This window comes from Pongo abelii, chromosome 6 (assembly GCF_028885655.2).
Source record: "Pongo abelii isolate AG06213 chromosome 6, NHGRI_mPonAbe1-v2.0_pri, whole genome shotgun sequence".
Classification (NCBI taxonomy): Eukaryota; Metazoa; Chordata; class Mammalia; order Primates; family Hominidae; genus Pongo; species Pongo abelii.
In genome coordinates, this window is record NC_071991.2 from 24,696,131 (window position 1) to 24,840,309 (window position 144,179).

Here is a 144,179-nt window from a genome sequence, read left to right on the forward strand (position 1 = left end):
ATGGAGATAAAGATACTCAAACTATTACCCTAAAATACTTTTTTTTTTTTTTTGAGATGGAGTTTTGCTTTTATTGCCCAGGCTGGAGTACAATGGCACAATCTTGGCTACTGCAACCTCAGACTCCCAGGGTCAAGTAATCCTCCTAGCTCAGCCTCCCAAGTAGCTGAGATTACAGGCATGTGCCACCACACTTGGCTAATTTTTTTGTATTTAGTAGAGATGGGGTTTCACCAAGTTGGTCAGGCTGGTCTTGAACTCCTGACTTCAGGTGATCTACCCACTTCAGCCTCCCAAAGTGCTGGGATTACAGGCGTGCACCTGGCCAACTTTTGGACATATTTCAAGATGGCCACTCGGAAGACTGGAAATAGCTTCTTCTAGAAGAATAGCTGAAAAGCTGTGTTTGTTGGGGAGATTTGCATTTGTAGAGCAAATCTGCATTGATATAGACAGGCTTTCCCTGAGATACTCCCTTGTCTGGGTTTAGGAAAGATTAACTGAGTCTGGCACGTTTACATTTTTAAAAACCATTTCCTATCTATACTTCCCAAGAGGAGGGCTGCTCCCTGTGAGGTTTCATCCATGTAACAAGACCACCTCTGCTGCCAGGCTCCTCTTTCTTCCTTGTCATCTCCTGTCTTCCGCAAAGCCTGATTTGCCAATGTACAGCTCTGTGTTTTCTGTGACCTCAAGACAGCATAGGCGTGTTGACTACCTTGCCTTTCCTGGAGTTTTTATATATATAGTATGTATTCCTATATCTATTTATAATGTACAAATATTTGTATATATATATTTATATATATTATGTAAACTCCAAGTGCATACTTGTGCACATAATTATATCTGTAAGCCTTTTTTTCCTGTTAATTTGTACATTATCAGTTTGTTTTATGGACTCAAATAATTAAAGCTTCAAGGGAAAAATTTAAACTTTCCTATAGAGAAAAGACAAATATATATGTGACAAATAATATTTAGAGTGTAAGACGATTTTTAAAGGAATATTTGCAATTTGTGTCAAAACATTTAAATACACATTTGTTACTTTAACTATAAAATTTCAAATAATTTAAGCTAAATATATAGTATATGCCAAAAATTTAGCAATATTTGTATGTAGCACCTTACTGTGCGTTACTGTAACCAACTGACTAATATAAAGAACTAATTAAGGTAGCACCTACTTTTCAAATATCTCATTTTTTTCACAGACCTATTAAATAAGACAAATAACATTTAAACTTTATTTTTAAATTTGCAGAATAGTATTTTTCAGCAGATGGTTTATTTTAGCAAATTCCATCTTCACATTGTGCTATGCTTTTATGAGTTCCAGCTGTTAACGGATAATATTTTACTGCTGAATCTATCACGTGTGATATAATTGCTCATTATGTGCCTTAAAACACAAGCAATATAGTTATTTTCAACTTGGAGAAAATTAAAATCTTATCAGCAATTTAAAAACTCTAGAGTTGTCTTCTTCTGGTTAATTATTTTAAACTTGTATTTTTCTCTTTATGTTTTTAGTGAGTTGTCTTATCAAGGAAAAGAACTCAAGCTGATTATTCTTTTTTTTCTCTTCCATCCACCTCGCAGGTGTGTTAATAATTTCATTTCTCAGAAAATGTTCTTTCATAGCCATCTTACAAGATGACAGAACTTTTAACATCTTCCATTCGGATGTGATACCAGTAATGGAAAATATTCCAGCTTCATGAATATGGTGATACAAATAGTTATTCGTCTAACCTCTTTCAGTGCCAAATGTTTACTTTACTCAGTGAATTACTCACTTGACTGGTAATTTCTTCCGAAATCACTAATGAGAGGATCAGAGGTCTGGCTGTTGTCTGTACTGCATATGACTCCCAGTGCAGACAATTGTTTCTAAGGAGCACAGACAGTTGAAAGGATTGACTTCCTGCCTAGAATAGTTTCTGCTGTGCTTCTTATCCTTCTTTTGGAGATTTCAGAGAATCTGAATTGCTTTTCTATCTTAAGAAAAAACTCAACAATTCTCCCACCTGAGAGGAATGTAAACTGTAGTAAGTTAGCAGAGGCAATCCGTAAAGATTTTACATTGTTTGTTGTAAAATGCAGCATTGGTGTCTCCATCACTAACCTTTTCTATCCCTCATTGCTCTTTCTTTGACTGCAATAGGATACCTCTAGGCAAATCTGTATTCCCGAGACAGAGTGCCCTTTTGGTTAGCTATAAGTACACTCAATGGTAGACTGAAATATTAGTTTTTATCTATGGTGAAATGGAATCATATCAGTGATTTTTTTTAAAAGGAAATGTAACTCTTGCTATGGTTTGAATGCTTGCCCCTTCCAAATCTCATGTTAAAATTTGATCCCCAATGTTGCAGGTGGGGATTACTGGGAGGTGTTGGGTCGTGGGGTTGGACCTTCATGAATGGATAATACCCTCCCTTAGGAATCTCAAGCTATCCTCCCTCTTCGGTGCCCTCAGGAATGAGTGTACCATTCTTTATTCAACTGTAATTCCCCCACCCATCCTTTTTGAGATATTAATTACATGTATGTTACACTGCTGCAAATTGTCTCACGTATCAGTGAGTTTCTGGCTTTCTTATTTTAGTTTACCCTTTGTCCTTTAGTTTGTAAAGCTTCTATTTTTTTCTATAAATTTTCTGATGTTAGGGTAAGATCCATTACTTATTCTATCTCATGGAATTTTTATTTCAAATATTTATTTTTCATCTATATATGTCACATTTTTCATTTTATAACTTCTATTTTTCTCCTATGTTCAATTTTCATTTAAGTAATTTGACATATATATGTATTTATCGATATGTATTTATACAATATATTTACTTTAAGGACCTTGAAAATTCCTTCTTCTCTGTCATTTATAAATGACTTATTTTTATCCTGTTAATATATATCTTAATAATATATTCTTCCGGCTTCTTTGCATGTCAGAGGTTTTTTTTGGGGGTACTTTGATGTTATGCTATTGAATATCTAGATTTTATTGGCTACCTTTGAACAATGTTGTGGCAAGCAGTTCAGTAACTTCAGGATGAGTATTTTTCTGTTGTTGTTTTAAATCTTCTCTTTAAACTTTGTTGAGTTAGTCTAGAGCCATCTGTAATTTGGAGCTAAATGAGCACTGTCACTAGGGCATGAACCTCCAGTGGTCTTTACTGGATATCCTGGAGGTACAGAGGGGATTCCCTTCTCTGGCTGGTCAGAGCTAATATGTCTTCCTGTCATGTGATGCCAGGGAAGTCTTCTTCCAACTCCCTGGTAGAGTCCTTTGCTGAGCTCCTTAGAATTTCATCCTATGTACATTTGGCTTAGGGACTTGGGAGAAACCTTAGGCTGATTCTTGGTTCCTTTTTCTGTAAACGTTCTCTTCTACTACACATTCCAGCTGCTCAACCTTTTTTGATTTTTATCTGGTTCCTCAGTGCAATGACAATGTCTGCTCTCTCTGGGATTTCTCTCTACTGCTGTCACGGAGAACCTGGGAATAAAGCAGGACTCATTCTGGCTCCTTCTCTTCTCTTGCAGAGCACAGTCCTGTGCTGCCTGATGTTCAGTACTTCAAAAAACTGTTTCATATATTTTGTCCAGTTTACTATTCTTTAAAAGAGTAACTCCTGTCCCAGTTACAGCATCATGTTCTGTAACTCTACTCCTTGTTGCTTCATTCTGCCATTGTCTGGTATGATCGCCCCTTTCCCTTCTGTAATCAGGCCAAGAGCATAATATAATACTAGTTATAACTGCACAGCTTGCCTCTGTTGTGTAAAAAAATCGCCGAGACTTAACTGTGTCCAACTTTTTAAATGTGAATATAAGTACAACTAAAGCTATATTTTGCTTAAGATTTCCATTGCATGCTTTTCCATTATTTACTTTCAACATCTGTGAAATATAAATATAAATTATAAAAACTTTAAGAGAGTCCATTTAAAAAAAAACTGGTCTGATTATGTTTTAACTGGTTTATTACAACGTGCTTTCTTGACTTCAGGGTCTAATATAATTGGTCCATTTGTCTGTTTGCAAAAAAAAACTTGACAATATTTTAAAATTAATTTATCCAACTCACAACTTATATGCTTCTGCTATTGTATGGAAGATAAATTTTAAACTTTATGAGATAGCACTCCGTTATACAGTCGATATCCAATTAAATTTTTCTCCATGTTTATTTCTTTCATTAAAATAAATCGTTCTTCTAACTGCAAACTTTCATCAGCCATCATGGCTCTTCTACCTGAAGAATCATCTTTAGTATTTCCTTTCCTGTGGGTTTGCTTGGGAGAAATTCTTTATTGTCTCTTTGCTTTTGATGGATATGTCCACCAAGTAGACAGTTGTAGGTCGGCACTTATTTTATTTCAGGAGCTGAAAGATATCAGTACCTCACTTGTTGGCTTTCATTATTTCATTTGAGAAGGTTGTTGTCAGTCAGCTCTTTCTCTTTGTAGTTAGCCCAATTTTTTCGTCAAGTGCTCTTTACATTTTTCTTTTACTTTTCAGAAATTGTCCCATTATGTTTCTAGATGTGTCCTCTGTGTGTGTTTTCCTTTGCTTTGCAAAGCCTCCTGAACCTGTGGTTTAATATTATTGGTCAATTTTGATAAAACGTCCAACATTGCCACTTAAAATGCTGTTCAGACCAGCTGTTTTCTCCTTCTTAGATTTCAATGTGTTAGATTATAACTGTATCCTTTATATTTTTTAAATGACCTTTCTCTACATTTTTTTTTAGTTGGTTAATTTGTATTAGTGTATATTTTGTTATTTTATTTTATTTTATTTTATTATTATACTTTAAGTTATGGAATACATGTGCACAATGTGCAGGTTTGTTACATATGTATATATGTGCCATGTTGGTGTGCCACACCCATTAACGTCATTTAGCATTAGGTATATCTCCTAATGCTAGCCCTCCCCCCTCCCCCACCCCACAACAGTCCCCAAAGTGTGATGTTCCCCTTCCTGTGTCCATGTGTTCTCATTGTTCAATTCCCACTTATGAGTGAGAACATGCAGTGTTTGGTTTTTTGTCCTTGCAATAGTTTACTGAGAATGATGATTTCCAGTTTCATCCATGTCCCTACAAAGGACATGAACTCATCATTTTTTATGGCTTCATAGTATTCCACGGTGTATATGTGCCACATTTTCTTAATCCAGTCTATCATTGTTGGACATTTGGGTTGGTTCCAAGTCTTTGCTATTGTGAATACTGCTGCAATAAACATAGGTGTGCATGTGTCTTTATAGCAGCATGATTTATAGTCCTTTGTGTATATACCCAGTCATGGGATGGCTGGGTCAAATGGTATTTCTAGTTCTAGATCCCTGAGGAATCGCCACACTGACTTCCACAATGGTTGAACTAGTTTACAGTCCCACCAACAGTGTAAAAGTGTTCCTATTTCTGCACATCCTCTCCAGCACCTGTTGTTTCCTGACTTTTTAATGATCGCCATTCTAACTGGTGTGAGATGGTATCTCATTGTGGTTTTGATTTGCATTTCTCTGATGGCCAGTGATGATGAGCATTTTTTCATGTGTTTTTTTGGCTGCATAAATATCTTCTTTTGAGAAGTGTCTGTTCATGTCATTCGCTCACTTTTTGATGGGGTTTGTTTTTTTCTTGTAAATTTGTTTCAGTTCATTGTAGATTCTGGATATTAGCCCTTTGTCAGATGGGTAGGTTGCGAAAATTTTCTCCCATTTTGTAGGTTGCCTGTTCACTCTGATGGTAGTTTCTTTTGCTGAGCAGAAGCTCTTTAGTTTAATTAGATCCCATTTGTCAATCTTGGCTTTTGTTGCCATAGCTTTTGGTGTTTTAGACGTGAAGTCTCAGAGGACTACCCAGCTGAGTGAGGTGTCAGTCTGTCCCTACTGGGGCGTGCCTCCCAGTTAGGCTGCTCAGGGGTCAGGGACCCACTTGAGGAGGCAGTCTGCCCGTTCTCAGATCTCCAGCTGCGTGCTGGAAGAACCACTGCTCTCTTCAAAGCTGTCAGACAGGGACATTTAAATCTGCAGAGGTTACTGCTGTCTTTTTGTTTGTCTGTGCCCTGCCCCCAGAGGTGGAGCCTACAGAGGCAGGCAGGCCTACTTGAGCTGTGGTGGGCTCCACCCAGTTCGAGCTTCCTGGCTGCTTTGTTTAGCTAACCAAGCCTGGGCAATGGCGGGCACCCCTCCCCCAGCCTCGCTGCCGCCTTGCAGTTTGATCTCAGACTGCTGTGCTAGCAATCAGCGAGACTCCGTGGGCGTAGGACCCTCCGAGCCAGGTGCAGGATAAAATCTCCTGTTGCGCCGTTTTTTAAGCCCTTCAGAAAAGCGCAGTATTCTGGTGGGAGTGACCTGATTTTCCAGGTGCCGTCTGTCACCCCTTTCTTTGACTAGGAAAGGGAACTCCCTGACGCCTTGCACTTCCTGAGTGAGGCAATGCCTCGCCCTGCTTCTGCTCTCGCATGGTGGGCTGCACCCACTGACCTGCGCCCACTGTCTGGCACTCCCTAGTGAGATGAACCCAGTACCTCAGATGGAAATGCAGAAATCACCGGTCTTTTGCGTCGCTCACGCTGGGAGCTGTAGACCGGAGCTGTTCCTATTTGGCCATCTTGGCTCCTCCCTCAATTCTTGTAGTTTTCATACAAATTTGCATATTATTACTAATTGATTTAATCTCATTGGATTTGATTCATGGATCCAATTTACTAAAATATTGATAATGGGATAATGATTTGTCTCCCCATTTCATTTACACTAAAAGCCACAATTCTTACAATGGTCTGCAGGCCCATCATGATCTGCCCCATGTTAACCGCCAAAATTCTTTTATGTCTTCACCCTTGATCTTACCAGTGGTCCTGGCCACCTCACTGTCCTCTGGACATGCCAACATGCTGCTGTCTTATGACCAAGACTCTAGTTAATTTCTTGGCTTGGAAAGATAGCCCTCCATATATCCATTGATCAGCTCATTCAACTTCCTCAAGTCTTTAGTGAAACCTCACATTCTCAATGAGACCTATTCAGTATTTCAAACTGCCTCCCATCCTCAACACTCCAAAACCCCTTACTCTTCTGTGTATTTTTGAAAGGATTTATTGAGATATAATTTACATAGTGTAGAGTGCACACATTAATGTCTACAAGTCAATGGCTTTTAGTATATGCACAGGTAAGTGCAGCCATCATCACAATGAATTTTAGAGCATTTTCATCACTTCAAAAAGAAACCCCACCTTCTTCAGCTGTTAACCTCCTATGCCCCCATCCCCTACTCAATCCTAAGCAACCACAAATCTGTTTTCTGTCTCTATAGATTTTCCTATTCTATTTTCATCTAAATAGAATCATACAATAGGTGGCCTTTTGTGCCTGGCTTCTTTCAGTTGGCATAATGCTATCAAGGTTCATGTACGTATTGGTACTTTATTTCTTTTTATAACTGTATAATATTCAATTTCATGGATATAACATTTTGTTTATCTAATAATATTTTTATTGACATTTGAGTTGTGTTCAGCCTTTGGCTATTTTAAATACTGCTGCTAAAAATACTTGTGTACAATTTGTGTTTGAACACCTCTTTCCAATAATCTAGGTGTATACCTAGGAATAAATTTCTGGGTCATATGACAATTCTATGTTTAATATATTTAGAAGCCATCAAACTATTTTCCAAAGTGGCCAGTTCTAGCCATAGATTATCTAACTGTGGTTTTGATTTGTAGTTGCCTGATGAGTGATGCTATTGAGTATCTTTTTATGGGATTATTGACCATTCGTGTATCTTCTTGGGAAACACATCTATTCCTATCATTTATCAGTTTTGAGTTGGGATATTTGTTACTGAGTTAAAACAATTTTTCTATATTCAAGATACATATATATACAGACATAGAGATATGTGTTTTTCAAATATCTTCTCGCAATTTTTGAGCTGCCTTTTGAGTTGCTTGGTTGTCCTTTGAAACACCAATGTCTTTAATTTTTAAGAAATTTTAAATATCTAATTTTTATTTTGTTGCTCATGTTTTTGGTGTTACAGCTATTTCTTTGCTAGATCCGAAATCCTGAAGATTTTCCCATATGCTTTATTCTAGCTCTGGCATGTATGTCTTTAATTCATTTGAGTTAATATTTTTGTATGCTTTGGGGTAAGGGTTCGAATTTATTATTTTGCAAGTGGTGATGTTGCAAAATAACACGTGTACGTGTACGTTGTTGACCCAGTTTCTTCAAAGACTCTCTCTTCCTCATTGAATTGCACATGGCACCACTGTAAGACTCCACTGACTATAGATACATAGTTTTATATATGGACTCTCAATTCTCTTCCATCAATCTATATATTTTTCCTTCATCTGTATTGTGTTGTCCTCATTACTGATGCTTTGCAGTAAGGTTTGGAGCATGGGGGTGTGAATTATCCTAATATGTTTTCTTTTTTCAAGACTATTTGGGCTATTTTGAGTCCCTTACAATTCCATGTGTATTTTAGAATCAGCTTGTCAGTTTCTAGACAGAAGTCTGTTGGGATACTTGCAGGGATTTCATCAAATCTGTAGTTCAAATTGTAAAGTACTACAATATTAAATCTTCCAATTCATGGCTGTAAGATGTTTGCTAATTATTTAGATCTTCTTTAAACAATAATTTTTAATTTTCAGAGTAAAATATTGTATCACATTTTCCAAATTAATTATTATTTCTTTTTTTGATGCTATTGTAAATTGAAATGTTTTCTTAATTTCATTTTGAGGTTTTCATTGTAGATGTCTGCAATTGATTTTTGTATATTTATCTTGAATGCTGTAATATTGCTGAAAGAATTTACTAGTTCTATCGTTCAGTGGATTCCTTAAAATTTTCTATATACAAGAATGTTATTTGCAAATAAAGTTTTATTTCTTCCTGTTCAATATGGGTGACTTTTATTTCTTTACTTGCCGATTTGCCCTGCATAAAATCTTTAGTACAATGTTGACTAGAACAGGTCAAAGTATATATCTTATTCTTATCTCGGACCATTGCGGGAAAGTATCTTTTCTTTCACCACTAAGTTGAATGTTTGCTGTTGGCTTTTCACAGGTGCCGTGTATCTGGTGTAGAAAGTTCTCTATTCCTGGTTCATTGAGTTTTTATTTTTATTTGTAATCATTAAAGCATTTGGATTTTGTTAAATGTCTTTTCTGAATCTATCGAGATGATCACACAATTCTTGTTTCTTATTCTATGGATAAGATGTATTACCATAATGGATTTTGGGCTGTTAAACCAACCTGGGATTACTAGTATAAATCTCACTTTGTCATAGTGGATAATTCTTCTATATGTTGCTAGATTTGATTTGTTAGTGTTTTTTGAGGAATTTTGCATTTATACTTACAGTAGTTTTATTTTCTATGCTATTTGGACTAACTTTTGTATCAAGGTAACACTGGCCCCACAGAATAAATTGGGAAGTGAATATTTCTCTTTTTAAAAAAGTTAGTCAAGAATTAATATCAATTAGTCAATACAAACAAATACGATTAATATTATAAATTATTAATTTCTCTAATTTTTATTTTCTTCCTTCTGCTTGCTTTAGGTTGAGTTTGCTATTTTTTCCAGGGCCTTAATGTGGAAGGTCATCTTATCTCATCCTTTCCTTTGTTTTTTCATTTTCTAAATAGTGTCTTTTTAGCATCAGGTGAGCTCCCCAGGTTGGTAGTACTCCATGTTTATTGCTGTACAACAATGACAGGTAATATGTCCTGAAGACAATGGAAACTTAACATTCAAAATCCTCCTAGATTCCACCTTGTGTGATATGTCTCTTCCTTTGATTGGTCCTAATTTCTACCCTTTCTCTATTATAAACCATGAGTACAATGGCATTCAATGAGTTCTGTGAGTCTTTCTAGTAAATTCTTGAAACTGAGGGTGTTCTGGGGAAACCCCTGAACTGGCAGTTGGTGTCAAAAGTGAGAATCGTCTTATATGGCCTCTTCCTTTGAACTTTGCAGCTGGACCCAAACTCTGCACAATTTGGGCCAGAAGTCTCGTGTTGACTTTGCAGCCTAAATTATCTTGTAGTTTGTCTAACCCTTAATAAATTTGCTTTCATCAAATATTTTATTTGTTACCCCAAAATTACCATCATGTTTTTTTTTCTCCAAATAACTAACATTGGGAGAAATAGCCAGCTGAATCTGTAACTCAACAGAAACAAGTGATCCATATACCATATAAGTGGCCATTTCATTTTGCCTCCTTCCACCAAATCTTAGCAACCTCAACCATTGCCATGAGCCACTGTAGGCCTACCGGCTACAAATAAACAAGTTTCTTTTAAAAACACTTCATACTCCCATTTGGTAAATTTCCCAGCAAAGAGATGTCTACTTTAACTCTGTGAAAGTGGCTCCTATTCGCGAAGTCTGGAGATATTATTCATGTAGTGTGAGAAAATCATCCTAGCGATGCCAGCACATTCTCCTCCCCATGATCTGCTTAGTTTGTGAACATATTCAGGCCATGGGTGAGAGATTTGTATTTCACAGTACAACAATTTTATGGAGGGCATTGAAACTTAGATTGAGCATTTTAGTACAGTCACACATCACTGAATGATAGGGATACTTTCTAACAGATGCATCCATAGGCAATTTCATCATTTTGCAAACATCACAGATAATATTACAAACACCTAGATTGTACAACCTACCACGTCTAGGTTATATGGTATAGCCTCTCTCTCCTAGGCTACAAACCTGTATGCTACATTACTATACTGAATACTGCAGGAAATAAGAACACAGTGATAAGAGTTTATGTATCTAAACCTACTTAAACATAGAAAAGTATGTAAAAATATGTATTATCATCTCATGGGACCACTTTTGCATATGTAATCCATCTTTGACTGAAATTTTATTATGTATGACATGACTCTATGATAAAAATAAAATAATACATTGTAAAAATGTACACATGTATCAAACATATTAATATTATAAAAATAAAAATATGTATTCAGTGTAAGAATTTGTAGTGATCACAAAATGTTCACAGGTTATTTTTTAGTACAGTTCCAAATGCCTAGTGCAATTACTATTTATTTCTGTGTGTATTTTAAACATGTATATAATAAACATTTTTCAGGTTCAACAATATATATGAATCCTCCTGGCTCTTATAAATATTAGTTAAAATCAATTAGTAAATTCATGTATATATATACACACATGTGTATCAGTGAGTGTGTGTGCATGTATGTGTGTGTAAATGTAATTGTATGTGTGTGTAAATGTAATTGGATGCATCCTAATATTTACCCTTACCTACAAGATTTCCAAGATTCATTTATTATCTTTAGATGATGTGCATTTAATGATTTACCAAATAAAACTGTAATCGTGGAAAGTATCAAGATGTTATTAAATTCATCTTGTGCACATAGTTGTTTCTTGAAATTTATGTTTCTTGCAAAACTTGCAGTAATGCTCATGCACAAAATAATTTTCTAAATAAAAAATGAAAACATTTTCTCAGTCATTAATTCTTAATAATTATTTCTCCCCAATAATTAAAGTGAATTAATTCTTAATTCTTAATTATAGAATAATGTTGCCCTTCAGAGTTCTGAAACTTTTGCATGTTGTATACATTTCACTAACTAGAACAACTTCTGAAATATTGGCATTAATTAATGTCACTCAGCAATTATTGATTTCAAAGAAATTAAATACCATTCATATTCTGAATCGCAAGGGTACTTTGGCATCTAACTTAATCAAGCTCTTTGTATCATCATCTACACTTTAATTACTTAACAAACATTTCTCTGTGTGAGAAAGATTGAGCAGGTTATTGTGCTTTGTTAAGATGCAACTTTTGCTTAATCTAGAGATAGGCAATGCTCCCTATAAGGGACAAAGAGAAAAATGAATGAGCAATAGAGATGTGACAGGCATGGAAAAAGACAATACATTTATAAAACAAATGGGGCCACAGATGACAATAATGGGTATAAATCTTGAGATACTGACTCAGTTTATAACCACACTGTATAATAGAGTAAATCATTTGTTAATTTTTTTACAAATGGAATTTAATTTAATTAAGATGAATACAGTGTTTTAAACAAGGCAGGTCATCTTAAAATAAAATAGTGCAATAAAGTGACAAAACCAATATAAAAATCATAAACATTTTATAAAGAATTTTTGTCATGTAATTTAATATTTTTGTTTATTTAAAATCACCCATATCCAAATAATTTTATATTAATTAACAAATAATCATCAGAAGTTTAACTAATTTTTACTTTATATTACTAGGTTTAAAAATTCTTAACTATATTTTTAATCATGTATGCTTATATATAAAATAGACATAGGATATATACTTACATGTTCACAATATTATATTGTAATTGTTCCTATGGATGTGGTTTTTCAATAGAATTAATAAGTACTTTTCAAAAGTTTCAATTTCAATGATATATATGTTTGATTTTTCTTTGACAAAGCATACATATATTGATAGGTAATAATATGAAAATCTTCTAAAGACATTACAGGAACATGAAAATGTAATTAAATACTCACTAATTTGTAATGTTTTATGTAAGCAGAAGACATTTAACTGAAAATTGCTTTTATATAATACTCAAACGAGACTAAAAACATTTTAACTAGTGGAGTAAGTCTTCAAATTGATAATCTGAACTATATAAGAGGAGAAACTTCAGGCACTCAAATATTTGAAATGCTACAAAATATTTATATAAACTATTATTTAACAATTTCTGCTTGTAGAGTGCTATACAGTAATCAATATAAATGACATCTCAAGTCTTTCTATAGCTTTGACCACATTTACCTCCTAATTTTAATTATTAATATGTCGGAGCAGTGCATACAACTAGATTCCGATCTTCCTTTTTAATGAGTAAAAATATGTCCTTTGAGACAGCATTAAAGAAAGAGCACCTTGTATAAATTCAGTGCCAAGACATAAGATATTCTTGATTCTGAAGTCTTGTTCTTTTATACAGCAATGTAATTAATAAGAAGAAGAAAAGCAGGACATAGATGTAGAGTCTATTTTAATCAGAAATTGTCTATAGATTTTGATAATAAAATTTAAAAATCTACTATATTTAGTTAGTTACAAAAAACTAAGTTGGTGGAACATATTTGGTCAATAAAACACCCCTACCAAATGCTGACAAGAAAAAAAGTTAGGTACCACCTTTCTTCTCTGCAGATGGCCTGAGATGGATTAATCTGAAAGAATGTTTCCAAACCTGAGGTGACCCCTGAGAACAGCCTAATCCACTGCCGTCTCCTACATTCAGTTTCTCAGTTTGTGCTCTTTTAATTTTGGGGAGAGGGAAGCCAGTCCTTTAAACCGATCTTCAGCATGATGGCAGAGCCAAGGAGTGTGGACAGGTGGCACGGTGTCTGACTTTGTTCCAGCAGCCACTTGGGCTTTCTCTGGGTATTCTCTGCCCTAGGGATAGCACCACTATTGAAACATGTCTTTGTGACATTCTCTATGCCAGGAACTCCCAACACATTTTCCTTGAAACTGATGAATAAAAATAAACCAAGAGGTGAGCTGCTTGTTTCTGTTTCCTCCTTTCTGCAGCCCTTCTTGATCATCTAAGATTTTTAAATACATTGTCGATCACCAAAAGGAGCATAAAGCCTTTATTGATTTGTAGCAGATGTATTAATAGCCCAGCCCCTATTCCTTACCTGTAGCTGCTGGGAAGAAAACCATTCTTAACACTCTACAAGGTCTCATCTCCAGAATTTGCACCTGTTTCTAGCTGAGGACTTTCTCCAGCAGCACGGGAGCTCGTTACTGGGCATGAACTGGGAAGAAAAGGTGAGGGTAACTAAGAAGAATCTCCCTGGATTCAGTGACGTAATTCTGAGGCATGTTCCACATAGCTTCCCATAGAATTAAGCCCGGATATCTAACACAGGAACTTGCCTCTTAACATGTGTGGTATTGGCTTTTCTGTCTTTCCTGTTTTATTTTATTCTCTCTTCCTTGTCTCACTTTCACTGTCCTCACTCCTGCTTTAAGAATACCCAAACGAATACATTCATTTATTTTTTTAGACTCTCAGAACACAGTTGATAGTTGAACTTGTAATCTATGATAATCAGCTTGGATGCTATACTGACAGGAAGATGGTGAACTCACAATGTCTAATTAAGATAAAATTAAAAAATATATTGATTCATGTCCAAAGATTTAAAAAACCTAAACGGCAGTGTCACAATTTCTTCTTTTTAGTTTACATGGTTTCTTAAATGCCTACAATTATTTTAAAGGAAGCCTTGAGTCTAGGAAAAATGGAGACATACGGAATAAATTACTAACCCATTTCTCCTTGAAATCCATTAGATGCTTGGTGATTTTTCACATATATTTCTGAATTGAAAAGCTAGTTGTGAATTATTTTTATAAGCATATCATTGTGTAATATTTTATTTTTAACAGTGAATTGAAGGTTTAAAGATTAAATTATTCTATCCAGAGAATAAAAAGCAATTATTTCACAAGGAGAACACGTGTATATTGACACGACATTTTAAAATCTAGATTTTAAAATAGGTCCCATATACTTTTGAGTCAATTAGAATATGTTTGTATCAGTCTGTCTACAGTTTTACACCTGTCAAAATGTACTTGAAGTACAACAAGTACCTTGAACAATTTTGAAATTTATTATTCCTCTGAAACTGATTAAAAGAATCATGGTAGAGTGAAATTCTGATTGGCATAATTTGGGAGAGAAATTATTCCTTGGAAATCAACCTCTGCCAAGATAGTTTATAATGACATTGAGACTTTTTGATTTACAAAATTTGTTACATAAAAAATACTAAGACGATGACAGATAATACACAGACTTTAATTAAAATTGTACTAAAATTAAATGTCTAAATAAATTAGAAGGGTATGTGGTACATCTAACTGTACGTTTATATATTTTATTTGTGCATTTTATTCCTAGGGTTGCTTTTGCTTTAGTTTGTAAAACGTTCTTATTTTTATGATAAGGTAGTATATACTAAATAAAGAAAAATCAGGAAATAGAAAATGAAGAAAACATTAGCTATTGTCAACCAAATAAAAATTGTGCAATCTCTAAGCACATGAACTATGTATTATTTGTACAGCATGTACAATGTTTATGCTTCACAGGGTGAGGTAGAGACTGCAAAATATTGAACCTGGGACAAATAAGAAAGTCAGGAAATTTTCACAATATATTAATATTATAGAAAATGTTGAACTTAACAGTTAAGATACAAGTAGTGAAAAATGATAGTATTTAAGGAGATCTAGAAAATTTAATCTATATCTGTAATGTGTGAGAAGTATTAGAATAATGCTTGTATTTCTGGATTGGCATCGATTTCTATTGAGACTGGAAACATAATAGAAGTGAGGGAAAAAGAATTTAAATTGTGGATACTTGAGTTTTATACCTAGGAGTTCGACAAATACATTTTGTTACTATCAAAGCAGTTGGCACAAGAGTGTACAAAATTCCCTAATTGTGTCTATGTGGAGAAGGCATAGACAAACAGAGAATAGCAAAACAGAAATAGCAAAAAAGCACAAAAAAATTTTACCTGTATTTTTACGTAAAAGCCAATTAGAGTAGGAAAACATGAAATTTGTGTTTTATAAAAATTTTTCTCTTTCTCATAATATAGTTGATTATATTACTGGAAAAAAATGGAAGCATTGGTATGTTCACAAAAAAAAGTAAAATACAAGGTCAAAACCATGGGAATGCAGGGAGCAGACAAAATATACCTAAACACCGAAACTGATTTTGCCCTACAGACATGTACCAAAATGAATGAGTGCAGATTCCTACTGTCATCCATCACATAGGACAGTAAAGAAATACATAGTTTTTCCCAAGATAGGGCATCACACAGGAGCTCCTCCCTAAAGCTAGAACCAAAATTTCTATCCCCAGTATAAAGAAGAATCAAAGGTAAATTAATCCCATTTCACATTCCCTGAAAACGGCAAATAAAAATGACTTGAGATTGGACAGATTTAAAGAAACTCAATCATTAATGATTTACAGAAATTAATTTAAAAATTGTTTAAATGTGCAGCCCAAACATACGTCCAAACACCTTTAGGCCAACAATTAACATAATGTGGTCCCAGAATGGTGGTGCCTTTAGTAGACTCACAAAAAAATTCAAATTCTCTTTGGCAAATTTTCTTCTTACTAATCCACAAAAGTGCACAAAAATAATTTTCAGAGAAAAATAAATATTTGTCATTCAAAGGCATCTAAGTATGCAAGGAAATGATATTCCATCATTTGAAAGGAAAGCAGAAAAAGAGTACAAACAGATCCACAAAGGTTCATTAGTAGAAATATCAGTTAGATTATAAAGCACATTTGCTTTAAAAAAATTTAAAATAAAATGAATATATTTGTAGGAGACTAAAAAATTGATGTAGCAAATTTGAAAAGTACTTTGTATAAAAATATAGTATTTTAAATTAATAACTCAAAAATGAACTCATCAGATTAGACATGGCCATGGTGAGAGTTCATAAATATTTCAGAATGCATTACAAAAAATTTTTAAAAATGCAAAATGTGGACAGAATCATGAAGAGACATGGAAGATACAGTGAGAAAGTGTAGCATGTGTTTAGTGAGTGTTCTCATAGAAGAAGGGAACTGGGAAGGGACAATATGTGATGGTATTTGGCTGAAAGTTCTCTAGACTTTTGTAAGACACTAATCCGCATGTTCAAAAATTCCATGCATGCTAAGCAAGCTACAGTGGAGATAAACCTACACCTATGTATCTCCTAGAGAAATAGTAAACAATCAGGAAGGGAAAAATATTTCAATTAGCACTAGAAAAATCAAATTACCTTTAATCATATTGAAATCTGAAAGAATGAAAGGTAAAATAAACAATATTATTTGTTAAGAATAATAATGCCATTCTGAAATTCTCAACCAAGAAAAATATTCATCAACCTATGGATAAATAACATATTTAGAGACAAAAAAAAAAACACGCCACCAGCAGAATTCCACTAAAGAAACTAAAGAGAATCTCTGAAAACATGCTTCAGAGAGGTTGAAGTTCTGAAATCAAAGAATGAACACAGAGCAAAATATATTGTAAACATACAGATAGATTAAATAAAAAATTAGGTGTTGAAACAAAAAGATATTTAAAATTAGATAAGCACTGCAATATGTATGTTAGGAAGCAAATTATTAGGGCTGAAGTATTCAAAGACCCCTTAATTGTCTGACAAGAGCAGAAAGGTGAGTATGACTTTGCAACTTTTTTTTTTTTTTTTTTTTGAGAAGAAGTCTCACTCACTGTTTCACCCAGGCTGGAGTGCAGTGGCGCCATCTCGGCTCACTGCAACCCCTGCCTCCCAGGTTCAAGCAATTCTCCTGCCTCAGCCTCCTGAGTAGCGGGGATTACAGCCACGTGCCACCATGCCTGGCTAATTTTTGTATTTTCAGTAGAGACAGGGTTTCACCATGTTGGTCAGGCTAGTCTCCAACTCCTGACCTCGTGATCCACACACCTCGGCCTCCCGAAGTGTTGAGATTACAGGCGTGAGCCACTGCACGCGACCGACTTTGGAACTTTAATAAATTCACTGGACATTATGCATTTCTCTGTTGTATCTATGAAAACAATAAAAATAAAAGTCATAATTTAAAAACAAGAAGACAGAAACTGATAGGAGAAAATGAGGCATTATATATATATATACACACAACAAATTAATAAAACAAATTAAGTATAAATGATCAAAGATTAACTTAAACCTAAGTAGATCATGTTTTTGTTAAAATACAAAGATTGGCAAAATTAAAAAATCCGTCTCTATCATACTTACAAGAGAGGCAACTAATACATAAATTTTCAGAAACTTTGAAGTTCAAACAATACAGATAGTATGTATATATGATATACATACAAACATACCACGTGAATATAATTTTTTAAAAAGTCGCTATGTAGACAAAATAGAATGTAAGTTAGAAACATTTATTAAAATAAGTTAGTCTAACCAGTGTGATAAAAGTTTTAAGTTATTAAGAAGATGTGATGACTCAAATGTGCATTAGCCTGATACATATATACATATATACACACACACCACACACTCTCTCTCTCACACACACACACACACGTATTTAGAGAGAGAGTCAAATTATATAAAGCAAAAATATCAGAAAGTAAGTAGAAATGGATAAGCCCCCAAATCAATATAGACATTTCAAACACACATCTTTCAGTAATAGATAAAAGAAAAAATTAAAAGAGTAAGTTTTAAAAGAAGCTAGTGGATTTTAAAAAGGCAAATGTTATATAAGGAACATGAATATTATAATTCATGTCATTTTCATGTTCATACAGAATACTTACAAAAATTAACATTTTCTAGACCATACCACAAATTCAAACAATTTTCACAGAAATAACGTGACACAGAATGTATTTCCTAAACAAACAGCAGTGAAGGTAGATATCAATACAAAAAAGGAAGCTAGAAACATAAGTCTAATAATATTGGTTGGAAGCTATTTTAATGAATATTGAAATATTTTAAAGGTGAATAGTCAATACAAATGAACACTTTTGAAAGGCCACTAAGATGCATGTGTAATGTGTAATGCCTCCTTTTACAAGGAGTAAATCTGTAACATCACCTGGGCTATTTGACAACTGCAAAGTGAATGTGAGGAGAGGAACGGTGAGAGAGAGAGATATAAAACCAGTAAAATAAACATAGAGAATGAAGGAAATAGCCAGGTGCCATGGTTCACGCCTGTAATCCCAGCACTTTGGGAGGCCGAGGCAGGTGGATCACCTGAGGTCAGGAGTTCGAGACTAGCCTGGTCCAACATGGTGAAACCCACTCTCTACTAAATATACAAAAATTAGCCTGGCATGGTGGCATGCACCTGTAATCCCAGCTACTCGGGAGGCTGAGGTGGGAGAATTGCTTGAACGTGGGGGCTGGAGGTTGCAGTGAGTTGAGAGTATGCCACTACACTCCAGCTTGTGCAACAGAGCAAGACTCCGACTCAAAACAAAAGGAGGAAATAGTACATGAAAAAGCAGAAGTAAAGCAACTGAGTATATATTTAAAAATGCAAAAGCTCACTTTTTCAGAAAAATATTAAAATATTAAATCTAAGAAATATCTAGGTAGACTGACGGAGAAAAATACAGAAAATGCACAAAAAAACAATTACCTGGAATGCGAAGGATACAAAACGTCAGCAGTTGTAGATTTTAAATAAGCAATGACTTTGAGTTCAACCATGATGGGGTATATTGAAAAGAATCTCTCAGAAAAAAAGGAAAAGAAAACTGTTATAAAGCTATGTACAAAATGTTAAGCACTATTGAAGTCTTCCAAATCTAGCAGTTCTGGAGTTATTGGTCTTGGACTAACTCTCCTGAAAAGAAAAAGACAAAACAAAACAAAAAAACCCTAAAAACCTGGATCAAACCTGGATAAAATAGCCTACCGTGGGCATTGGCAATGCAACCGAGCAGGTAGGACACGGGTGCTACATTCTCTTTGTCAGAACATGAAGCATTCATACACTCTTCTAATCCTCACTCTCACCTTTTAATCTTAGATCTACTATTAAATGTATTCAACATTACTATCAATCCTTTGGTCAAAATTTCTTTACTCACATTTTGCTTGATGCACTTGGATAGACTGTTCAAGAAAGTGTGAGTAGTGAATTCCTCAAACTCTTGCATATTTAAAATTACATTTTTGAGCCTTGATGCTTGAAGTGTAGCTTGGGTAATGGATGGGCTTTAAGCCAATTTTGGCATGCAATGGGTAGAGTTTATTAGGCATCAGCACCTCTGAAAATCGTGGGGATGCAGGCTTAATTTCAACACTATTCTAAATACTTGAAAGATATTATGTAATTCTTTAATAAACTCCTGTGTCTACAAATGGTTCACATTAACTCAGTATCCATGATTAAACATCTATAAAATCAAGCCACTGTTATTTAGTGGAGACTTGCTGGCTATTCTATCAGAGGAGGTATTCTTATTGTAATCTCATCCTCTCATAAAAATGTATGATATTACTCATAACCAGCCCTTCATATTCTATTTTTATTTTGGTATTCTAAACTAAGATATCTTTGAAACACTTGAATTCAAAGAGGGAATCTGAATAGTTTTTTTTTTTTTTTTTCTTTTTTTTTTCTTTTATTATTATTATTATTATTATCATTATTATACTTTAGGTTTTATGGTACATGTGCGCAATGTGCAGGTAAGTTACATATGTATACATGTGCCATGCTGGTGCGCTGCACCCACCAACTTGTCATCTAGCATTAGGTATATCTCCCAATGCTATCCCTCCCCCCTCCCCCCACCCCACAACAGTCCCCGAAGTGTGATGTTCCCCTTCCTGTGTCCATGTGTTCTCATTGTTCAATTCCCACCTATGAGTGAGAATATGCGGTGTTTGGTTTTTTGTTCTTGCGATAGTTTACTGAGAATGATGATTTCCAGTTTCATCCATGTCCCTACAAAGGACGTGAACTCATCATTTTTTATGGCTGCATAGTATTCCATGGTGTATATGTGCCACATTTTCTTAATCCAGTCTATCATTGTTGGACATTTGGGTTGGTTCCAAGTCTTTGCTATTGTGAATAATGCGGCAATAAACATACGTGTGCATGTGTCTTTATAGCAGCATGATTTATAGTCCTTTGGGTATATACCCAGTAATGGGATGGCTGGGTCGAATGGAATTTCTAGTTCTAGATCCCTGAGGAATCGCCACACTGACTTCCACAAGGGTTGAACTAGTTTACAGTCCCACCAACAGTGTAAAAGTGTTCCTATTTCTCCACATCCTCTCCAGCACCTGTTGTTTCCTGACTTTTTAATGATTGCCATTCTAACTGGTGTGAGATGGTATCTCATTGTGGTTTTGATTTGCATTTCTCTGATGGCCAGTGATGGTGAGCATTTTTTCATGTGTTTTTTGGCTGCATAAATGTCTTCTTTTGAGAAGTGTCTGTTCATGTCCTTCGCCCACTTTTTGATGGGGTTGTTTGTTTTTTTCTTGTAAATTTGTTGGAGTTCATTGTAGATTCTGGATATTAGCCCTTTGTCAGATGAGTAGGTTGCGAAAATGTTCTCCCATTTTGTAGGTTGCCTGTTCACTCTGATGGTAGTTTCCTTTGCTGTGCAGAAGCTCTTTAGTTTAATTAGATCCCATTTGTCAATTTTGGCTTTTGTTGCCATTGCTTTTGGTGTTTTAGACATGAAGTCCTTGCCCATGCCTATGTCCTGAATGGTAATGCCTAGGTTTTCTTCTAGGGTTTTTATGGTTTTAGGTCTAACATTTAAGTCTTTAATCCATCTTGAATTGATTTTTGTATAAGGTGTAAGGAAGGGATCCAGTTTCAGCTTTCTACATATGGCTAGCCAGTTTTCCCAGCACCATTTATTAAATAGGGAATCCTTTCCCCATTTCTTGTTTTTGTCAGGTTTGTCAAAGATCAGATACTTGTAGATATGTGGCATTATTTCTGACGGCTCTGTTCTGTTCCATTGATCTATATCTCTGTTTTGGTACCAGTACCATGCTGTTTTGGTTACTGTAGCCTTGTAGTATAGTTTGAAGTCAGGTAGTGTGATGCCTCCAGCTTTGTTCTTTTGGCTTAGGATTGACTTGGCGATGCGGGCTCTTTTTTGGTTCCATATGAACTTTAAAGTAGTTTTTTCCAATTCTGTGAAGAAAGTCATTGGTAGCTTGATGGGGATGGCATTGAATCTGTAAATTACCTTGGGAAGGATGGCCATTTTCATGATATTGATTCTTCCTACCCATGAGCATGGAATGTTCTTCCATTTGTTTGTATCCTCTTTTATTTCCTTGAGCAGTGGTTTGTAGTTCTCCTTGAAGAGGTCTTTCACATCCCTTGTAAGTTGGATTCCTAGGTATTTTATTCTCTTTGAAGCAATTGTGAATGGGAGTTCACTCATGATTTGGCTCTCTGTTTGTCTGTTATTGATGTATAAGAATGCTTGTGATTTTTGCACATTGATTTTGTATCCTGAGACTTTGCTGAAGTTGCTTATCAGCTTAAGGAGATTTTGGGCTGAGACAATGGGGTTTTCTAGATATACTATCATGTCATCTGCAAACAAGGACAATTTGACTTCCTCTTTTCCTAATTGAATACCCTTTATTTCCTTCTCCTGCCTAATTGCCCTGGCCAGAACTTCCAACACTATGTTGAATAGAAGTGGCGAGAGAGGGCATCCCTGTCTTGTGCCAGTTTTCAAAGGGAATGCTTCCAGTTTTTGCCCATTCAGAACAATATTGGCTGTGGGTTTGTCATAAATAGCTCTTATTATTTTGAGATACGTCCCATCAATTCCTAATTTATTGAGAGTTTTTAGCATGAAGGGTTGTTGAATTTTGTCAAAGGCCTTTTCTGCATCTATTGAGATAATCATGTGGTTTTTGTCTTTGGTTCTGTTTATATGCTGGATTACATTTATTGATTTGCGTATATTGAACCAGCCTTGCATCCCAGGGATGAAGCCCACTTGATCATGGTGGATAAGCTTTTTGATGTGCTGGTGGATTCTGTTTGCCAGTATCTTATTGAGGATTTTTGCATCAATGTTCATCAAGGATATTGGTCTAAAATTCTCTTTTTTTGTTGTGTCTCTGCCAGGCTTTGGTATCAGGATGATGCTGGCCTCATAAAATGAGTTAGGGAGGATTCCCTCTTTTTCTATTGATTGGAATAGTTTCAGAAGGAATGGTACCAGCTCCTCCTTGTACCTCTGGTAGAATTCGGCTGTGAACCCATCTGGTCCTGGACTTTTTTTGGCTGGTAAGCTATTGATTATTGCCACAATTTCAGCTCCTGTTATTGGTCTATTCAGAGATTCAACTTCTTCCTGGTTTAGTCTTGGGAGGGTGTATGTGTTGAGGAATTTATCCATTTCTTCTAGATTTTCTAGTTTATTTGCATAGAGGTGTTTGTAATATTCTCTGATGGTAGTTTGTATTTCTGTGGGATCGGTGGTGATATCCCCTTTATCATTTTTTATTGCATCTATTTGATTCTTCTCTCTTTTTTTCTTTGAATAGTTTTTAAAATGTCAATGAAATGCCATTTCTTCATGCTTCAACAAATACAAATTGACTAAAGTGCTTCTCTTGAAACTTTCTGGAACATTTGTTATCTAAATTCTAAGAACAATCACAATAGGTTTTAACCACAAATGTGAGAATATTCTAAATGTTAGCGTGGAAAAATTTTTTAAATAATTATATAGTAATTTTTTTCATCATAGTGACAGTGTGCTAAATTTTTTTAAGTCAAATATTACTGTGGACATTTAAGTCAAGATTCTAAGAAGCTGTTCTAAAGTCCAAAATTTAGTTTCATATACAATGATATTATATATATATATTTGCATACAAAATTAATATATGTGAGCCATGTTTCAAATAGTTGAGAGATTATTATATCAAAGATTCTTGATTATATAAAATGCCAATTACTTATAGGCACACATGCTTTAAATAATTACAAAGGCAGTTGTGGTTGATTCTACTCTTGCTACTGGCATTTATATGGACATAATATTATGGTCTGAAGAATATTTAGGCAAATTTATCCCTCATATGATCAGAAGAACAATGCAAGATAGTTTATATCTGAAAGGAAAAAAATCTTTATATGGTTCTGAAAGCCTAAATCATTAACAACTTGGATAATAATTAGCATAAAAATAGACAAACATGCCCTCTTCCTTGCAGTAAGTACACAGTGACAACAGAATCAAAGCATGTGGCTCCTCTTCTCTGCCCTTTCTAGATGGCACAATTCCTCATGAATCTAAGTGCAGTCATAGGGTGGATTAGGGTGACCTGCCACTTGTATGCAACTGATCTCTATTTTGGAAGTAATTAATGTAAAAATATATTTTTAAAAGATAATTTCAAATTTCAGGGCAAACTAGCATGGTTTCACCCCTTTTCTTTATAACATTTTTTCTAAGGTTGGAAAAGTAAGGTAGGCTTTAGTAAGATTTTTAATAATAAGTTTTCAAAGTGAGACGCAAAATGGTGGCGCCAACACATTTCAAGTCTGCTACATTTTGAATACACTTATTGGAGAAAAGACCGTCTCATCATTTTTCTCTTACAGGAAAGGAAATAACATGTACAGTTGACCCTTAAGCAACACGGAGGTTGGGGTGCTGGCCCCCCTGCACAGTAGAAAATCCACTATAACTTTGACTCCCCCAAAACTTAAATACTAATAGCCTACTGTAAGCCTTACAAATAACACAAGCAGTCAATTAACACATATTTAATATGTTATATGTCTTATATACTGTATTCTTAACAAACATGCCAGAGAAAACAAAAAGAAAATCATAAGGAAAATATATTTACTAGTTATTAAATGGAAGTAGATGATCAAACAGGTCTTCCTCCTCATCCTTTTCATGGGCAGGGTGTGGAGAAGGATGTAGAATTGTTGGTTTTGCTAAGTGGACCTGCACAGTTCAAACCCCTGTGGTGCAAAGGCCAACTCTATAGCCATTGAATAGCAATTTAGGTTTAGAAATTAACCTCACTAAAATGCTCTTAGAAGGATGCCAAGAAAAAAAATGAATAAGTATTTTTGGTTCATCTATTTCATCATTTCATTTCATTTCATCATTTCGTTTCATTTCCTCATTTCATCATTTCATTTCATTTAATCCTTTCATTTCATCATTTCATCTCATCATTTCATCTCATCATTTCATTTCATTCTTTCATTTCATTTCATCATTTCATTTCATCATTTCATCTCAACATTTCAGTTCATTTCATCATTTCACTTCATCTCATAATTTCACCTTTTCATCTTGTCATTTCATTTCATTTCATCTTTTCATCTCATTTCATTTCATTTCAATTCATCATTTCATTTCATTTATTTCATCATTTCATCATTTCATATCATTTCATCATTTCATTTCATCATTTCATCATTTCACTTCATCATTTCATTTCATCATTTCATTTCCTCATTTCATTATTTCATTTCATCATTTCATTTCATTTCATCCTTTCATCATTTCATCTCATTTCATCCTTTCATTTCATTATTTCATTTCATCACTTCATCTCATCATTGCATTTTGTCATTTCATCATTTTATTTCATCATTTCACTTCATATCATTTCATCACGATTTCATTTCATCTCATGATTTCATTTCATCTCATTTCATCTTTTCATCTCGTCATTTCATTTCATCATTTCATCAATTCATCATTTCATCATTTCATTTCATTTCATTATTTCATCATTTAATCATTTCACTTCATTTCATCATTTTGTTTCATTTCATATCATTTCTTCATTTCATGATTTGATCTTTTCATTTCATTTCATCATTTTATTTCATTTCATCATTTCACTTCATCATTTCATTTCCTCATTTCATTTCACCATTTCAGTTCGTCATTTCATCATTTCATTTCATCATTCCATTTCATCATTTCATTTCATTTCATCATTTCATCATTTCATTTCATCTCATCATTTCATCCTTTCATTTCATTATTTCATTTCATCATTTCATCTCATCATTTCATCATTTCATTTCATTTCAGTGATACATGTATTTAAGTGCTAATGTGATGCCCAGGAGACACCCTATTTCCCTTTGTAAAACACCTCCTTCAACAAAAGGCAACCTCTCATGGCTAGCTAAGTCTACAGGGATACCAGCCTCTCTTCAACCACCCAATTTCATTTAGAACCTCAAACAGCACCTCAGTTTCATAAAAACCAAAAACATAAACACAACACTTGGTTGTAAGTGAGCTAACAGTTTCTTGTCTCTTTCTCTGCTCAAGGCTTAAGGCCGTGTCTCCCCAATTACGTTCAGTGGAAGAAAAGATTCCCCTGGACAAATAAGTTTGAGAACTGTTGTTGCAGGAGTTCTCCCCAGCAAAAAGGCACGATCACATAAAATCCTTATGTTATACATAACAGAAAGGATTTTATATTTGAAACATATGGCGACACTGTCATAACTACATTCTACTAAAAATGTTGCACAATACATACTCCAAAAAATTAGAACTTTCCTTGGGGACATATGATTTTTCTAAAGATAATTGTGTTCATTATTCTGATAAGCAATTCCTCCAAAGGTAAATGTGGCTATCTGGGATTCTGGGAATATCCTGAAAAGTTACATGTTCTGAAAATAGTTCCACTGAAAAAAAAACACCATAAAGCCTAGACAATGTAACAAGTGCTTAACTGCAGAGTTTAGTTCTAAGTGCTAAAGTAAAAATAAAGGGGCTGGGCATGGTGGCTCACACCTGTAATCCAAGCACTTTGGGAGGCTGAGGTGGGCAGATTACTTGAGGTCAGGAGGTCGAAACCAGCCTGAGCAACATGATGAAACCCTATCTGTCCCTAAAAATACAAAAAAAAAAAAAATAGCCAGGCATGGTGGTGGGTGCCTGTAATCCCAGATACTCAGGAGGCTGAGGCAGGAGAATCGCTCGAACCTGGGAGGTGGAGGTTGCAGTGAGCCGAGATAGTGCAAATGCACTCCAGCCTGGGCAATAGAGTGAGACTCCATCTCAAAAAAATAAAACAAAGAAAGAAGCACAGGCAGCAGAAAGAAGGGAGGATGAGACAGTCCATCTGGCAGGGTGAGGCTTCCTACAATAGGTTGATAATAATAGGGGCATCATTTCTTGGGTTTTTACAGCTCTCAGGGGTAGATGTGGTGCCACACTAGAATCAAAGTAAGGGAGATGAACCTGACCAGCCTAACTAAAGCCAAAAGCTTCAAGGTTCTGCAAATCTAAGAAAAATGAGGTAGAATATGAAGCCTGCAGTCAAAGTGAGATAAATAGGGAAGCTGGTCAGTCCATGCCTTGGCTGATTTGGGAAGGAAGGCCAACTGTACTGATATGTTGGGGTTTGAATTGACACAGAGTTTTTATAGAGAAAAATTTAATAAGTTAATTTAAATGTTTTCAGATTCATGTAGAGAAGAAAACAAAAATTCCAAGACAATTTTTTTTTTTTTTTGAGGAAAAAACCCTCAACCTAAAATACTGAAAATCTTATCAGTTCAGGCTTGTCAAGTATAATCACACAACGTAATTTTTTTAAATATGCAAAATAAAGGACACAAAAATTAATTTTGTTCAAAAATAACAACAATCACAAAACACTTGTACCACTAGACTTCAAGGAATTCCGAAGCAGATGTACAGAAAATACGTAAGCTAGGCCTGGTGGTGCTTGCCTGTAATCCCAGCATTTGGGAGGCCAAGGCAGTAGAATCACTTGAGGCCAGGAGTTTTAGGCTGGCCTGGTCAACATAGCATAACCTAATTTCTATAAAAATACAAAAATAAAAAATATATACATACATAGTTAAAATAGTTAGATAAATATAAGGGATATGAGCAAAGTAAAAAATATGAGCTAAAGTATAAGAAAAAGAATGAGCTAACAATGCCAGGTGCGGTGGCTCACGCCTGTAATCCCAGCACTTTGGAAGGCCGAGGCGAGCAGATCACGAGGTCAGGAGATGGAGACCATCCTGGCTAACACGATGAAATCCCATCTCTACTACAAACACAAAAAGTTAGCTGGGTGCGGTGGCATGTGCCTGTAATCCCAGCTACTTGGGAGGCTGAGGCAGGAGAATTGCTTGAACCCGGGAGGCAGAGGTTGCAGTGAGCCAACCTGGCGCCACTGCACTCAAGCTGGGCAACAGAGCGAGACTCCGTCAAACAAAACAAAAACTTAGATGTCAGGACAAGGAGAAAAATGAGTGGAAAATATGCAAGTCAGAATAAGTTAAAAATGAAATAAGAGTGCTATGTCTAATGGTTTGTTGTTGTTGTTGTTGTTGTTTGGTTTTGGTTTAGTTTGGTTTTTGAGGTGGAGCCTCACTCTGTCGCCCAGGCTGGAGTGCAGTGGCACGATCTCGGCTCACTGCAACCTCCGCCTCCCGGGTTCAAGTGATTCTCCTGCCTCAGCCTCCTGAGTAGCTGAGGCTACTCAGGTACTCAGCTGGTGCCGGCCACCACAGCCCAGCTGATTTTTGTATTTTTAGTAGAGATGGGTTTCACCATGTTGGCCAGTCTGGTCTTGAATTCCTGACATCAGGTGATCCACCCGCTTTGGCCTCCGAAAGCGCTGGGATTACAAATGTGAACCACCGCGCCTGGCCTTGTCTAACGATTTTTTGAACAAAATTGAGAAAATATGGCATGCTTAAACATTTTAAAGAACTAATAAAACGTCAACCAAGGAAAGTACAAAAAATATCTAAAAACATCATAATAACTAAAAAGCTTAACACCAAAATGAAGTGATTTAAAATCATTGAAATATAAAATGTGAATCAACTTCAAAGCAACAAGAGATTTTTAAACCACATTTGGCATCTTCATAGAATTCACAAATCAATGGATATTATGTTCAAAGTTCTGAGTTAAAATATCTGTCAATTTTGAATTGCATCCCTAGTTAAAAATTTTTTAAGATCAAAGATAAAATGTAAAATAATTCATATAAGTAATATAAACTAAGTTTACTTCAGTTATTTACTTGTTTAATAAACTTATTAATTACATTAGTCATTACCTAAATAAAATGCTGTTTCCTATTGTGAAACATATAATTTGTGAAGCATATAAGGTTCAAAATTTTGTCTCCAAAACAGGTAACATTTTGAATGAAGAAAACAAAAATTTAATGATTGGTATAAAAATAAATTTCAGGAAAATGAAAGGTTTGTATGATGACATAATTAACATAATAGAAAGGACAGAAATCTCAATATTTGTTTTTACACATTTTGGAGGGAAAGTAACCCTGAGATATTAAAGTGCAGAAAATAATATTAATTATATTCTTGAGTTTTCAAATCCCTCTTTCCTTGGTACTTACAGAACATCCAGCACAGGCCCAGGATTCCCTGGGTGTTTCTGCCAAGGAGACTGTCCAGTGGAAATAAAGCAGAAAGCCATGTGCACAAAGATGGATGGATGCTCACCTCTAAGAGATCAGTGGGTGCAGGTTGCAGAGGGAGCTGGGTGAGTGCAGTTTGTAGAGGGCGTTGTGTGGGTGCAGGTTGCAGAGGGAGTTGGCCCTTCTTGGAGGTCCAGAGAGGGGCTACAGGCACCATCCTTGAAGTGGGTCCTGGAACTCCACTGAGCCCTCCTGCCTACAGGGGCCTTAGAGGGTCCTGGGGGAGACCAGCCTGGGTGCCCTGTCCTGTCCGTGGCCCCTGAGTCCTACCTCACCCGCTAGCTTTTTTTTTTTTCTTACAGAGGAATCAGGGTGGCAACCCCAATGCAGCCTTGCTAGAGGAAGGATATCAAAAGTGTCAGGGTGATGGGAATAGCATTAAATCTATGAATTACTTTGGGCAGTATGGTCATTTTCACGATATTGATTCTTCTTATCCATAAGCATGGAATATTTTTTCCATTTGTTTGTGTCCTCTCTTATTTCCTTGAGCAGTGGTTTGTAGTTCTCCTCGAAGAGGTCCTTCATGTCCCTTGTGAATTGTATTCCTAGGTATTTTATTCTCTTTGTAGCAATTGTAAATGGGATTTCATTCATTATTTGGCCCTCTGCTTGTCTATTATTGGTGTGTAGGAATGCTTGTGATTTTTGCACATTGATTTTGTATCCTGAGACTTTGTTGAAGTTGGTTATCAGCCTAAGGAGTTTTTGGGCTGAGACAATGGGGTTTTCTAAATATACAATCATGTTGCCCGCAAACAGACAATTTGACTTCCTCTCTTCTTATTCGAATACCCTTTATTTCTTTCTCTTCCCTCATTGCCCTGGCCAGAACTTCCAATACTGTGTTGAATAGGAGTGGTGAAAGACGGCTTCCTTGTCTTGTGCCAGTTTTCAAAGGGAATGCTTCCAGCTTTTTTGCCCATTCAGTATGATATTGGCTATGCGTTTGTCATAAATAGCTCTCATTATTTTGAATTATGTTCCCTCAATACCTAGTTTATTCAGAGTTTTTAGCATGAAGGGGTGTTGAATTTTATTGAAGGCCTTTTCTGCATTTATTGAGATAATCATGTGGTTTTTGTGATTGGTTCTGTTAATTTGATGGATTACATTTATTGATTTGCATATGTTAAACCAGCCTTGCATCTCAGGAATGAAGCTGACTTGATCGTGGTGGATAAGCTTTTTAATGTGCCACTGGATTTGGTCTGCCAGTATTTTATTGAGGATTTTTGCATCAATGTTCATCAGGGATATTGGCCTGAAATTTTCTTTGTTTGTTGTGTCTCTGCCAGGTTTTGGAATCAGGATGACGCTGGCTTGATAAAATGAGTTAGGGAGGAGTCCTCCTTTTTCTGTTGTTTGGAATAATTTCAGAAGGAATGGTACTAGCTCCTCTTTGTACCTCTGGTAGAATTCGACTCTGAATTGGTCTGGTCCTGCCTGGGCTTTTTTTTTTTTTTTTTGGTTGGTAGGCTATTAATTACTCCCTCAATTTCAGAACTTGTTATTGGTCTATTTAGAGATTCAACTTCTTCCTGGTTTAGTCTCGGGAGGGTGTATGTGTCCAGGAATTTATCCATTTCTTCTAGATTTTCTAGCATATTTTCATAAAAATATTTATTCTCTGATGGTAGTTCATATTTCTGTGGGATCAGTGTTGACATCCCATTTATTACTTTTTATTGTGTCTCTTTGATTCTTCTCTCTTTTCCTTTTTATTAATCTAGCTAGTGGTCTACCTATTTTGTTAATCTTTCCAAAAAACTAGCTCCTGGATTCATTGATTTTTTTTAAGGCTTTTTTCGTGTCTCTACCTCCTTTAATTCTGCTCTGATCTTAGTTATTTCTTACCTTTTGCTAGCTTTTGAATTTGTTTGCTCTTGCTTCTCTAATGCTTCTAATTGTGATATTAGGGTATCGATTTTAGATCTTTCCTGCTTTCTGATGTGAGCATTTAGTGCTATAAATTTCCCTCTTAACACTGCTTTAGCTATGTGCTAGAGATTTTGGTACATTGTGTCTTTGTTCTCTTTGGTTTCAAAGAACTTCTTTATCTCTGCCTTAATTTTTTTATTTACCCAGTAGTCATTCAGGAGCAGATTGTTCAGTTTCCATGTAGTTGTGTAGTTTTGAGTGAGTTTCTTAATCCTGAGTTCTAATTTGATTACACTGTGGTCTGAGAGACTGTTTGTTATGATTTCATTCTTTTTGCATTTGCTGAGGAATGTTTTACTTCCAACTATGTGGTCAATTTTAGAATAAGTGCTATGTGGTGCTGAGAAATATGTATATTCTGTTGATTTGGGGTGGGGAGTTATATAGATGTCTATTTGGTCTGCTTGGTCCAGAGCTGAGTTCAAGTCTTGAATATCCTTGTTACTTTTCTGTCTCACTGCTCTGTCTAATATTGACAGTGGGGTGTTAAAGTCTCCTCCTATTATTGTGTGGGAGTCTAATTCTCTCTGTAGGTCTGTAAGAACTTGTTTTATGAATCTGGGTGCTCCTGTATTGGGTGCATATATATTTAGGATAGTTAGTTCTTCTTGTTGCATTGATCCCTTTACCAGCACATAATGCCCTTCTTTGTCTTTTTTGGTCTCTGTTGGTTTAAAGTCTGTTTTATCAGAGACTAGGATTGCAACCCCTGCTTTTTTGTGTGTGTTCCATTTGGTTGGTAAATATTCTTCCATCCCTTTATTTTGAGCCTATGTGTGTCTTTGGATATAAAATGGGTCTCCTGAATACAGCACAGTGATGAGTCTTGACTCTTTGTCCAATTTGCCAGTCCATGTCTTTTAATTGGGGGCATTTAACCCATTTACATTTAAAGTTAATATTGTTATGCGTGAATTTGATCCTGTCATCATGATGCTAGCTGGTTATTTCACACATTAGTTGATGCAGTTTCCTCATAGTGTCGTTGGTCTTTATATTTTGGTGTGTTTTTGCAGTGGCTGGTACCAGTTTTTTCCTTTCCATATGTAGTGCTTCCTTCAGAAGCTCTCGTAAGGCAGGCCTGATGGTGACAAAATCCCTCAGCATTTGCTTGTCTGGAAAGGATTTTATTTCTCCTTCACTAATTAAGCTTAGTTAGGCTGGATATGAAATTCTGGGTTGAAAATTATTTTCTTTAAGAATGTTGAATATTGGCCCCCACTCTCTTCTGGCTTGTAGGGTTTCTGCAGAGAGATTCACTGTTAGTCTGATGGGCTTCTCTTTGTAGGTAATCTGACCTTTCTCTCTGGCTGCCCTTAACTTTTTTTCCTTTGTTTCAACCTTGGATAATCTGATGATTATGTGTCTTGGGGTTGCTCTTCTCGAGGAGTATCTTAGTGGTGTTCTCTGTATTTCCTGAATTTGAATGTTGGCCTGTCCTGCTAGGTTGGGGAAGTTCTCCTGCATAACATCCTGAAGTGTGTTTTCCAACTTGGTTCCATTCTCCCCATCAATGTCAGGTACACCAATCAATTGTAGGTTTGGTCTTTTCACATAGTCCTATATTTCTTGGAGGCTTTGTTCCTTTTCATTCCTTTTTCTCTCATCTTGTCTCCCTACCTTGTTTCAGTAAGTTGATCTTCAATCTCTGATATCCTTTCTTCCACTTGATCAATTTGGCTATTGATACTTGTGTATGCTTCACAAAGTTCTCATGCTGCGTTTTTCAGCTCCATCTGGTCATTTATGTTCTTCTCTAAGCTGGTGACTCTATAATAACCGTTGATTATTACAGCAGTTCCTGTAGCCTCTTATCAAGGTTCCTAGCTTCCTTGCATTGGGTTAGAACATAGTCTTTTAGCTCAGAAGAGTTTTGTTATTACCCAACTTCTGAAGCCTACTTCTGTCAATTCATCAAACTCATTCTCCTTTCAGTTTTGTGCCCTTGCTGGAGAGGAGTTGTGATCATTTAGAGGAGAAGAGGCATCCTGGTTTTTGGAATTTTCAGTATTTTTACACTGGTTTTTCCTCATTTTGTGGATTTAGCTACCTTTGATCTTTGAGGCTGATGACCTTTGGCTTGGGTTTTTCGTGGGGGTCCTTTTTGTTGATTTTGATGTTGTTGCTTTCTGTTTGTGAGTTTTTCTTCTAACAGTCAGGCCCCTCTTCTGCAGGTCTGCTGCAGCTTGCTGGAGGTCCACTCCAGACCCTGTTTGCCTGGGTGTCACCAACAGAGGCTGCAGAACAGCAAAGATTGCTGCCTGCTCCTTCTTCTGGAAGCTTTGTCCCAGAGGGGGCCTGGCCTGATGCCAGCTGGGGCTCTCCTCTATGAGGTGTCTGTTGACTCCTGCTGGGAGGTCTCTCCCAGTCAGGAGGCATGGGGATCCGGGACCCACTTGAGGAGGCAGTCTAAGAGCTCAAGTGCTGTGCTGAGAGAATCCTGCTTTTCAGGATCTGCTGCTCTCTTCAGAGCCAGCAAGCAGAAATGTTTAAGTCCACTGAGGCTGTGCCCACAGCTGCCCCTTCCCCCAAGTGCTCTGTCCCAGGGAGATGGGAGTTTTATCTATAACCCCCTGACTGGGGCTGCTGCCTTTCTTTCAGAGATTCCCTGCCCAGTGAGGAGGAATCTAGAATGGCAGTCTGGCCACAACCGCTTTGCTGCACTCTGTTGCGTTCTGCTCAGTCCAAACTTTCCAGCCTCTTTAGCACTGTCAGAGAAAAACTGACTACTGAAGCCTCAGTAATGGTGGACACCCCTTCCCTCACCAAGCTCAATCATCCCAGGTTGACTTCAGACTGCTGTGCTGGCAGTGAGAATTTCAAGCTGGTGGTTCTTAGCTTGGTGGCCTCCACGGGAGTGGGACCCGCTTATCAAGACCACTTGGCTCCCTGGATTCAGTCCTGTTTCCAGGAGAGTGAACAGTTCTGTCTCGCTAGGGTTCCAGGTGCTACTGGAGTATGAAGAAAAAATTCCTGCAGCTATATCGGTGTCTGCCCAAACAGCTGCCCAGTTTTGTGTTTGAAACCCAGGCCCCTGTTTGTATAGGCACACAAGGGAATCTCCTGCTCTGTGGATTGCAAAAACTGTGGGAAAAGCATAGTATCTGGACCGGATAGCACAGTGTCTCACCACTTCCCTTGGCTGGAGGAGGGAGTTCCCTGGCTCCTTGCACTTCCCAGGTGAGGTGATGCCCCAACCTGCTTCTGCTCGCCCTCCGTGGGCTGCATCCACTGCCTAACCAGTCCTAATGAGATGAACTGGATACCTCAGTTGGAAATGCAGAAATCACCCGCTTTCTGCATTGGTCTTGCTGGGAGCTGCAGACTGGAGCTGTTCTAAGCAACCCCACTTTCTCTCTTTTTGCTCCTCAAAGTCACTAAGGTCTTAAGAGCTAACACGGAAGATCAACTTTGTATTTGTATACATGTTTTATTACAGAGCATTTAAAACATATACAAAATAAAACAGTATATTACAACTGTTACCCAGGCTCAACAACCTGTGCCAAGTTTGTTTTATCCATGCTTCAACGCATTGTCTTCCCAGACTTTATTATTATTTTTTTCTGAGATAAGATGTGTGCTAATTGAAGGTGAAATCTTGGCTGAGCACAATGGCTTAAGCCTGTGTAATTCCATCCTTTTGGAATGACAAGACAGGAGGCTCACTTGAGCGTAGGAGTTTGAGAGCAGCCTGGGCAACATAGTGAGACCACATGGCTACTAAAAATACAAAAAAAAAAAAAAAGAGGCATGATGGTGCATGCCTGTATTCCTAGCTACTTGGGATGCTGACATAGCAGGATCCCTTGAGTCTGGGAGGGTTAGGCTTTAGTGAGATGTGATTGGGCAGCTACACACAAGCCTGGGTGACAGAGAGATACTGTCTCAAAAAAAAAAAAAAAAAAGAAAGGTTTAATCTTAACTGTACCCTTTTAAACATCAGTACACATATATAAACAATTTTTCTTTTAAGAAGTACCCAAGTTAATAATCATTAACGTGAACCCATTTGTTACTCAGACTTTATCTTTTAATTAGTTTTTTTTTTTTTTTAAATAAGATGTGAGCTCATTGAAAGGTCCAATCTTGGCCAGGCATAGTGGCTTGCATTTGTAATTCCATCCCTTTGGGAAGCCAGAACTCACGAGTTTGAGACCAGCCTGAGCAACATAACAAGACCTCACTGGGGCAACATAGTGAGATGTCATCTCTACAGACATTTTTTAAAAATTAGTTGGGCATGATGGTGCACACTTGTAGTCCCAGCTATTTGGGATGCTGACATGGGAGGATCGCTCGAGCCTGGGAGGTCAAGGCTGCAGTGAGCTGTGATTGCACCACTACACTCCACCCTGAGTGACAGATTGAGACGCTGAGAAAAAAAAGGTACAATCTTAACTGTACCTGTTTGACACATCGACACATCCATATAAACAATCCCTTTCGTAAAAGTAAAAGTACCCCGCTTAACAATATTGATATGCATGGGAATTACCTATACATTTTTTATTTCTTTTAGTTTGGATTTTTATTGAAAGGAAACACCTAGAAACATTACGTAAAATCTAGATTTTGAAAAAAATAGACCTGAACTTGGTTTGAGAATTTCAAAATAGACATGAGTTTTGTCTGAGAATTTGTCTTTCTAACAAAGTACAGATCTTACAGCACATGGTAGATACAAGGTCTCTTTTATTTAAAATAAATAAAATTTGATGAATAAACATTTTAAAATTTGACCTGTGGCTAAAGGATGAATCAAAACACCTGTGCAATGGGTTATCTGTAGAAGTATATTTTAATGACAAACTATTAACAACCAAAAAATGTTATAATAATTTATTAACTAGCATGAGCAAAATTCCTATTATGGTATCTATGAAAATGCTTTCTCAGAGTAAAATATTCTCTTATCTTGCAAGGGCACTGGTTAATAACAGCAAAGATTTGGAAGTCAATGTCTCATAAAGTAAGTAGCAGACCCCTTTCACACCCATAGCTGGCCTTCAGAGTTATCAAAAAAATGGTCATTTACACAAGAGCAGATAATTTTCTTAGGTTCTATTAAGTTTATATGTTAATGTTGTTACAAAATTTAACTCAGTTTTCTTATAAGATTATCTGACAAAATTTTATATGTCATAATATCACAATATATTATGTAATATAATGTAATATAATAAAATTTTGTCAGATATGGTGTCATATATAGAATTGGTTATTTTATAAAACATATAATATATAAAAAACAAAATTCTATGTCATGCTATCACAATGTATTATATCATCTATATTATATATGATTATATATCATGTATTTTATATCATCTATATTATATATGATTATATATCATGTATTATATTATGATATCACAATGTATTATGATATATATCATATGTATAATACATGATATTATGATATCACAATATATTATGACATCATTATATATTATGTCTGACATATATTATATCACAATATATCATATTATATTATATTATATTATATTACATTACATTACATTATATTATATTATATTACATTATATTATATTATATTATATTATGTTGCATTATATATTATATAGTCATGGCCCAGCAGACTGCCCAGGGCATGAACTGCCTTCATGCCAAGAATATCATCCAAGGCGATCTCAAGTCTAATAACATTTTTCGACACAAAGATGAGTGACTCTCGTCTGACCACAGTGAAGACACAGTGAAGCAGGGCCCAGCCCTTGGAGAAGCCTTCAGGTTCTGTTTTATGGATCACAGCTGAGGTGACTTTTATGCAGAACCTGAACCCCTTCAGCTTCCAGTCAGACGTCTACACCAGTGTGGCTGTGCTCTAAAATCTCATGACTGGCTCAGTGCCTTACAGCCACACTGGCAGCTGTGACCAGATTATCTTCATGGTGGGCTGTGACTCTTCATCCCTGGACCTCAGAAAAATCTCCAGCAACTGCCCGAAGCCATGTGGTACCTGCTGTCTGACCGCTTCATGTTCCAGTAAAAGGAGTGGCTCCTTTTGCCCCAGACTCTGACCACAATTTTTCTGCTGCAAGGGTCGCTCCCCAAGATGGGGGGGAATACCTCTAAATCGTCCTTTTATCAAACCCAAGCTGATGAGTTTCCTTTCTGACTACTCAACACAGGCTGTCTTGAGCCTGACCTTGCTCCCAGCCACTAGGGAGCCAATCTTAGCCCGCCATGCCAAGAAGCCCTGCCCACCAACGAATCAATGTTTTATCTCCGTCCTGAAGTTGCATCAGGATCTCATATCCCCCACCCTGTTAGATGAGGGGGTCCCAATGTGCTTTCCCAGTTCCTCTAAAATTGGAAAACTCTTAAGGATTGAGCCCCTGCCCCCCTCCATCATTTTATTTTTTGGCTGAGAAGATACCTCTAAATTGGGGGAACTCCTTCATCTCTCGTGGCTAAAATTTGTAGCAGGGATTTCACTCAGAACCTCTCTGGAGTTTGTGCCTGATGTGACTTCCACTGGACTTTGGGGTTCTCAACACATCATGTATTTTGGGGGTTCCCTTTTTATCCTCTCCTCCATTCAAGGACTACTGCCTTACTTCATGAAAATACAGAGAATTTTGCTGAAAAAAAATAAAGTGTTTCAAATAAAACCTTCCCAACCTTTGCCTCTGGGGAAAACATAATTTTATTAAATTATTTATGTATGTATTTGACCTCTGCTCTAAAAAGAGACACTACTCACCTCACACAAGGCTGTTAGTTATTTAAAAACATCCTTGAAAAGATTGTCCAAATGGAAGCTTATATAAGATGTAAAACAAATTAACCAACAGGTCTATAAAAATTGGCTCCCAACAGAGTACAATATACACTTAAAAATACAGAAATATTGGTACAACCATTATAGAAACATTGTGAAGCTTTCTCAAATAATTAAAATAGAATTGCCATGTTATCCAGCAATTTCACTTCCAGATATATAACCAAAGAAAATAAAATTAGTATCTAAAAGAGACATCTGCCCTTCTGTATTCATGGCAGAATTATTTACAATGACCGAGACATGCAAACAATCTAGGTATCCATTAATAGCTGAATGGCTAAAGAAATTATGGAATATTTATATAATGGAATATTATTCAGCCATAAAAAAGAGAATTCTGCCATTTGCTACAATATGAATGAACCTAGAGGACATTAGGTTAAATGAAATAAGCTAGACACAGAATGACAAATACTGTTTGATTTCACTCATATATGAAGCCAAAAAAGTCAAAGTCATAGAAACAGTCCACAGTGGTTGCTAGGGGGTGGTGGGTGGCAGAAATGAAGACACGGTGATAAAAACTTTTAGATATAAAATAAACAAGTTCCGGTGATTTAGTGCATAGCATGGATGTTCACGAATGTTGTCTTAGGCTATCCGTATTTCTGTAATAAAATACTTTAGAACAGGTAATTTATATAGAGTCTAAACTTACTTCTCACAGTTACAGAGGCTGAGAAGTCCAAGACCAGGGCACTAGCAGATACACGTAATAGTACCTGCTAATTACATTAATTTGATAATTACACTATATATATGTATGTATGTATGTATGTATTGGAGCTTCACATTTTAACCCTATATTCATTTTATGAAAACGTTACTCCTGTACAACTTTATTCTCTCTTTCCCTCCTAGTTTGGGTACTAATGTTTAAATCTACATATGTTACAAACACAACAGTTTGTAGTTATCTGCTTACATAATTTTATTTTTTTAAATAAGCCGAAATAAGAAAAAAGAGCACTTGTGTATTTACAGGTTTGTTTTGTTAAACTTCTTATTATTCATTATGTTATTTTAATCCTTCACTTTTTCTGATGTATTTTTTTAAATCTTTGTAGATACAAGTTATTATCTGGAAAGATTTTCTTAGCCCAATATATCTTTTCTTGAACCCACTTTCTCTGTGCTGTAATTGGCAAATAAATTAAATTTCTTTATGTTATAGCACTGAAGATCCCATTACAAACAATATTACACAGTTGCTTTTGACAATCAGATAATATGAGAAAAAATATTTCTTATATTGCCTTAAATATTTGTTACATTTACTAGTCCTCTTTGTCTTTTGGGGGCATTAAAATTATCTGGGATTACTTGCATTCAGCCTGAAAACTTATTTTTATTCTTTCTCAAATGATCTGTCTGCTATCAAAAAATTGCCTCAGCTTTTATTTACCTGAAATGTCTTTATTTTTTATTTATTTTTAATTGATAGTTTTTCTGAGGATAAAATTTTTAGTGGACATTTTTTCATCTTTGAGCATTGAAATATGTATATATTCTTAGAAGTTGAAAAGCTTTTAAGAAGAAAAAAAGTTTTGATCTGAGAATGTTCAGTGATTTGAGGAATTCAGAAGGGAAGGAAATGCTTTCTGAGGAGTGAGCCACAAGTACTCTATGAGTATAGATAATGTGCACCCTACATAGGTGTGATTGTGGATGTATGGAAGTTTCAGATACGTATAACTTATTTGTTGTAAGATAAAATGCTTAGGCTACATTTTAAAGAATTTATATGAGATACTCCAGGTTAATGAGGATAAACGGGTAAAATTAAAATGATAATATTGGTAATAATTTTGACCGTGCAATAAATAATACTGATGATAGGATATCTATTGCTTTTTCAGATATATAAAATATGATTTCTCTTCACCATTAAGACGACCATATTCCACTTATGATACTATTAAAAATTGCCCTTTTCTTCCAAGCTGGTATTGGACTCACAGCCAACACCTTCCTCCTTTTCTTCTGTATCTTCACACTCCCTCTGGACTGCAGTCCTAAGCCCACTGACCTCATCACCTGTCACCTGGCCCTTGTCCACTTAGTGATGCTCCTCACTGTGAGCTTCTCAGCATCTCCAGACCTGTTTGAGTCACAGTATTTTCAGAATGACTTCAAGTGTAAGTTATTCTTCTACATGCATAGAGGGATGAGGGCTCTCCATCTGCACCACCTGCCTCCGGAGTGTGCTCCAGGCTGTCACCATTACCCCCAGCACCTCCTGGTTGGCAAGAATTAAACAGAAATTCACACTTTGCATCTTTCACTTCTTGGGGTTCTCAGTTTCTTTCTCAGTAGTAACCTGCCCTCCTCAACTGTGGCCTCTTCTAATGTGACCGATAGCAATGTGCTAAGTATCTGTAAATACTCTTCACTTTCTTACATAAGCTACATCATCAGGAGTCTGTCTTTCATGCTGCCACTACTTGCAGATGTCTTCTTTGTAGCAGTCATGTTGCTCTCAAGGGTATACATGGTAATTCTTTTGTCCAGGCATCAGAGACAACCCCAGTACCTTCCCAGCACCAACCTCTCTGCAAAAGCCTCCCCAGAGAAAAGGGCCACCCAGACCATTCCGATGCTGGTGAGTTGCTTTGTGGTTATGTATTGGGTGGGCCTCATCATCTCATCCTCCTCAACCCTGTTATGGGCTTATGACTCATTCATCATGGGTGTCCAGATGCTTATGGGCAATTTCTATCTGTTAGCCCTTTTATGCTAATTAGTTCTGATAATAGAATAATCAAAATTTTGCATAATGTGTTATATAAATATCATAGATGATAATAAATTATGAAAATAATTATCTGAAAAACAGATTTGGACATCAAATAATTCAAGAAGCAGGTGATTTTATATATTATTTTATTACACTTTTATTTCATCTAAATACTTCTGAAACCTATGCTGCCAAGAACTTGGTGGTTTCTTTAGTTTAGAGTCCACCATCATAGTCCCCTGTGTCCACAAGTTTCTTATACTTAATTTTGATCCCTTAAGTTTTATATAAGACAACTTTTCTATCTTCTTGAAGTGTACACTTAAGATGCTCCCGTTGGTAGATAAAATTTCACTTTGTGTGTGTGTGTGTATGTGTTTTACTTCTGAAGGTTATTTAGTTTACCCTTCTTTATTAAATATATGCTAGCTGTGTATTCAGTTATAGGTTGAACAATAATTTTTCAGCACTCTTAATATTTCTTTCTCAGTTTTCTGCCTCTGCCTGGGCTGTGGAGATTTTACTCTCACATGTGTAGATTCTGTCTCTCATGGCTTTGAAGTTTCTTCATTCTCTTTGGTGTTATGCAGTTTGACTTATTGTGTTGGATATCTTTCTTTATTGCTTTTTCTTTTTTGAATTTGGTGGCAGAATCTTGCTCTGTCACCCAGGCTGAAGTCTGGCCTCACTGCAACCTCCGCCTCCCGGGTTCAAGCGATTCTCCTGCCTCAACCTCCAGAGTAGCTGGGATCACAGGCACCTGACACCATGCCCGGCTAAGTTTTTTGTATTTTTTTGTATTTTTAGTAGAGACGGGGTTTCACCTTGTTGGCCAGTTTGGTCTTGAACTCCTGATCTCAAGTGACCCGCCCTCCTTGGCCTCGCAAAGTGCTGTGATTACAGATGTGAGCCACTACACCCTGCGTCTTTATTGCTTGCTTTCAGGCACAGTGTCTCTTTTAGGCACATGTCTGGTTTTTACTTTTAGAAATTTGTAAATAATTATTTATTAGTATGACTTATTATTTGTATGAATTCAAGTGAAATAATTGTGCTTTATTCTTTGTCATTCTATTCTTCACATATGTATAATTAAATTCATATTACTATTATTTTGTTTCTCTTTCTTTTATTTGGTTATATTCGTTCTGCTCAAAATTCCAGTTCATTAATCCAGTTCACTAATTCTCTCATCAACGTAGTCTAATTTTATAATTAACTCACATATCGTATATTAAATTTCTTTGTTTAAATTATTCCATTTCTATTTGACTCTTTTCCAAATTTCCTCATTCAGTTTATAGTTTCCTGCTCTTTCAAAAATTATTTTGATATCTTTTCCTCATTTTTTACCTAAACATTTAAAATATTTAAATTTAATATTTTATATTAATATTTACAAATATAAATATATTTATAATACTTTTTACATTTAAAATATTATAAATATATTTCCAGTATGCAAAGTTTATGTGATATCAAATTTCTTCCAACCGGGCCAGGCACAGTGGCTCATGCCTGTATTGGGAGGGAGAGGCAATCGGATCACTTGAGGCCAGGAGTTCCAGACCAGCCTGGTGAACATGGTGAGACCCCATCTCTACTAAAAATACAAAAATTAGCTGGGCATGGTGAGGCATGCCTGTAATCCCAGCTACTCGGGAGGCTGAGGCAGGAGAATCACTTGAACCCGGGAGGCAGAGGTTGCATTGAGCCTAGATCGGGCCACTGCACTCCAGCCTGTATAACAGAGCAAGACTCTGCCTCAAAAAGAAAAATCTTCTAACCCTTTTTCCTCGTAGCTTATTTTCTTCTGTGCTTCATACTTTTTATTTATTTTTTATTTTTTACAATAGGATCTGGTTTATTCTGCCTTGGCAGGGTGATCCTGAGAGTGGTGGGTGTCACCCTCTCCCGGGCAGAGGGAGGGGCCGTGGGCCAGTCAAGCCAATGGTAGGAGAAGCGCTGATGAGGGGTGGAATTTGGGGTTCAGGGGTGTAACCCCAAGAATGCAGTGAAACCAGGCCGAGGCCCAGAGGCAGCTGTGGTAGGCCAGGGCAGGGTGGAAGGCAGTGGACTGGACCCGGGCCGGGATGACAGGGCCAAGGACTCAGGCCACACTGGCACCCCGGGAGGCGGGGCGCAGTGTCGCATGACGTAGAAAATGAATCACAGGCCCAGGGCTCACAATAATCACATGGACAAGTGGGCACAGACTCACAGGCCAGATGGACCTCCAGCCACGGCCAGGCCAGACTTGTGGACACAGGGGCAGTGTCACATACAGACCACGGGGAGACATGGCACTAGGGGACAAATGGACTTGACGCCACAATGCACAGGGCAGACCACAGAGCTCGACGGACATGGGCAGGGGCCTTTTGGCATTTCTGCGCTGGAATCATGTGAGACAAGGGTGGTGGCCGCTCTGGAGGTGCCTGGGGGGTTCCCTCATGACCTCTCTGGGCTTAGTCCGTCCTCCACACTGTTGTGCAGCTTCTCCACCGCCTGGTAGAGGATAAATACTGTTACCCTTATCCCTGGTCACATCCAGGGAGACGCGGTCCAGCGGCCCAGGCAGGGGACAGTGCCGTTGTAGAGGTCCTTGAGCCCCTCCTTCCTCAGTATCTGCAGCCGTAGGCCGGTGTGTTCCGCATTTGTGCTGCTCCAGGCCCCGCATCCGGGTCTCGATCCCATCCAGAGGAGCGTTTCCCAAGACACTGGCTGCGCCCACAATGGTTCCGAAGACCGCAGCGACCAGCGGGTCCATGGGCTTGCTGGGGTTGTCCCCTCGGTACCAGTTGTGCAGGGAGGTCAGGAGGAGAAGCAGAGGGCCTGGTTCCAGCCCTGCTTCAGCGTGGGTGCCATGAGGCCCCGGTGAGTCCCCTTGTTCTCGCACAATCTCCCTAACCTGGTGGGAGACTCCTCTGCACTGGAGGTCTGGGAAGGTCTGGCCGTGGATGAGCTTCACCTTGATGGCGTCTATGGAACATACGACCACCATGGCCTCGGCCACGCCAGCGCCCTGGCCGCACCGCAGCCAGCGCTGCTGTCAGGCAGTCCCTGGGCATCGCGCGTCTGGCTGCTGTGGAACCGGAACATTCAGAACCCAACGCCGCCCTGGAGACAGAGCCGCAGAGCAGGGAGCCGAGGCCGCGGTGCCGGCCCGGGACGCCGTGACCGCGACAGTGCGCACGCGGGATCCATGCGCGGTGCCCGGCTGGTGCCAGCGCTTGTCCTGCTGCAGCTACGACCTCCCGCGCTCCGTGGGGAGCGGACGCCCATTTCAATGCCGCCGGCCAGGCCGCCTGCTGGGGTCGCCTTCCCCGGAGCCTCCGCTGGGCCTTCCCGGACTCGGCGCGGCATGGCCACGGCGGGCGGGAGGCGGGCGCCCGCTGTGATCTGAAGTCCCAGCCTCCTAAACTCCGCACTGGGACCTTAATTTGGTTTTAACACAAATAAAGATCTCACTAAAGATAAAAAGGGATGTCTTGGCTTCTAATTTTTGTTAAAAGCAATAGCATTATGTTGTATAGGATAGTGCATTGGGGTAAATGGGTTTTTTATTATTTTTATTTTTTCATCAGCCCACTGACATTGAAAGGGGATAGTTTTTAGGTTATTGACGAGCAGTTTTCTCTCAGATAGGCCTTAGTGTAGGGGTTTGTGGTCACGTTGATAAGAGGGTAGGCTGGGGTTAAAAGTCGTTATGGCAGTAACAACCTTCTGAGGACCAGAAAATTCAAATCCCTCTCATGATACTTTGCTAATATCTCCCGAGTTTGCTGTGCCTTCCCTTTGTGCCTCTTCCCACATGTGGTTTCTTGCACTTGGCCCAGCTATATTCCACTGTTTTGACTCCATGCTTCTTAGCCTGGTGGCAGTGGTGAGGGAGTGAGGAGATCTCTAATGTTCTGAGGAAGCCTCAGACTTAGCACTGTAAACTGGGGTGTGGGGTTACTGACCATTGAAGAGTTTCCTGCCCATCCTGTATATGCAATGCCAGGACAAAAGCATATTCCTGTCCCTCCTTGTCCATGGTAGGGGAAACATGCTCTTTCTCCATGCTCTTAACTCCCAGTTGAAGTGGGCCTTGAACAGTGCCCTGTAAATTAATGGTTTCTTTTCTTTATGGGAGATGCATCTGTGCAGAAATGCGGGTGTTGGCCTTGTTCCTTCACCCTGAGTTCCATGAGTTTTTCCCCAGTGCCCTTTGGCTCAGGTTTGGATGCTCTTTCTCCACAGATTAGGCCGTATGTTATATAGGAGAGATGTGAGGGCTGTGTCTCCAGAGTTGCAGGAGTGGATGGGATAGTGGTCCCTCCCCATCAGCACTGTGGGGGAAGCATCCTCAGGATTCTACCCCATCTTTCCTGACAGGCCTTGTAGGCTTCCTAGAAAAATTATACACAACGGTGTAAACCCTATGTCTGTAGACTCCAGGGTTTCTCATTCTCCTCACCCACCCACACACAGCCACCAGGAACTAGTTCAAAAGTTCTGGCTTAATTTTACCAGTTTACATGGTCTTCAGGGTACACATAAAAGCCTGGAGCCTGTGTGACCTGCAGGCTTTCTGCATCCCCTGATGTTGGGTTTGTAGTCTGCCCTGTGACCTCAGTTCTCTAAAGGGCTCAGGAGAAACCATCCATTCATTCGAAGTTTCTCCAGCATTTTTGTTTGTTTGTTTAATGTGTAGGAGCAACTCTTTGTCAGGTCTCTACATCTACAAACTTAACTCAGAAAATAATATTTTTAAATATATTTCTTTTCTATCATACTTTTAGTGCTCCTCCATCTATGCTAATTGTTCTTCAGTATTTTTTATATTTGTATGTCTTTGTCTATTTTAAAATCAGGTTTAATTCCTTGTTAATCTAATTAATAACTTTTCATTTATTTCCCTATGTAACTTTCTTTTCAGACGTCTCAAGTATTGCTGTGTGTTTCAAGTGGAGGAGGTCAGATTACAACTGACATTTGTCCTTGACTACTGGACATATCACACCAGCCCTGATTGCAGTTATACTTGAAGCCAGATCTACCCTTAACATATATTCGTTTTACTATTCAATAAATATTAACTTATCCTGAATGGTATATATTGTTACAGTTGTAGGTTTATGGACCTGAATAGACAATAAAATAAATAAAACCCAAATTACATGGCTTCAGGGGGGTATAACTTTTTATTAAGTTTTTGGTTAAAACATTTTTGCCTTTCTCTGATTTGCAACTTTGAGTGATTGCCTTGAAAAAGGAACCAGAGTTGAAACTGAAGTAGTAGGTGTTGGTGAGATTTTGATGGCTAAGAGCATCGGGCTCATTTTGTAACTGAAAGGGAAATTAGAAAAGGTCACCAGTTCCATATGATCACAATACATTTGGAATAATCACCATGGCAACCCCTGACTTGTATTTTAGGAGAGAAGAATTGGAAATAAAATGACCAAGCATAAAGCTGACCCAGTCTACATGGATCTTTGTCTTTAAAACATATCTGCAAAACTCATGTAGGCAGTGTATAAATAACTTGTCAGACATATCATTTATGCCAAGGTTCTTCTTGAATTTTCAGGATTTTGCTTCTCCAGTAGTGAGTGTGTTACTGAGCAAAAGGGGCTTTCTATCCAAAACACTAGAACCCAAAACTGTGGCACTGGGTTTTTCTTTTTAAGAATAAAAAAAAAAAAAGCTTCTTCTTATCACAATTTTTGTTTATATTATAATTATGTAATTATAATTTTAATTTTATTATAAATTTGTTTATTATAATTTTTATTTCAGTATCATTTAGAGTACAAGTGGTTTTTGGTTACGTGGATGAATTATATAGCAGTGAATTCTGAGATTTTAGTGCACCTGTCACCTGAGTAGTTTATATTGTACCAGATAGGTAGTTTTTTCATCCCTCATCCACCTCCCACCCTCTGCTTCTGAGTCTCCAAAGTCCATTACATCACTGTGTATGCCTTTGCATACGCATAGCTTAACTCCCACTTATAAGTGAAAAATAATAGTATTTGATTTTCCATTCCTGAGTTATTTCACTTAAAATAATGGCCTCACATCCCTTGCCCTGAAATTAACAGCCAGCAGGGGTGTCCTCAGTATCAAAACAAGTGGGCCACACAAAGCCCTCGAGGTCTCCAAGAACCCAGGTCCATGGGGTGCAGCCCTGCAAGGTGGAAAAACTGACCAAGTCTTCCTTCCAGCCAAATCTGGAAGAAAGGCCTCTTGCCTGGAGCAGTGTTCCTGGTACCCAGGCCTCTGTGGGCATCCCTCAGCACAAAGACCCTCTCCAAGGGGCATGGGCCGGCCTTCCAGGACCACCAGCCCAGCTCCAGAAGCCCATGGGTCATTCCCACCCTCACCTGACTGAGCTGTCCCTGAGGCTAAGGCCCAGCAGCATGAAGAGACTTCCACAGAAACCAGGGCAATAGGCTGCTCTCTGGCGGCACTGGGGGCTCAGGGTCTGGCTAGCCTGTCCCTGGCTCAGGTCACATGCCTGGAAATTAGGGTTTGCTCCTCTGCTCTTAGCATCTCCTGGGTAAACCAATAATTATCCTCCTTCATGTCTCAAAATTCACATCCATGTAAAAGGCGCTGGTGAGGGTGACATTTCCAGGAAGCCACAGCCCATGTCAATCCCCTGCAAAGCTGTGACCTTGTCCGCGGGCAGGTCAGGCGGCGACTTCTCCCAAAAGCCGGTGAACTGGCGCTCTGCCTGGAGAGCGCGGAGGGCAGCAGCACAATGGACAGCGTCTGGGACCTCAGGCCAGTTCCACAGTTGCCTCGGAAAGCAGGCGGCTCCTGTGCTGGAGGAGGCGTGATGCTCTGGAGGGAAACCGAGCTGAGCAGCGAGAGGTGGTGTGAGGCTGAGACCCGCCCTATTTAGGCAAAGACGAGGTGCGCTTCGCAGCGTCACACCCTTCTCACTGCCCAGCCCCAACTTGCCCCTTAAGTCCCTCTCCGGACTCACTCCCCTTAGCCAGGGATGGCACAGAATCAGTGGCCAGCATAGGTTTGGAAGCAGCGAGGTCCACACGGCTTGCCCCTCCCTCCAGGACTGCTCAGCACCACTGAGCCTGGCGCTTGCTGGGACTGTAGGCCGGTAGCCCTGCGACCAACAGCCGAAAGCGGTTAAGAAACTACTCCTCCCAGAATGCCTGGCGAGGCGCGCACCACGCGGCCCCTTCCTCCAGGCATTTGCACCACCCCCCACTCCCGTTGCATGCTGGGATTGTAGTTGATCGCCTGCGATCAACGGCCGGAAGCGGCTAAAACTACCCCTGCCTGCATACCCAGCAGGGGCGCACCGCGCCATGTCTACCTCCAGGGATCCGCACCGCTCACAGTCCTGTTTAGTGCTGGGATTGTAGTCCTGTGAGCCTACGACTAATAGCTGGGTGCGGATAAGAGACTACAGCTCCCCCCATTCCCAGCAAAGGTCCCTCCTCCACCGAGCTCCTCCAGGCTTCCAGTGCAGTTCCGCCGTGCGGAGGGAAGCTTGGCTGTTCACAAACCTCTCCTGCCCGCTAGGAGACAGCTTGGCCAGGGCGGCTGATCTCACTTTGTCATTGTGACACGGTGTCTCCCCAACGTGCTGGCTTCATGACTTGTGCCCAGAGTTTGATTTTCCACAGACCAGGTAGAGGCCAAGAGCGTCTCATAGCCGCTACAGCAGGGTTGCTATGGTAACGCTTGCTCCCCCCCCTCCCACAGTAGCCGGCTCGACACCGCTCTTTCCTTCTGAAGGGCCACTCGTTTTAGCCACGTCCTCTTATTGTCCCTCCCGTGGCCACACCCCTTCAGACATGCGCAGTGCTCCCCTTGGTCCAGCGCGGGAACCTCCCTCGTGAGTGTCCAGTAACTATCAGCTCACTCACTGCCTCATGTGAAGGTACCCAGTCTCTGGTAACCTGGCACTTCCCTTTTGAAAACCACCTTTTTCTCTCTCTCTGGGCTGCTACGAATCCCCTTGTACTGGCCAGATGCACCTGTTGGACCCCGGGCTGGCTGCATGGCCCACACCTGGGTCAGGCCTCGCACAGGGACGCTCCTGCCACTATAATAACAATGAGAAAATGTCCCAGGGGAAAGGCCTGACCCTGCTGCATCCAGTCAGGAAACTGCCATGGGGAAGGGACCACTTAAACTACTTTGCCAGCCACATCCACCACTTCTTTGTCCCCCACCCAGGCTGGTTCCCAGGCCTTGGGGTCCTAGTGTGGACCTCCCGGCCGTAATTAACGCAGGTGCAGGACCAGAGAGCGCCTTGGTTCCTCCCAACACATGAGGAAGTTTGTGTGGTGAGGTTTGGACGGTGTCTTTGTTTTTGCTCTGAATAGGGTGCCCTGGAAAAATCTTTACCTCTTTTTAAATACTCCCTTTGGAACCACTTTTAAGACTTTGCCGGTGGAAGTTAACAGTGATCACTTTTTGAATCCATTTTTCCATTTGCTTTTTTAGATTAACCCTTAAGTACTCCACACTACACGCTTCTGAAACTGGGGTAGGCACAGTGTCAGTTCTGTGCAGGGCGGACGCAGCAGGACAGAATCTCCCTGGGCATACTTCTAGAACATCTATTTTACTGCAAGATTTTGAAGAAACAAATTTAATTGATTTCCAAGGTAAGAAATTAAACCTTGAAAAATAGACTAAAGAGTCATCTGCGCCTGACTTATCAGACTTTCTGCAGGAAGAAAACTCTAAGGAGAGCATATTGTCCATTATTATAAATAGTGAAAATGAGAAAACATAGCAAGTCCCTTGAAAACCCTGTCCTGCCAGTTTTCTAATAGGGCCTTGGTCTGGTTTTATGTATATTTTCTTTTGAAGTGTGCTCATCTTTTGAATATACAAATTTGAGGTTTTGACCAAATTTTGCAAGTTTTCAGCTATGAGTTGTTTATTTGCTTTTGTATTATATTTAATTGTTCTGTCTCTCCTTCTCCTTCTCGGACTCAGTCATTCCACAGGTCTCTAAGGAGCTTTTCATTTTTTTCAAACTTGTTTAACTCTTCAGATTGGATGATGGTGATTTCTATTGCTGTCTTCTGTTTCTACTCTGTTTATAAACTCAAAGGTCTTTTTTAATTTTTCATTTCATTATCTCTGTATCCCATTCTTTTTATAATTTTCATTTCTCTGTAATGGTGTCTCGCCCTGTCACCCAGGCTGGAGTGCAGTGGCCAATCTCAGCTCACTGGGCCCTCCTCCTCCCAGGTTCAAGTGATTCTCCTGCCTCAGCCTCCCAAGTAGCTGGGACTACAGGCACACGCTGCCACACTCAGCTAATTTTTGTATTTTTAGTAGAGATGGGGTTTCACCATGTTGGCCAGGATGGTCTCAATCTCCTGACCTCATGATCCACCCACCTCGGCCTCCTAAAGTGCTGGGATTACAGGTATGAGCCACTGTCCCCAGCGTTTTTGGTGTTTTATCAAAGGAGCAAAACCTGAGGTAATTCAGATTCTGCTCCTTGTTATCTTCTAGGAGTTTTGTGAGTTTTCCTTCTATATAGGTCTATGATCCATTCTTAGTATACTATTTCTGTGAAAGTTGTCACGTCTGGGTTTAGGGTTTTTTTTCTTCTTTTCTCTTGCATGTGGATGTCCAGTTGTTCCAGTACTGTTTGTTGAAAAAGTATTCTTTCTCAATTGAATTGCCTTTGCTTTTTCCTCAAAGATAAGCTGACTATATTTTATGGGTCAATTTATGAGCTTTATCTTGTTTGATTGATCTGTTTCTCTATTATTTTTTACCAGTACCATGTTGTTTTGATTACTGTAGCTTTACAGTAGTGCTTACAGTTGGGTAGTGTCATTCCTATAACTGTTTTCTTGGTTCTTCTGAGTCTTTTACCTTTCCATATAAACTTTAGAATCAGTTTGTCAATATCCACAAACTAGCTTTGTGGAATTTTGATTGGGATTGCACTGAATATGTAGATCTAGTTGGGAAGTACTGACATTTTAACAATGTTGAATCCTTCTTTACTTGAATGTGGATTATCTCTCCATTTATTTAGATCATCTTTGATGTTTTCACAGTTTTGTAGTTTTCTTCATATAGATTCTATATTTATATTTATTTTGTTATATTTGTACCTAAGAATTTCATTGTTATTGGTGCTAGCATAAATGTCACTGAATTTTTAAATTTCAAATTCTAATTACATTACTGATATATAGGACAGTAATTGACATTTGTATATTAATCTTATATTGTGCAAAGTTGCTATAATTGCTCATTAAAATTGGTTATTCTAAGATTTTGTTTTGTGATCTTTTTGTATTTCTCCGTAGGTAATTATATCATCTGTGCAAAAAGACTGTTTTACTTCTTCCTTCCCAGTCTATGTACCTTTTCTATTCCTGTCTTATTGCATTACCTAGGGCTTATAGTATAATATTATATAGGAAGGGTGAGAGGAGACATCTTTGCCTTGCTCCTGATCTTAGCAGGAAGGAATCTAGTGTTTCTACATTCAGTATGTGGTTAGATGCAGGTTTTTTTTTTTTTTCTTGAGATGTCGTCTCGCTCTGTCACCAGGCTAGAGTGCAGTGGCGTGATCTCAGCTCATTGCAACCTCTGCCTCCCGGGTTCAAGCAATTCCTTGCCTCAGCCTCCCAAGTAGCTGGGACAACAGGCATGCACCACCATGCCCGGCTACTTTTTTGTATCTTAGTAGAGATGGGGTTTCACCATGTTGGCCAGGATGGTCTCAATCTCCTGACCTCATGATGCACCCACCTCAGCCTCCCAAAGTGCTGGGATTACAGGCGTGAGTCACTGTGCCCGGCCAGATGCAGGTTTTTTTAATAGACATTATTTATGAAATTAAGGAAGTTTTCCTCTATTTCTAGTCTGCAGAGAGTTTTTCTCATGAATGGGTTTTGAATATTGTCAAATGATTTTTCTGAATGTATTGATGAAATCTTATCTTTTTAAAACTTAATATGATGAACTAATTTTTTTTAAAAGACAGAGTCTTGCTGTGTTGCCCAGGCTTAGTTTGAACTCCTGGCCTCAAGTGATCCTCCCTCCTTGGCTTCCTACTGCATTAGGATTACAGGTATAAGCCACCACACTTAGCCTAATTTATTTTCAAATGTTGAACCAGCCTGGCATGCCTGTAATAAATCTCACTGGGTTGCAGTATATAATTATTTTTTACATTTTTGGACTTGATTTCTTAATATTTTGGTGAGGATTTTTGCATCTTTCTTCATGTGAGATATTGTCCTGCATTTTTTTCTTGTAATGTCTCTGTCTGAATTTGGCATTATGGTAATCCTGGCCCCATTGAATAGTTTGAAAGTATTCACTCTGCTTCTGTTTTCTGGAGGAGATTGTAGAGGGTTGGAATAATTTCTCTTAAATATTTGCATAAATATACTAGTTACCTCATCTGGGTCTCGTACTTTCTATTTGGTAAGGTTACTTATCATTGACCCAATTTCTTTAATAAACATAGTACTATTCAAATTGTCTGTTTCTTATTGTGTGAGTTCTGGTAGGTTGTTTCTTTCAAAGAATTTGTCTATTACATTTGGGTTATCAAATTTGTGGGCAAAGAGTGGTTTATAATGTTTCTTTATTATTCTTTAATTCTTCATGGGATCAGTAATGATAGATCCTCTTTCATTTCTGAAATTAGGACTGTGTCTTCTGTCTTTTTCAACCAAAACTAAAAAGGAACATTTTAAAAAGTGAAAGCTGTTTTTGATAAACTATCTAATTTCCCATGATCTGCAACTGTGGGTACATAGGAAGTACATGGAAACGGATGTTTGGCAGAGCTTGCCAGCAAATTCTTTTCTGCATCAAGAAGGCATGCCTCTCAGCATGACACTCTTAAGAGGCAGAAAGGTGACAAAAGAAGGATGTGATCTGCTCCTGGTGAAGACAAAAGAAGGATGTGATCTGCTCCTGGTGAAGACAAAAGAAGGATGTGATCTGCTCCTGGTGAAGACAAAAGAAGGATGTGATCTGCTCCTGGTGAAGACAAAAGAAGGATGTGATCTGCTCCTGGTGAAGACAAAAGAAGGATGTGATCTGCTCCTGGTGAAGACAAAAGAAGGATGTGATCTGCTCCTGGTGAAGACAAAAGAAGGATGTGATCTGCTCCTGGTGAAGACAAAAGAAGGATGTGATCTGCTCCTGGTGAAGACAAAAGAAGGATGTGATCTGCTCCTGGTGAAGACAAAAGAAGGATGTGATCTGCTCCTGGTGAAGACAAAAGAAGGATGTGATCTGCTCCTGGTGAAGACAAAAGAAGGATGTGATCTGCTCCTGGTGAAGACAAAAGAAGGATGTGATCTGCTCCTGGTGAAGACAAAAGAAGGATGTGATCTGCTCCTGGTGAAGACAAAAGAAGGATGTGATCTGCTCCTGGTGAAGAGCCACCTGACTCTCCCTCAGCTGCACATAGTGGCCTTAACGTGCATCTTGCTAGAAGGGGCATGCAAGCCAGGGGCTGCCAGCCAAGCCATACAGGCCAAGGGCAGTTTCCAGTCTGCCTTTTATTTCATCGAACTGTTCTAGTAAGCAGCTAGAGTTTTATGAACACTGTAAACTCTTTATCATATTTCTTTGCTATTTCTGGAGGATTTGTTCTAGGAGTCCTCTTGTATACCAAAATGCATGGATGTATAAGTTCTTTATATATAATGGCATAGTATTTACATATAACCTATGCATATTCTCCTGCATACTTTAAATCTTCTCTAGATTACTTTTAATACCTAAATTTTTGTTATGCTGTGTTGTTTAGGGAATAGTGAAAAGAAAAATAAAATTCTGTAAATTTTCAGTACAGAAACCTTATTAAAATATTTTTGATTCGCATTTGTTGAATCCAGGAATGCAGAAATAAGGAGGGACAGTTCTACCTATGTTTGGAGTCCATGAATGTGTCATCTTGCTGTGTTTGTAAATGGAAATTTATTTCACAAAATGACTCAACTGCTTCTTCACTAACATGTTCAAAAACTTGCAAGAAGCAGCCAGGCATGGTGGCTCACACCTGTAATCCCAGCACTTTGGGAGGCCCAGGCAGGAAGATTGCCTGAGGTTGGGAGTTCGAGACTAGCCTGACCAACATGGAGAAGAATCGTGTCTACTAAAAATACAAAATTAGCCAGGCACGGTGGCGCATGCCTGTAGCCTCAGCTACCTGGGAGGCTGAGGCAGGAGAATTGCTTGAACCCAAGAGGTGGAGGTCACGCCATTGCACTCCAGCCTGGGCAACAAGAGCAAAATTCCGTCTCAAAAAAAAAAAAAAAAAAAAAAAAAAAAAAAAGAGAAAAGAGAAAAGAAAAGAAAAACACTTGCAAGAAGCAAAATAAGAATTGAGAAAGGGGAAAGATGATGACCGAGAGTTGGAAGGTTGCACATTTTCACAGAAAAGTAGAATGGAATTATAACAAGCACTGTGATAGGAAATCATAGTTTATTTCTCACAACTGTCCCTAAAAAAATACAATGGTTGGCAGAAAAGACAAGAAATGAGATAGATTATAAATTTACTGGAGAAGAGAAAAAATAATTCCCAGAAGTAACTTGTCAATGAGTTTGAAAGCAGGTAAAATGTAAGTGCATTATCCCTACTCTTTCTGAATAATTTTACAACCTTGTGCAACAGGAGCTTCTGTCACTACAGAACCAGGGTCACCTGTGGAAAGTCCTTGCTGAAGCCATCTCCCTGTCTGCCTGTCCCTCAGGCCCAGGAGTCATGAGTCCTTTCTCCAATAAGTTATTCAGTTGGCTGGCAGCAAACCCTGGTAAGATTCTTCAAGGCAGCTACTTTTTATCTTAGATTTTAACAGAAACTCATGAAGAAATGTCTTAAGACCTAAACTCCCAAGTCCCTTACTGTATCATTTTGAGTATTAGGAAATCAGTCAGAAGTCTTTTCAGCATCTCTGAAATAACAATGCAAAAATAGCCCCAGCTTCATAAGGCCGATTCTTGGTATCTCTGTTCTGCAAAGTAGGGTAAGCAAGATGCCACAAAAGGCAGGTTGAATGCAGCATTATCCTCACTCCAACAACAGAACTATCATACTTTAAGTAACCCAGCAGGTCTTTAAGATAAAGAAATTATAAAACATAAGGAAAAACTTTCTTGAGAGGAAAAAATTTACAAATCAGAGGAAAATCTTCTAGAACTTTTACATCTTATAACAAATAAATCATATGCTTTATTGTTTTCCTCTGAGTACATCATCAGTACTTCCATAATACTTCTGATTTTTAGCTTGAAAACACCAGTTGCTTAAAAAAAAACACAGGGACACAAAACAAAATCCCAGAAATGTATAATTATTTTTTTAAGCTGATAAAGGAGTAACACACCACTGACTTCTCAGGGAAAAGCTTTCAAGCAAAGCAGTCATTTCTGGTGGGGATTATAGAAGAGGGAGTTCTCATGGTGAAATGGTGGAACTAATCCAGAACAATCCAGATTTTTAGTATTGACAAAGGGATTTAATCAGTTGCCCAGGAATACTCACTTGGAAATCAAACTTCCATCATTCTTGGAAGAATTTCTGGAACTTCCCCTTTGGAAACAAATTTTTATCTTCAAAAATACCAGACAATAGAAGAAAAGAAATAAAAAAGGAGGCAGAGGAAGATGAATCTTGCTTAGGCAGGGACTGAAAGGGAATTAGTGCCCATAGGCCACCTTTTTCAGAGCCCACTGTGTGACGGCTTTCCCCAGGACCACACGTGTCCCGCTGAACAAGAAGAGTCCGCAGGGACCTTCACCTTATCCCTCCCCAACATCAAAACCAAAATGGAACAACCTACCATAAGAATACAAGTATATATCACAACTTCCATTACATTTAAAGCATGCAGAGTATCTAATTGCAAATTCAAACAGTGGAAAAACAAATCTACTTGCCTCCTGGCTACAGCCTTACTCTTTTAAGAGAATGTGGTCTATGCTTTCTAATATCATCACCAGGGATAACCACAGGTTAGTGTGGCATAGAACCACCTCCATGCAGAGGTAAATACGCATTTATTTTTTATAAAATAAGAATTATCCTGTACTTTTATACCATACTTTTAGAATATAACAGTTCTTATGATCATTTTATAATTATTTGAAACAACTTCAGTAGCTATATAACATTAAATCAAAAGAATATTTCATAATTTTTCCATTTTCCTATTGGACATTGAGTTTGCTCTCATGAAGTTTATATTTGTGTGATGATTTCGGGGAAGTTTCTCGGCCTCACTAGATTGAAAATCTTGTGATGGTGGTCACTGTTATATTCTTTTTTATTTTTATTTTTTGAGACAGAGTCTTTCTCTGTTGCCCAGGCTGGAGTGCAGTGGCATGATCTCGGCTCACTGCAACCTCCACCTCCCAGGTTCAAGCGATTCTCCTGCCTCAGCTTCCTGAGAAGCTGGGATTACAGGTGCACGCCACTACGCCCAGCTAATTTTTGTATTTTTAGTAGAGACAAGGTTTTGTCATGTTGGCCAGGCTGGTCTTGAAATCCTGACCTCAGGTGATCCCCCCGTCTCAGCCTCCCAAAGTTCTGGGATTACAGGCGTGAGCCACCATGCCCAGCCCTATTCTTATTTCATTAAAATACCTGAAACATATCAGGTATATTGCAGCATCTGTTGAATGAATGAATGAATCTGTCCTTCAAATCTTGGCTAAAATCTGCCTCATCCACAAAAGTTCCTGACCCTCACTTCAATCATAAACCTCTTTCTCTTCTATAATTTCCCATGTAGCTGTTTTGTTTTTTTTTTTTTAAACTCCCTGGCAGGAAAAAGAGGAAACATGCTATTTATTGAGCACTATTCTGAATCAGGGACTGTGGTAAATACATTCAAGAAGAAAGTCAGCATCAAAAGAGCTATACATCAGCCTAGACAATGTGCCCCAGAGGGTCCTTGATTGAACATTTGGTGATGAGCATGTTAGGCATGTGCTCTAGGCTGAGGTGCAGCTCTTATGCCACAGACTGACCCTGGGTCTATTATGGCTCAAGTCCCACCCTAAAATCTCTCTTTCCCATTTCTAGGTTTGTCAAGGAGGACAGAAGCTCAGAGCAACCTGCACTTGGGGATCGGCAATAGGAGCTGCTCTCTGGATGGGGAGATGGGAGCTAGCAGCTCACAATGGGGTCACAAGGTAAGTTCCAAACAGCTCTGTCACAGAGAGTGTCAGCAGATCTTTGTGACATCAATTGCAAAGAAAGGGAGCATGTGAAGGAGAAAGCCCTGAGTGATGTCACAGCTCATTTCTGGGCAAAGGGAGAAGAAATTAGCACCCTGAGGCCCTTCCGCCTTATTAACCCATTGCACTTATTCTCAGAGGCTCCTGCCAAAAATAGAGACATTATTCCACTTCCACCTCCTCAAATTCTCAGCCAGAAATAATGTGTGAGTTATCATTCAACTTATATCATTTTTTCCTCCTTAAATGATTTTTCACCACTAATAAATTTATCAAAATTATACTTCACATGTGTAATACAGAAGAAACAGGGCTTCAACACTGAATTAATGAAAAACAACTCAGGATATTTATTTTTCTTCACACCATAAATTTTGAAGAGCTTTTTCATTATGCTGTGTGTGTTACAACATTATATGCTGAAGCAGTCAAGCAAGTATCTCATATCTGAATTCAAAAGCTTTAGAGTGGTGACAAAGATGTATGTATGTATGTGATGTTGCTGGCCTAAGACAGGCCACTGCTACTGCACACAGAGCAACTGTATGTTAACAACTGCTGTGCTAGGGGCTTGTCCCCCGAAGTTAGTGTTGCTAGCATGGAATTGAAAATATTTATGAGTCTCAGACATGGCATCACGGTGTTTGACTATTAATACATTAGTTACTTTTAGTCACTGTTTTATTACAACATTTTAATGTACATTTGTTCACAGTGTAAAGAAACTAAAGTTTTTGTTTGTTTGTTTTTTGCTTTGTTTCTGTTTTTGTTTTTAACTTTTATGGTTGTGTGCCCATGGGCCCCCACAAGAGGTCTCTGTTTGATCTCATTTCTGTGCTAGTGATATTTCTAGGAGTCCAATAATATGGGGCATGTTATAATATACCTTTTAAAATGAAGAAAAAGTGGTTACGTACAGATTCTCCTACATCAAAAAAAGGCACAAGACCTGGCAGGTTTCTTTGGGTTATGAGAAACCCATTCCTAGTTTGAGTATGATACCCTGGCCCATTCAATGAATGTAATGAAAAGCTGCTACTTTTAAATGGAGCACAGAATAATAGAAGGCCCTGCAAAAAGTCCAGAGTGCAATGCAAGCTACTTTGCCACTTGTGCCATATGACTGCAGATGCAATGGTTTTTGAGGTGTGACTGGGAGACAGGAATGCTGTTGTATCTTTGATAGGTTGCTATACATAAAGCCTGGTGTAGGTCCTTATAATTTGGGAGCAGAGCCTTAAAATCTTCTGCAGATAATTAATTCTTTCTTTCTTTCTTTTTTTTCTTTTTTTTTTTTTTTTGAGGCAGTGTCTGGCTCTGTCAACTTAGCTAGAGTTCAGTGGCATAATCATGGGTCACTGCAGCCTCAACTTCCTAAGTGCAAGCAATCCTCCAGTCTCAGCCTCCTGAGACTACAGGTGCATGCCACCACATTCCATGGATTTTAAATTTTTTTGTACATATGGGGTCTTGCTGTGTGTGCCCAAGCTGGTCTCAAAATCCTTGCCTCAAGCAGTCCTCCTGCCATAACCTCCCAAAGTGGTAGGATTACATCTGTGAGCCACCACAATCAGCCTTACCTTTTGAAACTATTGTAAATGGAATTGTTTCTTCATGTCATGTTGAGATTGTTCATTGCTAGTATATAGAATTTTTATTAATATTTTTATATTTATTTTAAATCATGCAATCTTAACTCATTTATTATAGTGAGCATTTGTGAATTTTTTTTTTCTTTTCTTTTCTTTTTTTTTTTTGAGACGGAGTTTCACTCTTGTTGCCCAAGCTGGAGTGCAATGGCGTGATCTTGGCTCACTGCAACCTCCGCCTCCTGGGTTCAAGCAATTCTCCTGCCTCAGTCTCCCAAGTAGCTGGTATTACAGGCGCACACCACCACGCCTGGCTAATTTTTTGTATTTTTAGTAGAAACGGGGTTTCACCATGTTAGCCAGGCTGGTCTCGAACTCCTGACTTCAGGTGATCCCCCCGCCTCGGCCTCCCAAAGTGCTGGGATTATAGGTGTGAGCCACCATGCCTGGCCAAATTTTCTAGAAATTTTTATATACAGGAAGTCATCTGAATAGGCTTCCAGTCTTTATCTGAAGGTCATGAATTTATTTTTGTTCCATGATATTTCTGGCCAAAATCTCCAGTGTACTGTTAAAATAGAAGTAGTAAAAATATATTCTTGTCTTGCTTCCAAACTAATGTTCTCAAACCCAGGATTTCAACATTATGCATGATATTAGCTGTAGGTTTTTAATAGATGTCTTATAGCAGGTGTAAAAATTTTGCTTGTGTTTCTAGTCTACTTAGGGTTTTTTCATAAATGGGTCTAGATTTGTCAAATGTTCTGTGTTTTTCAGAATGATCATTTTGATATTTTATTGTTTTATTAAGCTGTATTATGTTGAGTGATTTTTGAATGTTAAATTTGTATTGTGAGATACCCGTCTTGGTAATAGTGTCCAATAATTTTCATTTGTGGCTACATTTATTTTGTTATTATTTTTGTGGATTTCTATGTCAATACTGATAAGGGATAATAGTCTATAGTCTTGTAATGATTTTGCCTGACTTTTATCTGGGCAATACTGGCCTCATGGAATGAATTGGTAAGTTTCTTCTGTTATTCAGTTATTTTTTTTGTGGGGGTAGTAAACTAAAAGACCTGGTTTTAACTCATTATTAAATATTTGGTCAAATTTACAAGTGAAACTATCTACTCAGCTTTTCTTCATAGAAAAAGTTTAATCTCTTTAATTGTTTTGGTTCTATTCATATATTCTACTTATTCTTGAACTTACTGTAATAATGTATGCATATTATCCACTAATCAATTTCTAATTTGTAGCGTCCTATCTTTTTATATTTTCATTGCAATAAAAAGTAAAAGGAAGAATAATGTGGAAAGACAAAGATTTTGGCAATCCATGTTTCTGCAGTGTCTCAGGGTCCTCTGTTGTAGGGAGGAGATTATTGTACTTGTTGTACTTAATACTCACATATGTTCATGAAGTAAATGGGGCCCATCATCTAAAGTAAATTAGAGAACTTTGCAAAATGTAACCAAAATAAAAGTTTGTGCCTACCTCTCTTCTAATCAATATTTAGATGGGGCAGGAATATAAATTTGAATAAAAACAAATACATATTTCTTGGAGGCTTTGTTCATTTCTTTTTACTCTTTTTTCTCTAAACTTCTCTTCTTGCTTCATTTCATTCATTTGATCTTCAATCACTGATACCCTTTCTTCCAGTTGATCGAATTGGCTACTGAAGCTTGTGCATTCTTCACGTAGTTCTTGTGCCATGGTTTTCAGCTCCATCAGGTTATTTAAGGACTTCTGTAAACTGGTTATTCTAGTTAGCCATTCGTCTAATCTTTTTTCACGGTTTTCAGCTTCTTTGCGATGGGTTCGAACTTCCTCCTTTAGCTCAGAGAAGTTTGATGGTCTGAAAACTTCTTCTCTCAACTCGTCAAAGTCATTCTCCTTCCAGCTTTGTTCTGTTGCTGGCAAGGAGCTGCGTTCCTTTGGAGGGGGAGAGGCACTCTGATTTTTAGAATTTTCAGCTTTTCTGCTCTGTTTTTTCCCCATCTTTGTGGTTTTATCTACCTTTGGTCTTTGATGATGGTGATGTACAGATGGGGTTTTGGTGTGGATGTCCTTTCTGTTTGTTAAGTTTTCCTTCTAACAATCAGAACCCTCAGCTGCAGGTCTGTTGAAGTTTGCTGGAGGTCCACTCCAGACCCTGTTTGCCTGGGTATCAGCAGCAGAGGCTTCAGAACAGCGAATATTGCTGAACAGCAAATGTTGCTGCCTGATTGTTCCTCTGGAAGCTTCATCTCAGAGGGGTACCCGGCCATGTGAGGTGTCAGTCTGCCCCTACTGGGGGGTGCCTCCCAGTTAGGCTACTCGGGGGTCAGGGACCCACTTGAGGAGGCAGTCTGTCCGTTCTCAGATCTCAAACTCTGTGCTGGGGGAACCACTACTCTCTTCAAAGCTGTCAGACAGGGACATTTAAGTCTGCAGAGGTTTCTGCTGCCTTTTGTTCTATAACTATAGTTATTAATAATGTATTGTACACTTGAACTTTGTTAAGAAAATAAAACTCAAATAGTCTCACCACACCAGGAAAAGGCAACTAGGTGAGGTGTGAGGGACATGTTAATTCGCTTGATTATATTAATAATTTCACAATATATAACTTTATTAGAACATATATGTAAGGTGATACAACTTATACAATTTTTATTTGTCAATCATATCCCAATTAAAATGGAAAAATTAAGTGTAACCAAACTAATGTCTAGCCACATGCAAATTTTATTTAGACCCTTTTAAATAAATTCTAGATTTTCAATATAAAATCCAACTTGACATAATTTTTACAGAATCAGGAAAATTCTAATGAGGAAGCATGATATTAAAGATACAATTGAATAGTCATAATACCTAATACCCCTACATAATACCATAATATCCCTACTTATTAAAGTAGGGGTAAATTAAAATATTTTCAAAAGCTAAAATTTTGAGAGATTTGATTACCAACAGGAGCTTAAGAGTACCTTTTAAGAAAAAAGAAACATTTACTAATATAAAGTTAAAATTAAAATGAAAGAGAAAAAGATTTGATATGAGAATATCAATTTATGGTAGACATTGAACTTAGCGAGCTCTAAAGTCCTTAGTAATATCAGCTTCAGAAGTATTCATATATAATTTTAAAAGGTGATCTTATACACATTGGTTAAATCAGATAAAAAATGAGCTACTTGAGCAGTTTAAATAATAGCATGTGACTATTTTTCAGAAAATGTTTTTCATCAATAGCTTGTTAGAATTGGTGGCACATCAATTACAATTCTGCAGAATACTTTTTTTTAAATCAGAACTAATTTGTCCCAGTGGACTAAGAGTGGCATATGCATTGAGCACAAGCCTCCGGAAATTCAGGACAACTGGGTCATACACCTATAACAGGATTGATGATGTTGAAATAACGTTCATAGGATACGTGACCACAAAGCAACTCATAACAGCAGGATGGTCTGGGTGGCCCTTTTCTCTGAGGAGATTCTTGGAGAGAGGCTGGTGCTGTGGAGCTGGGATTGCTTCTGATTTCTGAAAAAGAGGATCCACATGAATGCACTTGAGAGCAGCATAACTCTGACAAGGAAGGCATCCCTGGATAATTTCACTCCCTGATGATGAGGTTCATGGGGAAAAGTGAGCAGTGTTTACTGACATTCAGTAGATCAGTCTGAGTCACATTTGAAAAATACATAGTGAAGAAGATTAGACTACTACTAAAAGACAAATTGAAGAACCAAAAAAAGAAGAAAACATTAGTAATGTAATTTGTAAATTTATGTTTAAACCTTGCCAACCATGAGTTTCTGGGACTGATGGTGATGGCCTGGAGCACACTCAAGAGCCAGGGGGGACAGAGGGAGATGCCTCTTATCACCCTTTTTGTGTAAAATAATAGCTTACATTTAAAGCCATTCCCAAATTCAGTGATTCAAACACATGTTGAGGAAAAAAATCCACTGCAGTAAGGAGCATTAGAATATGACTGAGGACCAAGTGGCAGATGAGCAAGTCATGGAACTTAGGCCTGGGATCCAGAAGAAATGTAAAGATTTGAAAGAAAAAAAATGGTGTTGACGAATAATCCAATGCCAACTCGAAAAATAAAGGCACTTGTTAATGACAACATAAGTAAAAATTGTTTTCATCTTAATGACATAGAAGAAACATTTTTGTATGTCTGGAAGAAACAATATACCTCACATCATCAATGTTCATTCTAAACTGTTTGACATTATCCCAATCATCATCATTTTTATTTTGCTCATTTATTCATCATTAACCTTATCTCATATGAATTCTTGACAATCTTCATTATTCATCATTAACCTTATCTCATATGAATTCTGAACAATCTACCTCCTGTGTTATTTTGTACAGTAAATAATATACACATTACATGTTGTTTTGGTTACTATAACTCTGTAGTATAATTTGAAGTCAGGTAATGTGATTCCCTTAGTTTTATTCTTTTTGTTTTATTTAGTTTTTTTCTGGGTCTTGTTTCACATGAATTTTAGAATTTTGTTCTTTTTTCTGTGAAGAATGTCATTGGTATTTTGATTGGAATTGCATTGAAACTGAGATTGCTTTGGCAGTATAGACATTTTAACAATATTGATTCTTCTAATCTATAAAGAGCAAATTTAAAAAAAAATTTTGTGTCCTCTTCAATTTTTTAAAAATCAGTGTTTTATAGTTTTCATTATACAGATATTTTACTTCTTTGATTAAGTACATTCCTAGGTATTTCATTTTATTTGTGGCTATTTTTTCTTCAGTTTCTAATGTTACTCATTTCTGTCTCATACCTCATTAGATTGGCCTTTAATGTCCATATTTTTACCAACATTGTCTTCAAAATTATTCACATATTTTCTAAGTAGATGAAAACTTTCTCTGCAGTTGTATTTTCTTCCTGAGCCCTCATCACAATTCAGCTTGATTACATATTTTTAATATGCACTTCCAAACTCTTTGATGCCTTCACACATCATTCAGTTCCAAAGCTGCTTACACATTTAGGTGTTTATTATATCAGGACCCCACTTCTCCATATCAAAATCTGTATTAGTATCCTTTAGATGCTATAGTAGAATACCATAGACTTAGTAGCTTAAACAATAGGTATTTCTTTCTTGTAGCTCTGGAGACTGAAAAGTCCAAGATCAAGGTGCCAGCTGATTCAATTCCTCAGCGAACTATCTCTTCTTTGCTTGCAGATAGCCATCTTCCCTCTGAGTTCTTGAATGATAGATAAAAAGCATGCTCTGGCTGGGCACGGTGGCTCACACGTGTAATCCCAGCACTTTGGGAGGGCGAGGTGGGTGGATCACCTGAGGTCAGGAGTTTGAGACTAGCCTGGCTAACATGGCGAAACCCTGTCTCTACTAAAAATACAAAAATCAGCTGAGCATGGTGGTGTACACCTGTAATCCCAGCTACTTGGGAGGCTGAGACAGGAGAATCGCCACCATGTGCTATCATGCCTGGCTAACTTTTGTATTTTTAGTAGAGATGGGTTTTCACCATGTTAGCCAGGCTGGTCTCAAATTCCTGACCTCAGGTGATCCTCCTGCCTCAGCCTCCCCAAGTGCTGGGATTACAGGCAAGAGGCACCATGCCGGCCAGAGTTGGTTCTTGATTTTAACATCCCAGTTGGCAAACTCTGCATGTTGATTGTTGAGTACTTTTATATTTAATGTTTCTAAATTTTGTTTTCTACATGTCTCATTTTTTTCTTTCCTTAACTGCTTTCTTTTGCATTAAGTAAATACATTTTATCTTATATTTTAATATCTATATGGCTTTTTTCTTTGAGTTATTTAATTACTGGTCAGTCTAGGATTTAATACATACATTTTAACTCATCAGAATCTGCTTCAGATTTTTTTTTTTACTACAAGCATCTATTTATTGCACAGTTCCAGGTTCTTTCCAAATAAGCCACAGCCCAGTGCTTTATTCAGACATATGTACTGTCCAGCGAGTTTGGAAGAAGGAAAGAAAAGTCAGGCACAAATAAAGACACAAGTGCTGGGGAAGTATACTAGAAACCATTTATTTCATTTGAAATGAGAGAAGTTTGAGAGGAGGAGGCAAACAAATAAGATCTAATAAGTTAGCTGGATTTGTCAATGATAACATAGTGATAGTAGCTGATTATAGTGTACCGGGTTGGAGAAAGCAGGAAGACATATAATTGCAAACATTTGAAGTCTGCAGCGCGGGTGTTGAGTGTGGGAACTGTTTGCTTGAGCATTAGAGATGAAATGTGAGAGAGATACTTCAAAATAAAACTAAACAGTTTGATCTAGTACCCTGGTAAAAAAATGTATTGGTTTGTTAAAAGAAATCACTTTAACACAAGATAGTGTTTGGTTAAGAAAGTGGGCCACATATATGATAGTCATAACAACAATTAAGGTTAAAGTTAGAGTTAATTACACAAAGATGTGGCTAGTTGTTGTCACAAAATCAAAACCGAATAGTGTTTAAAATGTGGATGTTCTCCTGCTGGATATGTGAGATCCAATGGCTCTTGAGTAAAAGGAACCGAGGAGACTGAAGGTTGGGGTTGACAGAACACATCACCATGGGAGGCATGGCCATTTAGAAATCCATGTCTAAATAAGCTGTATTGCAAAGAACACTGCCGATCCTAACCCTTGGTGTTGCTTGAATAGATGGAACCTTTCTACCCTCCATAAAGAAAATTGATGAAATAGGTGGGGGAAATAAGTGTTAAAATGCAGCCTGCATTCGAATTCCAATGCCAGGTACCCTGGAGCAGGGCTGTGTCACCTGGAGAACAGAGCACTATATCTGGGAATGTCAGTCAGAGGAGACTTTTTTTTCTTTCTCAAAAAGGTAGTTATAGTCCAGCTGGGACCCTAAAGTCATTGGATTACAATAATTGTTTTATTTGAATGGCTATGGATGACACAGGAGGACATTATGCTCAGTGAAAATAAACCAGGCACAGAAAGGCAAATAATGTATGATCTCACATATATAAAAGCTAAAAAGGTTGATCTCATAGAAACAGAGAAGAAAGGTGATCACCAGAGGCTATGGTGGGGGTGGAATGGGTATAGCAAAGATGTTGATCAAAGGGTACAGGTTTCAGTTAGGCTGGGGAAAGAAGTTTTAGTGATCTATTGTACTGAATGATGACCAGAGTTCTTATAATATAGTGTATATTTCAGAATTGCTAAAAGAATAGATTGTTAGCAATTTGGTTAGGTGATATATTAATTAGCTTGACTGGATCTTCCTATAAATCAAAATATTACATTGTACCACATAAATATACACAATTACTTTTGCCAATTAAAAAAAGAAAATTATCATGGTGCAAGGCTTCCTACTGCTATAAGAAACTTCAGTATTTACTATGAAAACATTCTTAAATCACCAGAGTCACACTGGGAAGACTGACATGACGTTCTCATTACTTAGACAGGAGTGTTATTAGGAGAATCCTGTTTTGTTGACAAATACTGAGATCAACTCACCAGGCAAAGTTGACTTGTGTAAGTGATCTTCAGATACGAAAAGCGTGGAACCCAGCTGCTCCTCCTCAGATAGGTAAGTTCACTTTTCCCTTTGGTGGCTCCTTTTTCCACCAATCTCAACATCTGCTCTTAATCCTTTTTCTACAGGCGACATGACAATTGTAGGCCTGGAGGGAGATGAGTTGACAACATCACTTCCCTATAACCGCTTGTTGGATCTGATCTCACATACACAGACTCACTCCAAAGACTCACCTGGGTGTCTGCTTCTCAGTTTCATTAACAGTGGGTGCTCACAAGTCTAGGTGAGTGGTGAATTGAGATAGAATTTTATTAGCTAGTTGTTAGAATTAGCTCCTAATAATTTCAGTCTGTGGTTCATTGAATTCTAACTATCATAAGAAGGTGTTTCCAGATACAAAATAATTAATCTTATGAAGTAATAAATTTATAGATTCGTAGAAAAACATTTAGATTTTGGGATGTTCTACTTGAATTTGTATACATTTGACTTTTCTCAATATAATAGCTGAACTCTCAATATAATTAGCTGAACTACAACTTTCTGCATTTATGTGAAGTTTTAATTTGTAAACACAGAAATCTGAACTAATAAAATTATTTAGTCATACTTCTTGCTTTAAACTTTGAAGATTGCTTTATATAATTCTGATATTTTAGAACTGTTTCAAATTAGGATGTTAAAAACACAAGGTATGTCTAACATTTTACAGTAATAAGATTTTAGCAGATACCCAGATTCTTTTGTTTCATTTCATTATAGTAATTGCCAATAGAGATTTTTTCTTGTGATATTAAAACTATCTGAAAATATAATGTTCTGCTGTTTATTAAATTTCTGTTGAGCTAACTACTGTAACCTTGTATAAATGGGGAGGAGGTGATACTCAGTGTGCTTTGAAATCTTTTCCTAAAGTAAATTGTTTTAGTATGGTATTGTTTCTAAGTAAACCAAAACTTTAAAGTACTCTGTGTATTAGTTTGGGTGAGGTTATTTTCTGATGAGAAAATAATTTGCAATATTTAAAACAATGGTATTTTCTTATTATAAAACATCCTCTTGATTTAGTATTTCTGCTTATACCTCTGAAGACTACCAACTGCAATGTGTTCAATAAAACACAGTCCAAAATGTGACAAGTAAATTTGGTTTTTAAAAACACGAATAATCATTGTATTCAGCAGGCATGTCGTCATCAAGTATGTGTGTTTCTTTAAAATAGAAAACAGAGAGGATGAAATTAGGATAAGTAAAACACAGAAAGGAACAAATGATAAAATAAATTTGTGGTCCATGTGGGCATCAAAATATTAAGGAACATACTCAGTGGACAATTGCTATATTTCTGAACTTGAATGAATTTGTCTTAAAATAATTTGTGTTGAAAGCCCCTGGCTTCCTTGCATAGTGGAGACAATGTCTGGGAAGAGAAGGACCTTGACTGTTCCTGAATCGGAGACCTCAGGTACACAAGGCATGCCCTCCACTTTCCTCCAAATTCTCCAGTTGAATGCAATTGGTATGACTACGATCTTCTCATTACTGTGATGCAGATATCTGATACTAAAACACCACATAAGCATTTTGACATAAGAATTGTATATTTCGCTGGAATCTTCTAGGTTGTATTGATTACAAAAACATATTTCCAAACAGGTTTATAGGGTTTCCCAAAATTTATAACACAAGATTTGTGGTCAAACATTTTGTGTGTTTTTCTGTCTCCTACTTTTGCTTTTTTATTCTGTTTTCTCCTTTCCTTGGGAAAGCTGAGAATTAAATGTCTTTAAGTTATAATTTCCTTGTCAGCAGCACTGTGTTTCTAGCTGTTCCTACACTAATTTCAAATTCCAAGAAAAAATAGTAGCTGTTTTATCAGTTACTCACTACTGTCTAATGTTTATTATATTTATTCTTCACCGTTTATGCATTTCATAAAGGTAATTTTGTGGAATTAATCTAGGTGGAAAGGTGTTTTACTTCCCGCTGCTGTCAGCTATGTTTGTCAGGTTGCCAAATATTGCCATTGGGTTAACAAACTCACCCTGGCCTTGTCACCTGAAAACTTCATTATGACTTATGCTGTCCAAGAACAGCAATAGGTTGTGCAATGCTGTTCATAGAATGTGGGAAAAATTTACTAACAAAATAATGCCATTAATTAATACAATAATAAAGCAAAACACACACATACATAAAGGCAGAGTACAAAGAACTGTATTAAATAATATGCTTTATAAGATGATAAAACTCTAAAATTATATATTACTATAAATATGAGACAATATATTACTATAAATATGAGAAAATAGATTTTATCAGATTTTATTTTCTCCAAAATATTTTTTATGCATAATAGCACTTAGGATATTATAAATAGCTTCTTACTTTTGAACACGTTTTCCTATTACTTTGGATGTCTACATTAGAAAACTTTTGTACCTAGTCTGTTTGATGGTGCTATTTTCTCCACCTTTATCTGTGCTTATGTTCTTGCTTTTGAATTTACAATATTAAGATAGCCTACAGTGAAGCCATAATACTAAGAACGAACTTTAACTGCATTATCTGAGTGCTCAGGAGCTTCACGCTCAGGCCAACAATCTGGTTGTCACTGCTAATAGTAAATGCTGAGATGTACATTCAGATTTATGTATTTTAAGGCAGCTGTTAGAGGCAAATTCTCCTTTATACTGTGACCGATATGACTTTCATGTTTTTTTCTATTTTGTTTTTATGATACTAACCATGTTATCTAAATTTCATAATTCTTTCATGGTGGGGTTTCCAGATTCACCAAATAACAATTCAAGTTGTAGTTAAGTTTGAAATTCAGAAAGATGACCGTAACTTTTTAGCATAACTATGAAATACTTTGCATACTTGAATGTAATATTTGTATGTGATACTTTGGAGATACATACACTGAAGTAGTTATTCATTTTTTACCTGAAGTTTAAATACTATGTGTTGTGCTTTATTCTCTGAACTCTAATTCACAGAACCATGGTGCTCTCCTGTCCAGGCTGAACACTAATGCTCTTGAGAGTCACATTCAAGAAAGCCAACATTTTAAAATCTAATGTATACATTCATTTTGTGGTATGTGATGTTTAGAAAGAGGGAGCTAAAGTTAGTGGTCATGAGCTAAATACCCTGTGAGGTAAGAAATGAAAATATTAACATTATTATCTATGTTCTTTTATGTGATAAATTTTACTATTTTGGGGATATGACGTGATAGATGCAGTATATTAGTAAAATAATTCATATATAGTTACTAAATGATTACACATATATTAGTGGTTCGTGCCCAAATATTATTTTACTGGTACTGGACTGTGATTCTTAAAATGTGGAAATTATTGTGCCTTTATACTAATCTTACACTTGTTCCCACATAGCAGTAGAAATCAACTGTGCTTAGCATGGTTCCATACGTTGGTAGTAATTATCAGTTATTTGGTTTTTGTATTAAAGATAAATGTATTCCTTCAGTAGATTAAGATGTAGGAAAAGTGTTATAACAATTTAACAAAATATACAATATTTTCTTTATATGTTCATACATATTAGTCAGTTTTAGAGCAATATTCTACACCAGATATGACCTTCTGAGTTGAAGCCAAGAACACTAGCAGAATGTCTGCATTGAAAACATAAGTAAACTTTCTTTCATCTCAGGGAAACGATCTGAATGCCTATGCACTTTTCCATTATTTATTTATTGGTGTCATCAGCTAAACTGTTCTCAGCATTAAATTGATTTATATGGTTGAAATAGTAATGCCTGCATCTAGAAAAATAACATGATAATATCATTGCAAACTTATTCAGTGAAATTTTACAAAAGGTTCTAATGTGAAAACATCTTGATTAAACTTCAAAAAAGAATCTTTTCCATAGAAGATCTAAATATTTTTAAAGGCATGGGAGGCTATCCCTCCATTAAAATCTCAAGAATAGCATCGCCATGTAAATATTTCGATACAACCTCACAGACGTCAAAATGAGAAGAAATATGGTGACTGTCTTTCCAAAAATTGAAAGCTAGATTTTAACAATTTTCTTCTGAGATGAAAATAGTTTATATAATGGATCTCTCAAATTTAAAGTAAATTAGAAGACGGCCAGAATAATATTTAATAAAAATAGTGAATAAGATTGGTGATAAACAGACTAATGCTTTTCCAACGGTGTCCACATCCTAATCCCCAGACTGCAGATATATTAGGTCATGCAGCAATGGGAAATAACATTGCCGATGGAATAAAGGTTATAGTCACTTAACTTTAAAGCAGGGAGGTTATCCTGGATTACTAGGGTGAGCTTAATATAATCACAAGGGTCCTGAAATGTGAAAGAGAAATAGAGAAGAGAAAGTGTCAGAGCGATGCTGTCTTATTAGTCCATTCAAGATACTATAACAAAATATCATAGACTGGGTAGGTTATAAACAACATAAATTTATTATTCACAGTGGTGGAGGCTGAGAACTTCAAGATCAAAGTACTGGAAGATTTACTGTCTGGTGAGGGCCTGTGTCCTAGTTCAGAGATGGCACTTTCTACATGTGTCCTCACACAACTGGAAAGGTGAGCCAGCTCCCTAGAACCTCTTATAGAAGGGCGCAGATCCCATTTATTAGGGCTTTTGTTGAAAATGTCCTAACTACTTCCCAAAGGTCCTACCTTCTAATACCATTACACTGGTGGTTTGCTTTTAACATACAAATTTGGAGAAAACAGAAACATGCAGGCTGAAATGAATGTCATGTTACAAAGACTCACTTGGACATTCTTTGTTTTCCAGTTGCGTGTTTTGGTGGTTCTTTTACCATTAGCATATGGTGGTTCTTTTACCATTGCTTCAGCTCAGCCATACAAACACTTTTGTGTCACATAGATGCCTGTCACCATTGTGTGTGCTGAATATTAAACAGTGAAATATAGAATAGGAAAGCAAAGTTTTCTAAAGAGTAAGGCCAAGAACCACAGGAGCATAGAAAATGAGTACATTACATAGACATGATAGTGGATATGCTGGTGTTTTACATACACTACATCATCACTTAATATCATTGATAGATTTTGGAAATGTGCAATTTTAAGTGTAAAAGTATTTTTTATTCCATAGAAACTTAGCACCTGTTTATATCTATTAGTCTATAGTTACATTGGCTTCATTACACAGTATATCATTTTGATTAAAGTCAGTTTTTAGGAACCTAATGATTACATTAAGTGATCACTTACTGTATATGTATACATATATTAGGTATATATGTATATATGTATGTGTGTACCTAGGCTGAGCATGGTGGCTACTTTCTGTAATTTTAGCACTTTTGGAGGCCGAGACAGAAGGATTACTTGAGCCCAGGGCTTGAGACAAGCCTGGGCAACAGAGAAATATGCTGTCTCTATAAAACAAAACAAACTATTATGCACAAACACATTATATATATGTTGCTTGGCATAAAAGTAATGCTGATTCTATATATATGTAATGCTGACATATATATGTATAGTGTCTCACACACATATTGAAGTATTGTGTAAATAAATACATATAATGCTGAAGAAGTATTTTCTAATAATTTATATCACATCATAAGTGTTAATAATTGGGAGAAATAAACATAATCATAGTTGTGATAATTTTAACTATAGAACAGCACTGATGATGTCTAAACCTTTTTTCAGATATACAAATATGTTTCCTCTTTGCCACTACAATGTACATATGTACCATTTATGTTACTGTTAAACACTGCTTTGTTTTACAAGTTGCTGTTGGAATCTCAGCCAATACTTTTCTCCTCCTTTTCCACATCTTCACTCTCCTTCTGGATCACAGACTAAAACCCACTGACTTGATCATCTGTCACTTGACCCTCGTCCACATAGTGAACTTCTTCATTGCACTATTATTGCAGTCTCCACACCTGTTTGCATCACTGAACTTCCAGAATGACTTCAAGTGTAAGGCACTTTCCTACCTGAGCAGGGCGATGTGGGGCCTCTCCATCTGTACCATCTGCCTCCTGAGCGTGCTCCAGGCCATCACCATCAGCTCCAGCACCTCCTGGTAGGCAAGGTTTAAACATAAATCTTCAAATTACATTATCCATGTTTTCTTCTTTTTATGGTTCCTCAACTTGTCTTTCAGTAGTAACAGGATCTTCTACACTGTAGCTGCTTCCAATGTGACCCAGATAAATGTGCTGAATATAGGTAAGTACTGCTCAATTTTCCCCATGAGCTTCATCATCAGGGCCACATTTCTTATTCTGACAAGATTTAGGGATGTTTTCCTGGTAGGAATAATGCTGTTCTCAAGTGCATACATGCTGACTCTCTTATTCAGGCATCAGAGGTGATCCCACCACCTTCACAGCAAAGGTCCTTCCCCAGGAGCTTCCCCTGAGAAAAGGACCATCCAGACCATACTGCTGCTGGCAAGTTTCTCTGTGGTCATCTATTGGGTGGATTTCATCATCTCCTTCTCCTCAGCAATGTTGTGGGCATATGGCCTGATCAACCAGCAAGTTCAGAGTCTGGTAGTCAATGCCTATGCCGTGAGCAGTCCTTTGGTGCTCCTCAGTTCAGATAAAAGAAGAACCAATATTCTGAAAAATATACAACAGAAGTGTCATAGATTTAAAATAAATTAATAATAAAAACAATTCTCTGAAAAATGGGTTCTTCTGCCATCAGTTAAATCATTCTAGTAGCAGATAACTTACTTTAATTAATACTAAAAGGTGTAAATGTAGACTTTTATTATATCTAAATAATTTTGAAACTGATGCTGCCAAGAACTTGGGTGTTTTTTTAAGTTTGATGTCCACTTTGACTGATGTCCCATATGTCTTAGAAGTTTCTTACATTTCATTTTGATTTTGTAAAGTTTATACAGGGAAATTTTTCTGTCTTCTTGAGTTACATCGTTAAGAAGCCCCTCTTATTTATAAAATCTACCAATGTTTTACTCTACACATTTGTTTAGGCTACCCTAATTCATTAAAGATATTTTAGCCAGGTATCCAGTTATAAGAACAATAATAATTTTTCTCAGCACTATTTCTCTGCTTTCTGACTCTACACAGGCTTTCAACATTTTGCTCTTACATTTGTAGGTGGTTTCACTTTTCTTTCTCACACTTCTGTTAAGTTTTCTGCTTATCTTTAGTATTTTAGTTGACTTACTTATGTTGAGTTGTATTTTTATATCTTTTTGGTATAGTACAATTATACATTTGAGGATTTATGTCTGGTTTACAATTTTAGAAAATAGCAAATTGTTTTACAACTGTGATTATTTTATGTATTCTAGTGAATTAATTGTTTTTATTCTACTTTAATACACATAATTATACTCATATTTTTATTACCTTTTCTTTATCTGGTGATATTTATTCTTCTAAATATTATAATTCACTATTATTTTTATCAGTTCAGCCTAATCCCAAACACTGTGCATTGAATTTATTTTTCAGTTGTTCAGCTTCCTCATGGTTCTTTTCCAAATACACTTGTTCAGTTTATAGTTTCTTACTTTGCCAAAATTATTTTCATTTTCTATTTTTTACCATTTACTTCACTTAAACATTTTAAACACATTTTCAATATCTGAATTTTGTATGATGTCTAATTTCTTCTAACTCTTCATCTTGGTAGCTTAGCTTCTTTTGTACTTCACAGTATGTGAGAAATTATAATTTGAAAATAATTTTGGTTTTGTATTTGAGAGATTTTACATGAAATAACTTTAATCAGAACTTTCTTTGTTTATTCCAAGAAGGTAGTTGAATAATCCCCAGTCTTGAGGTCCCTGTGATCATCCAGTACCTGAAGGGGGCACTGGTTTCTCACTTTGATTTCTCCTCTGGGTTCTTTCAGTTTACTTCTCGTCCTGGAAGGTCCCATGTTTTCTATTAGCTTTGGTGGGTATTTTATGAATTCTTGTAACTTCTGAGTATTTCCAGATGTTTGCATCAAATTAGATTTGTAAATACCTTTTTGTTCTAAAACATCAAATATTCACCATGCATCCATAAGTAAAATATTTCACGTTGATATTTTGTTGCAGAATAATGTCTCACTGGAAATCTCAAGGTTCTTCATTTAGAACACCACCGCCAATATCTACCATATGCTGGGATTATTGTGCAGGGTAATTTTTATTATTACGTGAATGTATATTTATATACTGCAGAAACTTTTAAAAGATAATCCTCCATGGAAAGGAATAATACATGTTTATGGCTAGAATTACTGTTTTTCCTTAATATTAAGATAGTATTGTTAGATTTAATTACCTGAATTTAGTCATTTGGCTCCAGTCAAAATTCCTCCTTCTTAGCAATACTCTGACTCTGTAAAAGTAACCACATTTGGATTCTGTTTCCTCTAGTAGTTATTTAAAATGATCTTTAAAAAATTACTACGTGGTTATATATTACTTGTTACACTTTTTTCTTTTCTTTATTTTTTGGTTGGTTACACTTTAAATGATTATTTCTATTGCCATTTCATGGTACTTAGAAAATATCACATGTAAGACTTTTGCTTTTATAAAGTTAGTGGTACATTTTAAAGCCTAAACTCTTGAGATTTTAATAATCTTCTATGATATTTCAAAATTATTTTATTTTCTTTTGAGTGCTTAAAGATAATATTTGTCTACCTGATCAGTACAACTTATAAAAAGTTATTTAACACTCTTTGTATTCATTTATTTGTTTTCTACAAGAAAAGTTCTTTCTCTGATATTTGTGTGTTTGTTTTAGAGATGGGATCTCACTCTGTCACCCAGGCTAGAGTGCAATGGTATAGTCATGGCTCACTATAACCTCAAACACCTGGGTTTAAGCGGTCCTCACATCTCAGCCTCCCAAGTAGCTGGGATGACAGGTGCATGCCACCATGTCTAATTTTTAATTTGTAGACATTGCCCAGCCTGGTTTCAAACTCCAGGCTTCAAGTTATCCTCTCACCTTGGTTTCCCAAACTGTTGAATTATAAGTATGAGCCACTGTGCCTGGCCTCTAAAATGATTTTAATGTCACCTAATATGATTACAAAGGTATAAATTCCTCACTTACATGAAACTTTGGGTTATACATTCAACTCTTTGTTATTAAATATATACACACAAATGGCTTGGAATTGTGCCTAAAACATATATCCTAAGTATTAACAACTCTGGAGCTCAGTACAATGGCTCACACCTGTAATTCCAACACTTTGAGATGCTGCTGTGGGACTGCACATGGGAGTTCAAGACAAGACTGGAAAACATAGCAAGACCCCATCTCTAGAAAAAATTTTAAAAATTAGCCTGGCATGGTGGCAAGTGCCTGTAGACCCAAGCTACTCAGGAGGCTGAGGTGGGAGGATTACTTGAGCCCAGAAGTTTGAGGTTGCAGTGAGCTATAATTTTGCCACTGCACTCCAGTCTGAGCAACAGAGACCCTGTCTCTAAAAAAATTTAAACCAACTCTAGGCTGGGTGTGGTGGCTCACGCCTGTAATCCCAGCACTTTGGGAGGCCAAGGTGGGCAGATCACAAGGTCAAGAGTTCAAGACCAGCCTGGCCAACATAGTGAAACCCTGTCTCTACTAAAAATACAAAAAATTAGCCAGGCAAGGTCGCGGGCACCTGTAATCCTAGCTACTCAGGAGGCTGAGGCAGGAGAATTGCTTGCATCTGGGAGGCGGAGGGAGGTTGCAGTAAGCCGAGATTGTGCCACTGTACTAAACAACTCTGATATATTAGGTTTTTATCTTTTCATGCCATTCTTTATTTACTGCATCATTTTGTATTTGTTTTTATTCAAATTTATATTCCCGTCCAGTGTAAATATTGATTAAAAGAGAGGTAGGCACAAACTTTCATTTTGGTTAAACATTTTGCAAACTTCTCTAATTTACTTTAGATGATGGGCCCCATTTACTTCATTAACATATGTGAATATTAAGTGCAACAAGTACAATAATCTCCTCCCTACAACAGAGGGCCTTGAGACACTGTGGAAACATGGATTGCCAAAATCTTTGTCTTTCCACATTATTCTTTCTTTTACTTTTTATTGCAATGAAAATATAAAAAGATGGGATGCTACAAATTAGAAATTGATTACTGGATAATATGCAAACATTATTACAGTAATTTCAAGAATAAGTAGAATACATAAATATACCCATAACAATTAAAGAGATTAAACTTTTTCTATGAAGAAAAGCTCAGTAGATAGTTTCACTTGTAAATTTGACCAAATATTTAATAATGAGTTAAAACCAGGTCTTTTAGTTGACTCCCCCACAAAAAAAAAAAACTGAATAACAGAAGAAACTTACCAATTCATTCCATGAGGCCAGTATTACCCAGACAAAAGTCAGGCAAAAATCATTACAAGACTATAGACTATTATCCTTTATCAATATTGACACAGAAATCCACAAAATAATAACAAAATAAATGTAGTCACAAATGAAAATTATTGGACACCATTACCAAGAGGGGTTATCTCACAATGCAAATTTAACATCCAAAAATCAGTCAATATAATACAGCTTAATAAAACAATAAAATATCAAAATGATCATTCTGAAAAACACAGAACATTTGACAAATCTGTACCCATTTATGAAAAAACCCTAAGTAGACTAGAAACACAAGCAAAATTTTTACACCTGCTTTAAGACATCTATTAAAAACCTACAGCTAGTATCATGCATAATGTTGAAATCCTGGGTTTGAGAACATTAGTTTGGAAACAAGACAAGAATATATTTTTACCACTTCTATTTAACAGTACACTGGAGGTTCTGGGCCAGAAATATCATGGAACAAAAATAAATTCATGACCTTCAGATAAAGATTGGAAGCCCATTCAGATGACATCCTGTATATAAAAATTTCTAGAAAATTCGGCCAGGTGTGGTGGCTCACGCCTATAATCCCAGCACTTTGGGAGGCCCGGGGCGGGCAGATCACCTGAGGTCAGAAGTTCGAGACCAGCCTGGCTAACATCGTGAAGCCCCGTTTCTACTAAAAATACAAAAAATTAGCCAGGCGTGGTAATGCACACCTATAATCCCAGCTACTCGGGAGGCTGAGGCAGGAGAATTGCTTGAACCCAGGAGGCGGAGGTTGCAGTGAGCCAGGATCACACCATTGCGCTCTAGCTTGGGCAACAAGAGCGAAACTCCCATCTCAAAAAAAAAAGAAAATTCACAAACACCCACTATAATAAATGAGTTAAGTAAGATTGCATGATTTAAAATAAATATAAAAATATTAAGAGAATTTCTATACACTCGCAATGAACAATCTCAACATGACATGAAGAAACAATTCCATTTACAATAGTTTCAAAAGGCAATGCTAATTGTGTTGGCTCACAAATGTAATCCCACCACTTTGGGAGGTTATGGCAGGAGGACTGCTTGAGGCAAGGATTTTGAGACCAGCTTGGGCACACACAGCAAGACCCCATATGTACAAAAAATTTAAAATCCATGGAATGTGGTGGCATGCACCTGTAGTCTCAGCTACTCAAGAGGCTGAGGCTGGAGGATAGCATGCACTTAGGAAGTTGAGGCTGCAGTGACCCATGATTATGCCACTGAACTCTAGCCTAGTTGACAGAGCCAGACACTGTTTCAAAAAAAAAAAAAAAGAAGAAGAAGAAGAAGAAAGAATTATCTGCAGAAGATTTTAAGGCTCTGCTCCAAAATTATAAGGACCTACACCAGGCTTTATGTATACCAACCTATCAAAGATACAACAGCATTCCTGTCTCCCAGTCACACCTCAAAAACCATTGCATCTGCAGTCATATGGCACAAGTGGCAAAGTAGCTTGCATTGCACTCTGGACTTTTTGCAGGGCCTTCTATTATTCTGTGCTCCGTTTAAAAGTAGCAGCTTTTCATTACATTCATTGAATGGGCCAGGTTATCACTCAAACTAGGAATTGGTTTCTCATAACCCAAAGAAACCTGCCAGGTCTTGTGCCTTTTTTTGATGTAGGAGAATCTATATGTAACCACTTTTTCTTCATTTTAAAAGGTATATTATAACATGCCCCATATTATCAGACTCCTAGATATCACCAGCACAGAAATGAGATCAAACAGAGACCCCTTGTAGGGGTCCATGGACACACAACCATAAAAGTTAAAAACGAAAACAGAAACAAAGCAAAAAACAAAACAAAACAAAACAAAAAACTTTAGTTTCTTTATACTGTGAACAAATGTACATTAAAATGTTGTAATAAAACAGTGACTAAAAGTAACTAATGTAATAATAGTTAAATACCGTGATGCCACGTCTGGGACTCATAAATATTTTAAACTCCATGCTAGCGACACTAATTTCAGGGGACACGCCCCTAGCACAGCAGTTGTTAACATACAATTGCTCTGTGTGCAGCAGCAGTGGCCTGTCTTAGGCCAGCAGCATCACGTACGTACGTACATCTTCTTTGTCAACACTCTAAAGCTTTCGAATTCAGATATGAGATACTTGCTTGACTGCTTAAGCATATAATGTTGTAACACACACAGCATAATGTAAAAGCTCTTCAAAATTTATGGTGTGAAGAAAAATAAATGTCCTAAGTTGTTTTTCATTAACTCAGTGTTGAAGCCCTGTTTCTTCTGTATTACACATGTGAAGCACAATTTTGGTAAATTTATTAGTGGTGAAAATATCATTTAAGGAGGAAGAAAAGGATATAACTTGAATGATAACTCACTCATATTTCTGGCTTATAATTTGAGGAGGTGGAGGTGGAATAATGTCTCTACTTTTGGCAGGAGCCCCTGAGAATAAGTGCAATGGGCAATGGGTTAATAAGGCAGAAGGGCCTCAGGGTGCTAATTTCTTCTCCCTTTGCCCAGAAATGAGTTGTGACATCACTCAGGGCTTTCTCCTTCACATGCTCCCTTTCTTTGCAATTGATGTCACAAAGATCTGCTGACACTCTCTGTGACAGAGCTGTTTGGAACTTACCTTGTGACCCCATTGTGAGCTGCTAGCTCCCATCTCCCCATCCAGGGAGCAGCTCCTATGGCTGATCCCAAAGTGCAGGGTGCTCTGAGCTTCTGTCCTCCTTGAGAAACCTAGACATGGGAAACAGAGATCTCCAGGTGGGACTTGAGCCATAATTGATCCAGGGTCAGTCTGTGCCATAAGAGCTGTACCTCAGACTAGAGCACAAGCCCAACATGCCTGTCACCAAATGTTCAATCAAGGACCCTCTGGGGCACATTGTCTAGACTGATGTAAAGCCCTTCTGATGCTGACCTTCTTCTTGAATGTATTTACCACAGTCCCTGACTCAGAATAGTGCTCAATAAATACCTGACTCAGAATAGTGCTCAATAAATAGCATGTTTCCTCTTTTTCCTGCCAGGAAGTTGCAAAAAAAAACAGCTACAGGGGGAAATTATAGAAGAGAAAGAGGTTCATGATTGAAGTGAGGGTCAGGAACTTTTGTGGATGAGGCGGATTTTAGCCAAGATTTGAAGGAGAGATTGATTGATTCATTCAAACAGATGCTGCAATCTACCTGATATGTTTCAGGTAGTTTTATGAAATAAGAATAGGGCTGGGCATGGTGGCTCACACCTGTAATCCTAGCACTTTGGGAGGCCAAGGCAGGTGGAGCACCTGAGGTCAGGAGTTCGAGACCAGCCTGGCCAACATGGTGATACCCCGTCTCTACTAAAAATACAAAAATTAGCTGGGCGTAGTGGCATGTGCCTGTAATCCCAGCTTCTCAGGAGGCTGAGGCAGGAGAATCGCTTAAACCTGGGAGGTAGAGGATGCAGTGAGCCGACCAACTCCAGCCTGGGCAATGGAGCAAGACTCTGTCTCAAAAAAAAAAAAAAAAAAAAAAGAATAAAACAGTGACCACCATCACAAGGTTTTCAATCTAGCGAGGCTGAGAAACTTTCCCCAAATCATCACACAAATATAAACTTCATGAGAGCAAACTCAATGTCCAATAGGAAAATGGAAAAATTATGAAATGTTCTTTTGATTTAATGTTATATAGGTACAGAGGTTGTTTCAAATAATTATAAAATGATCAGAACTGTTATATTCTAAAATTATGGTATAAAAGTACAGAGTATGATTCTTATTTTATAAAAATAAATGCATATTTACCTCTGCATGGAGGTGGTTCTATGCCACACTAACCTGTGGTTATCCTTGGTGATGGGATTAGAAAGCATAGACCACATTCTCTTAAAAGAGTAAGGCTGTAGCCAGGAGGCAAGTAGATTTGTTTTTCTGCTGTTTGAATTTGCAGTTAGTTACTCTGCATGCTATAAATGTAATGGAAGTTGTGATATATACTTGTATTCTTATGGTAGGTTGTTCCATTTTGGTTTTGATGTTGGGGAGGGATAAGGTGAAGGTCCCTGCGGACTCTTCTTGTTCAGCGGGACACGTGTGGTCCTGGGGAAAGCCATCACACAGTGGGCTCTGAAAAAGGTGGCCTATGGGCACTAATTCCCTTTCAGTCCCTGCCTAAGCAAGATTCATCTTCCTCTGCCTCCTTTTTTATTTCTTTTCTTCTATTGTCTGGTATTTTTGAAGATAAAAACTTGTTTCCAAAGGGAAAATTCCAGAAATGCTTCCAAGAATAATGATGGAAGTTTGATTTCCAAGTGAGTATTCCTGGGCAACTGATTAAATCCCTTTGTCAATACTAAAAATCTGGATTGTTCTGGATTAGTTCCACCATTTCACCATGAGAACTCCCTCTTCTATAATCCCCACCAGAAATGACTGCTTTGCTTGAAAGCTTTTCCCTGAGAAGTCAGTGGTGTGTTACTCCTTTATCAGCTTAAAAAATAATTCTACGTTTCTGGGATTTTGTTTTGTGTCTCTGTGTTTTTTAAGCAACTGGTGTTTTCAAGCTAAAAATTAAAAGTATGATGTACTCAGAGGAAAATAGGACATATAATTTATTTGTTATATGATGCAAAGTTCTAGAAGATTTTCCTCTGATTTGTAAAATTTTTCCTCTCAAGATAAGTTTTTCCTTAAGTTTTATAATTTCTTTATCTTAAAGACCCGCTGGGTTACTTAAAGAGTGATAGTTCTGTTGTTGGAGTGAGGATAATGCTGCATTCGGCCTGCCTTTTGTGGCATCTTGCTTACCCTACTTTGAAGAACAGAGATACCAAGAATCAGCCGTATGAAGCTGGGGCTATTTTTGCATTGTGATTTCATAGATGCTGAAAAGACCTCCGACTGATTTCCTAATACTCAAAATGATACAGTAAGGGACTTGGGCATTTAGGTCTTGAAGACTTTTCATCATGAGTTTCTGTTAACATCTAAGATAAAAAGTAGCTGCCATGCAGAATCTTACCAGGGTTTGCTGCCAGCCAACTGAATGACTTATTGGAGAAAAGACTCATGACCCCTGGGCCTGAGGGACAGGTGGACAGGGAGATGGCTTCAGCAAGGACTTTCCACAGGTGACTCTGGTTCTGCAGTGACAGAAGCTCCTGTTGCAGAGGGCTGTAAAATTATTCAGAAAGAGTAGGGATAATGCACCTACATTTTACCTGCTTTCAAACTGGCCGACAATTTAATTCTGGGAATTATTTTTTTTTTCTTCTCTAGTAAATTTATGGTCTATCCTATTTCTTTTCTTTTCTGCCAACCATTGTATTTTTTCACGGACAGTTGTAGGAAAGAAACTATGATTTCCTATCAGAATGCTTGTTCATGGGAAATTCGATAGTTTATCAAAAATAGCTTTCACTTTTTAAAATGTTCCTTTTTAGTTTCAGTTGAAGAAGAGAGAAGACACAGTGTTAATTCCAGAAATGAAAGAGGATCTATCATTACTGATCCAATGAAGAATTAAAGAATAATAAAGAAACATTATAAACCACTCTGTGCCCACAAATTTCATAACCTAAATGAAACAGACAAATTCCTTGAAAGAAACCTACCAGAACTCACACAATAAGAAATAGATAATTTGAATAGTACTACATCTATTAAAGAAATTGGGTCAATTATAAATAATCTTACCAAACAGAAAGTACCAGGCTCAGATGAGATAACTAGTATATTTATGCAAATATTTAAGAGAAATTATTCCAACTCTCTACAATCTCCTCCAGAAAACAGAAGCAGAGTGAATATTTTCAGACTCATTCCATGGGGCCAGAATTACCATAATGCCAAATTTAGACAAGACAAGAAAAAAAAATAAAGAACAATATCTCACATAAACAAAGATGCAAAAGTCCTCACCCAAATATTAAGAAATTAAGTCCAAAAATGTAAAAAATAAAAGAATTATATACTACAACCCGGTGAGATTTATTACAGGCATGCCAGGCTGGTTCAACATTTGAAAATAAATTAGACTAAGTGTGGTGGCTCATACCTGTAATCCTAATGCAGCAGGAAGCCAAGGAGGGAGGATCACTTGAGGGCAGGAGTTCAAGATAAACCTAGGCAACATAGCAAGACTCTATTTTTTTTTATTATTATACTTTAAGTTCTAGGGTACATGTGCACAACGTGCAGGTTTGTTACATATGTATACATGTGCCATGTTGGTGTGCTGCACCCATTAACTTGTCATTTACATTAGGTATATCTCCCAATGCTATCCCTCTCCCCGCCCCAACTCACAACAGGCCCCGGTGTGTGATGTTCCCCTTCCTGTGTCCAAGTGTTCTCATTGTTCAATTCCCACCTATGAGTGAGAACATGTGGTGCTTGGTTTTTGTCCTTTGTAGGGACATGGATGAAGCTGGAAACCATCATTCTCAGCAAACTATAGCAAGACTCTATCTTTAAAAAAATTAGTTCATCTTAGTTCATCATATTAAGTTTAAAAAAGATAAGATCTTATCAATACATTCAGAAAAATCATTTGACAATATCCAAAACCCATTCATGAGAAAACCTCTCTGCAAACTGGAAATAGAGAAAAACTTCCTCAATTTCATAAATAATGTCTATAAAAACCTGCATCTAACCTCATACTGAATGTTGAAACACTAGATTCCTTCCTGCTAAGATCAGGAGCAAGGCAAAGATGTCTCCTCTCACCATTCCTATATAACATTGTACTAAAGCCCTAGGTAATGCAATAGGACAAGAATAGAAAAGGTACATAGATTGGGAAGGAAGAAATAAAACTGTCTTTTTACACAGATGATATAATTGCCTATGGAGAAATACAAAAAGATGACAAAACAGAATCTTAGAATAACCAATTTTAATAAGCAATTATAGCAACTTTGCACAATATAAGATTAATATACAAATGTCAATTACTGCCCTATATATCAGCAATGTAATTAGAATTTGAAATTTAAAAATTCAGTGACATTTACACTAGCACCAATAACAGTGAAATTCTTAGTTACAAAGATAACAAAAGAAGGATTCAACATTGTTAAAATGTCAGTACTTCCCAACTACATCTACATATTCAATGCAATCCCAATCAAAATTCCACAGAGTTAGTTTGTGGATATTGATAAACTGATTCTAAAGTTTATATGGAAAGGCAAAAGACTCAGAAGAACCAAGAAAGTATTTTAAAAGAACAGTTACAGGAATGACACTACCCAACTGTAAGTACTACTATAAAGCTACAGGAATCAAAACAACATGGTATTGGTAAAAAATTATAGAGAAACAGACCAATGAAACAAAAGAGAAAGCTCAGATATTGACCCATAAAAATATAGTCAGCTTATCTTTGAGGAAAGACAAAGGCAATTCAACTGAGAAAGAATAATTTTTCAACAAACAGTATTGGGACAATTGACCATCCACATGCAAGAGAAAAAAAGAAAAAAAACCCTAAACCCAGACCCGACAACTTTCACAAAAATTACTTAGAATGGATCATAGACCTATATGAGAGGAAAACCCACAAAACTCCTAGAAGATAACAAAGAGCAGAATCTTAATTACCTCAGATTTTGCTCCTTTGATAAAACACCAAAAACGGCAGGCACGGTAGCTCACGCCTGTAATCCCAGCAGTTTGGGAGGTCAAGGTGGGCTGATCATGAGGTCAAGAGAGCGAGACCATCCTGGCCAACATGGTGAAACCTTGTTTCTACTAAAAATACAAAAATTAGCTGGACATGGTGGCATGTGCCTGTAGTCTCAGCTACTTGGGAGGCTGAGGCAGGAGAATCACTTGAACCTGGGAGGCGGAGGTTGCAGTGTGAGCTGAGATCACACCACTGCACTCCAGCCTGGGGAACAAAGCGAGACTCCGTCTCAAAAAAAAAAAAAACAAAAACAAAACAAAACATGATCCATGAAAGGAAACATTGCTAAGTTGAACCATATTAAAAATAACATTTCTGCACTGCCAAAGACACTCTTAAAAAAATAAAAAGACAAACCGCCGCAGAATGGGAGAAAATATTTGCAAAACACATAACTGATAAAAGACTGCTATCAAAAATGTGCAAAAAACCGCAGAACTCTTAAAATTCAAGAATAAGAAATGAACAACCCAATTATAAAATGGCAAAAGATACAGATACCTTACTAAAGAACATATAAGCATGGCAAATAAGCATATGAAAATGTGCTCAACAGCTATGTCATTGGGAAATTGAAAATAACAATGGCATACTACCACACACATATTAGAATGGCTAAAATCCAAAACACTGACTACACTAAATCCTGGTGAGGATGTAGAGTAAAAAGAGCTCTCATTTATTGCTAGTGAAAATGCAAAGTCCTATGACCAGTTTGGAAGACAGTTTGCTGGTTTCTTACAGAGCTAAATATACACTTACATAAAATCCATCAATCACACTCTTTAGCCTTAATCCAAAAGAGGTGAAAACTTTCATCCACACAAAACACTGCAGGTGACTGTTTAGAGCAGTTTTATACATAACTGCCAAAACATGGAACCAACCAAGATGTTCTTCAATAGGTAAATAATGTTCTTAATAGGTAAGTAAATAAACTAGCTGTGGTGAAACCATACAACAGAACATTTTTCACTGATAAAAGAAAATGAGCTGTCAAGGCTTGAAAAGACATGAAGAACCTTAAATACATACGGCTGTGAAAGAAGACAGTCTGAAAAGGCTACATACTATAGGATTCCAACTATATAACATTCTGTAAAAGGCAAAACCATGGACACAGTAAGCAGATCTGCGCTTTCCAAAAGTTTGGGGTGAAAAAGGGAAGATGAATAGGTGGGATACAGTGGATATTTTAAGACAATAAAACTATTCTATATAACACAATGATGGATACGTGTCATGTCATTATGCATTTGTCAAAATCCACAGAATGTAAAACAGAAAACATGAATTCAAATGCAAACTTTAGATTTTAGTTAATAGTAACTTTTCTATATTAGTTCATTAAGAGTAACAAATATGCCACTTTACTGTAAGGTGTTAATAATAGAGGAGAAGCTGGGTGTGGGGAGAGGATACATGGAACTCTGTACATTCCACTCAATGTACACTCAATACTTACCTGAAAACTAAATTATATTAAATATCCCAATGATGACTATCAAAAGTAGAAGAGATTTAAAAATTATACTATGTTCATATAATTGAATATAGTACTATGCAGCAATTAAATAAATTCAGATGTTAAATGTCATCACCATGATGGTCATCACAAAAAAGAAGCTATAGAATATACACAAAGGAAAATCAAAAGTTAAAATGTTCCACTAAAAAAAACAACCCGACACAAAAGAAGAAAATATTGTAGAAAATGTAAAACAAAAAGATATAAGGTATACAGAAAACAAATAGCAGAATGACAGAAGGCTACTTATGAATAATTATTTTAAATGTAAATGAACTATCCAATTAAAAGGCAGAGATGAACAGAACAGACTAAAAAACATGATCCAAGTGTCATGTTTGTACAACACTCCCATAAGATTGAAAGACACAGCTAGGTTGAAACTGAAAAGAGGAAAACAGATATTTCATACAAATAATAAGCAGAAGAGATTTGGGTTGGCTATATTAATATTGGACAAAATAGACTTTGAATTGAAAAATGTTACAAAAGAAAACAAAGGCATTATGTACTCAAAAAGGGTTCCTTTAGCAAGAATATATAAACATTATAAGCATGCATGTACCTAATAACAGACCATTAAAATATATAAAGCACAAATTAACAGAATTGAAGAGAGAAGTCAACAATCTAAAACAATAGTTGAAGATGTTAATACTCTACTCTCTGTAATGAACATAATCACCAGACAGAAGATAAGCTAGGAAATAAATGGCTTGAATAACACAACAAACCAACTAGATTTAACAGATATAGACATACAGGATACTCTAGAGCTCAACAACAAGAGAATACACACTCTTCTCAAGTACACATGGGCATTCTCCAGGGTGGACTGTTATGTTAGGTCACAAATTAAGTCAATAACAGAAGGAAAACTAAAACCCTCACAAAGTTGTAAAAGATAAACCACACACTCTTAAACAACCAATAAGTAAAAGAAAAAGATCTCAAGGGAAATTAAAAAATACTTAGGATGGAAAATGAAAATATAACATACCAAAAGTTATGGGATGCAGCAAAAGCAGTGTCAAGATCAGAAATTTACAGCTATAAGCACATTTAAAAAGGGTCTCAAATCAATAATCTAACTTTATGACCTAATGAATGAGAAGAAGAATAAGCTATGCACGAAATAAGCAGAAAGAAGAAAATAATCAAGATCCTACTAGAGATAAATAAAATAGAGACCAGAAAAAAACAGGGAAAACCAACAAAACCAAAAGTTGGTTCTTGGTTCTTCAAAAAGGTTAACAAATTCACAAACTTTTAGCCACACTAAGGAAAAATAAAGACAGTATACTCAAAACAGTAGAATGAGAAATGAAATGGGGACATTACTACTGATTCTAAAAAACAAAATGTTTTAAAGAGCGTACTGTGAACAACCGTATGACAAAAAACTGGGCAACCTAGATAAAATGGACAAATTCTTAGGTATTGAAAAACTGCCAAGACTTGCTGACCAAGAATAGAAAGAATATGGATCTCAATAGGTCCATAACTAATGAGGAAATCACATCAGAAATAAAAAACCTGCTGACAAAGAAAAGCCCTTGACCTGATGGCTTCACTAGTTAATTCTACCAAACATTTAGAAAGAACAGAAATCCTTTTCAAACTCTTCCAAAAAATCGAAAAGGAGAGATTAGTTCCAAACTTATTCCATGATGCCAGCATTACCCTATACCAAAGCCAGAAAAAGACACTACAGGAAACTACAAATTATCCCTTATGAACACTGATGCAAAACTCAACAAAATACTAGCTAACCAAATTCAGCAGCATGTAAGAAAGATGATCCCAACATGACCAAGTGGGATTTATTCTTAGAATGCAAGGATGCCTTAGCATATGAATTTTTAACATATGAAAATTGATCAATGCATACACATTAACAAAATGAAAGGAAAAAATGATTACCTCATGGATGCAGGAAGAAAAGTATTTTATAAAATTCTAAATCTTTTCAGGGTAAAAACACTCAACAAATTAAGAATTTAAAAATGAGAACACCAGCATTGTGAAATCCACATATTAAAAACCCACAGCAAACAACATAATCCAGGGCGAAAGACAGAAAAGATTCTCCTCTAAGCTCAAGAACAAGGCAAAGGTTCCTGCTTTTGCCACTTCTATTCCACATAGTAATGGAAGTTCTAGACAGAACAATTAAGAATTAAAAAGAAACAAACTGTATCCAGATTGGAAAGGCAGAGGTAAAATTACCCCTGCCTACAGATAATATAATTTTATGTAGAAAAACCTAGAGATTTCACAAATCCACACAAAAAGTATTACAACTAATTTCAGCAGAGTAGCAGTGTATAAAATCAACATACAAAAATCACTTGTGTTTCTATATCATAATAATACATAATCTGAAAAGGAGACTAAGCAAACAAACCCATTTACAATAGCATCAAAAAGAATAAAATATGTGGGGAGTAACCAAGAAGGTAAAAACCCCAATGACTTTTTTGCAGAAATAGAAAAATCCTGCCTGAAGTTCATATGGACTTTCAAGGGACCCTGAAGAGTCAAAAGAATCTTGAAAAAGAAAACCCCACTTACTCAATCTAAAACTTACTACAAAGTTCCAAAATAGTGGGGTACTGCCATAGAGACGCACATATGGACAAGTGAAACAGTATAGAGAGCTCATTTATATTATCAGATGATTTTCCATAGGGATGCAAAGACCATTCAATGGATAAAGGGCTGTCTTTATAACAATTGGTGCTGGGGAAATTGGATATCCACATGCAAAAGGATGAAGTTGGACCTTTACCTTACATGTAAAAAATAAAAATGGATAAAAGACCTAAACGCAAAGGCTTAAACTATAAAATTTTTGAATAAATTATGGGTAGAAAATAACGTAACATTAGATTTGGCAATGATTTTAGGAATAGAAAACCAAACAACAAGCAACAAGAGAAGAAATAGACAAATTGGACTTTATGGAAAAAAAAAGTTTTACACATTAAAGGATAGTATCAACAATGTCAAAAGGCAGTGCACAGCCTGGGTGAAAATATTTGCAATCACAAAAATCACATATCTGATAAGAGATTAATATCCCACTACATAAAGCACTCCTATAATTCAACAATAAAGAAACAAACTGCTTGATTCAAAAATGGGCAAAGGACTTGAACAGATATTTCTCTAAAGAAGATGTAAACTGACAAACATAAAAAGATAAGACAACTACTCATCAGCAAATGCAAATCTTACCTATAATGAGATACTACCTCACACCCATTAGGATAGTTACTATCAAAAAAATAGAAAATAACAGTGTTGGTGAGGATGTGGCGTGATTAGAACACTAGGAAACTACAGGTGGGCATGTACAATGCTGCATCTGCTATGGAAAACAGTATGGTTGTCCCTAAAAACGTTACACATACAATTACCTCATGATCTAGCAATCTCACTTCTGGAATATACTCAAAACATATGAAAGCAGGCACACAAAGAGATATACATACACCTAGGTTCCTAGCAGCACTGTTCCCGATAGCCAAAAGGAGAAAGCAACCCAAGTACTGTTTGAATCATCAACATCAATGAATAAATAAACAAAATGTGGTTTTTACATACAGTGGAATATTATTCACTTAGCAAAAGTACGGAAATTCTGACACATAGTACAACATGGATAAACCTTAAGGACATTGTGCTAAGTAAAATAAACCAGTCACAAAATGATAAATACTGTATGATTCCACTCACATGAGGTACTTAGGGTAATTAAACTCATAGGAAAACAAAGTAGAAGAGTGGTTCCAAGGGGCTAGATGGAGGGCAACTGGGAACTATTGTTTAATGAGCACAGAGACTCAGTTTTGCAAGATAAAAAATGTTCTCTATGGATTGGGACGGTGATTGAAAAACAATATGAATGTATTTAATTCCTCCATACTTCATACTTAAAAATGGTGCAAATGGTTAATTTTATGTATATTTTACCACAGTGTAAAAAATGCTTTTTAGAATGAACAAACTATAGGTATTTGCAACAGCAAGGATGAATATCACAAAAAAACACATAAAAGAAAAGTAGATGTAAAAGTATCCATAATATATAATCTCATTTATATAAAATCCAATAAGCAAACAAAACTGAGGTTCTGACTTTCAGTAATGCTAGAGTAGCTTGTTGAACACTCTCACAGGTAACAGTGATAAAATCTGGTTAAATATTATATATAGTTACATGGAAATGAACAACTATATACAATATATGCATGTGTGTGTGGTAACTGAATGAGGATTTCAACTGTGTCCACTGTAGGGGAGGTAGGCATTGCTGTATGAATCCAGTCAGATTAACCCCTCTTCAAATAACAACAATGCTTTTCAAAAGAATACAACAGAATTTAGAGTCTCTATAAATACTATTTATAATTTCTAGTACACAATATTAAAATTCATGAAATGCGTGAAGAAACGTTAAAATGTAATCTATACACAAGATAAAAGGCAGGCAGCAGGAGCTATTTCTAAGATGTCCAAGACGATGTAATCAGCAGACAAGGATTTGAGAGCAGCTATTATAAGTATGTGCATGGGGGTAAAGGAATATATCCTCATAATGAATTAACTCATGTGGAGCCTTAGCAGAGAAATGGAAATGATAAAAAGAATGGAATAGAAAGATAATAAAATGAAAAATTAAAAAGACCTTTGAGTTTATAAACAGAGCAGAAACAGAAGACAGCAATGGAAGTCATCCAATCTGAAGAGTGAAATAAGTTTGAAGAAAAAGAAGAGCCTTGGAGACCTGTGGAATGACTGAGTCCGAGAAGGAGAGGGAGAGACAGAAAAATTAAATATGATACAAAAACAAATAAACAACTCATAGCTGAAAACTTGCAAAGCTTGGTCAAAACCCCAAATTTGCATATTCAAAATGTGAACACACTTCAAAACCATACCAAGGACCTATTAGAAAACTGGCAGGGCAGGGTTTTCAAGGGACTTGCTATGATTTCTCATTTTCACTATTTATAATAATGGACAATATACTCTCCTTAAGAGTTTTCTTCCTGCCGAAAGTCTGATATGTCAGGCGCAGATGACTCTTTAGTCTATTTTTCAAGGTTTAATTTCTTACCTTGGAAATCAATTAAATTTGTTTCTTCAAAATCTTGCAGTAAAATAGATGTTCCAGAAGTATGCCCAGGGAAATTCTGTCCTGCTGCGTCCGCCCTGCACAGAACTGACACTGTGCCTACCCCAGTTTCAGAAACGTGTAGTGTGGAGTACTTACGGGTTAATCTAAAAAAGCAAATGGAAAAATGGATTCAAAAAGTGATCACTGTTAACTTCCACCGGCAAAGTCTTAAAAGTGGTTCCACAGGGAGTATTTAAAAAGGGATAAACATTTTTCCAAGGCACCCTATTTCAGGGCAAAAACAAAGACACTATCCAAACCTCACCACGCAAACTTCCCTTATATGTTGGGAGGGACCAAGGCGCCTCTCTGGCCCTGCACCTGCGTTAATTACGGCCGGGAGGTCCACACTAGGACCCCAAGGCCTGGGAACCAGCCTGGGTGGGGGACAGAGAACTGGTGGATGTGGCTCGCAAAGTAGTTTAGGGGGTCCCTTCCCCATGGCAGTTTCCTGACTGGATGCAGCAGGGTCAGGCCTTTCCCCTGGGACATTTTCTCATCTTTATCACAGTGGCAGGAGCATCCCTGCCCGAGGCCTGACCCAGGCGTGGGCCATGCAGCCAGCCCGGGGTCCAACAGGTGCATCTGGGGAGCACAGGGGGATTCGTGGCAGCCCAGAGAGACAGAAAAAAAAAAGGTGGTTTTCAAAAGGGAAGTGCCAGGTTACCAGAGACTGGGTACCTTCACATGAGGCAGTAAACTGTTTCGGACACTCACGAGGGAGCTTCCCGCGAGGTACCAAAGGGCAGCACTGCGCATGTCTGAACGGGAGTGGCCAGGGGAGGGACAACCGGAGGGCGGGGCTAAAAGGAGCGGCCCCTCAGAGGGGAAAGGGGCGGGGTCGAGCCGGCTACTGAGGCGGACAAGCGTTACCATGGCAACTCTGCTGCGGAGGCTGTGAGAGACTCTTGGCCTGGTCTACGGGAAATCAAACTTTGGGCACAAGTCATGAAGCCGGCACGTTGGGGAGACACCGTGTCACAATTACAAGGTGAGATCAGCCTCCCCGTCCAAGCCGTCTCCTCGCGGGCAGGAGAGGTTTGTGAATAGCAAAGCTTCCCTCCGCACGGCGGAACTGCACTGGAAGCCTGGAGGAGCTCGGTGGAGGAGGGGCCTTTGCTGGGAATGGGGGAAACTGTAGTCTCTTATCCTCACCCAGCTATTAGTGGTAGGCTTGCAGGACTACAATCCCAACACGAAACAGGATTGCGGGCGGTGCGGATCCCTAGAGGGAGACATGGCGCGGTGCGCTCCTGCCGGGCATGCTGGCAGGAGTAGTCTAAGCCGCTTCCGGCCGTTGATCGCCTACAATCCCAGCATACAACGGGAGTGGGGTTGGTGAGGATACCTGGAGGGAGGGGTAGCGCGTTCCGCGCCTCGCCAGGTATACTGGGAGGAGTAGTTTCTTTTCTTTTTTTTCTTTTTTTTTTTTTTTTTTTTTTGAGACGGAGTCTCGCGCTCTGTCACCCAAGCTGGAGTGCAGTGGCGCGATCTCGGCTGACTGCAAGCTCCGCCTCCCGGGTTCCTACCATTCTCCTGCTTCAGCCTCCCGAGTAGCTGGGACTACAGGCGCCCGCCACCACGCCTGGCTAATTTTTTGTATTTTTAGTAGAGACGAGGTTTCACCGTGTTAGCCAGGATGGTCTCGATCTCCTTACTTCGTGATCTGCCCGCCTTGGGAGGAGTAGTTTCTTAACCGCTTCTGGATGTTGTCGCAGGGCTGCGAAAGTACAATCCCAGCATGCAACGGGAGTAGGGGGGGTTGGTGCGAATACCCGGAGGAAGGGGCAGCGGGGAGCGCGCCTCGCCAGGCATTCTGGGAGGAGTAGTTTCTTAATCGTTTTCGGCCATCCGTCGCGGGGCTATCAACCTACAGTCCCAGCAAGCGCCGGGCTCAGTGGTGGTGCGCATCCCCGGAGGAAGGGGCAAGCCGTGTGGACCTCTCTGTTTCCAAACCTATGCTGGCCACTGATTCTGTGCCACCCCTGACTAAGGGGAGTGAGTCCGGAGAGGGACTTGAGGGGCAGGTGTGGGCTGGGCAGTGAGGCGGGTATGACGCTGCGAAGTGCACCTCGCTTTTGCCCAAATCGGGCGGGTCTCAGCCTCACCCCACCACCTGCTGTTCAGCTTGGTTTCCCTCCAGAGCATCGCGCCTCCTCCAGCCCAGGGAGCCATCGGCTTTCCTAAGCTGCCATGTAAATGGCCTGAGGTCCCAGACGCTGTCAATTGTGCTGCTGCCCTGCGCTCTCCAGCCAGAGCGCCAGTTCACTCGCTTTTGGGAGAACTCTGCCGCCTGACCTGCCCACGGACAAGGCCACAGCTTTGCAGGGGGGTGACATGGGCTGTGGCTTCCTGGAAATGTCACCCTCACCAGCACCTTTTACATGGATGTGAATTTTGAGACATGAAGGAGGGTAATTATTGGTTTACCCAGGAGATGCTAAGAGCAGAGGAGAAAACCCTAATTTCCAGGCATGTGTCCTGAGCCAGGGACAGGCTAGCCAGACCCTGAGCCCCCAGTGCCGCCAGAGAGCAGCCTACTGCCCTGGTTTCTGTGGAAGTCCCTTCATGCTGCTGGGCCTTAGCCTCAGGGGCAGCTCAATCAGGTGAGGGTGGGGATGACCCATGGGCTTCTGGAGCTGGGCTGGTTGCCCTAGAAGGGCTGGGCCATCCCCCTTGGAGAAGGTCTTTGTGCTGAGGGATGCCCACAGAGGCGTGGGTACCAGGAACACTGCTCCAGGCAAGGGGACTTCCAGATTTGGCTGGAAGGAAGACTTGGTCAGCTTTTCCACCCAGCCCATCTGGCCCTTGCAGGGCTTCACCCCATGGACCCGGGTTCCTGGAGACCTCGAGGGCTTTGTGTGGCCCACTTGTTTTGATACTAAGGACACCCCTGCTGGCTGTTAATTTCAGAGCAGGGGATGTGAGGCCATTATTTTAAGTGAAATAGCTCAGGAATGGAAAATCAAATACTATTATTTTTCACTTATAAGTGGGAGCTAAGCTATACATATGCAAAGGCATACAGAGTGATATAATGGACTTTGGAGACTCAGAAGCAGAGGGTGGGAGGTGGATGAAAGATGAAAAAACTACCTATTTGGTACAATATAAACTACTCAGGTGACAGGTGCACTAAAATCTCAGAATTCACCGCTATATAAGTCATCCATGTAACCAAAAACCACTTGTACTCTAAATGATACTGAAATAAAATTATAATAAACATAATAAAATTACAATTACATAATTATAATATAAACAAAAATTATAATAAGAAGCCTTTTTTTTTTTCTTAAAAAGAAAAACCCAGTGTCACAGTTTTGAGTTCTAGTGTTTTGGATAGAAAGCCCCTTTTGCTCAGTAACACACTTACTACTGGAGAAACAAAATCCTGAAAATTCAAGAAGAACATTGGCATAAAAGATAATTTCTGACAAGTTATTTACACACTGCCTACATGAGTATTGCAGATATGTTTTAAAGACAAAGATCCATGTTGGACTGGGTCAGCTTTATGCTTGGTCTTTTTATTTCCAATTCTTCTCTTCTGAAATACAAGTCGTGGGTTGCCATGGTGATTATTTCAAATGCATTGTGGTCAGATGGAACTGGTAATGTGTTGTTATTTTATTTCCCTTTCAGTTACAAAATGAGCCTGATGCTCTTAGCCATCAAAATCTCACCAACACCTACTACTTCAGTTTTAACTCTGGTTCCTATTTCAAGGCAATCACTCAAGGTTGCAAATCACAGAAAGACAAAAATGTTTTAATTAACCAAAAACTTAATAAAAAATTATACCCCTCTGAAGCCATGTAATTTGGTTTTTATTTTCTTGTCTATTCAGGTCCATAAACCACAACTCTAACAATATATACCATTCATGATAAGTTAATATTTATTGAATAGTAAAATAAATACATGTTAAGGGTAGATCTGGCTTCAGGTATAACTGCAATCAGGGCTAAAGTGATATGTCCAGTAGTCAAGAACAAATGTCAATTATAATCTGACCTCCTCCACTCGAAGCACACAACAATACTTTAAATGTCTGAAAAGAAAGTTACATGTGGAAATAAATGAAAGAAAAGTTACGAATTAGATTAAGAAGGAATTAAACCTGGTTTTAAAATAAAGACATACAAATATAAAAAAAATACTGAAGAACAATTAGCATAGATAGAGGAGCACCAAAAGTATGACAGAAAAGAAATATATTTAAAAACATTAGTTTCTGAGTTAAGTTTGTAGATGTAGAGATGTGACAAAGAGTTGCTCCTACACACTAAACAAACAAACAAAAACCCTGGAGAAACTGCAAATGAATGGATGGTTTCTCCTGAGCCCTTTAGAGAACTGAGGTCACAGGACAGACTACAAACCCAGTAACAGGGGATGCAGAAGCCAGGTCCCAGGCTTTTAAGTGCACGCTGAAGACCATGTAAACTGGTAAAATGAAGCCAGTTCCCAGGCTTTTAAGTGCACACTGAAGACCATGTAAACTGGTAAAATTAAGCCAGAACTTTTGAACTAGTTCCTGGTGGCTGTGTGTGGAAGGGTGAGGAGAATGAGAAACCCTGGAGTCTACAGACATAGGGTTTACACCGTTGTGTATAATTTTTCTAGGAAGCCTACAAGGCCTGTCAGGGAAGATGGGGTAGAATCCTGAGGATGCTCCCACACAGTGCTGATGGGGAGGGACCACTATCCCATCCACTACTGCAACTCTGGAGACACAGCCCTCACATCTCTATATAACACGAGGCCTAATCTGCAGAGAAAGAGCATCCAAACCTGAGCCAGAGGGCACTGGGGAGAAACGGAACTGAGGATAGAGAAACAATGCCAACACCCGCATTTCTGCACAGATGCATCTCCCATAAAGAAAAGAAACCATTAATTTACAGGGCACTGTTCAAGGCCCACTTCAACTGGGAGTTAAGAGCATGGAGAAGAAGCATGTTTCCCCTACCATGGACAAGGAAGGACAGGAATGTGCTCTTGTCCTGGCATTGCATGTACAGGAGGGGCAGGGAACTCTTCAAAGGTCAGTAACCGCACACCCTAGTTCACAGTGCTAAGTCTGAGGCTTCCTCAGAACGTTAGAGATCTCCTCACTCCCTCATCACTGCCACCAGGTTAAGAAGCATGGAGTCAAAAGAACAGTGGAATATAGCTGGGCCAAGTGCAAGAAACCACGTGTGGGAAGAGGCACAAAGGGAAGGCACAGCAAACGCGGGAGATATTAGCAAAGTATCATGAGAGGGATTTGAATTTTCTGGTTCTCAGAAGGTTATTACTGCCATAACGACTTTTAATCCCAGCCTACCTCTCATCTACATGACCAGAAACCCCTACACTAAGGCCTATCTGAGGGAAAACTGCTCATCAATAACCTAAAAACTGTCCCCTTTCAATGTCAGTGTGCTGAGGAAAAAATAAAAATAATAAAAAACCCATTTACCCCAATGCACTATCCTATACAACATATGCTATTGCTTTTATCAAAAATTAGAAGCCAAGACATCCCTTTTTATTTTTATTGAGATATTTATTTGTGTTAAAACCAAATTAAGGTCCCAGCACGGAGTTCAGGAGGCTGGGACCTCAGACCACACCTGGCGCCCGCCTTCCGCCCGCCATGGCCGCGCCGCGTCCCAGAAGGCCCAGCGGAGGCTCCGGGGAAGGCGACCCCAGCAGGTGCCCTGGCCCGCGGCATCGAAATCCGTGTGAGTTCCCCACGGAGCGCGGGAGGTCATAGCGGCAGCCAGACAAGCCTTCTTACCTGCCAGGCACCGCGCATGGATCTCGCGTGCGCACAGTCGCGGCTACCGTGTCCCGCGCCGGCAACTCGCACTCCGGTCCCTACTCTGCCGCTCAGTCCCCAAGGCGGCCCCGGGTCCCGCACGTTCCGGTTCCTCAGCAGCCACACGCGGGATGTCCAGGGACGGCCTGATAGCAGCTCAGGCTGCGGTGCGCCGGAGTGCCGCGTGGCCGAGGCCGTGGTGGTCGTATGTCCCATGGACACCATCAAAGTGAAGTTCATCAAGGCACAGACCTCCAGTGCAGAGGAGTCTCCCATCGGGTTAGGGAGACCGTGCGGGAACAAGGAGACTCACCGGGGCCTCACGGCCCCCGCGCTGAAGCAGGGCTGGAACCAGGCCATCCGCTTCTTCTCCTGACCTCCCTGCACCGCTGGTACCGAAGGGACAACCCCAGCAAGCCCATGGACCCGCTGGTCGCTGGGGTCTTCGGGGCCATTGCAGGCGCAGCCAGTGACTTGGGAAACGCTCCTCTGCCGGGATCGAGACCCGGATGCGGGGCCTGGAGGCACACAAAAGCGGAACACAGGGGCCTGTGGCTGCAGATCCTAAGGAAGGAGGGGCTCAAGGCCTTCTCCAACCGCACTGTCCCCTACCTGGGCCGGGTCTGCCTGGATGTTACCAAGGATAATGGTAACAGTGTTTATCCTCTACCATGAGGTGGGGAAGCTGCTCAACAGTGTGGAAGACGGACTAAGCCTGGAGGAGCCGTGAGGGGACCGCTGCAGGCACCTCCAGAGCCGGCCGCCACCCTTGTCTCACATGATTCCAGTGCAGAAATGCCAAAAGGCCCCTGCCCACGTCCCTCGAGCTCTGTGGCCTGCCGTGTGCATTGTGGCATCAAGTCCATGCGTCCCCTAGTGCCATGTCTCCCCGTGGTCTGAATGTGACACTGCCCCTGTGTCCACACGTCTGGCCCGGCTGTGGCTGGAGGTCCATCTGGCCTGTGAGTCTGTGCCCACTTGTCCATGTGCTTACTGTGAGCCCTGGGCCTGTGATTCATGTTCTGCGTCATGTGACACTGCGCCCTGCCTCCCAGGGTGCCCGTGTGGCCTGGGTCCTTGGCACTGTCGCCCTGACCCGGTCCCAGTCCACTGCCTTCCACCCTGCCTTGGCCTACCGCAGCTGCCTCTGGGCCTCGGCCTGGTTTCACCGCATTCTCGGGGTTACACCCCTGACTGCCAAATCCCGCCCCCCACCAGCGCTTCTCCCACCATTGGTTTAACTGGCCCACCGGCCCTCCCTCTGCCCAGGAGAGGGTGACACACACCACCCTCAGGATCACCCTGCCAAAAAAGAATAAGCCGGACCCTATTGCAAAAAATAAAATGTAAATAACAAGTATGAAGCACAGAAGAAAATAAGGTACGAGGAAAAAGCGTTAGAAGATTTTTTTTTTTGAGACAGTCTTGCTCTGTTGCCCAGGCTGGAGTGCAGCGGCGCGATCTCGGCTCACCGCAACCTCTGCCTACCAGGTTCAAGTGATTCTCCTGCTTCAGCCTCCTGAGTAGCTGGGATTACAGGCACGCACCACCATGCCCAGCTAATTTTTGTATTTTTAGTAGAGATGGGGTTTCACCATGTTGGCCAGGCTGGTCTGGAACTCCTGGACTCAAGTGATCCGCCTGCCTCTGCCTCCCAAAGTGCTGGGAATACAGGTGTGAGCCACTGCGCCTGGCCGAGTTGGAAGAAATTTGGTATCACATAAACTGTGTTTATGCCTGTAATCCCAGCACTTTGGGAGGCCAAGATGGGCGGATCATTTGAGGTCGGGAGGTGGAGACCAGCCTGGGCAACATGGTGAAACCCCATCTCTACTAAAAATACAAAAAAAATAGCCGGGCGTGGTGGTGAGCGCCTGTGATCCCAGCTACTCTGGAGGCTGAGGCAGGAGAATTGCTTGTACCCTGGAGGTGGAGGTTGCAGTGAGCCAAGATCGCGCCATTACACTCCAGCCTGGGTGAAAGAGCAAGACGCCGTCTCCAAAAAAAAAAAAAAGAAGCAATAAAGAAAGATATCCAACACAATAATTCAAACTGCATAACACCAAAGAGAAGGAAGAACATTAAAAGCCATGCGAGAGAGAGAATCTACACAGGTGAGAGTAAAATCTCCACATCCCAGGCAGAGCCAGAAAACTGAGAAGGAAATATTAAGAGTGCTGAAAAATTATTGGGGTGGGGCTCGGTGGCTTCGCGCCTGTAATCCCAGCGGTTTGTGAGGCCAAGGCGGACGGATCACGAGGTCAGGAGATCGAGATCATCCTGGCTAACACGGTGAAACCCTGTCTCCACTACAAATACAAAAAATTAGCCAGGCGTGGTGGCGGGCGCCTGTAGTCCCAGCTACTCAGGAGGCTGAGGCAGGAGAACGGCGTGAACCCGGGAGGCGGAGCTTGCAATGAGCCGAGATCACGCCACTCACTGCACTCCAGCCTGGGCAACAGAACCAGACTCCATCTCCAAAAAAAAAAAATGCTAAAAAATTATTGTTCGACCTATGATAGGATACATACCTAGCATATTTTTAATAAATAAGGGTAAACTAAATTATCTTCAAAAGTAAAAGAAAAAAAAAAGTTTTATTTACCAACAGGAGCATCTTAAGTGTACACTTCAAGAAGATAGAAAAGTTGTCTTATATAAAGTTTAGAGAGTCAAAATTAAATACAAAAAAACTTGTGGACACAGAGGACTCTGATGGTGGACTCTAAACTAAAGAAACCACCAAGTTCTTGGCAGCATAGGTTTCAAAAGTATTTAGATGAAATAAAAGTGTAATAAAATTATATATCAAATCATCTGTTTCTTGAATAATCTGATGTCAAAATCTGTTTTTCAGATAATTATTTTCATAACTCATTAATCACCTATGATATTTATATCACACATTATGCAAAATTTTGACTATTCTATTATCAGAACTAATTAGCATAAAAGGACTAACAGATAGAAATTGCCCATAAGCATCTGGACACCCATGATGACTGAGTCATAAGCCCATAACAGGGTTGAGGATGATGAGACGATAAGGTCCACCCAGTACATGACCACAAAGCAACTAACCAGCATTGGAATGGTCTGGGTGGCCCTTTTCTCTGGGGAGGCTTTTGCAGAGAGGTTGGTGCTAGGAAGGTACTGGGATTGTCTCTGATGTCTGGTCAAAAGAATTACCACATACGCCCTTGAGAGCAACATGACTGCTACAAAGAAGACATCTATAAGCAATGGCAGCATGAGAGACAGGCTCCTGATGATGTGGCTTATGTAAGAAAGTGAAGAGTATTTACTGATACTTAGCACATTGGTCTTGGCCACACTAGAAGAGGCCACAGTGGAGGAGGGCAGGTTACTACTGAGAGACAAACTGAGAACCCCAAGAAGTGAAAGATGCAAAGTGTGAATTTCTGTTTAATTCTTGCCAACCAGGAGGTGCTGGGGGTAATGGTGACAGCCTGGAGCACACTCCGGAGGCAGGTGGTGCAGATGGAGAGCCCTCATCCCTCTATGCATGTAGAAGAATACCTTACACTTGAAATCATTCGGAAAATACAGTGACTCAGACAGGTCTGGAGATGCCAAGAAGCTCATAGTGAGGAGCATCATTAAGTGGACAAGGTCCAGGTGACAGGTGATGTCAGTGGGCTTAGGCCTGCAATCCAGAGGGAGTGTGAAGATACAGAAGAAAAGGAGGAAGGTGTTGGCTATGAGTCTAATATCAGCTTGGAAAAAAAGGGCAGTTTTTAATAGTATCATAAGTGAAACATGGTCATCTTAATGGTGAAGAGGAATCATATTTTATATTTCTGATAAAAACAACAGATATCCTATCATCAGTATTATTTATTGTGTGGTCAATATTATTACCAACCTTATCATTTTAATTTTACCCATTTATCTTGATTAACCCAGACTGTCTCATATAAATTCTTTAAAATATAGCCTGAACATTTTATTTTACAACAAATAAGTTATACATAAATATCCACACATCCACAATCACACCTATGTAGGGTGCACATTATCTATACCCATACAGTACTTGTGGCTCACTCCTTAGGAAGCATTTCCTTCCTTTCTGAATTTCTCAAATCACTGAACGTTCTCAGGTCTTGAATTTTTTTTCTTCTTAAAAGCTTTTCAACTTCTAAGAATATATATATTTCAGTGCTCAAAGACAAAAAACTGTCCACTAAAAATTTTATCCTCAGAAAAACTATCACTTAAAAAAATTTAAAAAAAGACATTTCAGATAAATAAAAACTGAGGCAATTTTTTATAGCAGACAAATCATTTGAGAAAGAATAAAAATAAGTTTTCGGGCTGAATGTAAGTAATTCCAGATAATTTCAATGCCCAAAAAAGACAACAAGGACTAGTAAATGTAACAAATATTTAAAGCAATGTAAGAAATATTTTTTCTCATATCAACTGATTGGCAAAAGCAACTGTGTAATATTGTTTGTAATGGGATCTTCAGTGCTATAACATAAAGAAACTTATTTGCCAATAACATCACAGAGAAGGTGGGTTCAAGAAAAGATATATTGGGCTAAGAAAATCTGTCCAGATAATAACTTGTATCCACAAAGATTTAAAAAAAAATTAGTAAAACTGAAGGATTAAAATATGCAATGAATAATAAGAGGTTTAACAAAACAAACCTGTAAATATACAAGTGCTCTTTTTTCTTATTTTGGCTTATTTCAAACAAATAAAATTATATAAGCAGATAACTATAAAAACATATTGTTGTGTTTGTAACATATGTAGATTTAATCATTAGTACCCAAACTAGGAGGGAAAGAGAGAATAAAGTTGTGCAAGACAAACGTTTTCATAAAAAGAATATAGGGTTAAAATGTGATGCTCCAATACATACATATATATATAGTGTTTGAGATATATATATATATATATATAGTTAATTTGACAATTAATGTAATTAGCAGGTACGATTATGTGTACCTGCTGGTGCCCTGGTCTTGGACTTCTCAGCCTCCATAACTGTGAGAACTAAGTTTAGACTCTGTATAAATTACCTATTCTGAAGTATTTTATTACAGAATTAAGGATAGCCTAAGACAACATTCATGAACATCCATGCTATACATTAAATCACCAGAACTTGTTTATTTCATACCTAAAACTTTCCACTTTTGGTCAACATGTCTTCATTTCTTTCACCCATCACCCCCTAGGAACCACATTGGCATAGATGTCAGACTGGAAGCTGAAGGGGTTCAGGTTCTGCATGTGGACACTCTGTTTCTATGACTTTGAATTTTTGGCTTCATATATGAGTGAAATCAAACAGTATTTGTCATTTTGTGTCTAACTTATTTCACTTGACCTAATGTCCTCTAGTTTCATTCATATTGTTGCAAATGGCAGAATTCTCTTTTTTATGGGTGAATAATATTCCATTATATAAATATTCCATAATTATCCATTCATCTATTAATGGATACCTAGATTGTTTGCATGTCTCAGTCATTGTAAATAATTCCGGAATGAATATAGGAGTGCAGATGTCTCTTCTAGATACTAATTTTATCTTCTTTGGTTATATATCTGGAAGTGAAATTGCTGGAGAATATGGCAATTCTATTTTAATTATTTGAGAAAGCTTCACAGTGTTTTTTATACTGGTTGTCCCAATATTTCTGTATCTTAAGGGCGTGTTGTACTCTGTTGGGAGACAATTTTTACAGACCTGTCGGTTAATTTGCTTTACATCTTATATAAGCTTCTGTTTGGACAATCTTTTCAAGGAAGTTTTTAAATAACTAACAACCTTGTGTGAAGTGAGTAGTGTCTCTTCTTAGAGCATAGGTCAAACACATACATAAATAATTTAATAAAAAGTATATTTTCCCCAGAGGCAAAGGTTGGGAAGGTTTTATTTGAAACACTTTATTGTTTTTTTCATCAAAATTCTCTGTAATTTGGTGAAGTAAGACAGCAGTCCTTGAACAGAGGAGAAAACAAAAAGGGAACCCCCAAAATACATGACGTGCTGAGAACCCCAAAGTCCAGTGGAAGTCACATCAGGCACAAACTCCAGAGAGGTTCTGAGTGAAATCCCTGCTACAAATTTTAGCCACGAGAGATGAAGGAGTTCCCCAAATTTAGAGGTATCTCCTAAGCCAAGAAACAACATGATGGAGGTGGGCAGGGGCTCAATCCTTAAGAGTTTTCCAATTTTAGAAGAACTGGGAAAGCACATGGGGACCCCCTCATCTAACAGGGTGGGGGATATGAGATCCTGATGCAACATCAGGACAGTGATAAAACATTGATTAGTTGGTGGGCAGGGGTCCTTGGCATGGCGGGCTAAGATTGGCTTCCTAGTGGCTGAGAGTGAGATCTAAGGCTCAAGACAGCCTGTGCTGAGTAGTCAGGAAGGCAACTCATCAGCTTGGGTTTGATAAAAGGAAGGTTTCGAGGTATTCCCCTCGATCTTGGGGAGCAACCCTTGAAGCAGAAAAATTGTGATCAGAGTCTGGGGCAAAAGGAGTCACTCCTTTTACTGGAACTTGAGGCAGTCAGACAGCAGCTACCACACGGCTTGCGGCAGTTGCTGGAGATTTTTCTGAGGTCCAGGGACAAAGAGTCACAGCCCATCATAAAGATAATCTGGTCACAGCTGCCAATGTGGCTGTAAGGCAGTGAGCCAGTCATGAGATTTTAGAGCACAGCCACACTGGCATTGACGTCTGACTGGAAGCTGAAGGGGTTCAGGTTCTGCAAAAAAGTCACCTCAGCTGTGATCCATAAAACAGAACCTGAAGGCTTCTCCAAGGGCTGGGCCCTGCTTCACTGTGTCTTCACTGTGGTCAGACGAGAGTCACTCATCTTTGTGTCAAAAAATGTTATTAGATTTGAGATCGCCTTGGATGATATTCTTGGCATGGAGGTAGTTCCCGCCCTGGGCAGTCTGCTGGGCCATGTCAATTAGCTGGACTATATAATATAATATAATATATAATGCAATATAATATAATATAATATAATATATTGTAATATATGTCAGACATAATATATAATGATGTCATAATATATTGTGATATAATATCATGTATTATACATATGATATATATCATAATACATTGTGATATCATAATATAATACATGATATATAATCATATATAATATAGATGATATAAAATACATGATATATAATCATATATAATATAGATGATATAATACATTGTGATAGCATGACAGAATTTTGTTTTTTATGTATTACATGTTTTATAAAATAACCAATTATATATATGACACCATATCTGACAAAATTTTATTATATTACATTATATTACATAATATATTGTGATATTATAACATATAAAATTTTGTCAGATAATCTTATAAGAAAACTGAATTAAATTTTGTACATTAACATATAAACTTAATAGAACCTAAGAAAATTATCTGCTCTTGTGTAAATGACCATTTTTTCGATAACTCTGAAGGCCAGGTATGGGTGTGAAAGGGGTCTGCTACTTACTTTATGAGACATTGACTTCCAAATCTTTGCTGTTATTAACCAGTGCCCTTGCAAGATAAGAGAATATTTTACTCTAAGAAAGCATTTTCATAGATACCATAATAGGAATTTTGCTCATGCTAGTTAATAAATTATTATAACATTTTTTGGTTGTTAATAGTTTGTCATTAAAATATACTTCTACAGATAACCCATTGCACAGGTGTTTTGATTTATCCTTTAGCCACAGGTCAAATTTTAAAATGTTTATTCATCAAATTTTATTTATTTTAGATAAAAGAGACCTTGTATCTACCATGTGCTGTAAGATCTGTACTTTGTTAGAAAGACAAATTCTCAGACAAAACTCATGTCTATTTTGAAATTCTCAAACCAAGTTCAGGTCTATTTTTTTCAAAATCTAGATTTTACGTAATGTTTCTAGGTGTTTCCTTTCAATAAAAACCCAAACTAAAAGAAATAAAAAATTCCCATGCATGGTAATTCCCATGCATATCAATATTGTTAAGTGGTGTATTTTTATTTTTACGAGGGGGATTGTTTATATGGATGTATTGATGTGTCAAACAGGTACAGTTAAGATTCTACCTTTTTTTTTTCTCAGCGTCTCAATCTGTCACTTCAGGTGGAGTGTAGTGGTGCAATCACAGCTCACTACAGCCTTGACCTCCCAGGCTCGAGCGATCCTCCCATGTCAGCATCCCAAATAGCTGGGACTACAAGTGTGCACCATCATGCCCAACTAATTTTTAAAAAATGTTTGTAGAGATGAGGTCTCACTATGTTGCCCAAGTGAGGTCTTGTAATGTTGCCCAGGCTGGTCTCAAACTCGTGAGCTCTGGCTTCCCAAAGGGATGGAATTACAAATGGAAACCACTATGCCTGGCCAAGACTGGACCTTTCAATGAGCTCACATCTTACTTTAAAAAAAACTAATTAAAAGATAAAGTCTGAGTAACAAATGGGTTCACGTTAATGATTATTAACTTGGGTACTTCTATTCTTAAAAGAAAAATTGTTTATATGTGTGTATTGATGTTTAAAAAGGTACAGTAAGATTAATCCTTTCTTTTTTTTTTTTTTTTTTTTGAGACAGTCTCACTCTGTCACCCAGGCTTGTGTGTAGCTGCCCAATCACATCTCACTAAAGCCTCACCCTCCCAGACTCAAGGGATCCTGCTATGTCAGCATCCCAAGTAGCTGGGAATACAGGCATGCACCATCATGCCTCATTTATTTTTTGTATTTTTAGTAGCCATGTGGTCTCACTATGTTGCCCAGGCTGCTCTCAAACTCCTACGCTCAAGTGAGCCTCCTGTCTTGTCATTCCAAAAGGATGGAATTACACAGGCTTAAGCCATTGTGCTCAGCCAAGATTTTACCTTCAATTAGCGCACATCTTATTTCAGAAAAAAATAATAATAAAGTCTGGGAAGAAAATGGGTTGAAGTATGGATAAAACAAACTTGGCACAGGTTGTTGAGCCTGGGTAACAGTTGTATTATACTGTTTTATTTTGTATATGTTTTAAATTTTCTGTAATAAAACATGTATACAAATACAAAGTTGATCTTCAGTGTTAGCTCTTAAAACCTTAGTGACTTTGAGGAGCAAAAAGAGAGAAAGTGGGGTTGCTTAGAACAGCTCCAGTCTGCAGCTCCCAGCAAGACCAATGCAGAAAACGGGTGATTTCTGCATTTCCAACTGAGGTACCCAGTTCATCTCATTGGGACTGGTTAGGCAGTGGGTGCAGCCCATGTAGGGCAGAAGCAGTTTGGGGCATCGCCTCACCCAGGAAGTGCAAGGAGCCAGGGAACTCCCTCCTCCAGCCAAGGGAAGTGGTGAGACACTGTGCTATCCAGTCCAGATACTATGCCCTCTTTCACCACTCCTATTCAACACAGCATTGGAAGTTCTCGCCAGGGCAATGAGAGAAGAGAAAGAAATAAAGGGTATTCGAATAAGAAGAGAGGAAGTCAAATTGTCTGTTTGCGGACGACATGATTGTATATTTAGAAAACCCCATTGTCTCAGCTCCAAAACTCCTTAGGCTGATAACCAACTTCAACAAAGTCTCAGGATACAAAATCAATCACAAGCATTCCTACATGCCAATAATAGACAAGCAGAGGGCCAAATAATGAATGAAATCCCATTCACAATCGCTACAAAGAGAATAAAATACCTAGGAATACAATTCACAAGGGACATGAAGGAAGTCTTCGAGGAGAACTACAAACCACTGCTCAAGGAAATAAGAGAGGACACAAACAAATAAATGGAAAAAATATTCCATGCTTATGGATAAGAAGAATCAATATCGTGAAAATGACATACTGCCCAAAGTAATTCATAGATTTAATGCTATTCCCATCACCCCGACACTTTTGATATCCTTCCGCTAGCAAGGCTGCCTTGGGGTTGCCACCCTGATTCCTCTGTAAGAAAAAAAAAGCTAGCGGGTGAGGTAGGACTCAGGGGCCACGGACAGGACAGGGCACCCAGGCTGGTCTCCCCCAGGACCCTCTAAGGCCCCTGTAGGCAGGAGGGCTCAGTGGAGTTCCAGGACCCACTTCAAGGATGGTGTCTGTAGCCCCTCCCTGGACCTCCAAGACGGGCCAACTCCCTCTGCAACCTGCACCCACACAACTCCCTCTACAAACTGCACTCACCCAGCTCCCTCTGCAACCGCACCCACTGGTCTCTTAGAGGTGAGCATCCATCCATCTTTGTGCACATGGCTTTCTGCTTTATTTCCACTGGACAGTCTCCTTGGCAGAAACACCCAGGGAATCCTGGGCCTGTGCTGGATGTTCTGTAAGTACCAAGGAAAGAGGGGTTTGAAAACTCAAGAATATAATTAATATTATTTTCTGCACTTTAATATCTCAGGGTTACTTTCCCTCCAAAATGTGTAAAAACAAATATTGAGATTTCTGTCCTTTCTATTATGTTAATTATGTCATCATACAAACCTTTCATTTTCCTGAAATTTATTTTTATACCAATCATTAAATTTTTGTTTTCTTCATTCAAAATGTTACCTGTTTTGGAGACAAAATTTTGAACATATAATGCTTCACAAATTATATGTTTCACAATAGGAAACAGCATTTTATTTATGTATTGACTAATGTAATTAATAAGTTTATTAAAGATGTAAATAATTGAAGTAAACTTAGTTTATATTATTTATATGAATTATTTTACATTTTATCTTTGATCTTAAAAAATTTTTAACTAGGTATGCAATTCAAAATTGACAGATATTTTAACTCAGAACTTTGAACATAATATCCATTGATTTGTGAATTCTATGAAGATGCCAAATATGGGTTAAAAATCTCTTGTTGCTTTGAAGTTGATTCACATTTTATATTTCAATGATTTTAAATCACTTCATTTTGGTGTTAAGCTTTTTAGTTATTATGATGTTTTTAAATATTTTTTGTACTTTCCTTGGTTGATGTTTTATTAGTTCTTTAAAATGTTTAAGCATGCCATATTTTCTCAATTTTGTTCAAAAAATCGTTAGGCCAGGCCAGGCACGGTAGCTCACATTTGTAATCCTAGCACTTTCGGAGGCCAAAGCGGGTGGATCACCTGATGTCAGGAATTCAAGACCAGACTGGCCAACATGGTGAAACCCCGTCTCTACTAAAAATACAAAAATTAGCTGGGCTGTGGTGGCCGGCACCTGTAATCCCAGCTACTCAGGAGGCTGAGGCAGGAGAATCGCTTGAACCCGGGAGGCGGAGGTTGCAGTGAGCCGAGATCGTGCCACTGCACTCCAGCCTGGGCGACAGAGACTCCACCTCAAAAACCAAACCAAACCAAAACCAAACAACAACAACAACAAACCATTAGACGTAGCACTCTTACTTCATTTTTAACTTACTCTGACTTGCATATTTTCCACTCATTTTTCTCCTTGTCCTGACATCTAAGTTTTTGTTTTGTTTGACGGAGTCTCGCTCTGTTGCCCAGCTTGAGTGCAGTGGCGCCAGGTTGGCTCACTGCAACCTCCGCCTCCCGGGTTCAAGCAATTCTCCTGCCTCAGCCTCCCAAGTAGCTGGGATTACAGGCATGTGCCACCACACGCAGCTAACTTTTTGTGTTTGTAGTAGAGATGGGATTTCATCGTGTTAGCCAGGATGGTCTCGATCTCCTGACCTCGTGATCTGCTTGCCTCGGCCTTCCAAAGTGCTGGGATTACAGGTGTGAGCCACCACACCTGGCATTGTTAGCTCATTCTTTTACTTATACTTTAGCTCATATTTTTTACTTTGCTCATATCCCTTATATTTATCTAAATATTTTAACTATGTATGCATATATTTTTTATTTTTGTATTTTTATAGAAATTAGCTTATGCTATGTTGACCAGGCTAGCCTAAACCTCCTGGCCTCAAGTGATTCTACTGCCTTGGCCTCCCAAATGCTGGGATTATAGGCATGCGCCACCAGGCCTAGCTTACATATTTTCTGTACATCTGCTTCGGAATTCCTTGAAGTCTAGTGGTACAAGTGTTTAATGATTGTTGTTATTTTTGAACAAAATTAATTTTTGTGTCCTTTATTTTGCATATTTAAAAAAATTACGTTGTGTGATTATACTTGACAAGCCTGAACTGATAAGATTTTCAGTATTTCAGGTTGAGGGTTTTTTCCTCAAAAAAAAAATTGTCTTGGAATTTTTGTTTTCTTCTCTACATGAACCTGAAAACATTTAAATTAACTTATTAAATTTTTCTCTACAAAAACTCTGGGTCAATTCAAACCCCAACGTATCAGTACAGTTGGCTTTCCTTCCCAAATCAGCCAAGGCAGGGACTGACTAGCTTCCCTATTTATCTCACTTTGACTGCAGGCTGCATATTCTATCTCACTTTTCTTAGATTTGCAGAACCTTGAGGCTTTTGGCTTTAGTTAGGCTGGTCAGGTTCATCTGCCTTACTTTGATTCTAGTATGGCACCACATCTACCCCTGAGAGCTGTAAAAACCCAAGAAATGATGCCCCTTTTATTATCAGCCTATTGTAGGAAGCCTCACCCTGCCAGATGGACTGTCTCATCCTCCCTTCTTTCTGCTGGCTCTGTTTCTTTCTTTATTTTATTTTTTTGAGATGGAGTCTCACTCTATTGCCCAGGCTGGAGTGCATTGACACTATCTCAGCTCACCGCATCTCCACCTCCTGGGTTCAAGCAATTCTGCCTCAGCCTCCTGAGTAGCCGGGATTACAGGCACCCACCACCATGCCTGGCTATTTTTTTTTTTTTTTGTATTTTTAGGGACAGATAGGGTTTCATCATGTTGCTCAGGCTGGTTTCGACCTCCTGACCTCAAGTAATCTGCCCACCTCAGCCTCCCAGAGTTCTTGGATTATAGGTGTGAGCCACCATGCCCAGCCCTTTTATTTTTACTTTAGCACTTAGAACTAAACTCTGCAGTTAAGCACATGTTACATTGTCTAGGCTTTATGGTGTTTTTTTTCAATGGAACTATTTTTAGAACATGTAACTTTTCAGGATATTCCCAGAATCCCAGATAGCCACATTTACCTTTGGAGGAATTGATTATCAGAATAATGAACACAATTATCTTTAGAAAAATCATACGTCCCCAAGGAAAGTTCTAATTTTTTGGAGTATGTATTGTGTGACATTTTTAGTAGAATGTAGTTATGACAATGTTACCATGTTTCAAATATAAAATACTTTTTGTTATGTATAACATAAGGATTTTATGTGATGGTGCCTTTTTGCTGGGGAGGATGCACCTGTGTCTTGTTAGAATTATTGATAATATTTTAATTGCTAATAAGAAAATTAATGATACCAAATCTTAGTCATTCTCAACAGTACTACTCTTTTTTATCTTAATTTCCACTTTTATCACATGCAATAGAAATGTTTTTAGAAAAGTGTTTGTTTTCTAGGTAAATAAATTATCTTTATTATGTGTTGTTAATTTTTAAAACCATAAAGTAAGACATACCAATATGTCCTCTATTATATTTTACTAGGATGTGTGAAATATTTATAGATGCTCTGTAGGAGAGGTTAAGCAGATTTTTCTATTCCTAGATTTCTGGAGGCTTTATTGTTAATGAGTAACGGATTTTGTCAAATGCTTTTGTGTGTCTACTGAAATAATTATGGTTTTGTCCTCTATTCTATTAATATGGTATATTACATTGACTGATATTTGCATTAGTGAGATAATTCCACTTGGTCATTTTGTCTAACATTTTATGTGTTGCTGAATTCAGTTTTCTAGAGTTTTTAAAGACTTCTAGGCTGGGTGCGGTGGCCCATGCCTGTAATCTCAGCACTTTGGGAGGCAAAGGCAGGTGGATCACCTGAGGTCAGGAGTTTGAGACCAGCCTGGCCAACATGGTGAAACTCCGTCTCTACTAAAAAAAATACCAAACATTAGCCAGGCATAGTGACGGGTGCCTGTAATCCCAGCTACTCAGGAGGCTGACGGGAGAATCACTTGAACCCAGGAGGCAGAGGGTGCAGTGAGCTGAGATGGGGCCATGGCACTGCAGCCTAGGCAACAAGAGCAAAACTCCATCTCAAAAAAAAACTACAACCAGGAGACTCTGTCAGATTAACACTACAATCTGAAGAACTATAGAGACTGTCAAAACACTAGTGTATAGTCTACAGTAGATATTAACCTTTGTTTTTCTTCTGTTTTCATAGAAACACCTTTTATTAAAAATCTGTTTTCCTGCTTCAGTCCTAGTCCATCTGTAATGCCACCCCCTGGAATGAGACATAGCTGTTTAACTGAACTGATCTATTCTCGGGACTAAGAGACTGATTAAAAAGATATAAAATGATATATTCAAATTTGCTCTTAAAAAAAAAAAAATTCTGGGTCTATATTTATGAAGAATAATGGTCTCTCTTTTTTTTTTTTTTTTTTGATGCTTTCATGTTGTTTTGTTTACTGGGTAATACCGGCCTCAACAAATGAATTGTTTTCTTTTCCCTTTTATATTTTGCAAGTGTTTGTGTAGAATTGGTATTAATTATTCATTAAATGTTTAGTAGAATTTACCAGTGAAGCTATCTGAGCCTTTTTTTCTGGGAAGGAATCTTATCAATCTCTTTACCTGTTATAAGTATATTAATATATTCTCTTTCTTCTTGGATTAATTTTGACAATTTGTGCTTTTCTGCAAATTTGTTTCTAATTTCTAGCACTTCATGCCTCTAGATTTTCATGGAGGTTAAGATGTAAGAATAAAGAGAATTGTTGAGAGAATACAGCTTTGGGTAATTCATGAATGACCCAATGTCTGATGATCTTCTTTTGTAAGATGGGGAAGATTATTCTTCATGCTGTACTTAAAATTCATATTTATATTATAAAATAAATGTAATATTCTATCTAAAGTGAACTAAGAAGATATGTTAGTTAACTTTGTGTTTAATCCGGATGGAAGTCTGAGTCTACCTTCTCTCTTCCATGAATATGTAGTCAGGGCACAAACATAATTTGAATAAGGACAAACACAAAATGACGGTAAATGAAGAAGGGTATGACAGATTAAAATGTGATGAAACAGCCCTGAACACATACATAGAATTCACTATGTGTTACACACTATTCCAAGGCATTTGCACAGACAGTTTTAATGCCTGTAAGACTAAAATAAACAACACAAACATTCATGTAAATGAGAAATTGAAACATTAAAAATAATATTAGGTGACATTAAACTGTCAAAAAATAAACTGTTTTTAGATACAACAAATAAGTAAACATAAATAGTGTTCATTAACATTTAAGACAGTTTGATTAGTTATCATATGAACAAATGGATAGCATTATTAACTAGTATAAAGAGCATACATATTATTTTCAAATTCCATAGAAAAATATTTAAAAATTTAAAATTTTGGGTTCAAAATTATGTCAGTAACTTCATGAAAGTAGACATTCAATAGGTCATATTTTTTAGACATTGTGAAATGACATCAGAAACTGTGAATTAGAGTGTAACCCATAAACAATATCCAGCCACAGACAAGTTTAAGACCAAGATGAATAACTATTAACTGTATAATAACTACATAACATTTTCAGAGGGCTCTTCTTTCACCACCTCAAGAAAACCCTTTACGTGCTCAAATTGCCTGCTTGACTTTGCTGCAGGATTTACAACACATACTTTAACCTTTCCCAGGCCTTTCTCAGTCCCTCAAAGATGTAAACCTTACCATGTATTTGAAATGTTAACGTCCAGGTAATTAGAAAAACAGCATTGCAGCTGAAATCAAATTGAAAAAAAAATTGAAGGTTTTTAGACTCACCCTCAAAATTTTATTTCTCGGTTAGTACCTCTAGCTTAGGCAAGAAACATTTATAATGATTAATTTATTTGTTTTCTATCATTTGTATGACTCTCGGCCATTTGGAGTACACATTTGGAACCTTTTCTACCCCATAGAAATTTTTTGTTCTTCTGTTTTACCAACCATTGCTTTCCATCTTCTGACTGGCCTTTGTGGGTCGATGGTAAACTGAGAAGTTGAGACACTAGAATATGTGGCCTGAAAATGTAGATTGCACCCCATTTGCAGGAAGCTGTTTTTAATAGGTGTTTTAATCATGGAAAAGCTACACTTTTTATGCTCTTTTTGGAGCTTTAGTTAAAGCCATGCAGGATTTCTTGGATTTGGTCTCACACATGTTTATTTGTGTTGGTTTTGAGTCACTAGTTCAGGTACACCTTTAATTTAAAATTTTGGTTCATATTTAGAGTGTGACAGAAATGTTTTGTTTTGTTTTTTTTCATTTAACCTTCTCTCCTGACATAAATAAAACCATATACTGTGGTTTGGAAGATAGAAAACATTTACTAAACATTTCCCAAAGACAAACAGCTTTAACTAGTAATTACCCTAGACCTCCAGTAAACAGAAATGTCCCACCTCCAAAATTTCATCTTGATGTAAACTTTAGAAAGAAAAAAACAAGTAATGTTTGCTATTTACTTGGCTAAAATTTAATTTTAAAAAATTTAAGAGCTCTACCTCAAAAGTCCACTTGTAACTGACATTCAGGCTATTTATGTATATATTAATTTGAGGCCTGTGGGTTTTTTTATATAAGCTTCCCAGTCAACTCAATTCCTCTTTCCCTAAACTCATGCTAACTATGTGTGCTCCCTCTGTCTCTTCTCTTGCTGACATGATTTTTGCCAAGGATAATGTAAAACTTTACTGGCTTTTTGGAAACCTAAATCTTCTCAAACTGCCTTTTCTAGAATTAACTCTTCTGTTTACTTCTATCTATCTCATCTTCCTTTTGCAACCTTCTGGTACCATGTGAGAGAACCTAAAGGAAACTTCTAGCAGCCTTGGACCCCTTGAAGAACACAGATAAAGCACCACAGGCTCCTCTGTCTTTGGCAGGGTACCTCTATTTTTCCTCATGGAGCCCCAAGAGTTGTGGGTAGACAGGTTGCTCTCAGGTCTGAAGCTCTACTCTTTTACAATGAACTCCTGCATCTCTAGGGCTTTTAGATACATACATGTGTAAGCTATATTTTGTGTATACATGTATGTATATGTCTATCTACGTGTTTGTATATTATCTACATGATATCAAATTAACTTAAATGAGGCCGAGGTGGGTGGGTCACCTGAGGTCAGGAGTTTGAGAGCAGCCTAGCCAGCATCGTGAAACCCCGTCTCTACTGAAAATACAAAAATTGCCCAGGTGTGGTGGTGGGAACCTGTAATCCCAGCTACTCAGGAGGCTGAGGCAGGCAAGTCACTTGAACTCGTGAGGTGGAGGTTGCAGTGAGCAGAGATAGTGCCACTGCACTCCATCCTGGGTGACAGAGTGAGACTTCCTCCCAAATTTATATATATAATCCGGGAGACGGAGGTTGCAGTGAGCCGAGATGGCGCACTGCACTCCATTCTGGGTGACAGAGTGAGACTCTGTCTCTAAAAACAAAAAAGAGAGATAAACTAAGTGGATATAAAAATTTGGAGAAAGAGAAGAGAAAAAGAGTTGTAAAAGGTTTATAGAAATCTTATCTTGTATGGTCAAAGTTGGTTGAGATTAGATACACCTATTTATAAAGTTTTCTTAAAGGTTTATTTCACAAAAACAAAAGATATTTAGATCTGTAAGTAAATACATCCTGTTCCACATTAAAACATATTTCCTGCTGGGCTCAGTGGCTCACGGCTATAATCCCAGCACTTTGAGAGGCCAAAGCAGGCAGATCACTTAAGGTCAGGAGTTCAAAACCAGCCTGGCCAACATGGTGAGACCCCATCTCTACTAAAAATATGAAAAGTTAGTTGGGCATGGTTGCACTCACCTGTAATCTCAGCTACTCGGGAGGCTGAGGCAGGAGAATCACTTCAGCCCAAGAGGTGGAGGTTGCAGTGAGCCGAGATTGCGCCACTGCACTCCAGCCTGGGCAACAGAGCAAGACTCCATCTCAAAAAAAAAAAGATGTTTCCATTTAAAATCCTACGTTTCTAAAAAATCATAAAATATGTACTCATAAATTGTTAGTATATGACTAATAGTTAAAATTGCTTACTTCTTAGAATTTCACTATGAGTTAAAATTACTAAGAATTAAAATTCTGGTTAAGATATAATTAAAACTATTGTTAAGAAGAGAAACAATTCTACATAGAGTGTACAAAGAAAATAAGATGTGTTTCTTGGTGAAAAAATTTATTTTAAAAAGGAGACATGAGGATGTGATTTTTTCTTAAAAGGCAGTTTTGCTGAGTTTAGAGTTTATTTAAAGGTTGCATAAAATTGAAAGAATAAAAGCCAAAGAAAATGAGATAAACTCGAGTGGGTGCAGTGGCTCACACCTGTAATCCTAGCATTTTGGGAGGCAGTGGCAGGTGGATCATGAGGCCAGGAGTTTGAGACCAGCCTGGCCAATATGTTGAAACCCGTTTTCTACTAAAAAAAAAAAAAAAAAAAAAAAAAAATTTGCTGGGCATGGTGGTACACGCCTGTAGTCCCAGCTACTTGGGAGGCTGAAGCAGAAGAATTACTTGAATCCGGGAGGCAGAGGTTGCAGTGAGCTGAGATGGTGCACTGCACTCCATCCTGGATGACAGAATGAGTCTCTGTCTCAAAAAATAAAAAAGAGAGCTAAACTAAATGGATATAAAAAGTTGGAGAAAGAGAATAAAAAAAGAGAAAAGAATTAAAAGAGTTATAAAAGGTTTATAGAAGTCTTATCTTGTATGGTCAAAGTTGATTGAGATTAGATACATCTATTTATAAGGTTTTTCTTAAAATTAGTTTTAATATTAATCATACAAAAATACAATAATAAAATTTGAGTTTTTCTTTTAAACAAGATTTCTGTGAAGAAACAGATACCCTGCAAACCTGTTGGAAGGAACCATATTAGGTTTTCTTGGCCACTACCTGTGCTGCTAAGTTGAAGGGCGATGTCTTTTAGGATATTTGGTCACCCCTCTATTTATACACAGCTCTGAAGAAACCCAGCACTGGACAAATTCTCTCAAACTTTTCCCCAAGCTTGGCCACCAATCTGTTTTAGATGAAGACTCCATTTGGAGGAAATCTGCTAATTATCTGCTTGGCTTTTATACAGCAAAAGAGCTGTATGCATTTTATTGGAAAAATGCTTTTGCCTTGGTGAGTTGTTCCCATGAACACATGACTTAAAATATTTTTATAACCTTGGAAAAAATTACAGATGAAACTGTTGTATTCATTGTAGCTCAACAAAAAAGCTACTGATTCACTGGCTAAGCTTGTACTAGACAATCATATTGCTTTAGGTTATATGCTAGCTGAGCAAAGAGGTGTATGTGTAGTGGCAAATACTTCTTTATCATATATCTATAAATATTCCGTATGAAGTAGAAACTCATCTAGAAAAAAATGAATTACCAACTGTCACAAATTCTCCACCCTGCACAAGAGTGTAACTGGCATTTTCATGAACGTTTGTAATTCATGTGTTAATCTGTAACACTTTCTTGTAGAAATGTATTTATTTTTACACAGGCGTAAAGAGAGAGACATTTTCTCTATTTCTTTTCCAAGGTAGCATTCCCAAAACCAAGTCCTGCGATTCTGTCTGAAATCATGCTAAAACAGAACAGACCTCAGAATCTTACTACACTCACTCTGCCAAATAAAAGCAGTACATGAGAATTTTTAACCAATGGAATATGATTTTTTTTCTGAAATCTACCTATTTTTCTCTTAGAAAACATTTGTGTTTTTTATCTTTCAAGCTCTAATGTTAAAATACAGTATACGGTTAATGAAAAGCAGAAGTTGAAATAAGTGAACAAATATATTCAAGGTGATGAACACCTGGAGAGGCGGTGCTGACTGGAACACAGACATTTTTTTTTTCATTATTATACTTTAAGTTCTAGGGTACTTGTGCACAACATGCAGGTTTGATACATAGGTATATATGTGCCATGTTGGTTTGCTGCACCCATCGATTCATCATTTACATTAGGTATTTCTCCTAATGCTATCCCTCCCCCCAGCCCCCCACCCCCTGACAGGCCCCAGTGTGTGATGTTCCCTGCCCTGTGTCCTAGTGTTCTCATTGTTCAACTTCCACCTGTAAGTGAGAACATGTGGTGTTTGGTTTTCTGTCCTTGTGATAGTTTGCTGAGAATGATGGTTTCCAGCTTCATCTATGTCCCTGCAAAGGACATGAACTCACCCTTTTTATGGCTGCATAGTACTCCATGGTGTATATGTGCCACATTTTCTTTATCCAGTCTATCATTGATGGACATTTGGGCTGGTTCCAAGTCTTTGCTATTGTGAATAGTGGCACAATAAACATACGTGTGCAAGTGTCTTTAGAGTAGCATGATTTATAATCCTTTGGGTGTATATCCAGTAATGGGATTGTTGGGTCAAATGGTATTTCTAATTCTAGATCCTTGAGGAATCACCACACTGGAACACAGACATATTGGATTCATTTGTCAATCACTTGAGAGAATCTCCTCCCCACATCCTGCTCACTAAAGAACTTGATCACCACCCTCCCGGAAGATAATGCACTTGCCCCCTGTGTGTCTGATGTGTATTTGGCTTTGCAAGTTCATAGATTACCTCACTAGGGTGGGTTTTACTTCTACTTTGGGATATTCTCCTTTCACAAACCTGAGAGAAACAGGAGGGCAAGATGCATTTGCGCCTTTTCCCTTCAATACCAGCACCTGATTGGCTGACCACCAATATGTCTGTGAGGAATAAAAACTGGGGCTGAGGGAAAATTTTTTTAATGTTTAAGCAGTTAGCTTTTTAGAGGAATGGTATATCAGGAAACTGCTCTCAGCATGAGGACATCCAGCTGCTTCTCTGAGAGGCTCCACCCAATATCTCAGACTCTCCTCTGGAAGATGACAGAAGGACTGATATTTACTAGACACTCCAAAAGACATGGCTCTTGTGGGTATCTTGGGTCATCCCCAGACGGTTGTAATATTCAGAACCAGGAAAAGACAGGACAGTGGCTGAGGACACATCACCCTGCAAAGGTTCCAAAAAGAAACCTCAACCCAGAGATATTCTGGTAAGGTGTGTGTGCCTAGGGAAAATTAGACGCGCAAAGACTTGTTACAGCAGAGTGTCAGGTGATTACCCTTTGCTTCCCTGTCATGTGAAATGTTCACAAACAGACACATATTTTTAGAAGAGCCATCCACCACACTGTGAAACAAAAATAAACAATTAAAATGCTGTGTCTGTTTTAAAACTTAATAAAAGACTAATAGTTGATAATGTTGTGATTTGGAGAAGAATGGTTGGCATTTGGGAATGTGGGAAAGGAAATGGAAAGTTAGAATTTTCCACAGGGCCTAGAACAGTTAGGCTGGGAGAACAGTCATGGATTTGAGACCCTGCTTGCCATACATTTGAAAAATGTGAGAAAAACCAGGCCCTCTGTGGAGGGTTAAAATAATTGAATAGCTGGCACTTACACTGAAGTGGCCATGCTGCCCTGGGATTCTTCCTAACGAAACCTAACTACGTCAAAGGAATTTCCTGTAAATTACTAACTTTGAGAAAAAAAATTAGGCTTAACCAAGCACAAGCTGCCAATAAAGCTCTCATTACATGACCAAGACATTTCCACCTGATGGGTGCAAATGCAATATATAACTGTAACCAATCAGATATTGAATTTGGTTTTCTTTCTGATGCCCTTTACAAAAACCTTTTTTACGAGACCCTCCTTGGAGCCCCCAAAGAAACCATAACTTAGTGCTCTCTGATTCATAAATTGCTGTTTGTGCAAATAAACTCTATTAATCCGTTCCTGTATTGCTATGAAGAAACACCTCAAACTCAGTAATTGATTAGAAAAGCTGTTTAATTGGCTCATGGTTCTACAGGCTGTACAGAAAGCAAAACACCAGCATCTACTTCTGGGGAGGCCTCAGGAAGCTTAAAATCATGGTGGAAGGGGAAGCAGGAGCTTGTAAAGCAGGCAACGGGGGTGCTATACACTTTTAAATGACAAGATCTCCTGAGAACTCACTCACTATTGGGAGGACAGTACCAGGAGGGATGGTGCCAAACTATTCAGAAGAAATCCGCACCCACAATCCAATCTTCCCCCCAGGCACCACCACCAACATTGGGGATTACATTTCAATGTGAGATTTGGGTGGGGAAACTCATCCAAACTCTATCACTGCTTAACATTCTAAAGCTGTCTCAATTTAGGCCGGGTCAGTGGCTCAAACCTATAATCCTGGCACTTTGGGAGGCCGAGGTGGGTGGATAACTTAAGGTCAGGAGTTTGAGACCAGCCTGGCCAACATGGTGAAACCCTGTCTCTACTGAAAATACAAATATTAGTCTGGAGTGGTGGTGCACACCTGTAATCCCAGCTACTCAGGAGGCTGAGGCAGGAGAATCACTTGAACTGGGGAGGCAGAGGTTGCAGTGAGCCGAGATCACACCACTGCACTCCAGCCTGGGTGACAGAGCAAGACCCTGTCTCAAAAAAAAAAAAAAAAAAGAAAGAAAATAAAAGAAAAAGAAACTTATATTTCCCAAGTCCCCATCTCATCTCTGTCACATTTGTTCACGTGATGACACCACTTGTAGCTAGCTATCCTAAGACCTCAGAGTGATTACAGAGAGCTCACTTCAATTTCTACCCCAAATTTCAAATGTGTCTGCTATATATATATTTGGAATAGGCCTCATCTACCTCTCTAAGAAAGACACCATCATCATGTTTAATCTGTCTCCACATCTGCCACAGTGCTGACTGCCTGATCTGATGCTCTGGACTATTGCATTATATTTCTCTCACCTCAATTAAGTGATCAGAATGTGGTATTTAAAACCTATACTTGGATCCTGTTTGTCAATTTTGGCTTTTGTTGCCATTGCTTTTGGTGTTTTAGACATGAAGTCTTTGCCAATGCCTATGTCCTGAATGGTAGCCAACCCAAATGTCCATCAATGATAGACTGGATAAAGAAAATGTGGCACATACACACCATGAAATACTATGCAGCCATAAAAAAGGATGAGTTTGTGTCCTTTGCAGGGACATGGATGAAGAACGTGCAGGTTTGTTGCATAGGTATACCCATGCCATGGTGGTTTGCTACACCCATCAACCCGTCATCTACATTAGGTATTTCTCCTAATGCTATCCCTCTCCTAGCCCCCCACCCCTCTGACAGGCCCCAGTGTGTGATGTTCCCCTCCCTATGTCCATGTGTTCTTATTGTTCAGCTCCCACTTATGAGTGAGAATATGCAATGTTTTGTTTTCTGTTCTTGTGTTAGTTTACTGAGAATGATGGTTTCCAGCTTCATCCACGTCCCTGCAAAGGACATGAACTCATTCTTTTTTATGGCTGCATAGTATTCCATTGTGTATATATGCCACATTTTCTTCATCCAGTCTATTATTGCTGGGCATTTGGGTTGGTTCCAAGTCTTTGCTATTGTGAACAGTGCCTCAAAAAACATACATGTGCATGTGTCTTTATAGTAGAATGATTTATAATCCTTTGGGTATATACCCAGTAATGGGATTGCTGGGTCAAATGGTATTTCTAGTTCTAGATCCTTGAGGAATCGCCACATTGTCTTCCACAATGGTTGAACTAATTTACACTCCCACCAACAGTGTAAAAGCATTCCTATTTCTCCACGTCCTCTCCAGCATCTGCTGTTTCCTCACTTTTTAATGATCACCAGTCTAAATGGCATGAGATGGTATCTGATTGTGGTTTTGATTGCATTTATCTAATGGCCAGTAATGAGCAATTTTTCATATTTGTTGTCATTGGCTGCATAAATGACTTCTTTCGAGAAGTGTCTGTTCATAGCCTTTGCCCACTTTTTGATGAGAATTTTTTTTTTTTTTTTGAGACAGAGTCGCGATCTGTCACCCAGGCTGGAGTGCAGTGGTGTGATCTTGGCTCACTGCAAACTCTGCTGCGTGGGTTTAAGCGATTCTCCTGCCTCAGCCTCCCAAGTAGCTGGGATTACAGGCACACCACCACGCCCAGCTAATATTTTTTATCTTTAGTCGAGACAGGGTTTCACCATCTTGGCCAGGATGGTCTTGAGCTCCTGACCTCGTGATCCACACACCTCGGCCTCCCAAAGTGCTGGGATTACAGGCATGAGCCACTGAGCCCAGCCAATATTCAGTAAATTTTTATAAATAATAATTTAAAATTCAGAAATTATGGCTTCCAATCACATTCCTATATTTTTGTTTGTTTGTTTGTTTGTTTGTTTTGAGACAGAGTCTCACTTTGTCACCCAGGCTGGAGTGCAGTGGCATTATCTTGGCTCACTATAACCTCCATCTCCCGGGTTGAAGTGATTCTTCTGCCTCAGCATCCCAAGTAGCTGGGACTACAGGTGTGCACCACCATGCCTGGCTAATTTTTGTATATTTAGTAGAGACGGGGTTTCACCATATTGGCCAGGCAGGTCTCAAACTCCTGACCTCTTGATCCACCTGCTTTGGCCTCCCAAAGGGCTGGGATTACAGGTGTGAGCCACTGCACCTGGCCAACCACATTCCTATATGATCTTTATCATAACTGGCATAATCTTCCTGTAGTTACCAAAAGGTTAAAAAAAAAGAAATGAAACTTTTGACAACAATAGTCACCAAATTATTTGTTTTAAGTTCTCTGAACAAATGATTACTAAATAAGTCATTTCACTGTGTTACCCAATAGTATATTGTTATCTTGATTAAAGAAAATAGTTTAACATTGGTGGCAGGATAACATTTCATTTATTGCACATCACTGTGAAAACATTGAAAACCATTTAGTGTATTAATTAAAATTAAGTTCACACATAGTCTAAGTAAGGCATTCCAAAATCCACTATATTCTTCTTGGTCAAAATACAGTCACAAACACTGAATAAGCATTATTTTTTCTCTGATGTAATTATCTTAGATACTTCCTTTCTCTATTTTTAAAGACTAACATTAATTATTTAGGAAACATTGATTTAAAACACATTTAAAATCTTTCATGGAGGTGTTGTCTTTACTTTTCTCTGGTATCTGTAATTTTTAAAAAAATTATCACACTGAATAATATTCAAGACTTTAAATTTTTACTATAATACACTGGTATTTTAATAGACTGGCCAGCTTTTTTATCCTTTAAGGAGAGATGATTGGTAAAATTATTTATTTCAAAAATTCAGGATTTTTCACTCTTGCTTTAATAGAGAAGAATAACTTCCAGAACACCTCCCTCATGCAGACTTTAAGTAAACCACAAAGAGGATCTCTCCTTAAATTTGTTTTTTCTTTTTTTTTTTGAGATGGAGTTTCACTCCTGTTGCCCAGGCTAGAGTGCAATGGCGCAATCTCTGCTCACTGCAACTTCCGCCTCCTGGGTTCAAGCAATTCTCCTGACTCAGCCTCCCAAGTAGCTGGGATTACAAGTGCCTGCCACCACTGCCACCACAAAAAAAAGTGCTAATTTTTTGTATTTTTAGTAGAGATGAGGTTTCACTATGTTGGCCAGGCTAATCTTGAACTCCTGGCCTCAGATGATCCACCTGCCACGGCCTTCCAAAGTTCTGGGATTACAGGGAAGAGCCACAGTGCCTGGCAGTTTTATTTTTATTTTTATTTCTTAATTTTACATTTGCCATGAAGGTTCCATGGAGAAATTCATGTAGAATGGCCTCTCCCAGCTCTGATGCAGCAACAATAGGTCACATGTTTTCATATAAACACTAGGAATGTAGGGATAAGGTCAACCAAATTGAAAGTTGAATTACATCAATAATAGTTGTTTCTAAAAAAAATGCAAATAATGACAATGCAAAACGAGTATCCACTGAAATATAATTATACCTGTCCAAATACAAAGCCCTTGCTTCATTGAAACATACAAATAAATGATCTAATTGTTTTGACTTTAGTCTCTATGTAGATATTCTTGTTTAATGTGAAGTTTTAAAATTTTAATGCCTTTGTACTTTCTCGTGGAAATTCTCTGATGTTTATTTAGACTTGATTTTTGAATACTTCCTCACATTTATTGCATTTGAAAAGTTTCCCTATGGAAGAATTCCGTATGAATTCTGGTTATTTCTAAGGTTTATATTTTAAATCAAACTCTTTCTACATCCATTACATGTATAGTGTTTCTCTAGTATGAATTATCTGATGTTGAGTAAAGTGTGAATAATAAAGGCTTTGCCACGTTTTTTACACTGTATTTAAAATAGCACATAGAAAGCAAATCTGTTTTATTCATCAAGACAAATTAATAACCTGTTTTCCATTTTAAAGAAAGTGTGACTGTCTTTTTTCCAGCTAGTCGCCAACAGTTATATAGACAGATCAGGGTCCCTGCATGCTGGAAAAGGGGTCCTGTGCCCACTCAGATATCTAAGAAGGTTCTGGTTGGGATTCATTCATTTAACACAGAAATATTAAGCACTTCATTTTGTGTGGTTACTTTTCTAGAACCTTGGCATAATTCAATGACTACAGCATACAGATCTCTGGGCCTCAATTCTGTTCGAGGAGTTAGACACTCCTTGGGGGAAATACAAAGACCATGGTTGGGAAGAGGCAGAAAGAACCCTGGGCCTCATGCGTCTTATGATTCCCATGAGAAGGCTGGGGTCTGGGTGTTCTGCAGAATAAAAGGAGTCAAAGAGAGCTGCGGATGGGCCTCAGGCCCCCTACCAAGGAGAGAGGAGGCTGGAGCTCCCAGCCAGCCCTTGACAGACCCATCTCCATTACAGTCACATCCCAGCTCTGCCTGTCCCCCTCTATCCCACGTCTAAGGGGCCCAGAACTGGAGTTATAATGAGCAGCCTGCTTCTCATAACCCTCCTTCTGCGGATGCCATAGACGGGCCTGGGGGGCAGCATAGTTTCCGGTAGTGGAGGGCACCAGTTAAAGATGCTAAGGTCCCCTCTCCGCCTTGGGCGTCTCGGCCTGCGCCATTGTGCTCTGCCTGGCTGTGACCCCTGTGGCCAGCGCCTCCTCAAAGCTCCCGGAGAGCAGCAGGTGAAGAAAGACTCAGCCAGCACAAGGAAAAGGCCTGGGTTCAGTGGGTTGAGGCTTTGAGGAGGCGGAAGAGGCACCTGCGTGGAAAGTGGTTGCCAGGTGTGAGTGACACCGTGGGGCCAGTGCCCGGTTTTGCTGCCCCCAGTTCCTGAAGATGGCGGCTGGAGCCACCTGGGTGCAGCGGTTGATGTGGCACCTGCAGCGGCAGAACTGACACCCAACCATGGGGACACTGCAGGAAGCTGGCACGGAGATGTCTATCTCCTCTGTCCCCAGGCCCCAGTTTCTGGCCAGCTTTGGCCAAAGCAAGAGGTTGGACTTTGGAGGGTGTGAGTGTGTGAGCTCATGTCCAGCCCCGCAGTGCTTGGCACGACAAGGTGACACCGTCTAGTGTCACCACTGACCCCACCCTGCTTTCATACCTGGCGAGCTAATGGGTCTCCCCGCCAGGGGTGCTGAACGCTAGGAGGAGGGTAGCGGGCCAATGTCCCAGGGCTGTGGGGCCCCTGGCTGTCAAAGTCAGGTGGAACTTGGTGGGTCTTCGAGAAGGGTTTGTGGGGTCAGCCGGGGAAGGGTGTGCCAACCCCAACCTGCAGGGGTACCATGGTACCCATAATGCAGTGCCTACAGTACCTGGCCAGGCTAAGTGCTCCGTGAGCCACCTGCTCCTCACATGGGCTCCAGGCTCCAGGCAGTAAGCAGAGAGCAGTGGCCTGGTGGGCGGCTGCCGGGCACCTGCCCCCTGGGGACAGCCAATTCCTAGGAGGACCGAGGCATCCTCATCCCTAGCCTGGCAGCTTTGCAGGAAGGCTGTTGCCTGATAAGTGAAAGGGGAGGGTCTAGGGAGGGGCAGTGGCCCAGCCAACTTGAGTGATTTCCAAGTGAATGAGCTGGGGGTCTGGCTACCTCCGGCTGAGGGTTGGAGGGTGTCTGCCTGGACCGGGGGCTCCAGACTGCCAGCTGCCTATCCAGGCTCTGGGCACCTCCTCCAGACCTCAGATTCCACAGGTGTCTGAGAGGACTGATAGGGCATTATGTGGCAGGGGTGTTTCAGGATTGGGCCAGATGATCCCCTGTAATCTCTTATTACCCCCTCCCTCCCCTCCACTTTCCTGCATCCTGCCTCCTTTTTTTTTTTTTTTTTTTTTTGCTATTCTGAGTTTGTCATGAGACTTTGTGGAATGTCTCTGGTGGGGTGGGGAGGTAGGAAAGGTGAAACGCTTACCCTTGGCTTCAGGGTTCCTCCCAGGCACCCCCTCCTCTTAGACTTTTTTAAAGCACAGACCTAGCACCATGTCCTGTACCTCAGAGAGCTGCAGAGAACTTCTTGCGTTTCCAAAACCAGAACACTTTGATTCTGACTCCAGACTCTTATCTCACCCCAAAACCCAAATGCCTTGGGGCAGCCAGCTTCAGACAGGAGTGAATTTGATGCTCATTCTCTGGTATTGACCGAAGGCTTATATAATGGAGCACATCTGCCCCGTGTTTTGGGGGAGTCAACGGTAGTGACCCAGAACTGTGAGCACCATTCCCCACACAGAGCACAGGGAGCACAGCCCTCTCCAGCAGGCTGGGCTGGCCGTGGCCTGATGCACATCAGTCCCAAGGCAAGAGACCCAAGGCAGGGAATGTCTCTTGCCCCCCACTTTCACAATGCAGACATTTAACCGGGGGTGGTGGCCTCTGTGGTCCTCCAGCCTTCAGAGTGGGATTGTTACCCTGGGCCACCAAGGGAAGCGGAAGCACAGGGCCAGTGGGTGGCAAAGTTAGAGACTCTGTGATTGGGAAATATCACCTTAGACCCAGCATGGCCCGTTCAGGACATAGCGCCTCTTGTGCTCCATCCATGGGCTGTTCTTTCCATGGGGCACTTTGGTTGCAGTCAGCACCCGGTGGGGTGGGGGTGGAGCACCAGGAGGAGCAAGTGTTATGGGATCCACAGGGGGAAGGAGCGGATATTCCCCCTTTGCCCCACCGTGGGCACAAAAGCTTTGTTCTCTGATGTGTGTGGGCATCAGGGCCTGTGTGGGTATGGGTGGGGTTGCCTCTTTTCTTGATCAAGAAAGATCCATTCCTGGGTCTCCTGGGAGGCTTATGGGCCCTGTATGTACCTGGGAGCTGAGTGGAGTGTGTGAGGGCTCTGCAGGACTCTCCCCTGCTGCCTCCTCTCCAGTGGGATCCAGGCCATGTGCTCGTAGTGCCGACTCATGCCCAGGCCCACACTGCCCGTCACTCAGCAGGCGCCTCCCTGACTCCTTCAGCTCAGCTCATTCTGGGTCTCCTGAGGCCCTTGTGGGCCCTGGGATAGAATCACAGAAGTTGACAACTCTGCTGCCTGCCTCTGCCTGAAGTCAGAGTCCCTCATGGGCAGGGTGGGTGGGCAGGTCAGGGCTCAGCTTTTGGCTGAGTACAGGGCCTTTTTTCATGGCACACTGATGGAGACACTGGGCAGGGCTGGCCTGGGGGCTGGTCTGTGGCCCCCTAGTCTGTCACTGGACCAGATTGAAGGCAGTGTTTGTGCAGATGGCTTCACCTGTTGTCACTATCCAGACACTAGAACAAACTGGTTGTTGCTCTTGGGCCAGGGTCTTGGGCTGAGGCTGTCATGACCAGCATATTCTCTGCCATGTGGGGGCCTCAGGCAGCTCCCAGTGCTGAGTGATCCCCAAAAGACATGATAGCCAGTACTGGAAGGCTGGAAGTCAGGACAGGAGTACATCTGACTCTGGGGCTTCCAGAAAACTGGCCCTGAGCTGTGGCCCCTGCAAAAGACAGGCTCCTCTGAGATCGTACCACTGCACTCCAGCCTGGGCGACACAGCAAGACTCTGTCTCGATAAATAGATACATAAAAAAGACAGGCTCCTGTGGATATTTCAGGGGAAAAAAGGGGTCCTTCTGGCTGGCAGGATTCTGGTGATCACAGGGCAGGTAGGGCTGGCTTAGGTAGGTCAGGCACAATTGGGCCTGGCAGAGGAGCCAGGGAATGGTGTGGCCAGAATGGCCAGCTGGACCTTTGAATCTAGGCCATACATAGGCAGAATAACAAGAGATGATGCAGCCAGCTCAGACAGGTCTAGGTCAGGCCACATCAGGGCACCGGCCAGGTAGGAACATGCACTCCTACCCTAGACCCCAATCCCAGACCACCTGCCTGCACTGGGCATTGTCTGGTCTTGGCAGAAAGGCCTGGGGGTGATGATCGGGTGGTGTGTCCCTGGGTCTCAGGCCTCAGTGGCTCCCTAGGAACTGGGCAGTCACTGGGCACCAGCAGGGGCCCAGGGACCACTTGTGTGCATCTGCCCATGGGTTGTGTTCCCACCCCAGCTTCTCAGCCCTCACCGGGAGAGGCCAGGGCTCCCCACCTGCTCTGTGTTTCCAGCTCTCACCCACTCACCTGGTGACTCTGATGGCTTCCTCACCCCTGCCTGGGTCCTCCTCTGTTAGATGGGGGTCCCAGGCTTCCTGCAGACACAAGCCAACCACCAGCCACACCTTGTGGGCCCACCTGGACCTCTTTACCCCAGTGACCATTGAGACCCAACTGGCCAGTACTGGTGTCCTATTTGTATATTGCCCTTTTTCCCAGTGTGTTTTCTGTAATGACGACTATGTGGAGCTTCCATGTAAGTGCAGAATACAGAATGTCCTCTACCACACAGAGCCCCCACCACGGTCCCCCTGGGGATGGTCATGCCTTGCTCAACTTGGTGTAAATGGCTGCTGATGGCCGGGTGCAGTGGCTCACACCTGTAATCCTAGCACTTGGGAGGCCAAGGCGAGTGGATCACCTGTGATCAGGAGTTCAAGACCAGCCTGGCCAACATGGCAAAACCTCATCTCTACTAAAAATATAAAAATTAGGCTGAGTGCAGTGGCTCAGGCCTATAAACCCAGCACTTTGGGAGGCCAAAGCAGGTGGAGCACGAGGTCGGGAGTTTGAGACCAGTCTGGCCAATATGGTGAAACCCCGTCTCTACTAAAATTACAAAATTAGCCAGTCATGGTAGCTCACCCCTGTAATCCCAGCTACTCAGGAGGCTGAGGCAGGAGAATTGCTTGAGCCCAGCAGGTGGAGGTTGCAGTGAGCCAAGATCACACCACTGCACTCCAGCGTGGGCGACAGAGTAAGACTGTGTCTCAAAAAATAAACAATAAATAAAAAATAAAAAACAATGGCTGTGGTAGCATGCACTGTTGAGCGCCATCCATCCACATGGCTGCCCGACCCTGCATCTCCTTCCTTTTCATTGCTGAGATATTTTCTGTTCCCCTGCTCTTCACCTGAACTGCTCTTGAAGCCAAGATGAGGGATAAGTAGGGTGGTGCTGGCAGGGACCCCTCCTGGGGTAAATCTCAGCTGTGAGGGGGCTGGGCTCGCCCCCTCCTGTCATCTCCTCCTCTGAGCTTCATTTCTGCCAGAGGTTATCAAAGTGCAGCCTGTCCCTGCCTGCTTTTCAAAGTGCAGCCTGTACCTGCCTGCTTTTCTGTCTCCCATGAGCCAAGGATGAATTTTACATTTCCAAATGGTCGAACAAACCAAAAGAAGAATCATACTTGATGTTTTGAAATTGGAGTTTTCAGTGCCTGTAAGGAAAGTTCTATGAGATTGCAGCCACGCAGCTTCATTCACGGGTTGTCTGCGGGAGGCTGCTGTCATGCTACAGCTGCAGATTTGAGTCATTGCAATCGACATGGGTTGGCAAAGCTGCAAATACTGAACACTAGCCATTTTGAGGAAGAGTTTTTAGACCCTAGTTTGAGAATCGTCTGGTGGAACTCCAGGCTCTGGGTCAGAGTCTTCTCCTCCCTTCTGCTAATTTACTGGGTCCTCTTCTCTCATTCTCACTTAACCACTTCATTGCCTGAAAACAGACCCAAAATTGCTCCTTGGGCTGAAAATAGTCATTTTTTCCAGCCACCTGGAGTGGCTACATCTCCTGGAGAACTTTGATTTTCTAGACACAGAGGGAAGGACAGGATACTCACAGGGCCTCCGTGGAAGATGCTCAAGGGGCCTTGTGGGGAAGGGAGGGAGCAGGGACCCAGCCTCTTGGGGCCTTTCTCTTAAGAGGCTCCCTCCTCTCCTCCAATCCCATGCTTCCCCAATCTGTTTTCAGAGTTAGATGGATACAAGCAGCCCTCCTCCAAAGATTGGTCCTTGATTTCAGTCCCCTATTCACACACTTTTTGAGATGGGTCTCCTCTTTCTCTGTGTATCGAACCCTCCAAATATATCTAATATGAAGAGAATGGAGCCAGGCAGTGTGCTGCCCAGGGAATCCTCTAACCCCTGGCCCATGGATAAACCCCATCCCCACTCCCTCTCATGCTGCACTACCACCAGTCCCACCAGGGACAGGTTTTGGTATCAGGATGATGCAGGCCTCACTAAATGAGTTAGGGAGGAGCCCCTCTTTGTCAATTGTTTGGAATACTTTCAGAAGAGAAACGGTACCAGCTCCTCTTTGTACCTCTCGTAGAATTTGGCTGTGAAAACGTCTGGTCCTGGGTTTTTCTGGTTAGTAGGCTATTTATTACTGCCTCAATTTTAGAACTTGTTATTGGCTTATTCAAAGATTCAACTTCTTTCAAAAAAAATTCAACAACAACAGATAAATCTAGAATTTAATAACAGATGTACCATAGTTCTTAAAGTATAATTTTTTACTCTCCCCCATCTGCCATTTTACTAAAGACAAATCATGGTATGACCAAGTTGCTTTATTATACTTGGCCTGATTATTTGTACGAAGTGCAGCAAGAATAATTATTTTTACATAGGTTTTAAAAATTGGATTTGATGAAACTGTTCCATAAAATGAATCTCAGATAAGACTTTTTAAAGCTGAGCCAGCCATGAGTCTATACCCTCAAATATGAGTTGCATAAATTTCTTTTTTGATATCACGGGATAACTTGGGGCTCATGAACCTGTCAAAAAGTGACATTATTTACTTACCGCAGGTTAGGAACCCTGTATAGGGACTGTGTAGACAAGGCATAAAGCCAGTTTTCCCAAGGGGCTTTTATTGGCTCTGTAAGTCAAGTTTGATTCCTTAAAGGAAAGCACGTCATTCCAGCCAAAGCCTTGGCAAAATAACTAATTTCTCCAACAGTGTCCTGTTGCAAAAGAAAACATTATTTTGCACTTATGCAAATTATATTGCCATAAGTTAAGAATACTCACAAATAGTTTCCAAATTCTGGAGAAAACAGATAGAAACAAATGTGCTCCAAATGTTGTTTACAGAAGTATATTTTGTTCAATTGCTAAAAGCTGTAAATAGCTCAAAATAAAATTTTCCAGGACTCTGAAAAACAAAACAATGGATCAGTAATATTTTAAGCAAAGTCAAAAAGACTACTTTAGTCTTACATTAGTTCACTCCATGCAGTTATCTCCTGTTCTGCTTGATATTGATGAACATTTCACCTCTCCATGAGAGTCCTGAAAGTTTTTTCTTTATTCTATTGCCAAAATTTCCAAAGTTATCAGAAATCTGCATTTAAGAGCACCTGTCAATGTCGTAAACCTGATTATAAATCACCTTTCAAAGAGGATTAAAACAAGACAACAATTGTCTGTGGATGACAAAGAAGTCTTAGGACAGCCACTATTAAAGCTACAATTGACAAATTTTGGTTACTTCTGTTGCATACAATAATTTTATATAACAATTATTACTATTAATAAAATACACTGTCATATTGGAATTATGGGAGTCTTCCATTTTTTTGAATCACATACAAATAACATATTTATACAAATACAGCCCAAGGAAAACCAAACACCATTTCATATTTGACAATGCTTTCTTTCTTTACTTTTTTTTTTTTTGAGGTAGAGTATCACTCTTGTTGCCCAGACTGGAGTGCAATGCTGCAATCTCTGCCTACTGCAACCTCCGTTTCCTGGGTTCAAGTGATTCTCCTGCCTCAGCCTCCTGAGTAGCTGGGATTACAGGTGCATGCCACCACGCCTGGCTACTTTTTTTGTATTTTTAGTAGAGACAGGGTTTCACCATGTTGTCCAGGCTCATCTCTAACTCCTGATCTCAGGTGATCCACCCTCCTTGACCTCCCAAAGTGCTGGGATTACAGGTGTGAGCCACTGCACCCGGCCTGACAATGCTTTCTGACATTTCTTCCTGTTTGATTTTTATACCAAATAAGCCAAATGTCATTTTTGTATTTTAGAGGACCTAATATCTAAAAGATATTTAGGTAAGAAAAATACATAATTTATAATTTGATTTTTTAAAGGTTTGTCAAATATCAAACCCCAGGTTATCATAAGTCACTCACTAACCAAAATGATAACTCAAAAATTTTAGAAAGACAAAAATCTTTACTCACTAATAGAGGGAAGACTTCACTTTCCACACAATCTTTTTTTCCTTTCCTTTTGCTCCAGTTTATTCAAAAGGGCAGACAAAAATATTTCATTTTTTAAATATTACATGAAAATCTTGTTCATGAAAAAAAGCTAAATCTCACCCTTGCATTAATGTACTATTGATGTCAAACCTAATTCTTAATAAAACCTTATAGATAAATCTATCTAGTCTTAATCAGTTTGACAATAAGGTAAGATTCCTATAACCCTTTTATAATACTTTATAATTTTGTGAAGGAGCAGATTAGTGCTCTAAAGAAAACCAGTTGTACTTTTATTCCAGTGTTCAATTTATAAAAAACCAAATACCCCTTTAACTTTAGCCAATATGTTAACACACAGAATTTCTTTTACCAGATGTAAATTTTTACAAACCTTTCACAACTTGGTTAATCCTTCAGCGCTATTTTATCTAACTTAAAACAATCCTTTAACCCTTTAATTTAGGACAAAAGTAATCTACATTCCCATGACTTCTTGTAATCTTTTACCAAAAACACATTTGACTTTTTTTACATACCTAGCATGTGAATCTGTTTTTATTTCCCAATGATTACTAAAGTGATATAAACTAAAATACACCATGGTTTCTATTTTTCTGATAAAATATTTGATTTGAGCTCTTATTTTTTTAAACCAATTAATCAAATATCCTTCATATTACACACACAGCACATATAAATACACAGATGGAAGAGGATCAAGTACCTGTAAGATTTTTCATTTGTCAGTTTCTTAATTGGATTACCACGCTGGCTTCAAGATGGATCCATAGGAGAAACAGGGCCAGGAAAGCAAAAACTAAGCAGTTTCCACAGCTTAATAAGTAGGCACAGCTGGAAGGCAAAACAGATCCCCCCAGATTAAGACTCCTATTTTCATACTGGAACCTGGATCCCAAAAAGAGGGAATCAGCCCATTTCCCATTGGCATCTTACCTGTCAGTGGGGGGCGGGGACATTTCCATGCCTTCTAGGTGGCCAAGAGCACACTTCTCTGATTCAAATATGCAAAAAGCCAAGTATCTCCCCATAGCTGCCATTAGCCATCCCTAAATGTATATTTCCTACCTACTTATTACATATCTAAATTGTCTCATAATGTGAAGTAATTTCTGATACCCCGGAAGGTAAAAACCATCAGATAATGCAATGCAAAAACGGAACAGAGCCTTAGACTTTGAGAGGAATCTATCCACTTCCAGTTCCTGGGGTTTCATGAAGAAAACAGATGTTTTTCCCAAAATGCCTATTGTGGCACTGCCTCTGTTTTTTCCAAGGACCTCCAGCTGTTAGAGCTTGAATATCTGCAATTAATTAAGCCGACTTTTGGGCCAGACGTGGTGGCTCATGCCTGTAATCCCGGCACTTTGGGAGGCAGAGCCAGGCAGATCAATTGAGGTCAGGAATTCAAGACCAGCCTGGCCAACATGGTGAAACCTCATCTCTTCTAAAAATACAAAAATTAGCCGTGAGTGGTGGTGGGTGTCTGTAATCCCTGCTACTCAGGAGGCTGAGGCAGGAGAATTGCTTGATCACAGGAGGTGGAGGTTGCAGTGAGCCAAGAATGTGCCACTGCACTCCAGCCTGAGTGACAGAGCATGAGCTACAGCACGGAGCAGTCTCCATTGGAGTCTCCCAGAAGAAGCCTCCAGCAGCCAGTTTTGAGCTCGCAAAGGTTTATAACTGCTCAAGATCATTTTTAGAGTTAAGTGTAACATAAATTTCAAAATTTCTCTATGCTGCATGGTAGAAACCTAGAGAGAATACTGCCACATGGCTACAAGGTCAAGCTCCCAAGAACATAAAACAAGAGGGAAACTTCATCCATTATTTGGTTGTTGTTGTTTGTTTCAGGGACTTCTTTTTTGTTTCTTTGGGTTTTTTTCTTTTTTTGAGACTGAGTCTTGCTCTGTCTCCCAGGCTGGAGTGCAGTAGCACAGTCTCAGCCCACTGCAACCTCTGCCTCCCAGGTTCAAGCAATTCTCCCTGCCTCAGCCTCCTGAGTAGCTGCAACTGCCAGTGTTCACCAGCACCCTGGGTAATTTTTGTATTTTTTGCAGAGACGAGGTTTTGCCATGTTGGCCAAGCTGGTCTTCAACTCCCGACCTCAGGTGACCCGCCCATCTCGCAGTCCCAAAGTGCTGAGATTACAGGTGTGAATCACCATGCCTGACCTGTCTCAGGGACTTCTGACCACAAGTTTTGACATGTGATCTCTGGGCAAGATGGTGGCCCAGAGTAACAGAAAAGATAGGAAAGGGAGAGAGAGGGACACACACACACAAGCATTGCCTATGGCAGGGCAGGAGAGGTGAGGAGCTCAGGAAAGCCAGAGAAAGACCCATGCATTGCACTGAATCAAAAGTTTAGGTGGCCACTTGTTGGTTGTGAAAGAGTCTTTTTTGCAGTCCCATCTGCTCTCAAGTTTCCCACTTTAGGGAGGAAAAAGCTCCACATGTTCCATGATTCTGTACTCACCTAATTCTGTCAGCCACAGCCATTAGCAAAAAGTGCAAGGCAAATTAATACAAATACAAGGCTGGGTACAGTGGCTCATGCCTCTAATCCCAGCACTTTGGAAGGCTGAGGCCGGTGGATCAGCTGAGGTCAGGAGTTGGAGAACAGCCTGGCCAACACAGTAAAACCCTGTCTCTACTAAAAATACAAAAATTAGCCAGGTGTGGTGGTGGGCGCCTGTAATCCCAGCTACTCAGGAGGCTGAGGCAGGAGAATCACTTGAACCTGGGAGGTGGAGGTTGCAGTGAGCCAAGATCTCGCCATTGCACTCCAGCCTGGGCGATTAGAGTGAGACTCCATCTCAAAACAAACAAACAAACAAACACAAAGACAATAGTGGTTAACATTCCATAATGCCAAATCTAATCTTAGCTGAGAGGGACTTTACTGAGAGGGGCCTCTAACCCCCTAAATCTTAGGAAAGACTCTAACCTTTCTAAGTTGCACCTCAAACACAAGTTTTTCAAGTGTTCTTGCCTTTTATTAAAAGGGACCTTTTATCTTATCTGTCTTAGGAGACACTCTAACTCCACTAAATTGGGCTACTAACCTGATCGCATTCTTTACCTGGGTACGCCACCACTTACAAAAGGTTAGCCAATTGGTGATTCAGTCTATCTCCTTTGGGTTGGGGGTTTCCTTAGGATCATCCCTTTGTGATTCACTGAAAAAAAGCTTCCAGAAATGGTCCCAATCCAGAAACGAAGATTGGGTTCTTGGATCTGATACAAGAAATAATTTAGAGCTGGGGGTAGTGGCTTATGCCTGTAACTCTGGCAATTTGGGAGGCAGAGGTAGGAGGATCACTTGAGGTCAGGAGCTCAAGACCAGCCTGGCCAACATGGTGAACCCCCATCTCTACTAAAAATACAAAAATTAGCCAGGCATGGTGGCACATGCCTGTAATCCCAGCTACTCCAGAGGCTGAGGCAGGAGAACCTCTTGAACTCAGGAGGCAGAGATTGCGGTGAGCCGATTGGAGTGCTGATCCCAGCTACTCCAGAGGCTGAGGCAGGAGAATCTCTTGAACTCAGGAGGCAGAGATTGTCGCCCTCCAGTCTGGGCGACAGAGCAGGACAACTGTCTCAAAGACAAAAAAAAAAAAAAGAACAGAAAGAATTTTGGGTGAGTCTGCAGTGCAAAGCAAAAGCAAATTTATTAGGAAAGTAAAGAAATAAAAGAATAGCTACTCTGTAGGCAGAGCAGCAGTGTGGGCCGCTCCACTAAGGATACTTACAGTTATTTCTTGATTATATGCTAACCAAAGGGTGAATTATTCATGAGTTTTACAAGAAAGGGGTGGGCAATTCCCAGAACTGAGTGTTTCTCTTCTTTTTAGACCGTGTAAGGTAACTTTCTGATGTTGCCATGGCATTGGTTAACTGTCATGGCGCTGGTGGGAATGTCTTTAGCATGCTAATGCATTAAAATTAGTGTGTAATGATTTGTAAGGACAATCAGAGGTCTCTTTCATTCCCATCTTGGTACTGGTGGATTTTTGTAGCTTTTTTACTGCAAACTGTTTTATCAGCAAGGTCTTTGTGAACTGCATTTTGTGCCAATCTCCTATTTATCTGTGACTTAGAATGCCCGACCTCATGGAAAAGCAGTCCTGTAGGTCTCAGCCCCATTTTACCCAGCACCTATTCTAGATGCAGTCGCTCTAGTTCAAACACCTCTGACATGGCTACAGAATGCTGGAATGTGGCTGGTCTGAACTGCAATGTGCTAGAAAGGTAAAATACAAGGTTACATTAGAAGACTTACCTTCAAAAATGTATATGCTTTATTAACCATTACATGCTAATCACATATTAAAATAATAATAATTTGGATATATTGGGCTGATTAAATTGTTGCAATCAATTCCACCTGTTATTCCATCTGTTTCTTTCTTTGTTATTTTGGGACAGAATTTCTCTGTCGCCAGGCTGGAGTGCTGTGGTGTGATCTCGGCTCACTGCAACCCCTACCTCCTGGGTTCAAGCGATTCTCCTGTCTCAGCTTCCTTAGTAGCTGGGATTGCAAATGCTTGTCACCACGCCCAGCTAATTTTTCTATTTTTGGTAGAGTAGGGGTTTCGTCATGTAAGCCAGGCTGGTCTCAAACTCCTGACCTCAGGTGGTTCGCCACCTTGGCCTCTCAAAGTGCTGGGATTACAGGCATGAGCCACTGCGCCTGGCTCCACCTTTTTCTTTTTACTTTTTAACATTTGGCTACTAGAAAATTCATAATTTACATGTGGCTCATATTTTACTGCAGAGGATTGCCTCCCTTTTGAAATCTCAGGCTGCCTGCATGTATTAGTCCATTTTCACACTGCTACAAACAAATACCTCAAGCTGCGTAATTTTTTTAAGTGGTTTAATTGAATCATAGTCCTACATGGCTGAAGAATACTTGGGAAACTTAAAATCATGACCATGACAGAAGGTAAAGGGAAAGCAAGGCCCATCTTAAATGGTGGAAAAAGGGAGAGAACCGGGGAGGACGTGCCACATTTTTAAACCATCAGGTATCTTGAGAGCTCCCTTACTACTGCAAGAACAGCATGAGGATAATCCTCACCGATGATCCAATCACCTCCTACCCAGTCCCTGCCCTGACAAATGGGAATTACAATTTTTTTTTTCTTTCAGATGAAGTCTTTCTCTGTCACCCAGGCTGGAGTGCAATGGCACCATCTTGGCTCACTGCAACCTCTGCCTCCTGGGTTCAAGCAATTCTCCTGCCTCAGCCTCCTGAGTAGCTGGGACTACAGGCACACATAGCCATGCCCAGCTAATTTTTGCATTTTTAGGAGAGACGGGGTTTCACCATATTTGCCAGGCCTGTCTCGAACTCCTGAACTAGTGACCTGCCTGCCTCGGCCTCTCAAAGTGCTGGGTTTACAGGCATGAGCCACCGCGCACGGATGGGAATTACAATTTGAGATTAGATTTGGGTGGAGCCAGAAAGTCACACCATATCACTGCAAAGGATCCGCAGCAAGGAAGGTCATAAAATCCTAAATTTTAAAATAATTGTCATTATTTCAATGTATGAATAAATATTATATATCATTTATAAATGCATATGACATTATACACAAGGTTAAATGCAAATATCCTCTGAAGTTGGCCTGGCTCAGATCAAGGAAGAAGCCCTGCCTGTAAAGGCTGCAGCCTAGGCTGTTATTTTTGCTTCACTCAGCCCCGTGTCTGATCAAATATTCCCTCACTCAGGGCATGAAGGGTGGGGCCTGAAACCTTATCCAATCAGGAGCCGTGGACTAGAAACTGTCCAATCAGGCATGCAGCTGGAAAGAACGGGCTACTTCCGTAAGTTTGCCGGTCCTTTGTGTTTCTCTGCGTCCAGAGCTGCAGTTCTTCTCTTCACTGCTCTGTGTCCTCTGCTCCTAGACGCCAAGCCTATTTGTCCTTGTGTCCTCCAGGTATCTGCAGATTTATGGCTAAAAGACCGGGACCCCCTGGAAGCCGAGAAATGGTGAGTGCTGGTCCGTCATCGTGAGAGAGGGGTGGGGGCTGGTTAGAACCGGCTGAAAGTGGCTGTAGCAGGACCCAAACTTTCTCGCAGTCAGTTCCAGCAGAGCCTGACGACCCAAATCCTCTTTGGCCCAGCTCGTCTCTCGTCCCCTCCAGCCGCAAGATAGTGCCTGGGCCAGCGGCTGGGACCCTGGGAGCTCTGTCTTTTTCCTCTGCACTGGCTTTGCCCTGGACTGGAGGCCTCTCTGGTTTGCTCTGCACTCCCAGCGCCTCACCTCACCCAGATTGTACAGGGATGGGAAAGTCATCAGGGGAGGATCCTGACTCAGGGTGCAAGATTCATGAGTGGAAAGAGCTGTGGTCCTGGGGTCCCTAGTTCCTCATTTTTCCTTTTAGAGATGTATGGGAGTCACTCTAAAAATGAGAATCTGATCAAAGTGTGATTCAAGAATCATAGAGCGCCCAGCTGTGGTTTGTGGGTTGTGATCCATGGGAGAGACTTGAAGAAAAGTCTGTTACAAGTTGCATGATGAAACAAACCAGATTCAGTAATTGGTTTGGTACAGTTATGTAGTTTCCTTATTTGTAAGATCCAGGTGAAAATTTCTTGGTTATGTCATCAGAGATTAATTGGCAGTCTGTGGTTGCCTAGGCCTGAATATTTTCTTCAAGATAGTAATTTCCAAGAAATGCTTTTTTTATTTTGTTTTTTGAGAGGGAGTCTCACTCTGTCCTCCAGGCTGGAGTGCAGTGGTGCGATCTCACCTCATTACAACCTCCGCCTCCCAGGTTCAAGTAATTGTCCTGCCTCAGCCTCCCGAGTAGCTGGAATTACAGGTGTGTGCCACCACGCCCAACTAATTTTTGTATTTGTAGTAGAGAAGGGATTTCACCATGTTGGCCAGGTTGGTCTCCAACTTTTGGCCTCAGGTGATCTGCCTGCCTCAGCCTCCCAATGGGCTGGGGTTACAGGTGTGAGCCACTGCACCCAGCTGATTTTTTTTTTTACCTTTTATTTTAGGTTCAGGGGTACATGTGCAGGTTTGTTATATAGGTAAAATCATATCATGAAGTTTTTGTGTACAGATTATTTTATCACTCAGGTACTAAGCATAGTATCCAACAGATTTGTTTTCTGATTTTCTCCATCCTCTGACCCTCCACCCTGAACTGAGCCTCAGTGTCTATTGTTCTCTTATTTGTGTCCACGTGTTCTCATTATTTTGCTCCCACTTAGAAGTGACAACATACAGTTTTTTATTTTCTGTTCCAGCACTAGTTTTCTAAAAATAACAGTCTCCAGTTCCATCGACGTTTCTCCAAAGGACATGATGTTCTTTCTTATAGTTGCATCATATTTCGTGGTGTTTACATACCACGTTTTCTTTATCCAGTCTACCATTGAAGACATACAGGATTATTTCTTGTTTTTGCTATTGTGAATCGTGCTGTAATAAACATATACGTGCATGTGTCTTCATGGTAGAAAAGCTAACATTCACTGGGTAAATTCCCAATTGCAGGATTGGGAATGGTAATTCTGTTTTCAGGTTTTTGACAAAATGCCAAGCTGCTTTTCTCAATGGTTAAATAAATTTATACTTTCACCAGCAGCATATAAGTATTCAGTTTCTCCACAACTTCACAAGCATCTGTTTTTGTTTTTGTTTTTGTTTTTACTTTTCATTCTAATTGTTTTTATTTGAATTATTTCTTTTTTTTCCATTAGCCTAGTGTTTTATCTATCTTATTATGTTTACATAGAATTAACTTCTGGTTACTTTGAACTTTTTTTTTTAAGACAGAATTTCACTCTTACACCCAGGCTAGAGTGCAGTGGTGCGGTCTTGGCTCACTGCAACCTCTGCCTTCCAGTTTCAAGTGATTCTCCTGCCTCAGCCTCCCGAGTAGCTGGGATTACAGGCATGTGCCACCACGGCATATTTTTGTGTTTTTAGTAGAGACAGGCTTTCACCATGTTGACTAGGCTGGTCTCAGACTCCTGAACTTGTGATCTTCCCGCCCTGGCCTCCCGAAGTGCTGGGATTACAGGAGCGAGCCACAGCACATGTGTGGCCTGTTGAACTTCTTATAGTTATTTATGTCTCAAACTTCTTCATTTCAGCTCTGATTTTGGTTATTTCTTGACTTTTGTGAGCTTTGAAGTTGGTTTGCTCTTACTTTTGAAATTCTTTTAATTGTAACATTAGATTTTTAAATTGAGATCTTTCTAACTTTTTGATGTGGATGTTTAGTGATATACATTTTATTCTTAACACTGCCTTAGCTGTAACCCTGAGATTCTGGTATGTTGTATTTTGGTTGTAATTAGTTTCAAAAATTTTATTTCTGCCTTAATTTCATTATTTCCAAAATAGCCATTTGGAAGCTGATTATTCCATTTTTATGTAATTGCATCATTTCACATGTTTTTTGTATTGAATTATTCTATACATTTTCTTTTTAAAATTAATGAGAAAGATAAGAAGAAATAAAAGTGCTGTGCTCTTAATCTAAATGTTAAAAATTATTCAGCACTTAATACCAACTCCCAGGGTGCTATGAAAATTAAATCACAAAATGTGTTACTCCCAGCACAGTGTTCTGTGACATGCTCCTGAGCACATAGTACCTGCTTAATAAACATTTTATTAGTACATGTGTACAGGTTAACCAAGTGCAGATTTACTCAGACATTGCTGTCTTCTGTTGTCCCTGTAAACTTAAAAAAGCCAACAAAAATATAGTATTTCAGGGTGGAAATTGGTTGTCTTTATTTGTAGCAGAAGTATTAGTATTGTGACAAATGTGGTGTGTGTAAGGGACTCTGCTGTGCCTGCTTTCTCTCACTAATGCTAATAATGTGTCTGGGAAAGCACAATCAGCATGTACAGGGGACTTGTAAAAGCCCATTCCTGGACCCTTTTGGATCCTGCAGAATCACATTGCATAGAGCGGGTCCGAGATTACCAAGTGACTTATAAACTTGAGGGGTTCAAGATACTTTCAGGATAGTTTAGTTCAACCTTTGCATCAAAGGAAGGCTGCACTGCCTGCCCTGTTTAAGTTTGGTAGGAAGAGGTCAGTGCTGTTCATGCTCCTATTACTCTAAAGAAAATTGCTGGTTTCTGATAGGGGAGGGCAGGGACAAAGAAACTTATATTTTAATAGTTGTGGAGAAGCTCATTGTTCTCTCATTGCTCTTAAATCTTTTCAGTTATAAACAACAAAAATGGGTGAATGTTTTCTGCAAGCCTCGGTCTTTCTGCCCGTGGGTGTGTGTGGTGGTAGCAGGTGAATAGGTTGTGCTTTAAAGTCATGTTCTCAAGATGCAGGCTTGATATGTCCAGGGCATCTTATCTGAAAATACATTTCAGAGAAAGAGGAGGAAAAGAAACAAATCACTTTTTCTCGGGTGAGCCTGTCTCAGATCAAGTGCAGTGTCCACTCTGCCTTTTGGAATGCCTTGTGTTCAGAACTTGGAAGTTTTTACTTCTCTACTTGTGCTGTTGATCTCTAGTGAGTTTGTTTCAACTATTTTTTGTGATTTTTATGATAGTCAAGGGGTTCTGAAAAAAAATATTTGTTTTCTATATGCCATAGCATTCTATACATTTCTCTTCACCTTGGATTCTTGTATATCATGCAGAATTCTTACCACAAATTTATGACCTACCATATATAAAATGTTCCCATTGTAGCTGTTGAACATGAGAAGGTGTGGATACTCAAGATTTCTATTGGGGAAACACCGTTGTCTTTGGATATTAGTGAAAAATGAAACATGTTGTATTGAGGTTTCATCTGTGTGCTCTATTAAGTTCCATGCAGAACACGGTTTAGAAAATGCTCATTTAAACAGGGTGGCATTTATTACCCAGAAAGTTCTGAAAAAACTGTTAGGAGATACTTGCTTTCCAGGGTGCTAAGGAAAGACTACTTAAAATTACTAATAAAAATTACAGAACAGGGAAGTTATCTGCACCTTCAACTTTGCATAAAACTGATGTTTCTTTATAATTAAATTTAGGCCAGGCTCAATGGCTTTGGCTTGTAATCCCAGCAGAATTGGGAGGCCGAGGCAGGCAGATCACATGAGGTCAGGAGTTCGAGGCCAGCCTGACCAACGTGGTGAAACCCCATCTCTACTAAAAAAAAAAACAAAAATTAACCAGGCATGGTGCATGCACCTGTAATCCCAGCAACTCAGGAAGTGGAGGTTGCGGTGAGATGAGATGGCACCACTGCACTACAGCCTGAGTGACACAGTGAGACGGTCTCAAAAAAAAAAATATATATATATATAATTAAATGTAGATTACAATTTACTTTCCTGAGAGGAGAGAAATGCCACAGCAGTGATGTTGTATTGTGTGTGCATCAGCACGTAATAAAAATGTGTCCTAATAAAGTTGATAACAATTTTATTCACTTGGTTCAATATCTCTATGACATTTTTTCCACTCTAGAGTTAATTCTTAATCTCTTAATTATTAAGGACACTTAGGAGATTTACTAGCTGAAGTGCATAAACCATCTCATTTAATCTGGAAGCTGTCCTTTCCTTTTAGATGACTTTTGCTTATATTTGTCTTTTAAAAATGAAGGCTCTTATCTTTATTTACAGGTGAGAGAAACTGGGAAAAACCCAGACTCTGCCATTTACTGGATATTTGACAAAATATTCTTACTAGGCTAGAAACATTGGTGAGCTTGCTAAAAATTCAGAAATTCAGACTTTCTCCGAAATCTCCTGAAACAAAATCTCACAAGATCTTTAGTTTATTGCACATACCAAGACTTGAGAGGTATCTTCCAACTCATCATGACTGTTCTATCTGAGAAATATACACAACTTATTCTATATGATGTAAATATAGCACTCAAAAATAGACATGTCCGGCCAGGCGCAGTGGCTCATGCCTGCCATCCCAGCACTTTGGGAGGCTGAGGTGGGTGGATCACCTGAGGTAAGGAGTGCAAGACCTGCCAGGTCCACATGGAGAAACCCCATCTCTACTAAAAATACAAAAATTAGCAAGTCATGGTGGCTCATGCCTGTAGTCCCAGCTACTCAGGAGATTGAGGCAGGAGAATCGATTGAACCCGGGAGGTGGAGGTTGAACTGAGCCAAGATCATACCACTGCACTCCAGCCTGGGCAACAGAGTGAGACTCGGTCTCAAAAAGAAAAAAAGAAGAAGAAAAGAAAAACAGAAAAAAAAAGACATGTCCATGTTGATGCCCTTAATTTTATAATGTATCATCCAGAAAAGTATCAAATCTACAGTGGTATTGTGGATCTTATGCTATCCTCTTTTCTCAGAGTTAGAGAATACTTCAATGTTAAAAATTATCTTATTGAATAATTTTAGTCAGTCTTATAAGTGAGAACCACTTCTTTTTACTCTCTTTTTTAACTTGAGTCAAATAAAAATCTCTGCCTATGGCCATGTGGTAAGTGCTTGTGTGTTCATGAGTGGTTTTGTTTGTTTGTTTGTTTTCCAGGGACTGTTGACATTCAGAGACATAGCTATAGAATTCTCTCTAGAGGAATGGCAATGCCTGGATTGTGCTCAGCAGAATTTATATAGAGATGTGATGTTAGAGAACTACAGAAACCTGGTCTCCCTGGGTGAGGATAACTTAAATACATAGTTCCTAATATATTTCTTTTCTCTTTTCTAAGATGTTTTTGGTAATTTCTGCTTTTCAAGAATGAATTTTAGATCTCCAATTTTAAGAAAATCTTGGGGATTCATTGGTGTAGAACAAATTCTTCAAGATGTTTTATCTTGACCAGAACTTTTGCCTTTCCTGAGCTTATGTATCTTTTGCTCTAGGTTAGTGGGAATTCCAAAAATGCCATGGCATAAAATATTGTTGCCCACACATTAGAATTCAGTTGCTGCCACCAATTTTTGATTCAGTAGTACTGAGTAGTGAAATTAAGGACCTACAAATTTAAAATATTTTCTGAATATTTAGGAAGTTCTATTATGAATCATTATTAGTTTTCTAGAATTTTCTATTATATCTGTAAGCATAATACTAATTTGGTAATTAAAGAATTCAGCATGATCTATGTTACTTTTTTTTCTTAATAAAACAGGTATTGCTGTCTCTAAGCCAGACTTGATCACCTGTCTGGAGCAACATAAAGAGTTCCAGAATATAAAGAGAAATGAGATGGTAGTCAAACACCCAGGTAGGTGAAAGCGAATGAAGCAGATGAGACAGATGACAAGTACACAAATCAAGGAGGCAGCCAGTCCTTAAAATGTGGTCTGGGGAGCTGTGCTTTGATGGAAAGAGTTTCTGAGAAGCTCAAGTCATTTTTTTCTTTTGCCCTCACATAGGGACACCTTCTGCCTCATGCTGTTAAATTCTCTAAGGATTCCACTTTTGCTTCAATAATCTTTCTTCAAGTTTGCAGTGTGAGCCAAAGTTTTCTTTAAAGGTTATCAGGGACTGCACAAACTGACTGCTTTGCCATTGCTTTTGGGGACACACTAATATCTGCATATTTTTGAAAAACTCTAAACCATTAAAAAAATTTTTTTTTGCATCATGTCTAAAATGTGTGAGAATAGTAGTTTCTCTTTCATTGGTGGTCATCCATTTTTCTGCACATGCCATTCTGTTTTTATTACTGTAGCCTTGAAATACATTTTAAAGTTTTTACAAATTTTTTGAAAATTTTTTAATTTTTTATATGTATTTATTTATTTAGAGGCTTGGTTATGCCCCCACTTGCTGTGGGGGAATATGTAAGCAGGGTACCTTTTATGTCTTCATTTTACTGTGTTGCACATTTTAGATATAGATTCATAAATGGTATTGCTGTATTATATAATAATTTCATTTTAAATTATTTAAAGAACACATGATATTTTTATGATGCCTATATCTTTTTTCTCATAAAAAACCACTTACATAGGTTTCAATTTCTTTACATCATCAACAGTTGGTGTTTTAAAAAAATTTATAGTGGCCATCCTAATTGATGTAAGGTAATTTTGTTTTGTACTGTGATTATGTTTTGCATTTTTCTATAAATTAT

The 144,179-nt window shown here is 39.0% G+C and overlaps 1 protein-coding gene, 5 long non-coding RNA genes and 4 pseudogenes across 15 annotated transcripts in view; 7 read left to right on the forward strand and 3 right to left on the reverse strand.

Moving 5' to 3' along the window:
- Positions 39,834-40,726, forward strand: PONPYGV1R-PS1889 (vomeronasal 1 receptor ponPygV1R-ps1889 pseudogene; annotated as a pseudogene).
- Positions 42,517-45,756, forward strand: LOC129060296 (uncharacterized). Its single transcript, XR_008526887.1, has 2 exons — positions 42,517-43,538; positions 45,586-45,756. It is a non-coding gene; the product is annotated as an uncharacterized LOC129060296 (long non-coding RNA).
- A 75-nt stretch (positions 45,757-45,831) lies between these two features.
- Positions 45,832-48,416, reverse strand: LOC129060293 (uncharacterized). The gene is made up of 3 exons (XR_008526871.2): positions 48,188-48,416; positions 47,036-47,514; positions 45,832-45,995 (listed from the first exon to the last, which is right to left on the reverse strand). It is a non-coding gene; the product is annotated as an uncharacterized LOC129060293 (long non-coding RNA).
- LOC129060294 (uncharacterized) lies at positions 48,400-82,499 on the forward strand. Of its 5 annotated transcripts, XR_008526874.2 has the most exons (11): positions 48,400-48,564; positions 49,134-49,297; positions 56,728-56,837; positions 65,942-66,070; positions 66,145-66,302; positions 69,022-69,182; positions 70,500-70,614; positions 71,879-72,109; positions 72,191-72,255; positions 74,114-74,197; positions 81,845-82,499. It is a non-coding gene; the product is annotated as an uncharacterized LOC129060294 (long non-coding RNA). The 5 variants fall into 5 exon arrangements; XR_008526876.2 differs by lacking the exon at positions 81,845-82,499 and adding an exon at positions 67,408-67,484 and having other exon boundaries at positions 65,942-66,302; positions 71,958-72,109; positions 74,114-74,744; XR_008526873.2 differs by lacking the exons at positions 65,942-66,070; positions 81,845-82,499 and adding an exon at positions 67,408-67,484 and having other exon boundaries at positions 71,958-72,109; positions 74,114-74,744.
- On the reverse strand, positions 61,078-92,554 carry LOC129060295 (uncharacterized). Of its 6 annotated transcripts, XR_008526884.1 has the most exons (10): positions 91,962-92,540; positions 90,747-90,910; positions 81,424-81,575; positions 79,047-79,156; positions 74,343-74,399; positions 72,021-72,650; positions 70,311-70,369; positions 66,253-66,298; positions 65,998-66,164; positions 61,078-62,011 (listed from the first exon to the last, which is right to left on the reverse strand). It is a non-coding gene; the product is annotated as an uncharacterized LOC129060295 (long non-coding RNA). The 6 variants fall into 6 exon arrangements; XR_008526886.1 differs by lacking the exon at positions 74,343-74,399 and having other exon boundaries at positions 92,465-92,536; XR_008526880.1 differs by lacking the exons at positions 70,311-70,369; positions 91,962-92,540 and adding an exon at positions 91,488-91,580.
- On the forward strand, positions 71,776-72,695 carry PONPYGV1R-PS1958 (vomeronasal 1 receptor ponPygV1R-ps1958 pseudogene; annotated as a pseudogene).
- On the forward strand, positions 91,650-94,622 carry LOC134761752 (uncharacterized). The gene is made up of 3 exons (XR_010140829.1): positions 91,650-91,797; positions 92,934-93,220; positions 94,452-94,622. It is a non-coding gene; the product is annotated as an uncharacterized LOC134761752 (long non-coding RNA).
- Positions 94,623-95,755: 1,133 nt separating this feature from the next.
- On the forward strand, positions 95,756-97,345 carry LOC129060695 (tricarboxylate transport protein, mitochondrial-like; annotated as a pseudogene).
- Positions 99,515-100,386, reverse strand: PONPYGV1R-PS1849 (vomeronasal 1 receptor ponPygV1R-ps1849 pseudogene; annotated as a pseudogene).
- Positions 137,080-144,179, forward strand: part of LOC112131856 (zinc finger protein 479) — a 10,768-nt gene continuing 3,668 nt past the window's right edge. Inside the window, exons 1-3 of the mRNA XM_054559163.2 lie at positions 137,080-137,118; positions 142,625-142,751; positions 143,229-143,324. Coding sequence (XP_054415138.1) covers positions 137,080-137,118; positions 142,625-142,751; positions 143,229-143,324 — 262 coding nt within the window. The remainder of the gene's footprint in view (positions 137,119-142,624; positions 142,752-143,228; positions 143,325-144,179) is intronic.